The sequence below is a fragment of the Vulpes vulpes genome, chromosome 8, assembly GCF_048418805.1.
Source record: "Vulpes vulpes isolate BD-2025 chromosome 8, VulVul3, whole genome shotgun sequence".
Lineage (NCBI taxonomy): Eukaryota > Metazoa > Chordata > Mammalia > Carnivora > Canidae > Vulpes > Vulpes vulpes.
Window position 1 is genome coordinate 104,977,635 of NC_132787.1, and position 144,179 is coordinate 105,121,813.

General features: G+C 43.6%; 1 protein-coding gene and 1 long non-coding RNA gene across 11 annotated transcripts; both read right to left on the reverse strand.

Annotated features, from left to right (window-relative positions):
- Window positions 1-4,730: 4,730 nt before the first annotated feature.
- Window positions 4,731-71,917, reverse strand: TAF1B (TATA-box binding protein associated factor, RNA polymerase I subunit B). Of its 10 annotated transcripts, XM_072767735.1 has the most exons (16): window positions 71,803-71,885; window positions 70,071-70,169; window positions 66,897-66,984; window positions 65,223-65,282; window positions 64,524-64,621; window positions 62,548-62,643; window positions 56,711-56,864; window positions 50,364-50,520; window positions 43,878-43,977; window positions 21,187-21,334; window positions 19,155-19,332; window positions 18,553-18,599; window positions 16,433-16,523; window positions 14,088-14,158; window positions 12,845-13,067; window positions 4,731-7,632 (listed from the first exon to the last, which is right to left on the reverse strand). In XM_072767735.1, the coding sequence occupies exons 8-16, from the start codon at window positions 50,444-50,446 to the stop codon at window positions 7,434-7,436; spliced, it is 1,140 nt and encodes a 379-aa protein (XP_072623836.1). In that variant the 5' UTR covers window positions 50,447-50,520; window positions 56,711-56,864; window positions 62,548-62,643; window positions 64,524-64,621; window positions 65,223-65,282; window positions 66,897-66,984; window positions 70,071-70,169; window positions 71,803-71,885; the 3' UTR covers window positions 4,731-7,433. The 10 variants fall into 10 exon arrangements, with proteins under 10 accessions (XP_072623836.1, XP_072623833.1, XP_072623835.1 ...); XM_072767732.1 differs by lacking the exon at window positions 65,223-65,282 and having other exon boundaries at window positions 71,803-71,914; XM_072767734.1 differs by lacking the exons at window positions 65,223-65,282; window positions 71,803-71,885 and adding an exon at window positions 71,690-71,758.
- A 47,772-nt stretch (window positions 71,918-119,689) lies between these two features.
- LOC112927726 (uncharacterized) lies at window positions 119,690-133,458 on the reverse strand. Its single transcript, XR_003236606.2, has 3 exons — window positions 133,044-133,458; window positions 125,597-125,831; window positions 119,690-122,210 (listed from the first exon to the last, which is right to left on the reverse strand). It is a non-coding gene; the product is annotated as an uncharacterized lncRNA (long non-coding RNA).
- Window positions 133,459-144,179: the final 10,721 nt, after the last annotated feature.

Below are 144,179 nucleotides of genomic sequence, written 5' to 3' on the forward strand. Positions count from 1 at the left end.
GGTGGCCTTTCAGCCAGAGGGAGGACGACGTCAGCCAGGGGACCTAGTGAGCTGGGGGCCAGAACACGGGGACCAGGTGGCAGGACAGACAGCAGAATTATGGTGCGTGGCGGGTGGGTTGCCAGGTGATAAAGCTCGGACTCTGGGGCCACCCCACCCACTCTGACCCCCAGGCTGTGATGAGGAGGAGGCAGGCAGGGGAGGCAGGAAAGGTCTTAACAAGCACCGCCTTGGTCAGACGCAGATCCCTGGGCTGCACTCGGAGAAATTCAGCAGAGAGAGACAGTGAGAGGCGGAGAGGGGCTGACACATGCAAACTGTTTCTGGCAGGATGGCCAAGCGGGGAGTGGGAGGAGAGGGCCCAAGCAGGGTGACAAGGAACCCCAGGCCGAGGAGACCTTCCCAGGGAGACTTTCTTTTATTCTGGCGTGGATTTCAAAGGAGAGAAAGGGGAAAAATAAGTCAACATGTTTATAATATGTTCTTATCCTTCAACATGGTAAAGAACACATTTTTTTCTACTTTTAACCTTTGAGTTAAAATCAGAGACCACCTTTTTCATTTTAGGTAATGTTTAACTTAATCACTTAATCTGAGTTAATGTAGACAACAATGGTGACAAAAGGTAATTACATTTAAGTGGAATTCTAACTTAAAAATTCTTTTGGAAATATCCATGAGTCACCCAGATCAACGCAAATATCCATAAAACCCATACTAATTGTTCCAGAGGAAATAATTGTTGCAGAAGGGCAAAAGGCCAAGTGAGCTGAAATACCAGGTTCTTAATTTGTAAAGTCAATAAAAGCACTCTTTTGTAAGTTCTTCTCAAGTCATAACATATTATCAGGTAAGTCTGGCCCTAAAATCACTTTATGCTTAAATACTTCACCAGGGCATAAAACAAGGGAACATACATTAAGAGCTTATTGAAAACATTTTGTGAGAGACTTAATTCTATGGGAACTTAGCTTTCAAGAATATAGAGGCATTTAAAATGAAGGGAAAAAAAAGTCACTGGCTTCATACCCAACATGAAAATATACACTTTTAATTATCTGCAATATATAATGATTCATAGAACTTTGAAAATTCTACTCAAAGTTTTAAGACTTGGAAATAATGCTCCTTCTCTCCTAAGCAATAAAGGTTCCTGTATAAATACAGGGTTGAAAAATACTGAGGTAACAAGGAACTAACTACAGACACTCTGGATAAATGTGCAGACCCTGCTGTCCCAGCCCTGGGCTCTCCTCCTTCCTTCAAGCTCTAGAAGGCTCCACGTCTGTGTGGCAGTGACAAGACTCTTCTGGCCCCAGAGAAATGCTACTGTTCAGTGAGGTAAGGGACATAGCAGCTCTTCACCCTGCTAACCAGCATTAAATCCCCATAACAATGCCAATTTACCTGATGCAGGAAGAGCCTAAGTTGGCAGGTGGAAGACCCTCCTTTTCCTTTCAAGTCAAACCCAGAATCTCAAACTGCCAAAGAAAGCCACATTTTCCTTTGAAGGACTAAAAAAAGCAAAACAAAACAAAACAAAATAAATAAATAAACACCCCCAAAACCCAACACCTATGTTAAAAAGTTATGAGATATCCTTGTAGAGTAACAAAATATTTAGGTCAGTGTTCTGTATTCTTTTTTTTTTTTTTTTTAAGATTGTATTTATTTATTCATGAGAGACAGAGAGAGGGAGAGAGAGAGAGAGATTGAGGCAGAGACACAGGCAGAGGGAGAAGCAGGCTCCATGCAGGGAGCCCGACGTGGGACTCGATCCTGGGTCTCCAGGATCAGGCCCTGGGCTGAAGGTGCCACTAAACCGCTGAGCCACCTGGGCTGCCAAGTGTTCTGTATTCTTATGGGTAAAAATTCTCATTGTACCCCACTGGTTTAATTCTTTAATTTCAAAAATTTAGAATTTTGTATGTTAATCTACTATAGTCAAACTTTTAATTCTACAGATGAAGAAGGATAGATTTATCTGGAGACAGTGAGAAAACATGCAAAATGTTCAGTAGGTAGATAGATGTGGAGTAAGTGTGCTTCACACAGCTGTTTTCCATGAGGTTTTGATGATCCAAATTTGATAGACAATGAAGAACATAAAATTCTCTCCACTTCAGCACATATATCCTGTATTTGCATGGCTCTGAGCATAGACTGATGATCACTGACACAATTGAAAGACTGTTTTCCCAGCAGTAACTTGCTTTCTATTCTGACTCCCCTGGAAGTATCTGCTTTCCCACTATTACAATAGTTACTGGAACTGAGATCATGTGAAATATTACTTGGTTTTATTTCCCTTTAGGGTGGTCACCTAATTTGTAAAATTGTATTTCATTGTAGAGGTAAGGAATTTAATTTTTAAAAAAAAAACAAGTTTTGTTCATTAAAGAGATGCCACCCAAATCAACAAATATCACAGGTCACTTTAGTGGCAAATAATTTATTTGCTCCCCCTGAAAGGAGATTAAAAAGTTGCTTCCTGCTCCGGGCAGGGGCAGCCTGGGAACAGGGGCACACCTCCATGCCACCCCTGCCAGCTGTGTTCTCTCTTCCTCCTCTGTGGTCCTGCTGGCCTCGATTTGTACACCCGGCATGGCACTCAGCCTGCTTCTCCCTTATTTCATCATTGAGCACCTTTCTAGTTTAGAAATAAACTGAGGCAAGTATTCAGGCAGAGATAGGCTGTGAGGAGACCACTTCAGAGTGCCCTGTGCCAACATGGGGGGGGCGCTCCGGCAAAGGAGAAACGGCTGCCCCCTCTGCTAAGGCACCCTTGAGCATGGAGGTGATGCAGAAGCACCTTCATTCTCGCAGAGTATGGGGGGGCGCTGGTGGAGCTGAGCTCCAGTCTTTCTGAGCTAGTGGGGGCTGAGCAGAGGAATCAGCACCCATGACCATCTGCAGAGGTGCCAAGGCCCTAGAGGACACATATAGGGTGGAGCGCTTCTCTCATCTCACCCTTGAGCCCAGAGGCCATCTAGGGAAGATGGATGAGAAACAGCCCTAATAGGGATTTCAACTTTCATTTTGCTATTTATTCCAAGATGGCTGTTTTAACCCTGAAGAGATGAAGATATCTTTCAGTGGTAAGATTAAAGATTCAAAGCAGTATCTTTGCTGCCCTCCACCCCTCCCCTACAGAATGGAGAGTAGGGAAATTTACAGATAATAAAATCAAGTGGCATTAATTTTGCCTATCGAATGTGGTGAAATAAATTTTGACACTGCTGGGGCACCTGGCTGGAGCATGTGACTCTTGATCTCAGGGTTGTGAGTTTGAGTCCCACGTTGTATTTAGAGATTACTTAACAAATCTTTAGGGACACCTAGGTGGCTCAGCAGTTGAGCGTCTGCCTTTGGCTCAGTGTGATCCTGGGGTCCTGGGATGGAGTCTCCACATAAGGCTCCCCATGAGGAGCCTGCTTCTCCCTCTGCCTATGTGTCTGCCTCTCTCTGTGTGTCTCTCATGAATAAATAAAACCTAAAAAAAAAAAAAAAAAAAAAAAACTTTAACAAAAAATTTGACTCTTCTAACATTGTAAACTTTGGGAGCAAAGACTGATTAAGTCTCAGGAGAGAGTGTAGTGCAGCAGTTTATTTCTAGCTTTGCTGTGCAACTTTGCTCAAATTATTCAACCCCTCTGTGTCTTGGGTTTCCCATCTGTAAAATGGAGTAATAGTGCTTACATCATGCGGTTGTTGTGAGGATAAATAACTAATCTATTAATTTGACTCCATTGTTAATATATATGAAAAAATATATGAAGCGCTGAGAAAAATGTCTGGCACATCAGACATTATGCAAGCATTTATTACTATTAGGTCATTCTGTAAGACTAGAACGGATCTGGATGCTAAGAGAAAGCTCCTAACAGAATGCACTGGCAGTAGACGATCAACAGACATTAGGAATTGTTTTACCCATAACATCGTATTTTGCACATATAAAATGTTAAGACTAGAGAGGAGGGCCACATGTACAGACATTCCTTATTGCCTATCAACAGTCCCTTTGCCTTTCCCTAATTGCACCCAATTTTGCTCAAATATTAGAAAAAGATCCTTCAGCCTAGGGTAGGTAGAAATGCGTCATGATCAGCTAAAGCAGTCATGGTGATCCTACTCCCCTCTGCTAGCGATGGTGCAGTTCTGGCCAATAGAATGTAAAGGAAACTCTGCCGGGGGGCTTCTAGAAATGGTTTTCTCATCAAAGAGACTCTTGAGAAAGTATTGTCATAGTTCCCTCTTTCTACCAGGATTTGTTTGTGTGGAATTGTAGCTTCCATCTTGTTTGTGACTGTGAAGCAGCAAGCTGAAGAACAAAAGGCCAACATGCCGAGAATGGCAGAGCAAAAACAATCTGTGTCCTTGATAACACTGTTGAGCCACTGAACCAAATCTGGAATGCCTTACTTCCAGAACATTTATGTTACAATAAAAAAAACACACACTTCTGGTTTGATAGTTAGGGATTTTGTTAATTGCAGCCTAAAAGCATTTCTTCCCATTCTATGTTGTTTATTTTTGGACCTTACTGATATGTGATTCAGCAGTGGTTTTCACATTAGTGTGCATCAGAATCACCTGAAGGGTATGTGGAAACATAAACTGAGTGTCCAAATTGGCAGGTCAGCGATAGGGCCTGGAATTTTGCATTTCTAGTAAGTTGTCAGGTGACATCAGTGTTGTTGGTACAAGGATCACACTTTGACAACCACTGTGGTAACTACTCAAGACATTTTTATTGAATTAAATTTACCAAAATATCTACAACTCTTCCTTCTGGTAATGGAGAAAAGAAAGCTACAGAACATTTCTTACAAACATGGATGCAAAAATTCTTAATATTTCAGTAAATCAAACTCAACAATATGTAAAAAGGATGAAAGATCATGACCAAATGGGTTTATCCTAGGAATGCAAGGCTGGTTTAACATTTGAAACTCCATTGAATTTCTTATTAACCATATTATGAAAGCCATATTAATTGGCTAAAAAAGAAAAAAACATACTATCATCTCATAGATTCAGGAAAAGCATCTGAAAAACAACAACAACAAAAAAACACAACATAATTCCTGATTAAAAAAAAAAAAAAAAACCTCACTGCAATCTAGGAGTAGAAAGCAACCTGGCTGAACAACAATTAGCATTCATGGAGACCTCAAACTCTCCAGAAGATCCCATCTGGCCTCACAGTTTTTAAATATGACTTATATTCTGATGCTCCCTACATTTACATTACCCCAGACCTCTGAACTCTAGACCCCTGCCCCTCCAGCTTTAGACTTGGACATCTCTCTGATGTCTAACAGGCATCTCAAACTCAACATGCCCCAAACACTTCCCAATCCCCACTCACCTGAGTTCCCCTGTGATGTAGGGCCTAAAATTAAGGCCTGGTATCATGTGCTGCTTTGACATCTGGTGAAACTGGGAAGTACCCAAAATGGCCTAACTTTGACTTCCCCTCCCCACTCTGGTCCCACAGATCCCGGGGCTGTAATCAAACACACCTTATCAAGAGGACCAGGGGAGTTCCTCCAGGCCCATGGGATTATTCAAACAAGCCAGTCACACCCTCTGGCAGGAACCAGGGGGCACTCCATTCCCCGATACAACAAAGCCTGCCTCCCTATCCCTGGTTGTTCACTGTTCCAAGCATGACCCTCGTTGGGCCTGCATAGTGTGCTGCATCCTCTCCCAGGTGGGAAGTACATGTGATTAATTACCTAGTCAATCTCATCTATTCAATGCTGGGTAGCCTGTTTGGCTATTCCTGCAACCCTATAACACAAACTGGGTGATTAGGGGGAAATTAAAGCAGCCCCGTCTTAATAAATGGTACAGGAAAAAAATTGGGGCATTTTGATTTCTCACATAACCAATCTATCACCAAGTCCTTATTTCATAAGTGTAAACTATACCTAGGACTTAATCCCTTCTTAACACTTCCACTACAATCTCTGTAGTTCAAATCACCATCTCTTGCCCAAACCAGAACAGTAGTCTGTATTGTGGCCTCTACAATCTATTTTCCCCTGCAATCTATTCAGCACAGAGTAAAGTAGTCCTTTTATGACATAGATCTCATCACACCATTCGTTTGCTCAGAATTTTCTAACGGCTTCCTGAGACACTCTTGGGATAAAAGTCAAGCTCTTACCATGGCCTTGAATGCAAACTCTTCCATTTCATGTGCTACTACTTTTTCTGACAACCCTAATACTCCAGCTGCCCTGAATAGCCTATTCCTTGAATCCGTCAAGCATACTACTGCCTCAGAGCCTTTCCATGTTTCCTTTGCCTGAAATAACCTTCCCCCAGAGGGCAATGTGGCTTACTCCCCTGATTGAACTTCAGACCAGTTGATTTCTGCTCAAGGTCACCTTCCAGGCACCTTAACCACTTTTTATAATCACCCCTACCTACCTTGCTTTTTTCTTCATTGCACCTCATTGGTCCAACTATCATATATTTGTTTACTATTTCCCCCCGCCCAATTAGAATAGAAGATCCTTAAAGACAGGGACCTCTTTTAACTATTCCATCTCCAATGCCCAGAATATGCCTGGAACACATCCGCTATTTGTTGCATGAATAATCTGTGAACAAGAATGCCTCATTTTTCAATATCCTCACCTGATCTTATAAACCTTTATAAATCTCTGGTAATCTAACATGTGGGCAATAGTATATATTTTAATTTGTATCATTTTTTGGGTTGGCCTTTGTATCTCTTTTCTTCCCCTTGAAGGCTATCTTTTCATATTCCTTGCTCAGCCTGTCTTTTTGCTCTTGCTTTGCCAGAGCTATTGATACTTTAAAGAAGTTACTCCTTTGTCTGTCATATGCTGCAAATATATTTTCCTAGTTTGCCATTTGCCTGTGACTTTGTGGTCACATTATCAATTTTTCCTTTTTGGCTTCTGGTTTGGGGGCATGCTTAGAAAGTTCTCCCCTGTTTCAAGATCATCAAAGCAGCCATACTTGTTTTCTTCTAATACTGTAACATATATGTATATGTAAAACATTATGATATTTAGATCCTTGATCTATCTGGGATTTTCTTTAGGGCATAAAGAGTAAGGAAGTGATCTAGTTTAAAAGCAAAGTTAACCTAAAAAAAAGGGCAAAAAAAAAAAAAAAAGGAAATTTAAAATACAATGCATAGAAATTTCTGGATACCATTTATAAAACTTACTGTTTTAATCTTCTCAAAAAATATTCATAATTTAAAAAATAAATTCAAACACTGTTTACTTATTTTCCAATACACATTTTATAAGCACATTTGATATATATATGTGTGTGTACATATAATAAAATTCTATTTTCCATAATTCTCTAGAATATTATAATTTGACATTATTATCACTATTAAAATGTTTTCCCAAGAAAGTTTGTTTCATTTTTCTCAGTTATTTTCTCCCTTTCCTGGATCTTGATTTCTTTTTCGTTTTACTATATTTTGCTTTAAAAAGTCTCTTTTCAATTAAGCTCACTTCTTCATGGAGAGAAGATGTCTTTATTCTTAGCAGGAAGGAGAAGAGATTTATTATAAACTGATAACTCCGTGAAAAATTTGATTCTTCATAGGTTGTCACATGTTTACAATAGCTAGAAAGGGAAGAAAAAGAAGTTATCTTAAAATGACCATTTGACATGTATCTATCTATCCCTGAAACATCGCCCAAACTAGCAAATACATATAGTTAGGCTTAAAATAGTACTCAGAGTTGGAATGAAACTCGGAACAATTTGGTAAAACAACTTAATTTTACAGAGGAAAAATGTTAGCACCGTCCCTGGGTTAGCTACCATGCCAGGATAATAGAGCCAGGTCTCACAATTCCTTACCCACAAGTAAGGAATTACTTACTTGTAATTCCATTACTTACTCCATTCCAGATGGGCTGCTTCTTTTTACCATGCTCAAGGCAAACAATAGCATACAGGAAGAGATTCTGAGCATATTTTCAAAATAATCCCTAATCCCCACCCAAAATAACACACCAGACATGATAATGTAGCCTATAATCTTGCACTATTATACAAAGAAGAGATTACAAAGCAATTTCACTTATCTTAAAAGTAGATCAAGTGCCCAACTACCACCAAATCTCTAATTATGAATCTCTAACACCCCATCTCTAACTATACCAAGGTGTAGGCAATCCAGGGGACAGAGGAACATGTTAAATGGTATCATAGGTTGTAATCAGCAAAAGGCAGACTACGAAATTGTATAGGACACAAGACCTGGATTATTCAACAAGTAATTTTTTCCCTGCAGGGAAAAAAAAAAGACCTAAAAGGGGAATTTACTAACCCCAACAATTAAGGGATATCTCAGCTACTTGCAAAATAAGGCCCAATGTATGGGCCTTATTTGGATTAACTTATATTAAAAATTTCATAGCAATTGGGAAAGCCTAAACATTGACTGAATGTTTGATAATATCAAGGAATTACTATTCATTTTTTAATGTGTGATTGATGTTTATTGTGGTTTTGTTTTTAAAAATACTATGACATTTGAAAAAAAAAAATACTATGACATTTGAGATATGCTTCCAAATAATCTGGAGGCAGGGGTGGAGGAGTGGGTTGGCATGTCCAAAGCAAGTCTAGTAATGTTGACAAATGTTAAGGCTGAATGACAGGCACATTATACTATTCTATTTTTTAATATACTTGAAATTTTCCATAATAAAAAGCTTTAAAAAAAACTTAACCCTACAGAAGATATGAACCCTTAGATATTAAGACTTATATAACATATATGGTCCTAAGTTCCTGAAAGTTTATGCATGCCTGAAAGTTTGTATGTACACCACAAAATTCTGCCCCTAACAGTTGTGACTAGGATAACTAGGCTTAGTTCTCTCACCTGTAAAACAGGAAAAAATAACAGTGCCTACCTCACAGAGTGAACAAAGTATTGAATGAGAATACATATCAAGCACTTAACCCAGTGGTGAGCACACAGTAAGGGCTCAAAAATGCTCACCTCCACTAGGTTCTTTTCAAATCAGTTTTTGTTTTCACTTAAAAATCTTAAGATTACTTTAACAATCTACAATAAAGCCCAAACCCTACCATATTCACTAATAGGGCATTTAGCCTCAACTACTCATTGCGGTAACAGAAATCAAATATAAGCCATTCACAGGAATTCTCACAAACTGGTGGCCTCTTGCTTTTCTTTTAAATTTCAGCAATTGTAAGAGAGATTCTTCCAGACAAACGGTTATAACAAAAAGGGTAAAAAAGTAATGTTTCTTTTACTTAGGGAAGCTCTATTTCTACACCAGAAAGATAAGAAAAGGTATACAAATTATTTGCTCCCATAAGACTTTTAAGTTGAATCATGAACAATACCTTGTAAGAATTACATTCTTTATCACAAACTCAGAAAACTATCCTAGAGTTATAAGCCATAAAACTGAATATAACATACAATTCGTTGTTGCCAAGTATTTTGCTGTGCATAGAACATGTGCCAACAGATGTTCTTGAGCCCTGACATGGAAAATAAATGTGTGGCAAATGGATGCTGTCAGAATACATTCATACAAACAATTTTATGCAAAGGGATAAGCACAGGTTTACATTTAAAAGAAGGGTGTAAAGGTACAGTCTCCCCAAGTCCATATACATACAAAAATAAATAAACCTGCTAACACAAGTTAATGTTTTGGTGGTCTGAAAGATACTAGATGTTCAAATTTGACATATGATTGGGTACTTTTTTTTTTTTTTTACTCTAAAGTATTAGTTAAAATCTTTTAAATTCAAATCAAATGTTTGTGGGATGTGTGTGTATGGGGGAGTAAGAGGGCATCCAAAGCCTCTCCATTTCCTGTGGATGGCAATTTGAAGTACTTCTTCTTATGGAAGGAAAGAGGAACCACCTGCCCTACTCACGGAGGCCTAGGATAGATACTTGATTAGCCAGTGCCTACAATGGGTTGTTAGACCTAGCTAATTGTCAGTAACTGGCCAGCTTAGAGATTGGTACTTCTACAAATGTGAGGAATATTAAGGGTATTTAAATTCATGAAGACTGTTAGTTCTGCCTCAGATAAGAAGCATAAACAACTTTTTGTATCTGAAGTGCTCTTATGGCCTTTCTCTGCTTAGTTCTTAAGGCCTGAGTGTGAAGGTTCTCATAATTATTTTACTGTACGATGCTTGTCTCTTGAACCCTCAGACATGAGTCCTTCTGTGGAACAAAATTCTCTATACAGTTGAAAATTTGCTTTCTGAAGCATCAAAACACTTCATTTTAACCATATTGTATGGACATCTTTTAAAACTGAGTTACATGCTATTTGGTTATTTAAACAGAGCACACAGCATCTCTTTCTTTTTGTTTGTTTTTTTTTTTTAGCCTTTACAATTATGGTATTATAAGTTGTTCACTTTTATTGTAAAAACATTAGAAAATACAGCTAAGAGAAACAAACCCAAAGAGAATGCACACAGCATTTTGGGTCATGCTCTGTGTTATAGTTGAGACCCCCCATTAGGCTTATTTTGTTAGGTGGAGCAATTAAACAGTGGTCATGAATGAACTTTCAGTCTGCTGGAACTTGAGTTCTTTTGTCTGCTTCTGATTCTGATGCTGGCTCCTCTCTCATTTGTCAAGTGGATGTCATTTATGTTTGCAGTCAAGATGATTATCAGTGGAGCACCTCACAGTCTCTGTCCTTTGTTTCCTTTGATGATTAGGAATTTGGAAATCAGACATCTTAGCCTGACAGAAACACACCTGAAGGCAGAGTAAGCTGGCTCGGAGTGAGGGGCTTAGGGATTTTCTGAGAAAAGTGCATTAGCTCTAGTCAGGGACTTTGTGACATTTTTATTGGTTAGCAGGAGCCTTTTTGGCTTACTCTGTGGTTCTAGACTATGGTCTAAATAGGCAAGGTTGACAAAATTTTGGTGCATAAAGTCATGATATCCCTAATGCTTCATCTATAGGTTATAATTTTTAGCCTTTATAGTTCATGCAGAGAAAAAAAATCTCAGCTGTTTCATCTCCAACTATACAAGGTCTATTTGTAACTAATTTTCTTATATTACTGTATTAAATCTGTGAAGATTTAGAAAGACCTAGAAATACACTGATTGCACCATAAAGGTAGAAGCTCCCCCCTAACTCACTCAGGACTAATTCCGCAGGCATGAGAGATAGAAGGGCGCCAGAACACCACTTCCTAACTTACAGGTCTCATGCTGGTGCTCCTCACCAGCCAGCACACTACAACCTTTTCTCTTCCTTCTGATGAAATCTTAAAATCGGAAAAAGCCATTGCACTGACCATTGCACAGGAATGTAACACCTCAGACGTGGAGTTGACCCTGGGGTTTAGATTCCAGCCTTTCCCTGTTCCTACTGTAAAGACAGCGCCACTCTGTAGTCATTCTAGACTCAGCTAAACTTTTGGTGAGTAGTAAATTTTCATACAAATTGCTTTATTTTATTATCTCCTAATGTGTTTTCTACATTTTACTTATCTTTGATTGATACTCAACTCAGGAAGAGAAACTCTTTAATAGAAAATTATGTTTTATTTAAAGTAATGATCAGTTACCATATATTGAGAATTACTATATGACAGACACCAGAATCTCATTTAATTCTCATACTCTATTTTCTATACATTCAGTCAGCAAAAAACTGGTGAGCACCTACTATATACTAGGCTCTGTTCTAGCCTCTGGGATTTTTCATTAATTAAGACAGAGTCTCTGCACTCAAGGACCTTATATTCTATTCTAGTGTGAGGAGGTAGACAAAAAAGCAAAATAAATATATAATAATCTATTTAATACTGTTAAGGGCTTTAAGAAATAAAACACAGGCATGGGGGGTAGAGAATGATGAGGTGTGCATGTGAGGGTGAGGGGAGAGTAGGTGCTATTTTAGACAGGATGGGGAAGTGGAATTTGAGCAAAAACCCAACAGGACTGAGCCCATGTGGATACATAAGGAAAAGCATTTCAGGCTGGAGGCCTAACATGTGCAAAGGTCTGTGTGGGAAGTGTGCTTAGCAAGTTCAGGGAACAGTGAGGAGGTTGACGTGAACAGGGGCAGTGAGCACAGAGCAAAGGAGGTAAGCAAGGAAGGTCAGAGAATTGTAGGGGCCTGTAGGTCCCTTAGGGTCTTTGAACTTTACTCTGAATAAGATGGGAGCCATTGGAGGTTTTAAGAAGAGAAAAAAGATCAGTATTACATGCTCTCCGTGCCATGGGAAAAAGATAAAGATATAAGCTCCCTCATAATTCACTCATGGGCTGGTTTTATAATTGGGAGAGAGCAACAAGGATGGTCAACAGCTTTCTCACAATAAGCAAGTGGCAGCGTTGGGATATGAACAGCCCAATTCATTCACACGTCCTCTTCACTGCTGGGAAATTGCCTTATAAACAATTTCCATGTATCAAGAGTGAGATTAGTATAAAATGAAATTAGTATAAAAATATGAAGTCACAATGAAAAAAGTCTTTATAATCTAAAACTTTTTCCAGCTTTACTGAGATACTTTCAACATGCAATGTGTATGTTGTGAAATGATTATCACAATAAGGTTAGTTAACACCTTCCTCCCTAAAACTCTTAAACAAGACTCAATGTATAATTCCAATTTTCATGCTTATAAGCCCAACATCTTCTAATTCCAAGAAATAACCTATCTGGTTCTTATTATAGTCAACTGTAATTCTACGTGATTTTTTTTTTAACTAGAAAAGAATACTACTTCATGCCAAACTAGATATTTCATGATGTTTTTTTTATCCTTTGATTTCTAAAAGCATCACATACCTTCTACAGAATTTCTGTGTGCTAAGCCAATATAGTGAATTTTTGGTTGTCAGTGACTGGCCTTTCTTCTTCAGAATCCCCTGGAGGCCATGTCCGTGGAAACAGGTTCTAGTAGAGTCTCCTTCAGTCCAGTTGAACTGAAAACTTGAAGGCCTTTTTTTTTCAACAGTTGGTACTGAATCAACAAGTGTGCTAAATTGTTTTTGTAGATTCACCACCATTTCTGGAAATGGAGGACAAAAGGAAAGAAATCAAATAAAAACTAATGTTAAATCATAGATGAGTTTAGTTGTTAGTCAAGTACTAACATTACTTTCTTAGTTTTGATAAATTCATCATGACAATGCAAGAGGACAACAGGAGGGAGTTGAAACTGGATGAGGGGCATTGGGGAACTACTTAAAAAAGGTTAAAATGGTAAATTTTGTTATATATTTTTAACACAATGAGAAAAAAAATGAACAAGACAATCTACAGGCAATTCTCCACTTTCTCTCTGAAAGTCATACAAATATAGGGTGATTTTAGATTTTGGTGGGAACTTAAGTTCTGTTTTAAAGAATGCAATGTTCCTGAAACAGATTCCTCTGGAGATTTACGGAGGATGATATTTCTTTGGATGAGTGTTGGAATATTTGTTGAAGAAGTAAAATAATCCCTCAGTTTTTTTTTAAGTTTATTTATTTATTTAAGTATTCTCTATACCCAATGGGAGCGGGAAACACAACCCTGAGATCAAGAGTCACATGCTCTAAAGACTGAGCCAGTCAGGTGCCCCTAGGCACACTATTCAAGATATTTATTTATTTTTAAAGATTTATTTATTTATTTGAGAAAGAAAAGGAGAGCAAGAGAGAATCACAAGCAGGTGGGAAGGATAGAGGGAGAGGCTAGAGGCAGACTCCCTGCTGAGCAGGGAGCCCAATGCAGGACTTGATCCCAGGACCCTGGGATCATGACCTGAGCCAAAGGCAGACACTTAACCGACTGAGCCACCCAAGCACCCCAAGTCAAGATATTTAGCTTTTCTTTCTTTCTTTTAATTATTTATTTATTTATTTACTAGAGACATAGAAAGAGGTAGAGAGAAGCAGGCTCCTCGAGGGGAGCCTGACATGGGACTCGATCCCAGGACCTCCAGAGCCAAAGGCAGATGCTCAATCATTGAGCCACCCAGGTGTCCCGATATTTAGCTTTTCTACAACAGTATTGCTACATGGTGTTAAGAGAAAATGCAACACACCTCTTCTTTTATATACTACTCCTTTGTCAATGGATGAGTGGTAGAGGGGCTTTTCGCTTTTCCATAGATACCTGTACAATACAGAAAAACATTTGGAGCAGGTTGGAGAAAAATATATATATAATGGTTTTCTGTTTTCTCATGGTATGAGAATTATTTATACATTCTGGATACAAATCTTTTACCAGATATGTAATGTACACATATTTTCTCCCACTATATGGGTTCTCATTCTCTTAACAGTGTCTTCTGAAGAGCAGATATTCTTTCTTCTGATGAAGTCCAATTTATACTTTTTTTATAGATCATACTTCTGGTGTCATATCTACAAAATTCTGCCTAACCCAAAGGCTGCAAAGATTTCCTGTACATGCCTTTAAATTTTCCTCCATGTTCTTCCCAACATCTTCCATGACAATGGGAAGTCATCAAAGCAACCTCTTAAGCTGTTATTAGGTTTTCAACTACTGTTTACCAGTGTTTTTCGTAATCTCATACATAGGACCCATACTTAGCTACAGAAATTGCTTTAATGACCTTCATCTGACAACATGGAAGATGATGATCAGAATAACAGGCAAAAATTACAAATTTATGTCAACAGTGAGGGTGAGGTAGGGTAAAACAGACAGGTAACAGACCACATACACAGGGGCTTTGTGCCCAAGCCCTAGTCAGCAGTGACTTACATATGGTATCTCACTTAGCCCAAAGCACCTACTCTATACAGAAGAATCTTGGTAATGTATCCCCTGGACAATCTCTTCCCTGACCCCTGGGCTCTCCCTGGAAGATGCCATTTTGAAAACAGACTCTCTTTGGTCACTAAATTCTCCCCAAAAGAGTCACTAAGAGTCACTAAGTCTAAGATGTGTAACTGAACACTGTTCAATTTGGGCTCTAATAGCTATGTCTTCAGTGTAAGTTGGTGCTCAGCTTGAGCTAATGAATTCCTAGTTACCAATGAGATGCCTGAGTGGCATCATTGTTGAATTGTCAGGACAATCCCTGTTGACGCCATAAAAAGGAAGACCCAGTGGCTGGTTCTCCAAGATAGCCTAAGACAACAGAATGAACTTCTGTTCTTCCTGCTACCCTTGTAACCACTGAGACCCAATGACTAAAGAGATATTCCTTCTCTGACAAGGAAGAGGAAGGATCCAGTTTCCTGGGTAACCATAGGCTGTCAGAATAAGTTCAGACCCCACCTCTTTTCTTTCATCATTGTGTATCAAACCTGAATAGTGAGAAACTACTACACCTCTCCCCTTTTTGGCAAGGAGCCTCTTCCCCACAGTGCTTTATTCATCCCCAAAGTCTGTTTCTCTATTTAAAAGCTCTCTTAATATAGAGGATAAATAATCCAGTTCTACCTGTGAAAACTAAATTTAGTTCTCAGAACACAAAGCGGCATTCCTATCCCTATTTCATTGATGAGGATCCTGGAGCTGAATGAATTATCATTTTAACTAATTTGAAGAGCCTTGATTTTTCTCAAAGTATATAAGGTTAGTTGATCAAATGAGTATTACCATAAAGTTACATGAAATCCAGAGATGTTAACTTTTTCTTTAAGTCTTGTAAAGACTCAAAGTTCTAAGGATAGATATAAAACTGTTCAGAGATTAATAGAAAGATCAATACTCTATATTATGTAAGATATAGCATCTACGAAAATTTATGAGCAAACTAACTTTCAGTGCACAGAGGCTAAGAAATCAAGCAACTTGCCCGTGGTCACACAACTTGTCTTAGTGCAATCAGGATTAAACCCAGCACTGTCTGTCTCTACAGCCATCCTCTTTCCACCCTATCAATGAACCTACATCAGAATAAGAGTTCAAAGTCAAATGGCAAGACTGACTGAATTAAATATCCTCTTTTTGTGCTTTCCTCCATTTTGATTTTTGTAGGGATCTTTATTTGGGGGGAATATTCCAATTATGTATGTCACAGGCTGATATTTATAATCTTTCTAATATTGGAAAACAGACGGGAAATGATCAACTTTAAGAAAGGAAGGAGGAGGAATATGAGAAATATAAGTGTGACTCATGCAAATTATAAAAAATTAATAACTAAGTATAATGTGGTACTCTGGATTGGATCCTGGATTGGAAAGAGGACATTAATGGAAACACTGGTCTAATTCAAATAAAATCTAGAGTTTAATTAATAATAACATACACACACAAAAAAAGTTAATGAGAACACAGGGGTTAGGATTTGTAGAAAAAAATGTAATAATGCTAAGGAGTCTAATTGATGAAACTTCAGCTTTCAAATACAAGGTAACAGATTTGGAAATCAAGCAGGTAAACCTAAAACCAGAAGAGACAACATACTTAGCCCTGGCTTCCTCCCACTTTTGTTTTTTCTCATCAATAGATCTCTTCATAACTTGGTACCATTTTCTGAAATCAAACCATGGCTTATCTGAAAGAAATGAAATCAGTCACATTTATAGCCATATACATTACTCATTTGAATCTTCATGCACTGATATAACTAAACATTATGGAGTCACTGTCTCCTTTAACATGGCTTCTGAATTCCTATCTATACTGTGGCCCTACCCAGATTATACTAAAAACTATCTCTTTTTTTTTTTTTGAGACAGCATAAGAAGAGACATTAGAAGATACCTTGTTCAACCTTTTACTTTGTGTAGAGGCTGACATGAAGCAATGTCACAAATTGACTTCTAGCATTAAATCCAAGCTCCTAAAACCAATGAACATATATGTGAAATCTTGAAAGAAAAGTCAAACTCTTAGAGAGCAGAAAAGTAGTTTCCAGGACCTGAGGGATGGGAGGCTGATACAAGGGTACAACATTTTGGCTTTAAGATAAATAAGGTCTGAGAATCTAATATAAGACGTGGTGAGGGATCCCTGGGTGGCGCAGCGGTTTGGTGCCTGCCTTTGGCCCAGGGCGCGATCCTGGAAACCCCGGATCGAATCCCACGTCAGGCTCCCGGTGCATGGAGCCTGCTTCTCCCTCTGCCTGTATCTCTGCCTCTCTCTCTCTCTCTCTCTCTGTCTGTGACTATCATAAATAATAAAATAAAAATTAAAAAAAAAAAAAAAAAAAAGACGTGGTGACTGTAGTTGATCACACTGTATCACATCAAGGAAGTTTGATAAGGAAACAGGACTTAAATGTTTACAAAAGGGACTCCTGGGTGGCTCAGTGGTTGAGCGTCTGCCTTCAGCTCAGGGCTTGATCTCAGAGTTCTGGGATCGAGTCCTGCATTGGGCAGGGAGCCTGCTTCTCCCTCTGCCTGTGTCTCTCTTTCTGTCTCTCACAAATAAATAAATACAATCTTTAAAAAAAAATGTTCACACACAATTACAAAAGATAAAAATGTGAGGTGATAAATGTGTCAATTAACCAGATAGGAGAATCCTTCCCCAGTGTACAAATATATCAAATTATCACAATATGCACTTTAAAGATCATATATTTTTATAGGTCAATTATACCCAATAAAGCTGAAGTTTAATTAAAAAACAATGAACATAAATCCTAGTGAGGGAGGTAAGAAACTAGAATTGAATTTAAGAACTCTTACCTACCCAACTTTACCGAATTGCTCTTAGACCAGACACTGTTAGGCACTAAAGATACATTAAATAGGGGATGCCTGGGTGGCTCAGCGGTTTAGCACCTGCCTTTGGCCCAGGGTGTGATCCTGGAGTCCCGGGATCGAGTCCCACATCAGGCTCCCTGCATGGAGCCTGCTTGTGTCTCTCATGAATAAATAAAATCTTAAAAAAAAAAAAAATACATTAAATAAAACATAAAAAAATAAAAAGATGGCCCTTCCCTCTAGAAACTCACAGCCTACCTATCTATCTTTCTATCATTTATGTTGTGCTTTACTCTACATCAGCTATTCCTAGCACTTTACAGGTACCGGCAGTCTAACAGGGATAGACACATTCGGTCCCCCAGTTTTAATTCCATGTGCTAAACCTGTAACAGATGTGTGAGTAGGAGTGGTTGTGGCAGGAGTGATTAGCTCTGATTGGAAGTGGTGAGGTCAGGAGTAGGTGTGAAGAGAAAGTAGAATCTTGAAGAATAAAGGTGGATGTGAGAGGGATTGAGGGAGTTGGGGAAACATTTCAGGTAGAAGGACCAGCATGAGCAAAAGTTGAGGCATTTGAACAGATGGTACAGTCACAAAACTGCCAGTATGTTCACAGTCTAGTACAGCTAGTGAAGAGAAGCTGGGAGTAAAAAAGCAGGCTGCTCTTTACACATAGTAGGAAATCACTGAAGTTTAGCAGCCTAGGTATATAATTGGATAATTATATGAAGAAATAATTCTGGTAAAAGGTACAATTTGTATTCATGTGTATGTATATGTGTACTTGTATATTTTTCAAAGTTTCTTCCTCACATTTATTGCATCTTTTAATCCACCACTTACAATCACTTTGAATGATAAAAAATTAAATACCTTCTTTGTTCTTTTCATTATATTTCTCAGCAATATTAGACAAAGTCCTGGAAAAAAGCAAATCAATTTATTTTGAAGTCACTTGTTTGAAGATAAATGTTGAATTCTTCTGAAAAAAATGTATGGAATACTTGAAACTGATGCTAATTTTTAATGGAGAAGCAATCACTATACACCCTGCCATTGTTTATTGGCATTTTGGGAGAAGAGACCCTTTTGTTTATTTTCCAAAATAAATAAATAATAATCTTTGAAGTTACATAGCACCAGGAACCTAAAGGCATACAGAAAAACTGCTATGAGATTCCTTAGGATTTGTGTATGATGATTTAAACTCAGGAATCAGTGAAGCAAGAAGAACATGTGATGTACCTAAAAAATAGGAATAAAACATGACACAAAGAACTTACTAAGGTAGAATTAACTCTCTGACAGCTAACTGAGTCCAAATTCATGTTAGAAGTAATTGTCACTACTAGTCAGTGTTCTACAAACAACAGAGGGCCTCTATTTTCTGTTGAGATAATATGTGGATTCCTTTACTCTGAATAATCAGGTGAAAACAGTACAATTTTTTCTTCATAAAACTGACATACACTTACCATTCTAAATTGTCATCCAATAAAAAGAGCAGTTTCAATACTATTACAATGATAGCAACAGCTTGAACATCATATTTAACAGTTTTTGCCATTTTAGCTATGGGATCAAATGTCAGAAAATCCACTTCTCCTATTCCAGTCATTTTTACCACCTGGCAGGTTAAATCATTCATTTCATCTGTTGAAGAATAAAACAGTAAAATATGAATTAAATTCTTCGCCTAACTAGATCATATTAATGTGTACCTCTGTAAGATAAGCTTTATCATCTTAAAACAGGGTACCATGCTAGAACTCAGGATGTGAATAAAATAAACCAAAAAATGATATCTGTATAGAAACACTAATGGTGGAGTCCTGGCAAGGTCTCTCTTTTCCTATTTGGACTTCCTAAAAACATCTACTATGTATAGGATACTTTCTGATACCTAACACACACCACAGGCTAGTTTTCTATCATTTTATACAACTCTCCTGTCTGTGTTTCTATAGCAATTTACATTTACTTGAAACAAAATCTCCTATAAGACCAAAAGCCTGTCTAGGAATGTACACTAACTAGCTGGCTGGCATCTTGGCTAGCACACTAGAAGCCTCAATGTATATTAAACTTGATGTACTGTTTTCCCAAAGAAATTATATGGTACCTTAGCCTCCATCCATTATTCAAGGCTGAATAATGTGGCACTTGGAACCAGAAAGCCTACCTAGTGCCTATATATTTAGGCTTTCCAATCATCAGCTTTGTGACTCTGCATTAGTCACTTAAATTCAGTTTCTTCATTTATAAAATGGGTTATGAGAGAGTAAATTGAGATTAAATAAGATAGTGTAAGTGAATATACTTTGAAAACTCTAAATTACTAAGCACATTTCTTTACTCAGTAATCTAAGTACTTAAGATTTACAACGTTCTATTTTAATTAATTTTAAGTGAACAGCTATTATTTGGAAGAACATAATAAACTGTACTGAATTAAGTTGCATTTCCTACACATATTCAGTCACCATGTCCTGTGGACTCTAGTCCCCCTCTCCATCCAACAGCAAGCATAGGAACCAGACCTTGCCATGAGCCAGTCTGTATCAGTTACATTTTGATAATCCCTTATGTTCTTTCTATTACCCAGTACTACATTTGTATATATATATACACACATATATATGTGTGTGTGTGTGTATATATATATATAACATATATATGTTACTACATATTTTTATTTTTACTGTTGGAATTACACTATATATACATATATAGTTTTGTATATTGCTTTATTAACATATGTATTTTCCTTCCCTATTAACAATATCTTCAATCATTTTTTATATTGCTTAAGCAATAGGATAGCCACACCATGTTTGTATTTTCTCTTAAGAATATAAGTCCTGAAAAAAAAAAAATTTAATTAATTAATTAAAAAAAAAAAAAAAGAATATAAGTCCTGAATTTCTCACATTTCTAGTTTTGTGAGAAATTCAGGGATGGATTCCATCGGCAGATTCCATCAGGTTACCTGCGTCTTGGTATACTGTGAACAAGGTCTGTGTTTCGTTGCCTTAAAGAGTTCACTGTGATCCTATCAGACTTTGACCTCCATTTGTTTTAGGGACTGGAAATAGCATTATGTTACCAAACAATAAAAATATTACCATAAGTTCGTTAACTTCTGCCATACTGTTTATTAGAATTCATTATATAATAATCATGCTTCATGTAAATGATGACTTGCTGTTTTTTTGGGGGGGAGGAAGGTGTCCAACTGATTAATTATTGAAACATTTGTTACTTTAATTGTACTCAGCAAACTTACTGTAAAAACCAAGCATATCCCCAAATCAATTATTTATGAACAATGTCCTTTTAACATTTTTCAGTAGCCTGAAATATCTTAAGAAAGGATAAAGGATAAATTAAGCTTCATGTTACGATGGACTCTGTCAGGTGGGTCTGTGATTTGAGAGGATTCTATATTTTGCTCATTGTAATTCTATAATTCTATAAAAGCTTCCTCACCATATACACCACACTTACCAGGGAGATTGACTTCCATCAAGTATTTCATACACAAGATGTTTGGATGAAGATAGCAGTCTTCAGTTATGTCTGGAAAACGTGGCAAATCTAAGAATTTGGCAATTTCAATCGTTTTTTTATAGATATCCTCATAAGTAGGCCAAGACTGAAACAAAAAATAATCAAGGTAGCAACTTTTGCAACATAAACTATTTTTTAAAATATTTTCTAATTTTAGAAGTAGTACGTATTTACTGAATGAATTTTAGAATGTGGAGAAAAGTTACATTAAGGGGAAAACACCCATAAATCCCTAATATCCTAACAGCAATTTAAAATAGTAATAATGCTAAATTTAAAAACCACTAAAAAATTCCATTTGGCTCATAAAACTCTTACTGGTCTTCCCCATGATACAGTGAAATCATTACTCCTTGCCAGTCACAGAAGAACCAGGGGAAGGGACAAAGCTGTGACCCAAACTAGAGATCTAAAGCCGTCAGGACTGCTCTACAGAACGACTTCCCTCTCACACTTCCTCGCCACACCCTCTCATTCACCTTCAAGTTCATGGCTAACAAATTTAGCTGTTTCACAATATTCAGAAGCTTCAATGTGGGAGCTAACACCAGGGTTTAAGTCTAATAGTTAAAAATGCATAATCCAGGGACACCTGGGTGGCTCAGCGGTTGAGCATCTGCCTTTGGTTCAGGGTGTGATCCCAGTCTGGGGATCGAGGTCCACATTGGGCTCCCTGCGGGGAACCTGCTTCTCCCTCTGCCTGTGTCTCTGCCTCTTTGTGTCTCTCATGAATAAATAAATAAAATCTTAAAAAAAAAAATTAAAATACACAATTCAGGGATGCCAGGGTGGTTAAGTGTCTGCTCAGGTCATGATCCCAGGGTCCTGGGATTGAACTTCCCTGTGTGTCTCTCTCTCACAAATAAAAATCTTAAAAAAAAAACTCTGCATAATTCAACTTCATATTCTCTCATGTAACTGCATATAAAATTGTCTTATAGAATCCAGGAAAATCTATGAGCTACAATAAATGTGTTCTGTTCACTTTAAGATTACCTCTGTAGCTCATCTAGTATGCTATTTTTATTTTTGCAACTTATAAACATCCTTGAAATTAATACTACATATGATTTTTCCTCATTTCCTCATCCATTTTCATAAAAACACTTAATTTGGAATCTATGCAATGTACTTTGGGAAATGTAAAGATGAATAAAACAATGCCTTTAAGGGGTTTATAATCTAGAAAGGGAGATAAGGTATGCGAACATATAGTATAAAATAGAAAGTTATCAAGTGTCTCTAGTGAGATGGTTTTTTTTGTAAGTCTTGTGGAATTTTGGAAAAACTAACATTTCTGATAGGGTAGAAGTCTATTACAATTGCGCCTGAAGACAAACATTTGGGAAACCTGTTTGGCAGTATTAAAGTTGAGCACGTGTACATTCTGTGGCAAAGCAATTCTACCCCTAGCTACATATCCCCAAAAGAAATGTGCATGATGTCCAGGGAAAGACATGGATTTGAATGTTCTTAGCAACACTATTTGTAAAAGCCTCAAGCTGGAAACTACACAAACGCCATTAATGGTAAGAAAATTTTGATATAGTCTCATAATTGAACATTTTATAGCAAGGAAGTGAATGCTCTGCCTGCAACGACATGAATGAGTCTTCAAAACATCATGTTAAAAGAAAGCAGACAGATGCAAAAGAGAATGATTCCAGGTATATAAAGTACAAAACTCAAGCAACTCAGCACCAAGTTCTATAGAGTGAGAAGCCAGGGTAGTGACTACTCTGGAGTCGGGGAGGTAACGAAGGGAGTGAGCATCAGGGTGGAGCTTCAGGGGTGCTAGTAATGTTTCTCCATCTAGGGACTGGTTCAGGTTGTGAAAATTCATCAACTATGTACATTTGTGATATGCTTACTTTTCTGTGATCTACTTTACCTCAAAAAGTGGCAAGGAAGGAAAGATAATGGTAGGTAAAGGTAAGTAAAACCATGTTGTGTAATAGAAATACTTCATACATCACTTTGTAGGAGAAATAATCTAACTGGCCTATTCAGAATTGGGAACACCCTTAGAAGTTTATGGTCCAACTTTACAAAATCCCTAGCAGGCAGATGTCTGACCCCCTCTTACAAATCTCCAGGGACAGGAACTCAATACCTTCCCCAAAGGTAGTCTATTTCACTGTTAATGGGTTTAATCATTAGAAAGTTCATCTGTATTCTAAGAAAAATTTTTCCCAATTTGAGCTAATAGTCAATTAAAATTCCCCAAGTTGGGATCCCTGGGTGGCGCAGCGGTTTAGCGCCTGCCTTTGGCCCAGGGCACGATCCTGGAGACCCGGGATCGAATCCCACATCGGGCTCCCGGTGCATGGAGCCTGCTTCTCCCTCTGCCTGTGTCTCTGCCTCTCTCTCTGTGACTATCATACATAAATAAAAAAATAAAAAAAATAAAAAAAATAAAATTCCCCAAGTTGCTTGTGAAAGTACCACTGTTAAATCATGTCTTGCCCATCTTCTAAATGTGTGAGTGTTTTTGGGAGCCAACTAAAGGAATAAATATTTCTCTGCTAAATTTTACTTTGCAAATTCAGCTCATATGCAATTGTAAAGCACAAGGAAATGCTTTATAATGGTACTGGGATATGCTTATAGAAAACAATTACACTGTTAATTTCTAGAAAGTATAAGTGTGCTTGATTTTACTTTGCCTGAAGCTACAATCTCATTTGTATTTATTTTGCATTTATTTTGATATCACTATTTCAATATCTAAACTTCCAAGTTTTATTAGAAAAAAAGGCCTTTGGTTTATGCTGTATTATTAACAAATCATCAACCTGTAGCTGAAGACTACAAAATAAATTTCTGTCAATCCAAAGTAACAATGTTGCCTTTTAAGTTTTTTTAAAATGTTGAGATGGAATAATTCTACTTGTACACTCAAGTACTATAAACTGTATTCTAATCTGTACTCTAATCTGTGAATTTAAGAGAGAAAAAAAGGAAAAATTCTCAGTGACCTTTGGGAGGAAGTAGTCTTTTTTCTCTATAAAATGACCTCATTTAGAATGTTGCTTCATTTTGCACAAGATCTGAAGCATCTTCTCAAGATAATTTTAACATTACTGACAAGATTTATGGCAACTAATCCTTTCAATTAATGCAGGTAGGAGACATAATTAAGCACTTTTATCTGCAAACAAAATAAGCACCAGAGCAGTGAATGTTTCCCTTAGAAAAATAATCATCTCAAAAAATCAATTTAATGTATGAATTCATGGACTAGTAATTGTAAGGAATGAAAAGGAATTGTAGTAAATGAAAAGGAATCTGTTAAGCCACAAAGATTTAATGTATTTTCAAATGTCCACCCAAAAAGCTGATATGTCAAACTAAGTATCTGGTGAAAAATAGGCTACCATTCTTTCACGTGTGAACTGAAGATAAAATAATTATTAACAATGAAGGTCTATAGATTTATATTATAGTTTACAATAGGTTCTAGATTCTCGTAGTCTCAAGTCAGTATGGTAGACTTCACTTTCAACATTTTCATTTATTCTAAACGGAATTTTCCTTTTTGAATAACGCTGAAAACTTTTTTTTTTAAGTGCCTACAGAGTTTTCAATATCATTCTTATTTTTTTTTACCAATCTTCAATCATTGTTCTGCATATAAGTTGTTTCCAATTTATAAATAACTATAAATAACCCCATGATGAATGTATTCTAGCAACACTTAAATTTGATTATAAAAACAATACATGATTACAGAAAATTTTCGAAATATAAAATACTATAATAAAGACAATAAAAATTGCTCCTAACTTAGAGAAAGCCATTGTTAGCATATTGAAGACTTTTCTCTCAGCTGTTTGGGGCATATCCACATTTATAACACTGGGATTTCAATTCAGCAGCCTCTTTGACACCTCCACTAGAATATCTTTCCACTATGTCAAATGTACATGTTCCAAACTGAGTTTTTCATCTTCCATACCCCTGAATCTTATCCCTCCATCAGAGTTCCTTACCCTGTCACAAAACCCAAACATTTAGGAATCATGCTTGGCAGCTCCATTTCCTTGCAAACCATATGCACATGCACTGTTTACCTCAAAGCTGAGTCTAGAATGAGGCTATTTCTTATCACATCCACAATTGTTTCCTACACTAAGCCTCCAGAGTGGACTCCCAACCAAACAGTATCCACATATCTGCTTTTGCCACTTTGAAGCTACCAGCAAGAGTGATATTTCAAAATGCAAATCTGATATGTCACTCCTCTACTAAAATCTAATCATTTATCTTGCTCTTAGGCTAAGCTCCCATCTGTCTGAGAACCTTTGTACAAACCAAGTTAGATGTAAATGGCTTTATCTCCTACATTTTCACCTAAAATTATATTTTGTATAATTTTCTAATGTCATGAGATAGCCTTTGAAAACATAATTTTTAGTGGCTTAAAAATATTTCCCTCTATGAACCCATCACTTCCTTATTATTGGGCACCTATGTTAGATATACATTACATACATACATATTAAACAGCTATTAAAAAGTGTTTTCACAGGCTGTTCCATGACTTAGGAAAATACTCATAGTGCAATACTGAGTTTTAAAAAGCAAGAGAGAAGTTTGTAGATAGTCTTGAAGTCTAATTTTGCAATTATGTACATTAAATAAGACAATCAAATATAACAAATATTAATGGCACCTAGGAGAAATTGGATTGTGGGTGATTTTTATTTCCTTCTTTATACATCTCACTGTTTTCTACATTTTTAAAATCACTCTGAATATATTTCTTTTGTAAGAAAAAATAAATATTCAAAAACACAGTGGTCTAAAAAATTACACATAGAATTACCATATGATATAGCAATTGTGTTTCTGTGTAGATGCCCAAAACAACTGAAAGGGACTCTAACAGATATTTGCACACTAATGTTCATAGCAGCATTATTCACTATAGCCAAAGGTGAAAACAACCGAAGTGTCCAAGGATGAATAAACAAAATGTAGTATATACATAAAATGGAATATTATTTAGACTTAAAAAGAAATTTTCATTTCTGACACATGCTATAACACGGATAAACCTTAAAAACATTATCCCATGTGAAATAAGTCAGATATAAAAAGACAAATATTGTATTATTTCACTTACATGAAGTACTAAAATATCTACCAAATCTCTTGCTCTGGGTCTCCTTATACAGGAACTATTACTTAATGGTTCTAGTGCAATACCAAAAGGGATGGTCTTTTTACCGCCTCAAATGAGGGAAGAGTCGGAACTGAACATGACCACTGGATGCCATTCCTGACCCAGAGGACATCATCAAAAGAACCAAAATGCTACCCTTAGCTTCCAAAACACTTGAAGTGGTGGCCCAACTGTCTTTAGAGGGCTTGGCTATGAGCCAACCAATGTATACATCTGCTCCAATTCCAACGAAGACAGGCTAATTTGTGGGGCCTGCATTGCTAGTGCAGCAGAGTACCTAACCTCGGGCAGGAGACTGGGAGCACTGTTACATAGTACTGTTTTACAGAATAAGACCACAATGAAGCTTTTTTGTTCCTATCCCATTGTCCTCAGCCCACAGAGTTGAATCAGGCTCTCATTTTGACAGGATTCTAAAACATGGATAACCATCATATAATATAGTAAACATTTAATGGCTGGGTTAGTATAGTCTTACTTTGGACTTAGAAAATGCATTCATGTAGAAAACACACCCAAGGAAAGGGTCTCACAGAAGTTGTAGGTATTCATACCGTATTTTCATTTGGTGTATATAATCTCCGGGATATTCAAGCAGAGTAAGAGGACTACCAGAATCCTGTTTTAAACTCTGCAGGTATAGTAAGGTATAATGACATTCTGTTTGATACTGGCCCTTTGGTTATCTAGTCTAATTCTACCTGGAATCTTCTGTGCAACAAGATGGAATAATAACAAAAGAAAGAAAAAGAGAAGACTAGTCTGTACTGTCCAAAGCACCATCTTTAAAAGAAAGAAAAAGAGAAGACTAGTCTGTACTGTCCAAAGCACCATCTTTATCAGAATCACCTGCAAGATACTTGTTAAAAATGCATATTCCAGACTTAATGAATTTCTGACATCCAGTCAAAGAATCTATGCTTTAAACAAGCTCTCCAAGATATTCTTAAATGCACACCTCAAAAATAATAAAACAAAATGCAATGGCTTCCCATCCTCATTTTTCTTGCAGCCTAGAAGAGAGCCTCAGATGGCTTTACTTCACAAGCTTGAAAAGAGAAGTGTGTTCACAAATCCCAGTGATGGTTAGGATATGGTGGGAGGTCAGGGACAAAAGAAAACATCAGCTGGTTTCTATTCATGCTGTCTGGCAGTGGTGACTCTGGAAGGAGGAGTGGGAGTGAGGGAAACTGAGAACACCTGTTCTTATTACACTCACCTCAATTTCCCTAGGGTAGATTTAAACCTGCCAGGTTATTACTCTAACAAAGGTTGCACAAACTATCTGAAGAGCTGCATATAGCCCACAGAGTAAGATGGCAAACAAAGCTAGGGTGAAGTTGGAAGACTCAAAGACCTTCACTTGGAGGTTCTCAGGGAGTAACCGACAGCTCTGGGGCAGTCTTTTTTCTCCTTCAACCGACAGACACCTAGTTTCACAAAGGTGTAAGGCTGCTCCAAGCCAGGATGAATCACCTTGGCAGAGTGCCACTCTGTGGGTTTGGCTAAACCAGCATTACATCTTTTCTTTTTACTCATTCAGAGAGAAGATCAGAATGTTGCTGATCAACATTCAAAATACGGGAGATGTACTTCAGAACGAATTTGCAGTTTCCTCCTTATCCCTTCTTGCTGAGTCTGGTGAGGGATGACGAAATGCCTAACTCTGGAGAGGATTTAGAAACACTGTCAAGGAGCACAGCAGAGTAACATGTATATGACATATTCTCTGTGTAGAAACCAGTCTGTGAGTTTAACATATCTAAAAATAAAATCAATACTGAAAAGATAGAAGTATCTTACTGTAAGTCATCAGCAGAATAAGGAGCACCTGTAATAGAGACACGTGTGTGTCTAGGCTCAGCTTTAGTTCGAGCTGTTTTCTGATTATTTGGGACTGCACAGAGATGGTCCCTGAAAGAGACTACATTTTTACCTTATTCCCCCAGAAACCTGAAAAATTTTTGATAGAAGTAACTGATGCTCTGAATCAGCACCATGCTCCAGAAACTGAAGTCAAAAATAAAACAGCAAAAGAGACTGAAGCAGAGGCAGAAAAAAGAAGGAAGAAGTTATCTTTAAATTAAATAAGTAAATAAGACGAAGAGCCTATCCACCTGGAGTTAGGAATCGGAACTCAGAAAAAGGAGACGGTGTGAAACACTAAAACTTAACTCGCACACCTTAGCCTCTTCTCCTGAGCTTTGCTCTTCAGGGAGAGTAATGGCAGGAAGACTTAAGTGCTCACGGCCTGCTTGGAAAAAGAAAACAAACCACATCAATGCTCTGTATTCTATAGTCCATTCCTCTCGGTTTTAAGTGAGTTCTGTCGGATTTCTTGTCCCTGGGACAGAGGAGCCCACTTAAATACTAAAGAACAACTTAATGGAAAAAAAAGAGGTCACCCAGTATAAAGGTTCAAGGGTCTTTAAAACTCTTTTTGGGAGTAGTGGTTTGTTTTTAAGGTGTGCTCAACTTTCTAGAATAACAAAAACAAAACAAAACCAAACACAGAAGAAAAACAGTCCCCAGCAGCCCACACACAAAACTCCACCAGCATTATCTTCACCGCCATCTCTTAGAACAATTGCACCTTTTGTCATTTCTGGTGGAGGTACAGCTGCTGAAGAAGCCAAGACTTACTGGAGAAAGCGAAGACATGGAAGGAGGGAAGAAAATGCTTCCTTTGTTAACAAAAAGCCATTTCCATTGAAAAGTTTCAACATACTATGGAACAGTGAATGCACTTTTGTGAGCAAAGGCAAAACATACAATGAAGAAAAGCTGCCTGTCAATTAAATAAACAGTCGTTTGAAGATATCTCAAACCTTCCCCCTTTTTCTTGAAAAAAGGAGGGGACAGGAGAGGGGGAATGTGAACTATTACTAGACTTGGCCGGAAATATGTCTAAAAGGTACAGTAAATATGATACATAGGACTTCTGAGGTGATACAAATTCATTTAATTCTAACAGTAAGAAATCACAAGGTTAATATGTTTTTTAAAAGACCACAAAGCTATAATAAATTCTTATAGCATGCATTAAAAACGAAGTGCTTGGGAAAGCATTTTATTGAATTTCACAAATATTCCAGTGAGTTTATTTTCCTTCATGAGGCAATGCCTTGAGACAGGTAAGGACAAGCTAGAGTTTCTGTTACACAACAGCAGGTTCTGGTGATAAACCTGATTACAATACCCTGTCAGAGGTGAACTTCCTGCTTAGCTATTTAAAAAAAAAAAAAAAAGAGTACAGTGCCTCACCCTTGCTTATTCTTATGATTGTTTTGAAGCAGATTCAGCTAAGAAAAAGCTAGTGAATGGTACATGCACCTGTATGCAACCTCCAAACTTAAAACAAGACTTTCTATTATAACAGAAAATTAGTAAGAAATAAAAGTAAAGTCAGAAGTAATGACAAAGTATGTAATATTTATGAAGGAAGAATAAAATGATTTCCACATGTATTATGATTCACAAAAACAGTTCACTTTGCATTTTTAGTCTGCTAGAATTATCTTAATGATTGTAAATTTACCATGTAGTAACATAAAATACTTTTTTATGTTCATAGTTGAGTCTGGAAGTTTGTGGTGAACACATTATTTTATGTGAGCTATAGTCTTGGTCCTGGGGATGAGACTCTTTTAGAAATACATCATCAACTTACACAGACCTTTTGAACAAACACAAATTTACAAACTGATAACCAATTAGGACTTGTCAACTAGATGGGAAATTGCAATTTGTTATGGGCCCACAAATGAGAGCTGGGAAAAACCTATTGGAGTCCACCTTAAGATGTCTGTTGTCTAAATATTCTCCTGACTGCTGCTTAGCTATATTCAAATTTCACATATCTGTACTAACGAAGATTAAAAGTTAGTATCCAGAAAAGCGCATGATCCCCGAATAATCTCTACTTTATTTTGGAAGGGTTATGCAATTATTTTTGCAGACTGACTTCTGTCATTATCCAGTTTTCTTTAGGCTAGTGTAAAACCTATCACTCCATCTCTCTTCTCCTGGGAAATAGAGATGAGGGGAGACCTGGGCTGAGCATGCTGGGTCCTGCGGATACTGGCCAAGGATCAAACTAATTAACAGATAATCCACATGAAATCACCAGTTTCACATAGCAGATATGAAGTATAATTTTCCCAAAAGAAGTATCCTCAGCGTAGCCTCACATACGTATTTTCTGACCAGAGTAATATATTACTGGTTTCAGTATGTTGGTGAACAGTACAAATTAACTGATGAGATGATTTCTCTCACACACTGGTTTTCATGAGTGATACTGACACACCCATAACTTGCATTTTTCAATGTCCTTGTTTATACATCGAAGTCATGTCCCTTAAATACTTATTGCTAAAATATCAGTAGAATGATTTTTTTTCATCAAATGCCACTATCTAATGGCCTCCTCATATTTTATGTAATAAATACATCTGAAAGTTTCCTAATAGATGAATTTGAAATCTCCTGAAAATAAAGCATTTGAATGTATTCTGTTTTTTAGCTATTTTTTTTTTAAGATTTTATTTTATTCATGAGAGACACTCACAGAGAGAGAGAGAGAGAGAGAGAGGCAGAGACACAGGCAGAGGGAGAAGCAGGCTCCATGCAAGGAGCCTGATGCGGGACTCAATTCCCGGTCTCCAGGATCACTCCCTGGGCTGCAGGCTGCACTAAACCGCTGCACCACTGGGGCTGCCCCTGTTTTTTAGCTATTTCAAATCACTTAATCAATAAACACAGACTGAATCCTTACCATATATTCAGAATTATATTAGGTCTTATGGATAAAAAATAGAAGCATTAAATATAGTTCAAAGAGTAGTCGAGGATGCAGAACATAGACAAACCCATGCACCACATATTGCATGTTACTTCTATTTTAGAAACTCTATTTGGACAACATCTTCTAGTTGCCTTTACAGTCTTGAAAAATATAAAAGAATACATGTAACATATCTGTAATCTTGAAGCATGGTAATAAAATAAATACCCATGAATCCACTACCTGACTTAAGAACTAGAACACTGGATCCCTGGGTGGCTCAGCTGTTTAGCGCCTGCCTTTGGCCCAGGGCGCGATCCTAGAGTCCCGGGATCGAGTCCCACGTCGGGCTCTCGGCATGGAGCCTGCTTCTCCCTCCTCCTGTGTCTCTGCCTCTCTCTCTGTCTATCATAAACAAATAAATCTTAAAAAAAAAAAAAAAAAAAAAAACTAGAACACTACCAACACTGCTGCATCTACCAGTAACCTCCTTCCCTACCCTTCCCTCTGCTTCCCCTCCTTTTACATGTATGACTAGTATCCTGAATTTTGCTCATCACAAACTTACGTTTTAAAAAATACTATCATTCACGGGCAGCCCAGGTGGCTCAGCGGTTTAGCGCCGCCTTCAGTCCAGGGCGTGATCCTGGAGACCTGGGATCGAGTCCCATGTGGGGCTCCATGCATGGAGCCTGCTTCTCCCTCTGCCTGTGTCTCTGCCTCTCTCTCTCTGTCTCTCATGAATAAATAAACATCTTAAAAAAAAAAAAAAGATCCCCAACTTACTTAAAAAAAAAATACTATCATACACTAAACATACCGAAAAAAATATACTTATTTTACCTTCTTTTTGAGCTGAATACAAACGGCAACATACTGTGTATGTATAGTTTGTGAATATTGCCATTTATACTCAATAGAATGTTTTTTAGATTCATTTTGCTTGTGGCTGTAGCTGTAGCTGTTTAATATACTAGCATCTGAATGTCACATTTTATCCATTTTCCTGTTGACAGACATTTAGATGGCTTGTTTGCTTTGTTTTTTTTCATTACCTAGCTGCCTTCTTTAGCCTTTTATCACCAAATACAAAACTCCATCAATAAAGAACTAGTTAAGTAAACTATGGCATATTGTATAGTGCAGTTCTTACAAAAATGAAGAGTTAACTAAATTGTAGTTATATAAGACAGTATCTCTATTCTTAGAAAATATACACTAAAAAATTTAGGGGTAATGAGCCATGATAAATGTAACTTACCCTCAATGATTCAGAAATAGAATTGTGCAGATAGATAGACCAATAGACAGGCAATGAGAATTGCACAAATGATAAAACAAAATGGGATAAAATGTTAACAGCAGTTGAATCTGGGTTAAGGAAATATGGCTGTCCTTTGTACTATTTTCATTTTTTGCAACTTTTCTGTAAATCTAAAATTTTTTCAAAATAAAAAGTTTATTTCAAAAAATGGTAAGATATAAGCAGAAAAGGCAAAGTGCAATGGTTATTTTTACCAAGATATAATCTCATATTATTTTTATGTTTATACTTTCTACCAAAATCTCTATAAGAAATCACTCCCTTATCTTACCCTTGTCCCCTCACTCAAGATTAACTTAAAAATAGTTAAAAGATATTATCACTAAGGCAAGTATTTTGTGTAAACAAAAGCCTACAACCATGACCTTCCACTAATATGGTCCAGCAAGGGGAAAATTTTTAAGCAAAGATCAGACTAGTGATAACATTCATTAGTAGAGATTATAGTTTTTTTTTTTAATCCAAGAATGGATGAGTAGTGAGATACTTTAGGCATTCAAGAAAGAATTCTTTTTTAGGTAACACTCCCCTAAAAAACATTTGAATATTGAATCTATTTCTAAATGTCTAAAAATTAGTATTTGGCACTTCCATTTCTGCCCATCAAGGAAACCAACTCCCCACTATAAACAGAGAAGTGGAAAAATTCATGAAATAACAGTTTTAGGCAATGGACAACAGGAAGCATAGGACTATAATCCCTGAAATAAGAGAAGTAAAAGGCCTAGTTTACCGCCTGGAGGCAGCTTCCAAACTGTAGTGCAGGGAGCCAGGGAGTGAAACGGAGCCCTGTGGTCTTGCTGAGTCAAGGAGACAGAGATTGGAGCTCCCAAAAGCTGAGGTGGCTACACTTTGCAGGCAGAGTACCAGCAAGGATAAAGCCACACACAGAGAAAAGGAGATCTGGAGATCTGCAAAGAGATCCTCTCAAGTCTTTGGCTGAGTACTGATCCATGCATGTGTAAGGAAATACCTGAGGCCAAGAAAAAAAAAAAAATCATTGGATTCTTTCCGAGTGAATCCAAACAATTCCCAGAGCTCATACAAGGCACCAGCTGCAGTGGAAAGACTGTGTTAATAACACTGGGGGCACTGGATAAAGCCTTCTGAGGGAACACGCCATAGTAGAAAGGGTAAGTCCCAGAATAAAGGCCCTGGGCCAGCAATGAAACAGCTTTAAAACAAGCTTCTACAGGATCAAACTGATTTCTATGTTACATTACACCAGAACTAAAATTCAGTATTCAACAACATAAAATTCACAATGTCTGCATCCAATCAAAAATTACCAGGCATGAAGAGAAGCAGGAAAACATGACACATAATCAAGAGATAGACCAATCAATAGAAACATACCCAGCAATAACAGACACAATAGCATAAGTAGACAAGAACCTTAAAACATCTGTTAATAAATATTGTCAATGCACTCAAAGAGGTAAAAGAAAACAAACATAATTAGGGAAATGGAAAAAATAAACTAAAATTAAACTTCTAGAAAAGCACAGGATCTGAAATAAGAAATACATGTATTGGGTTTAACAGCAGATTAGACATTGAAAAACTAAAAATCAGTGAAACTGAAAACTTGACTACAGAAACTGTCCAAAACAGAACACACTGAGAAAGAAGATATAAAAAACAAACAAAAAACAGAAGTCTTAGTGAGCTGTGGGCACTATCAAATGGTCTAACATGTAATTGGTATTCCAAAAAAAAAAAAAAGGGGGAAGATAGAAAAAAATATTTGAAGAAGTAATGAATGAAAAATTTCCAAATTTGATGAAAACTATACACCCACAGACAATGAATTCCAAACAGGAAACATAAAAAAAAAAAACCATGCCAAGGTACATCGCAATCCAACTGATGAAAAAGAGTGATAAATAGAAAATTTTAAAAAGCAGCTGGAGGAAAAAAAACACATTACATAGAGAATAGAAAAGATAAGACTGACAGAATAGAAAAGATAAGAATCAGAAATCAGGCAGGCCTATTTCTGACAAGCCCACAGCTAACAGTATATATATACTCAATGATGAAAAGCTAAAAAAAAAAAAAAAACGTTTCCTCTAAGAGCAGGAAAACAAGGATGCCTACTCTCACCACTTTTATTCAAGATAGTATTAGAAGTCCTTGCTAGAACAATTAGGCAGGAAAAAGAAATAAAATGCATCAAATCAGAAAGGAAGAAGTAAAATTGTCTCTATTTGCAGATGACATGGTATTACATCTAGAAAACACTAAAGACTCCACCAAAAAACTATTAGAACTAGTAAAGAAATACAGTAAATTGCAGGATACAAAATCAATATATGAAAATCAGTTGTTTCTATACACTAACATAAAACTATCAGGAAGAGAAATTAAGAAAACAATCCCATTTACAATGGCATCAAAAAGAATTAACAGGCACCTAGGTGGCTTAATTGGTCAAGTGTCTGCCTTTGGCTTAGGTCGTGATCCCAGGTTCCTGGGACTGAGCCCCACATCTCAAGTAAATAAGGTTCCCTGCTCGGTGGGGAGCCTGCTTCTCCCTCTCCTCCCTGCTTGTGCTCTCTCTTGCTATTTCTCTCTCAAATAAATAAATAAAATCTTTAAAAAAAAAAAAAAAAAGAATAAAATACCTAGGAATAAATTTAACCAAGGAGGTAAAAGATCTGTAAACTGAAACCTATAAGGACTGATGAAAGAATTGAAGACACAAATAAATGGAAAGACATTCTGTGCATGTGGATTAGGATTACTACTGTTAAAATGTCCATACTCCCAAAGCAATCTACAGTTCAATGCAATTCCTATCAAAATTCCAATAGCATTCTTCACAGAAGTAAAACAAAACAAAACAAAACAAAAAAACAAAAAATAAAATAAAAAAATAAAAAATAAAAAAAATTTAAAAATAAACAAAAAAACAAAACAAACACACAAAAACATCCCCAAAACCCTAAAATTTGTGTGGAATCACACAAGACCCCAAGTAGGCAAAAACAATCTTGAAAAAGAAGAACAAAGCTGAAGGTATCATACTTTCTGATTTCAAACTATGTAACAAAGCTTTGGTAATCAAAATAGTATGGTAATGGCATAAAAACAGACACATAGATCAAAGAAACAAGAGAGTCCAGAAATAAACCCATGCATATATGGTCAATTGATTTACAACAAAGGAGCTAAGAACATACATAGGGAAAGGATAGTGTCTTCAATAAATGGTGCTGGGGGCAGGGGCACCAGGGAGGCTCAGTCACTTAAGCATTTTTTCTTTGGTTCAGGTCATGATCCTGGAATACTAGGATTGAGCCCTGCACTGGGAATCCCTCCTCAGCAGGGAGTCTGCTTCACCCCTCCCTTCTGCCCTCCTCTGTGTTTGTGCTCTCTTGCTCACTCTCTCAAATAAAAAAATACATAAAATCTTTTTAAAAAAGATTTTAAAAAATCTGCTGGGAAAACTGGACAGCCTCAAGCAAAAGTATGAAACTGGATCACTATTTAACACCATACACAAAAATCAACTCAAAACTGATTAAAGACTTAAATTTAAGACTTAAAACCATAAAACTCCTAGAAGAAAACACAAGAGGTAAGCTTTGACAATGGTCTTAAATAATGAGTTTTTGGATTTGATACCAAAAACAAAGACAACAAGAGCAAAAATAAATAAGCAGGTCTACATCAAACTAAGAAGCTTCTGTACAGCAAAGGTAATCAACAAAATGAAAAGGCAATCTATGGAATGGGAAGAAATATTCACAAATATGGTATTTGATAATGAGTTAATATCCAAATAATATAAAGCACTCACACACCTTCATAGCATTAATACTCCAGTTAAGAATAGAGAAAAAAAAAAGAAAAGAATAGAGGGGGCTGCCTGGGTGGCTCAGTGAGTTGGGCATCTGCATTCAGCTCAGGTCGTGATCTCAGGGGTCTTAGGGTTAAGCACCCTGTTGGCCTCCCTGATCAACGGGAAGCCTACTTCTCCCTTTCCCTCTGCTCCTCCCAGTCACTTGTGCTTGATATCTATCTCAAGTAAATAAAATCTTTAAAAAACATAAAAATAAAAAATGAACAGAGGAACTGAATGGACATTTTCCAAGAAGACATAACAATGACCACCAGGTATATGACTCAATATCACTAATCATTGGGGAAATACAAATCAAAACCACAATGAGATGTCACCTCACACCTGTGAGAATGGCTACCATCAAAAAAACAAGGTAACTGGTGTTGGTGAGATTGTGGAGGAGGAGTAGGATAAAGGAACTCTTGTGCACTGTTAGTGGGAATGTAAATTGGTACAACTATTATGAAAAATAGTATGGAGGTTCCTCAAATTAAAAATGTAGTTACCATATGATCCATCAATCCCATTTCTGGGTATACATCCAAAGGAAACGAAAACAAGATCTCAAAAAGATAACTGCACTTTCATGTTCATTGCAGCATTTTTCACAATAGCCAATATACTGGCTAAGTGTCCATCCACAAATGAATGGATAGAGAAGGTATGAGATAGATACACACACACACACACACACACACAAACACACACACAATATAACATTATTCAGCCACAAGGAAAAAGGAAATCTTGCCATGGCATGGAAGGACCCTGAAAGCATTAAGCTAAGTTGAATAATCTAGAGAAAGACAAATACTTCATGGTATCCTTACATGTCAAATCTTAAACACAACAACACCCCCATCAAACTCATAGAAACAGTGAGAAGAAAAGTGGTTGCCAGGGGGTGGGAGTTGGAGGAACACAGAGAGGTTGGTAAAAGAGTACAAACTTTCAGCTATGGATAAGGTCTGAGGATCCAATGTAAAAACATGGTGACTACAGTTGATAATACTGTACTATGTGATTGAAATCTGCTAGGAAGGTAAAATTTAAAAGACTTCACACACACACACACACACACACACACACACACAAAGACAACTATGTGAGATGATGGATGTGTTAACTCAATGCGGGAATCCTTTCTCGAGCTATATATAGAGCAAATCGCCATGATGTACACTCAAAATACCTGAACATTTTGTCAATTAAACTTCAATAAAGCTGGGAACGAGAAGAGTGGAGAAAGAAAAAAACCAGGCAGGCCTGTAGAAAATGAAACATCTCTTTAAAGTGCTGAAAGAGGGGATCCCTGGGTGGCTCAGCAGTTTGGCGCCTGCCTTTGGCCCAGGGCGCGATCCTGAGTCCCGGGATTGAGTCCCTGAGTCCTGGGATCGAGTCCCGCGTTGGGCTCCCGGCATGGAGCCTGCTTCTCCCTCCTCCTGTGTCTCTGCCTCTCTCTCTATGTCTATCATGAAAAAATAAATAAACAAATCTTTTTTTTAATAAAAAATAAAGTGCTGAAAGAAATTAGGTACAAACCCAGAATTCTGTACTAGTGAAAACATCTTTTCAAAAATGAGGACCAATAAAGACATTTTTAGACCAAGAAATGCCAAAAGAATTCACTGCCAACAGATCTGTACTGTAAGATATATTAAAGGAGTTTTTTAGACAGGAAGAGTGCCAGAAATAGCAAATATGTAGGTAAATACAAAATCATTTTACTCATTTTAATTTCTTAAAAAGATAAATGAATTTTTAAAGCAAAAATAATCCAATGCATTGTGAAAATTATAAAAGATAAAAGTAAAATGTTTAGGGGGACCTGAGTGGCTCAGTTGTTAAGCATCTGACTCTTGATATTGGCTTAAGTTATGATCTTGGGATTGTAAGACAGAACCCCATGCTGGTGCCATACTCAGCGGCAAGGTCTGCTTGGGATTCTTTCCCTCCCCTTCTCCCCGGTCCCCCAGTTCTCTGTCTCCCTCAAATATAAATAAATAATGAAAAAAAAGTAACATGTCTGACACTAGAGGATAGGAGCAAGGAAGTGAAAGTATACTGCTGAAAGGGTCCTACACTAGTATTTGAAGTAGACTGTGATAAGTTAAAGATGAATGTTATAAACTCTAGAGCAATCTCACACACAAAAAAACCCACAGAGGTATAGTTAATATATGGAGTGGAGATAAAATAGAATCATAAAAAAAGTCAATTCAAAAGAAGGCGGGAAAAGAAAAAAAAACCAGAAGACTAGATGGAACAAATAATAGCAGGATGGTATATTTAAACCCAATCATATTTATAATTATATTAAATGCCAATGGTTAAACATATAATTCTAAGGTAGACGATATCAGACTGCATAAAGAAACAGCTGTAATCCTAGGATGCTGGAGATTTTAATATACCCCTCTTGGTAACTAATAGGATGAGTAAAAATTAGTATTTGAATGGTTTCAGAGCAACTATAAAACATGTAAGTAAATATAAAAACCCCATTTTGTTTCTTAATTTACAAAATTTAAGTCTCAAATTATAAAGACCTAGGAGGGGCAGAGAACAGTCTAGATTCAATACCATAGTAAGAACATAGTATTCCAGGCTGACACTCCAAATCACCAGAAATGAATGTGGATATAACTGCAGGCACTCCTTCCCATACTGCCCATAGGAAGGCAAAGCCAATCTTAGCTTAAGACTTAAGCGAGGCTTCTGGGAAATATAAGCCACACTGGCTACAAGAGTAGCAGTCCCATGGTTCTGTGCATTATGTCACTCCTGCAATCATTTCAACATTTGGCAATAGTGGACAAGGTATTGTCTGAAAGGACAAGGTATATATTTTTTGAAATAATTATTTTTATAGAGTGAAATTTGAGTGTCTATGTGAGTATAAAATGAAACCAAATTTCTTAATTCAAAAGAAAATTACTGGTTACCTACCACTCTCAAACATATAAACTCAGCCAAGGAAGCAATATCCTTTGCAAGAAGCTGAATTTATGTAACCAAAATTATAAAACACTGTAATGAGAAGCAAGAGTCATCCATGAACTTCCTGGCACCTCCTTGTAGCAAACTTAGAAATAGGCATATTCAAAGATGTTTTTTTGTTTGTTTATAACAGAGCTCTATTTTTTAAAGATTTATTTATTTATTCATGAAAGAGAGAGAGAGAGGCAGAGACACAGGCAGAGGGAGAAGCAGGCTTCATGCAGGGAGCCTGACGTGAGACCTGATCCCAGGACTCCAGGATCATGCCCTGGGCCAAATGCAGGCTCTAAACCGCTGAGCCACCCAGGGATCCCTATAACAGATCTTTAAAATGCAAATCTTAATTTCCAAAAACAATACATTTTTTTCTTCCAAGTAGCTTGAGGATAACTCTTAATCTTCTCCACAGAGAAAAAGCTTTTCTATCCTGGGACCCAGAAGGAGTGTCCATTTCAATGTCTATCATATACCTCCATTTTGAAGATATTATCTCAAATAATCCTCATGAAAACCCTAATGAAGTAGAGGTTTACCTATTCCCAAATCACATTTTTTCTTAGGCCTGTTCGCTTACTAAAAAACAAAGAAAATGGACCAAGTAATGTCTAAATTTCCCTTCAGCTTTAATATTTTATGATCCCATATAAAAGATTCTAGTGTTTATTCCTGAGAAGCTTACAATTTGGTTAGGGAGTTAAATACAAGTAAGTAATTTCAGGCACCAGCAAAAAGTTCAAATAACCTCAACCAAGCAAAAATTATCAATATAACTTGAGTGGTGAATGGTTCCGAGAAATCAGGCTAAAGCTCAGTTACAGCATAAGATACAGAATGTACTGGAGGCTAAGGGAGAGGAGAGGGAAGGGAAGAGGCAAGGGAGAGAAGGGTAGGCGGAGAATAAGGGAGGGAAAGATAATTTTTTGTTAGCCAAGACTACACTGGGGAGATTAATACAAAAAATGATAACAAATGTAGACACCAAGAATTATTGAACTAAATGTCTTTTCCTTTTATTTTTATTTTTTAAAATATTTTATTTATTTATTCATTAAAGACACACACAGAGAGAGGCAGAGACACAGGCAGAGGGAGGAGCAGGCTCCATGCAGGGAGCCTGATGTGGGACTCGATCCCGGGTCTCCAGGATCATGCCCGGGGCCGAAGGCAGCGCTAAACCACTGAACCACACAGGGACCCGCATGTCTTTTCCTTTTAGCGGAACATTTAAACAAGGCTCAGATGACTAGCTATGACCAATTTTTTAGCAACTAAATTTGAAATTACTAATTAGTGAATTATACAGGTTCTCAAATCAATCACTTAAAAAAAAAAAAACAAACCCTTCTATGTGGCAGTTTTAGGGTAGATTCAGTTATAGTCCAAGGCATGCCCAGGAAATCCAGACACGTCTCACTGAGCATGGGATGCCATTTAAGAAGATGAAAAACCAATCAATCTTGAGTGCAGGCTGATTCTGAAACTAAAAACTTGTGTTTTTCTTTTCCTAGAGGCAAACAGAGTGGCACGGGCACTTTGTACTTTGTAAATACCTCCCTGACTTTCAAGTTCAGCTATCCCACCACATCTCTGACAAATTATTTGGGGTCTGGATGCAGACTAGAAGAACAGGATGTGTCCTCTGTGTCCCCAGTCCTTTAAATATATTATTGCAACCCTCCACAGTTACAGAATGAATAAGTCACCAGGATAAGATGTATAGCATAGGGACTATAGTAGTGATACTGCAGCAGTGTTGTATGGTGACAAATAGCAGCTATGCTTGTGCTGAGCATAGCGAAAATATATAGACATGCTGAATCACTCTGTTACACCTGAAACTAATGTAATGTTGTATGTCAAGTATGTTCAAATTTTAAAAACTAAAATAAAAGATAAATTATCAGAACCCTGTCCAAGCTAAGAAAAAATAGACTAATCTCCCATCTTTCAGGAAGGCTACTCTGGCTCCCTAGCCTGTGCTTCATGACAGAACACACGGCTTGCACGTTGTCACTTCTAGCCTGGACTATCTTTCAGTTGGATCCTCTATACCCTGTCTTTTGGTTCTGGTTGCCATCTCTACCACAGGGCCACCTCTTGGTTTTGGTAACCAGTCTAGAGCCTAGTGAGGGCCCTGAACTCAAGACCTGAGATCAAGACCTGAGCTGAGATCAAGAGTTGGACACTTAACCAACTGAGCCACTCAGGCGCCTCTAAGTCCAGAGCTTCTTTACTATCTCAATAACCTACTTCCACTTCCTGCCCCTGTTCTCCCTGTCCCACCCCTCATTGCTTGGTACAGTCCTACTTTTTTTGTCTCCCTCCAAACCAAGGCTGCCTTGGCCATGCTGGATTATGTTCATTGTGAGAGTACCAGGCAAGTTACCTAATTTCTCTGTGTCTCAGTTTCCTCATCTGCAGAATAAGCATAATAATAATATGTATTTCACAGGGTTGATATTAATAATAGGAGTTTATAAAATATGTAAAACAGGGCCTACCTGAAAAAGCACTACCACTATTATTATTTCTTCTTTGTTTTTATCAGGTTAAGAGGTAGATGCAGCCATACCCACCTTCCCTGTGCTGCCCATGGATGTGGGCCACTGCAAGTGCAAGCGCACATGGAGCTCGTCCCATCATCAATCCTGGCTGTAAAATAAATGAGGACTACATGGAAGCAGCCCTGGGAACCCACCTCCAAACTTGCTTTCTCTCTCTAAATCCATAGAACTGCTCCTGCACGAGTTGTTTTGACAGTGGAGCCATTTCTAGTTTAAAAATCTAATGTTCAAAAAAAAAAAAAAAAATCTAATGTTCCCTACAAATCATTCGTAGTGATCAATACTTTAAATTCAATGCAGATGTAAAATGTTACAGAATGTTGCAGGCTTGTTTATCTGCATTTCCAATCATCCATAACTTCTGGCTCAATGCTTCAAAATTAGTATTTTATATAATTATATTTTCATAGCACCTACTTAAGGGTTTAGAAGAACCAGTGTATAAAGAAGGGCAGAATGGCAGGCAAACAGCCAAAGATGATACAGGAGCAAAAAGCTGCAAGTACTACAGTCCCAAGTCTGGGACCACCAACCCTATGGCCTTGGCATTCATTCTGTCTTCCTGAAGTGTTTGCTCATGTGTAAAACTGGGATGACAGTGAACCACACTTATGCAGAGGTTTAGTAAAGATCACAAATGTCTCTTGAATTAAACTACAAACAACATAAGGCTGTGAAGGTTAGGAGAGCCTATAAAAAATAATTCCCTAAAAAAAATAATAATAATAATTCCTTAAGTGGGCAAACGGTAATATTTAATGTCAATATTTAAGATACTGAAAACTGAATATTTAAGATACTTTGTTCTGATGAAGAACAAAGAGAAGATAATCTTTGAGCACTATAAATAGTGATAAAGACTCATAATAAAAGGACAAAAGTCCTTCCACTGGAGACCTCTGAAAACAGATCTAGAAAAAGACCAACAAGTAAACAACCTATTAAAATAATACCTCTTGAAACAAAAGAATAACTTTCTTCTCTTTTCTCAAAAGCAACATAGTATGCAAATAACAAAAAGCTTTTTTAAAAAATTTGAAATTACGGGGCAGCCCCCGTGGCTCAGTGGTTTAGCGCCGCCTTCAGTCCAGGGCATGATCCTGGAGACCCAGGATCGAGTCCCACGTCGGGCTCCTTGCACAGAGCCTGCTTCTCCCTCTACCTGTGTCTCTGCCTCTCTCTCTGTGTCTCTCGTGAATAAATAAATAAAATCTTTTTAAAAAATTTTTTGAGGGATCCCTGGGTGGCGCAGCGGTTTAGCGCCTGCCTTTGGCCCAAGGCGCGATCCTGGAGACCCGGGATTGAGTCCCATGTCGGGCTCTTGGTGCATGGAGCCTGCTTCTCCCTCTGCCTATGTCTCTGCCTCTCTCTCTCTGTGTGTGTGACTATCATAAATAAATTTAAAAAAATTTTTTTTTGAAATTACCTAAATGTCTCTATAGAAAACTTCTAGGGATCCCTGGGTGGCTCAGCTGTTTAGTGCCTGCCTTTGGCCCAAGGTGTGATCCTGGAGTCCAGGGATCAAGTCCCACATAGAGCTTCCTGTGTGGGACCTGCTTCTCCCTCTGCCTGTGTCTCTGCCTCTCTCTTGTGTCTCTCATGAATAAATAAATAAATAAATCTTAAAAAAAAAAAAAATCTCAACCAAACACCTATTGACAGTGTTCCCACCTCACACCGTAGCTACATGTTCAGGACAACCGAAAGGATTAGAAGAGACTACATGAGGAAAATAAAAAATAATAATTCCACTCCTCATTAAATTATGATTAATGTTCTACATATACACAGAACAAAAACTAGATGCCATTTTCTAAAACTTCCAACACCAAATAATAAGTCAGGAAATAGAAATTATACTATATTATTTTTGTGTCTTATTAGCGAGTACAAAGTAAAAAAACATAATAACTTGCCTCTATGGCAAAGATTCCTTTGTCACGCCCATATAATTTCATCTCTTCTGGAAAACGCTGGAAAGCATGTATGTAAGGAATATGGCCCTCTTCAACTAATCTGCATTAAAAAAAAAAGCGTTAATAAGAGATATGCACTGACTTAGCAAAGTGGGATAAGAGCTGAAGATGTGTTTCAAAGATCAGGTGAGAACCAGTTAAAAATGTTCCATCTGCCATGTTTTTAAGAATGATAAATCTGAAAAGATCTATTATTCTCTGTACCCATGTGTGGAGAAAACATTTAGCCAATTATCTAATGGCATCTTAAGTTTCTAACTAACTAGATGATATAGCTCTACAAAGTACGTATTCTTTTTTTTTTTTTTAATTTTTTATTTATTTATGATAGTCACAGAGAGAGAGAGAGAGAGAGAGAGAGGCAGAGACACAGGCAGAGGGAGAAGCAGGCTCCATGCACCGGGAGCCCGACGTGGGATTCGATCCTGGGTCTCCAGGATCGCGCCCTAGGCCAAAGGCAGGCGCTAAACCGCTGCGCCACCCAGGGATCCCCCAAAGTACGTATTCTTTTTTGTGAATTCACCACCAAGCTTGCAACACAGCATCCTTCTATCTCTGGCTCCCCTCACATGATTGGCATCTACTCTTCTAAATCACTTCCTTGGGGAGACCCTCCTTGATCCATTTTCCTTGTTGGAAAACCTCCCTTGTCTACCTGCCTGTCCTCAGTACCTATCATAGTGCACAGTAGATGCTTGCCCTCAGAGATATTTAAGGGAAAGGACCTTGCTCATTTGTTTATCACTCCATCCAACACCCAGTACACAGCAATTAATCAAATATTTTGAGTAAATTATTGAGTTTGAAGAAAATAGCACATATATATAAATAAGTACATACTTATTTACAATTCATTAAGTCAACAGAAATTTACTGAGTACTAAAAAAAAAAAAAGAAATTTATTGAGTACTAAAACTCAGCACTACTTGAAGCTGTGGGCACACAGCAGTGAACAAAACAGGAAAATATTCTTGTTCCCAAGGAGTGTATGTTCTCATGAAGGGAGATGACAAAACAAATGGATGAAATCTATAGTCTCTTAAGTAGGAAAAGATGGTAAGGAGAAAAATAAAATAGGGAAGAACATGGAGTAAAGAATGGTGGTACTGCAATCTAGGCCATATATACGTATCTATTAGATTTTTAAAATATGAAATGGTTAAGGAAAATAAGATAAAGACAAGAATAAGTTAATATACAAATGTTTTGCATTAAAATCTTTGTTGTTGGGGTGCCTGGACATCTCAGTCACTTGAGCATCTACTTTCAGCTCAGGTCATGATCCCAGAGGGGCTGGGATCGAACCCGGTGTTGGGCTCCCTGCTCAGCAGGGAATCTGCCTCTCTACCCCCCAACTCACTCATGCTCTCTATCTTTCCAGCGTTTTCCAGAAGAGATAATAAATAAATAAATACATCTTTAATAATAAAAAATTTTGTTCTTGTTCAAGCTAAACTGACATCTAGCTTCTGGCTTTCTGTGTGTGAAAGAATAACATTGCTTCAGCTTTAATTTCAAATTAAAAATGTGACTTCTTCAATCGGAGAAGGACAAACATTATATGGTCTCATTCATTTGGGGAATATAAAAAATAGTGAAAGGGAATAAAGGGGAAAGGAGAAAAAATAAGTGGGAAATATCAGAACGACAGAACATGAAAGACTCCTAACTCTGGGAAATGAACTAGGGGTGGTGGAAGGGGAGGTGGGTGGCGGGTGGGGGTGACTGGGTGAGGGGCACTGAGGTGGGCACTTGACAGGATGAGCACTAGGTGTTATTCTATATGTTGGCAAATTGAACACCAATAAAAAATAAATTTATTTTAAAAAATGTGACTTCTTTAACTTTTTAGTCTACTGAAAGTTGAGAATTAAAGTAAATATTATATAAAAATGGTGTTTTATAAAATTTAATGATAAAGCATGCTTCTTTAGAACAGTCCTACAGGGAAAACCATCCTCACTTGGGTTTTCATTCATTTCTTTCATTTACATGAAAGTATTTGTGCATAGTGATCAGTATTCATATTATTTTGGAACTACATTCTTGGTTTAATATTATTTTATATATAGGATATATTGCATGCTTATCATTTTTATAACTATGTAGTATTCCACAATGTTAACAGATTTACAATTTTTGTAGTCACTGCTGCGGTGTGACAATATACATATGCTTGCCCTGTGTTAGGGGTTAGTTCAGAGTCAATAGAACATGAAGAGTCCCCACCATGGCCCTAGCAAAACAGGCAGTGGCCCACAGAGGCACAGGCACAGTGCTGTAGGAGCAGAGGGGGAGCAGAGACATCCACACACAGCAGTCTTGGGCATCTGGGGTTTTAACAACTTTCACCATTTCTAATAGCGCTGCTTGTAACCTCTTTCCAAGTTTGGTGGGTCTTTCAAAATTTTCCTTTTAGAAATATATATACTTTTCCAAAGAATAGCTACTGAATAAAAGCTCTGAATAATCTACTTCATTTTGTTAAAAGTATCAGATGAGTCTCTGAATCAACCCAGGAAGTTGACAGAGGAACTGCCATAGACTAAAGCATCCCATATGCCCTTCCTGGCCATGTCCCCCCAAAAAAGAGTCTCAATTTATAATTTTGTTGTATTTTTCAAAAGTTTTAATCTGTGATAGACTGGAAATTTAACAAATTGGTTCTTTTTTAAAAAAAAAATTTTATTTATTTATTCATGAGACACACAGAGAGAGAGAGAGAGGCAGAGACATAGGCAGAGGGAGAAGCAGGCTCCATGCAGGGAGCCTGATGCTGAACTCCATCCCGGGACTCTAGGATCATGCCCTAAGCTGAAGGCAGATGTTTAACAGCTGAGCCACCCAGGTGTCCCCAAATTGGTTCTTCATCACAGATAATTTAAGCAGCACTGCCCTGCAGTTATCTACCTGCAAAACATACCCAGAGCCCACTCAACTTGTTCCATTTCTATTGCCACCATCCTCCTCCAGACCACTATCTCTTGCTTGAAATACAGCAAAAGACCACCTGGTCTCTCTACCTTCACTCCTGCCTACCTAGAATCCATTTGCCTCACAGCTGCCTCCCTTGCTAAAATCTTCTATCACACTCAAAAGCCAAATTCCTAATGGGGGTTTCCTTCTGGAGTGATGATCAGGCTCTGGAAATAGAGGTGACGGTTGCACAACTTGTAAGTATACTGAAAACCACTGAATGGCACATTTAAAAGGGTGAATTTTACTGGACATGAATTATATATCAATGAAAAAAAAAATCCAAACTCAGCCTGGCTCACAAAGACCTGTGCCTAGCCCCTGCTTATTAGCTCTCTGTCCTTACCTTCCTACTGCTTCTTCAAATTCTTATTCCTATCAAGCCTCCTCTGCTCCTTGATCACAGACCTGGATCTCACTTTAGGATTTGATGCTAGCAACTGCCTACCACCACCACTTGGAGTGCTAGTACTGCTGATACTCACCTGCTGGCTCAACTCCCATTCAAAGTACTTCTCAGTGAGGCCTTCCCTAATGACCAGTCTAAAGTAGCCATCACCTGATTTCAATCTTCTACATTAACACTTCACTGTTTGATCATTTTTTATTCATTTAAATGCTCATCTGTTTCCTCTAGTCTTGAACTTCATGAGAGTAAGAATTTGTTCTATATGGTTTGCAACTGTGATTCAAGGATCTAGAATCTAGAACAATACCTGTACCTAGTAGGTGGTTCAATAAATATTTGTGGAATGAATACATATTGACTATTTTTATTTATTATTGTTTTTACCACTAGGTAAGTAGGGTTATTTTTTTTTTAAACACTTATTTATTTGAAAGAGAGAGAAAGAGAATGAACGGGCAGGGTGAGGGGCAGAGAGAGAGGGAGAGAGAGAATCCCAAGCAGACTCCCCACTGAATGTGGAACCTAACTTGGGGCTTGATCCCACAACCCTGAGCCGAAATCAAGAATCAGATGCTCAACTGACTGAGCCACCTAGGTGCCCCAGGCAGGGTTGATTAAAGTTTAAGAGTTATGAATTAATCCTAAGGACTATGGATGCAGCAAAGGAATTTAAACTGGAGAGAGACACGCTGTATGTATAAGATATATAAGTACTGGGGCCAGAATAATGTATTTCCTTCACATCAATGTTTTTAAATACTTTTTTCCAAGTTTGGCAGTGGTTCTCAAACTTCAGCATCCATAAGAATCTGCTAGCTGGAAAAAAAAAAAAAAAAAAGAATCGGCTGGCTGGCTTATTAAAAGCAGAGGTTGCCAGGCCCTACCCCCAGACTTTTTTATTCAGAAGATCAGAATGGGTTAAATTTGGTTAGAATTTGCATCCCTCATAAATTGCCAGGTGATGCTGCCAGTCAGGGAACCACAATCAGAACCTGTGCCTTGGAGCTCCTTCTCTGAGAAAAACAGAGAAAGAGGATCAGTGGTTAACAGTCCCTTTTCCTGTTGCTCCAAATACTAAGGCTCGGTTCCCAAATTTGTATGTCCAACAGAGCAAAATAAAAGCCCTCCAGCTAACTAGATCCAATGTCCATAAAGGCTCTTCAGAATTCTCCTTTAAGGGAGAGCAGGAAAGAGGGAGGAAGGGCAACGGAGAGGGAGACAGACAAATGTGTAGGATCTTACTCCCATCTTTCCAACCACATCTAATATTCTCTTTAAGAATAATTATGGGTGAATATTATTTTCTCCATCTTGTCAGGTCTCTAGGAATCTTGTTACTCCCTTATAGATTGCCCTGGGTAGTTGGACAGCCCCTTTACCCAGCTCTAGCGACAAGATTTGATTATTTTCTCTAAGACCCCTGGGCTATGGAAAGGAAAATGGACAGGAATGGCACAAGACTGCAAGCACAGGGCCCACTTGGGAGGTTGCTAAGTAATGCAGGAGAAGATATGGAGGGGATGGGGAGGAAAATTGTTTCAAGGGTTGTTTTGGAAATATAGCTGACAGGATATGACTGACTGTAGATGTGGAGAGAGGGAAGAATCTTAGGTTTCTGGATAGGAAGAAACGGAGTGTGTGGTATTTATGAGGAAAGAAAATACTGGAGAAGGAGTTGGGTCGAGGAGAAAAATGATGAAAGATGAACCTCTTTTTGTCATACTGATTTTGTGATACCATAAAGACACCTAAGTAGTGTCCAATAGGCAGTTGTATGTATGAATATATGGGTCTGACCCTCACCAGACAAGTCCGGGCTGCAGATATAAATTTGGGCGTCGTCATCATCATATAGATGGTAATTAAAGCGTTGGGAGAAGATGAGATCACCCAATGAAGGCATATAGAACAAGGTGAGGTTTTTAACTTAACAGTAAAATTCACTGAATCATGTACTATCTGTATGCAGGGCAATCACCTCTGAGAAAAGCCTTGTTATTTGGTTGATGTGGCCAAATTCAAAGGCACTATCATCATTTACTGGAGGCATTTTATTTAATCAAAAGGCCTAGTACTGATGATGATGATGATGATGATGATGATGATGAAAACAAAACAATAACTAGCATTGAGTTCTTATACGTGCTAGGCACTGTCCTGAGTGCTTTTCATGCAGTAGTAATTACTGGAAGTAGTTACAACTCTGTGAAGTAGATGTTATTATCAGCTCCATTTCACCAAGGATGAAACAGAGGCAAAGAGAAATTAAATAATTTACTCAAGGTCACATATAAATGGCATAGTCAGGATTCAAACCCAGGAGTCTGGTTCTAAATCTGTGCCCTTAAAATCCCTCTAGATATCGATTAAACCCAAATGTTAATATTTAGAATACATATAAAACAAGGGAAACATGAACATACTATAATTTTGGCACATCTTCTATTTAATGGGAAAGTCTTGCCCTATTTACTCATTAACTATAAATGCCCTATTTTTAATGCCCTATTTACTCATTAACTATAAAACGCTATAAATTATCCTGAAAAAATGTAAATATTGACCATTCACTAACGGGTTTTTCTAATAGTTTTGTTTTTAGTTTACCTTACAAACACCGACAACCTATATTCTAGCTCTTACCAATACCAACATAAGCTGCTATGGAGCTACTAACAACCATTTGCCAATATGAAGGTCATCTATTCATCTCTTTCTTAGAAATGCAAAATAATTAATACTACCACTCAGGTACTTAAGTGTCACTTTTCATAGATTATTTTACTCATATTGCATAATTAATTTTCCAACTACTTGTGTAAGGTAAATAACCATTATTTCACTATATAAATAAAGAAACCAAGGAGATGAATTACCAGCCAGAGAAGGATTATATTTTAGATCTAGAACTCAGCTACCCAATCTTTCCTGTCTCTTCCTCAATTTAAGCCTCCTTGTAAAATTCAAGATATCCAAAGGTTGTCCCCTGGTTCACACAGATAATCAGCAAAGACATCATCATACGAGAGGTCAAGCTTACCGCAAAAGATCTGAAAGAGTAATTGTCTCTCTTTGCCACAGTAATGACAGATAGCAAAGAGCAAGTGTCCTTGGCACCGTCATCTTCACGATTCCTTTCTCCTTTTGTAGCGAATATGTAACTCCATCAAGAGATCCAGAACAGATGGATGCTGTTTCTTAGGGGATAAATGGAGTTGTTTGTTTGTTTTTTTAACTTAAAAAGTAAAGTAACTGTTTGAACAACAAAAGAATAACAACAACAAGAAAAAAAATCCAAAGAGGCATTTTCAATATCTTAAAATCAAGTTATAATTGATACAATCTTTACAAAGAACAATTTGGCAATAAAGAACAATGACAGCTTAGAGGAAACTGACCAAAAAGGTAATTGCTGGTTCTTTATGGGAGTGGGATAAGTGGTGGTATGAGCTGAGATTCTTTTTTTTTTTTTTTTTTAATTTTTATTTATTTATGATAGTCACAGAGAGAGAGAGAGAGGCAGAGACATAGGCAGAGGGAGAAGCAGGCTCCATGCACCGGGAGCCTGATGTGGGATTCGATCCCGGGTCTCCAGGATCGCGCCCTGGGCCAAAGGCAAGCGCCAAACCACTGCGCCACCCAGGGATCCCTGAGCTGAGATTCTAAAGAGGGATGTGACCTGCTTGAATTTTTTACAATAAATAGGAACAATTCTCCAAATAAAAGAATAAACAATTAAAGCAAAACAAAAAGTATGTAACTGCTCTTGATCCAGGCCCCAAGCCACATGTCCCTCTAAAGCTCTGAAATACTCTCCAAAACACTAGCTAGGGCAGCACCTCATCTCACTCTCATCCTCCAGGCACCTTAACCATAGGACCATTATTTTTCCTCCCTCATTCATTCAACACTCATCTCATTCTTTGTACCACTGTTCTAGGTCTGGGGAAATGACAGGGAACAGCATCTCGTGTCCCTTGGAACTTCCATTCTAGTAATGAGAGATGGTCACTCAACAGGAAAAAATTACAACTGAAAGACAGTGGTAAGTGCTACACAGAATAGTAATTTAGGGGCATACGAAGTGATGGGAAGAGGATATAGGTGATACTTTATATGGGTGGTCAGTGAAGCCCTTGGAGAAGATGGAATCTGAGCAAAGACCTAAATGAATTCAGAATAAGTCTTGAGAATCTCAGAAAGAACACCAAGTTCATTAGCAGGAATGAACTTAAAGATACAGCAAGAGGACATGTGGGTGGCTCAGTTGGTTGAGCGACCGACTCTTGGTTTTGGCCCTGGTCATGGTCTCAGGGTTGTGGGGTCCAGGCTACATAGGGCTCCAAGCTCAGCACAAAGTCTGCTTACGATTCTCTCCCTCTCCTCCTGCCCACCCCCCCTTGGATTTTCTCTAAATAAAATCTCTTTAAAAAAAGGTGGAGGGGAACAGCAAGAAAGCCAATGTGGTAAAAACATCCTGGGTGAAAGGAAAGTAGTAGGAAATGATATAAGAGAGTAAGTTAAGCATCAGTTGGTTAAGCATCTGACTCTTGATTTCAGTTCAGGTCATGATTTCAGGGTTGTGAGACTGAGCCCTGCATAAGGCTCTGTGCTGGGCATGGAACCTGTTTAAGATTCTCTCTCTCCCTCTGCTTCTCTCTCTCTCCTGCTCTAAATGAAAGAAAGAGAAAGCAAGAAAGCAAGAAAGAAAGAACTATATTACACGGGGCTTTGTAGGAGGTCATCTTTTATACTTTGGATTTTATTCTGGATATTATAAGGAGTTTCTGGAGAGTTTTAAAAAAGGGGAACAACCTGATCTCATTTGTGTTTTTAAAAAGCTCTCTCTGGCTGCTTTAGGAGAATGGAGCCATAGGAGGGCAAGAGTGGATATAGACCACCACCATCCAGGACAGCGATGACAAGCACTTGGACTGGAGTGGTAGCACTGCAGGTGGTGAAGTGGTTGGAATCTGGACATATTTTGAAGGCAGGGTCAGAAGAATTTGCTGGTGGATTGAATGTGAAGTAGGAGAGAAAAAGAGGAGTATAAAATGTGATTCTGAGAGTTTAGGCCTGAGCAACAGGGAGAATGGAAATGCTATTTACGAGACAAGGAAGATAGTAAAAGAGCAGAGTTGATGGAAGAAATCAAGATTCAGAACTGCACGTGTTAAGTGTAATGTCCTATTAACTATACAAATCGAAATGGTAAGTAGGCAGCTAAATATAAAAATCTGTAGTTCAAAAAAATATCTGTAGTTCAGAAGAGAACCTAGAGATAGAAATTTCTGAGTTGTCAGAATACAGCTGGTATTTAAAGCCAGAAGTAGGGTAAGTAGCAAGCAGGACTAAGAATGACCCCCAAGTAAGAGACCCCATGCTTTCTTGGACAACTCTCCAAATTATTTCTCAAAATCCCTTTTTCCAAATCCTACAAATCCTTTCTTCATAGCATTTATCATTAACTGAACCTTTTTTTTTTAAGATTCATTCATTCATTCATTCATTCATTCGAGACACAGAGAGAGGCAGAGACCTAGGCAGAAGGAGAAGCAGGCTCCATGCAGGAAGCCCAATGCGGGACTTGACTCTTGAGACCCCAGGATCATCCCCTGAGCCAAAGGCAGACGCTCAACCGCTGAGCCACCCAGGCATCCCAATAATTGAACTTTTGAATAAATGCGTGCATTTGCTGTCTAGCACCTCCCACTACAATCTAAGCCCCTTGAAGGCAGACAACCTTGCCCACCACTATGTCTCCAGTGCCTAGAGCAGGCTAGCACGAAGGAGGTACCCAATAAATATTTGATGACAAACAGGCTAGCAGTTCAAGATTTTCACCCTAGTGAAATGGTTTTTAAAACATGCAAAGATTCAAAGTCAAGGCATGTTGTAGCAGTACTGTTTATAATATGAAACAAATTTAAAACAACCAAAGTGAATAGAAATTTAATTAAATAACTCTATGCAATGGAATACTAATATCAATTTACTCAATGTTTAAGTCGGTGTTCTCAGAGTATAGTCTCTAGACCAGGTGTATTAGCATGACCTGAGAACTTATCAGAGATGCAAATTATTGAGCCTATCTATTTGTGGTCTAAGAAGGATTCCAGTTGATTCCAAGGGAATTTAAAGTTTGAGGAGGACAGTTTTAAAAGAATTATAAGAATACAAATTTCAATAAAATATTATGTTAAAGTATATACATAGATATATATATAACTTGTAGAGGCTTCCAGTTAAGATGGCAGATTGAAAACACATAGTAGCCTCTGCTCTGTCTCCCTACAATTATATATAAACTCAAGAACAAACAACACAGAAAAGGAGACAATAGTAATAAAAATTTAAAAGCAAGAAAGCTTACGTAGAGGTGATTACTGCCTTAGCAGTGTCAAGAAAGCTGGTTCAAAGCCAGAAGAAGGGAAAACCATAAAACAACAATTTTTCCCTGGGGACTGCTAAAGAAAGCTCCCAAATTGGTTAAACCCTGGAAATTGGGTGAAAATAGGTCTAACACCAGAAAGATCGCCCGAAAGTCTGATTGAGAAGCAGTCAGACACTCAGACTCCTACCCCAACTCTATGTAGCAAATGCCTGCCCCTTCCTAATTGGAAGTTTCTCCTCTGGAGACAGTAAAACAAAGGGTCTCTGGAACAGGGCATGTCAGTGATATACACAATTAAGCATAGGGTATATTATTAAAAACAGGAAGATTAAGTGAAAGTGTACATATTGAGTACAGAGAAAACCCCCACCCTCTACACTCCCCTGAGGCCTTCTACCCACCCAGTTCCTAGAACAGCCAGGATTACACACTCCAAACAGATGACTCAAAGAGATTTCTCTTAAAACTCCTATCAGCTCAGGGGGAAAAGATTTAAAGATGATAATGTTGGAAGCTTGTTAAGAAAATAATCCAGCTAGATCATGCACAGCACAACTGACAAAACTCAGCATGCGTACAAGGCTTTCACTCAATTTTTTAGTCTCCATTTTTAAGAAGACTAGTCATATTAGGATCCTAAACATTTGAAGAAACCCTCTAATTCAAAAAGCAATGGCCAAAAGAATCAAGTCGGGGGAACATAATCAATAGCTTTATCAATATCCTCAGTAAAAAAAGAAAAGATGCGCCATATAAATGAGAAAGCAAACCAGGAAAGATGAAATACGATCAAGGAAATAAGGAATTTAACAAAAGAGGAGTAAGAGAATCTTCAGGATGTTGGTGAAGAGATACCAAAGATAGCTGGGTCATAGGTTTAGAGATATATCATCTTAGATTAGAGTAAGTCAGAAGTTCCACAAAGACTTCTTCCAGAAGATGAAATTGGTAGAATATCTAAGAAATTGAGAGATTTTCAGAAATGGGAGGGCATGTGGAAATATACTAGTAATAAATTATAGATTAGTAACAAGCAAATAGAAAACTAAACAAATAATGAGGCAATTACCAAATGTGGGAAAACAAAAAGATGTACAGAAAGTGTAATCATAAGCTATATGGCTCACACTAAATACTGGACTAGTAAAAAATTATAATTATATTGTGAAGATAGAGAAAGAGAAATGCACAATTGTCTGCTGATGACTACATGGGGACAGGGGCGGTGAGGAATGTGTGAAAGAGCCAAGACTTCATCTTCAATAATGGTAATTTAATAGCTAATTTCCCAAAGCAGAAATCAAGATATAGTATTAGAAGCTGTGGAAATTGCAGAAGAGCAGAAAATGAATCCCTTTCGGGAAAAGCACATTTAGGGGAATAATGAAACAATGAAACATAATATTAAACATGAAACAATGAAAATAATATTTTCATAACAGACTTTGTAAGTCTTTTTGAATTATATCCATGTAAAATTCTGATTAGAAAATGTAAAGAATGAAGAAATAGTTCACATTTTTTTTGTAAAAATAAACAATAAAACTCTTTCCCTCTCTCCCTATAAACACATGAATAAAAAATTTTCTGGAATGATCTACCACAGCAAAGTGGTTATTTTCGGATGGTACACTAGAGATTTTTTCTTTGTGAATATTTGTATTTTATAGTTTTAAAATAAGGGTTATATTTGCAGTTACTTTAAACGTAAAAACTAAAACAAAGCTGTAAGGATCATCATTTACTAAAAAACAAACACACAAACAAAAACTCTTAACATAGGTAAACAACCATGGTGCTCTAAAAGGCTTGGATGATTTGAGAGTCCTAGTCATCTGGGACAGTTTTAGTTCAGGCTTGTCTGAAAGCATGGAGCTAGAAACCAGAGATTCACTACTGCTCAATTACTCTATGATCCTAACTTCTTTACTTCTTTGGACACAGAAAGTAACTTATCTGATATCTGTGTCACTGTGCAGTCCAGCAAGTAATGCGGATATACTGATAAAAGGAATTTTTACTCTGGAAGGCAAGAGGCTTGCAAAGCAGTACTCCATACAAGAAATGTTTTGTTGAAAATTTTATATAACCGCACAATCTAGTTACCCACAATCCCTAACACCAGTTTGGAAGCTATTTCCCAAAGAACCCTGTCAGTACACATCAAGATTCTAGTAATCTATAACAAGAACTTGGTCTGTTCTTTGAGGTCTGTTTTCTACCATGTTGCTTGAAAAAAAAAAAAAAAAGTAATCTGGAAACAATAAAAATCACGAATATATCCTTTAAGAAGGTCTCTGTTACCTTAAGCGTACTTCTTTTTTATTTAGAATTATGGAATTAAATCAGAAAGTAAAATTCACACACATACATATGATATAGTAAGTTTTACTGCAGCCTATGCTTAGAAATTGGGCATGTCATCTTTGATTCTTACCTATCTGACCATATGGCTAAGATCTATCATCTCTCTATTGCAACTTTTCTTTGAAAATTCTGAGCCCACACATATGTGATCTTTGTTGAGCTAGCTTCTTTCTCTCTGGATCCACATATTGTTTAAGTCTCCTTAAAAATCATACAAAAATACTCGTGTGGAAACAATGTACCTTTTAAAAAATTCCACTAAGGTTTCATTTATTTAAAAAAAATTTTTTTTTTTTAATTTTTATTTATGATAGTCACAGAGAGAGAGAGGCAGAGACACAGGCAGAGGGAGAAGCAGGCTCCATGCACCGGGAGCCCGATGTGGGATTCGATCCCGGGTCTCCAGGATCGCGCCCTGGGCCAAAGGCAGGTGCCAAACCGCTGCGCCACCCAGGGATTCCAAAGGTTTCATTTATTTTACCTTTCTCCTAGCCATATTATTTAGCAAATCATTCTTTCTTGCTAGGCCAAGTTCCTTTCCTTGGAATATGAAAAGATTAGACTAAATTATTTTTAGGACATATTACTAGCTTTAAAATTCTAGGTAGTCTGATTCTCATTTTTACCTGATTGTGATGTTCTGCTGATGGGGAAAGGCTTCTGAGTGTGGCCATCAGGCTTAGAGTCTGTTCCACTTTCAACAAAAGAAGGGCAGCTAAAGTCACTCAGCAAGTCAGGCTCACTATCCCAGTCTGAATGACTTGGGTTATCTTCTAATACCTATTTGCAAAATAACATACATAAAATTATTACATAAGAATTTTTTTTAAGATTTTATTTATTTATTCATGAGAGACAGAGAGAGGGGCAGAGACATACGCAGAGCGGGAGAAGCAGGCTCCATGCAGGGAGCCCGATGTGGGACTCGATCCCAGAACTCCGAGATCATGCCCTGAGCTGAAGGTAGCCACTCAATCACTGAGCCACCCTGGTGTCCCGCTTATTACATAGGAATTTAAAATGCAGTTAATTTCCATGAGCTTAACCAAGTCCTGCCCATCTGAAACACCACAGAGTAAACTATTCTAGAAAACTGCAACCATTTACCAAGTTCCTAAAACCAAAAGACCTTTACCTCTGCAATGTGCTCCCTGGCTGCTCCTGGCGAAAGGCTACAGATAAAGGTGAGCAAGGAAACAGGCTGCCAGCAGACACATCAGGATTCCTTCTCCTCTAACATCTCTCCTATAGCCCGACTAGCTACACAAATAAAAACATCAATAATGACTCCTGCACAATGCTGGCTTCTCTTCACTGAGCCTATCTGGGAATTTTCACTTTGATCTTTGCTAATTCCATTTCTCCTACCTGGGTTATCTTTTCTTCTCTTTCTCTCCAGTTTCTTATTTCATGCTGTCTTTCTAACCAACTCTTCTTCAATGAGTTTTCGATTCCCTGAACTCCTCTGGTACTTTACTATTTATAACACTTAATTGACAAGGATATACTGATACCACTATTTAATTTTTTACACATATACTGTTGAAATGGTGGTCAGAGTGTCCCTAAGAAAGGGACAGCCAGCTGGCTGGCTACCCAAAGGCCTCATTAGCTGACATTACCTTGGGGAAATTGATCACAGTCAAAAAGCCATGTTATCAGCCACATGGACCAAGAGACTCAATCTTATCAACAGGAAGTAAAACTCATGTTAAGGAAACTCACAACAGAATAAGGAAAAAAAATAAGGGAAAAGATCCTCTCTCTACAGGTAAGCATGTAAGACAAGGTATGCCATAAAACTGGCAAATAAGCATGGACTCAATGAGAAAACTGAAGCAATCACAGAAGAAAATGTCTACAAGCTTATGTAAGCAACCATCTGCCAGGAATTTGACCACATACTCTACTCTCTGATTCTTCTGGTTGACTATCCAAGCTCCCATCTAAAAAGCCAGTTTCGGAACACCTGGGTGGCTCAGTGGTTGAGCTTCTGCCTTCGGCTCAAGATGTGATCCTGGGGTCTTAGGATCATGAGTCCCGCATCAAGCTCCCTGCAGGCAGCCTGCCCTGCCTATGTCTCTGCCTCTCATAAGTAAATCAATAAAATCTTTTAAAATATATAAATAGCCAGTTTATCCCTCTGCACCTAACGCCACCCTTTCTACTCAAAGATTATCCCTCATTTCTATTCTCTCTATTGAGAATTTCTTCTCTCCTATATCATTTCTATCAAGTACACAAATATGCTATCATTTATCTCACTTAAGAAAATGTCCTTGACTCCAGCTACAAAATAATTTCTGTGTATTTCTTCGCAGAAAAATGCCTTGGAAGAGTTATCCAGACTCGCCATCTCCAATTTCTCTCTTCCCAGCCTATCTTATACCTCATTCTAATCAAACTTGCAGCCCCACTGCTCCACTCATCCATTTTTAGCCCTTTCCCTTCCTGACTGGGAAGCTGTATTTCTCGGTTGATCACTCCCCTCTTCTTGAAATACTTTATTCCTTGAATTCGAGAACACCCCCTCCTCACTCTCTAGGCTTCCTCCTAATTTACCAGTTGCTCCTCAGACTTCTTTGCTGGTTCTGCTTTTATCCCAGACATCTTTACCCTAGAGTGGCCCAGAACTCAGTCCTTGGTCCCCTTCTGTCTTCACTCCTTGTTAATGTCACCTGGTATTGGGGTTTTAAATACTACCTACTACATTGTTTTCAACTCTAAAGTACACTGCCTCTCCCCATATTTTAGTATCCCTAACATCAGGGTGTATCTTACAACCAATGGTATGTCACAGTTTGATTTGCAGCATTATTTTCTTTCTTGGGGCACATCTTCCGAACAATGGCATTTAAGATTTGAGGATTATAATGTAGATTGACAACATCCAAATCTGGATCTTCAACAGTCCTCTTTCCTGAATTGAAGAGTTGTAAATCTGAGTACTTAAAATTTCCTCTTAGGTGTATAGCAGCTATCTCAAACTTAATGTGTCCAAAACCAAACTATACATCTTCCTGCTCCACCTGTTGCGTCGGGTCCCAAATTTAAGTCATCCTTGATAACTCATTTTCTCTCACATCCTACATCCAATCCATCAGGAAATAATGATGACTCTATCCAAAGTTTATCTAGAATCTTAGCGCTTATCGTTTCCATTGCTACTACATGGCCCCAGCCACCACCATGTCTTATCTGGAAGAGGGCTTCTCAAACTTTAGTGTGCATAAGAAGCACCTAGGAACTGTGTTAAAATGCAGACTCTGATTCAGTAGGTCTGGGTGAGGCCTGAAATTCTTCATTTCTTCCCCTGGATAGCCTCATGGCTTACTCTCACCTAAGATTCCTCATCAGGGAGAGGAGACTTTCCCTGATCACTCCCCATGAAATAGCACTGATATTAGTGATTCATCAGCTGCATGTAACACTCAGTGCTCATTATATCAAGTGCCCTCCTTAATGCCCATTCCCAGTTACCCCATCCTTCCCCTCCTCAACTCCAGCAACACTCAGTTTGTTTCCTAGAGTTAAGAGTCTCATGGTTTGTCTCCTTCTGATTTATTTCATCTTATTTTATTTTTTCCTTCATTCCCCTATGATCCTGTTTTGTTTCTTAAATTCCACATATGAGTGAGATCATATAATAATTGTCTTTCTCTGATTGGCTTATTCCACTTAGCATAATACCCTCTAGTTCCATCCATGTCATTGCAAATGGCAAGATTTCTCCTTTTTGCTGGCTGAGTAATATTCCATTATATATATATACATATATATATATATATATACACACATATACATATATACACACACACACACACACACATCTCACAACTTCTTTATCCATTCATCTGTTGATGGACATATAGACTCTTTCCATAGTTTGGCTATTGTGGACACTGTTTCTATAAACATTGGGGTGAAGGTGCTCCTTCAGATTGCTACATTTGTATCTTTGGGGTAAATCCCTAGTAGTGCAACTGTTAGGTCATAGGATAGCTCTATTTTCAACTTTTTGAGGAACCTCCATACTGCTTTCCAGAGTGGCTGTACTAGCTTGCATTCCCACCAACAATCTAAGAGAGCTCCCCTTTCTCTGAATCCTTGCCAGCAACTGTTGTTTCCTGGCTTATTAATTTTAGCCATTCTGACTGGGGTGAGGTGGTATCTCATTATGGTTTTGATTTGTATTTCCCTGATGATGAGTGATGTTGAGCATTTTTTCATGTGCCTGTTGGCCATTCGCATGTCTTCTTTAAAGAAATATCTTGTTCATATCTTCTGCCCATTTCTTGATTGGATTATTTGTTCTCTGGGTGTTGAGTTTGATTAAGTTCTCAAGATTTTGGATACCAGCCCTTAATCTGAAAAGACATTTGCAAATATCTTCTCCCATTCTGTCAGTTGTCCTTTGGTTTTGTCGACTGTTTCCTTTGCTGTGCAAAAGCTTTTTATATTGATAAAGTCCAAATAATTCATTTTTGCCTTTGTTTCCCTTGCCTTTAGAGAGGTATCTAGCAAGAAGTTGCTGCAGCTGAGATCACAGAGGCTGCTGCCTGTGTTCTCCTCTAGGATTTTGACGGAGTCCTGTCTCACATTTAGCCCTTTCATCCATCTTGAGTCTTTTATGTATGGTGTAAGAAAATGGTCCATTTTTCATTCTTCTGCATGTGACTGTCCAATTTTCCCAATACCATTTGTTGAAGAGACTATCTTTTTTCCATTGGATATTCTTTCCTGCTTTGTCAAAGATTAGTTGACCATAGAACTAAGAGTCCATTTCTGGGTTCTCTATTCTGTTCCATTGATCTATGTGTCCATTTTAGTGCCAGTACCATACTGAAGACTAAGCTTCTAACTTAAAGTACGTGCTCCTTTATCCTTTCAAAAGAGAATATATTCAAAGTAGCTATACTCTTCGATAAAAATTATATTAACAATTTGTTTATCAGGTTAAAATTTTGCTTAGTGCTTATTTATTCCTCAAGAAGATTTTAGTGTGGGGGTGGCTCAGTTAGGCATCTGCCTTTGACCCAGGTCATGGGATCGAGTTCTGCATCAGGCTCAGAGCTCAGCGAGGAGTCTGCTTCTCCTCTCCCTCTGCCCTCCTCACCAGGTCCCTACATCTGCTCATGTTTGCGCTCTCTTGTGAAGTCTCTCTAGCATAGTAAAATCTTAAAAAAAAGAGAAGATTTTAGTGATACTAATATTACCTTAGACAGATGTTTATTCGAGTTAACAAAATCTTTTTAAATATCTTAACCTAAAAATGTTAAAATGTCAAAGAGAATTCCAGGTTCTGATTTAAATTTTCTATGTGCTAGGCAAACCCCCAGTATACAAATATAACCAACCAATACCTTAACTATGTAATTCTAAAGATCAGAATTTCTTTATAAAGATTTTATTTGCTTCAACGTGGATGGAACTGGAGGGTATTATGCTGAGTGAAATAAGTCAATCGGAGAAGGACAAACAGTGTATGTTCTCATTCATTTGGGGAATATGAATAATAGTGAAAGGGAATATAAAGGAAGGGAAAAGAAATGTTGGGAAATATCAGGAAGGGAGACAGAACATAAAGACTCCTAACTCGGGGAAACGAACTAGGGGTGGTGGAAGGGGAGGAGGGCGGGTGTTGGAGGGGAATGGGTGACGGGCACTGAGGTGGACACTTGATGGGATGAGCACTGGGTGTTGTTCTGTATGTTGGTAAATTGAACACCAATAAAAATTAATTAAAAAAAAAAAAAAGATTTTATTTACTTGTTTGAGAAAAAGAGAGTGTGAGTGAGTGTAAGAGGGGGAGGAGGGGCAGAGGGAGAAGGACAAGCAGATTCCCCACTGGGCAGGGAGCCTGACATGGGGCTCAATCCCAGTCCCCCAGGATCATGAAGTGAGCCGAAGGCAGATGCTTAACCAACTGAGCCAGCTAGGCACCCCAAGATCATATTAGTTTATCAAACTTGCCTTTTTCACCAGTGGAATCCTCTCCTACCCCCAAATAAAACTTCCTATGATATACTCATAAAGCAGTTAAAAGCAAACTAAAAATATAAATGCTTTGGAGGATGTGGGAGTCCAGCCAGACTTATTTTTCTTCACATAAAGACTGCTGAGTAGAGAGAACAAGCTGAATCATGAAATATGAGGTAGTGGATATTCCAAGCAAAAGGAAAAACATGCAAAAACAAAACATTTTAATACTACAATTAATAGAAATTCCTTAAGTTTCTACTTAGAAGTTAACTACAAATTTCTTTGTTTCAACTAGTCAAATTAGAAGTCAAAATTAGTTCCAATGTCTAGATCAATAACCCTGTCCTTCTAGACTACGAGAGAAACCTCTTCATTGATAATTCTGACAAACATCATAAATCCAGATGAAGATGAACTTGTCTTCATCTCTATCTCACATTAGGAATATCTTTTCATCCTGCTTCTCAGACTTGTGACTTACCGTAGCTTTTCTTTTACTGGTATAAACTGGGTTTTTACAATACGCCTGCTTGCTCTTCTGAAGGTAGCGCTTCCAAAAATTATGTAAAACTTCATTCTAAGGTAGAAGGGACAGGAGTGGTGATTCAGGTTATGACAAATACACTGATACATCTATACCACCTGTATTTTATATATTGCCCTCTATCTAAATGTATTTTTAGCTTTCTTACCTACTTTTCTGAAAAAGAATTATCATTACAAAATCAGGTATATGCGAAATAGTGAATAAATTCTTAGTGAACAAAGTCTTCATTCTTCCCTTCCTTTTGCACAGTTAGTATATCGAAAATGAGAGAAAGAAAGCAACTTATCCGTAACTACACGTCTAGTTAGAGGCAAAGCTGCTACTAGGTCCAAGTGGGAGTAAAGTAAGATAACAAAACAACTTTTCTATTTATTCGTCACCTACTAGGTAAGAGGCATCCATTAGCTCTAATGCAATACTGCAAGAGAGCTACTATCTCCTTTTTACCACCAAAGAAACTGAGTAAATTGGCCAAAATGACCTAGCCAATAAGTAGAAAATCCATGAATAAGATTTGAAGCCAGTTTTGATTCCTGAGCCTGTGTTCTTAGCATAATGCCATTCCTGTGCTATTGAAATGGTCAGGTCTAAACAGTTATATTCATTGGCTAATCTTAGACAAACCATTTTCAGGATTAACCCTGATGAAGTATGTAGAAAACTATACAGGAGTAAACTTACTGTAGTTATTTGGTATAACCATATGAAATTATAAATTAAAAAGCATTTATAACATAGGATGACTTGAAACAAACCGGGATTCACAAACCCCCAGACTACCACCATGGGTGCCATCTGGTCTCATGTTTTGTTATTTTTAATTCCTATAATACTTCTCAGGGTAGGCCCAGAGTCCTTTTGGGCCATGCATTGATCTTGCCCCAAACACTGATTTGAACAGCAAAGGCTCCTTTACAAATCTTTCCTTGGTCACTTCAGTGCCAATTGATCTTTCTGCCTTCTCTTTCCCCTTAATGTTACTTATGAGCACATCGTTCTATCATTTCATGTTTACTCATTCCAGGTATACATTAAAAAAACTCCTCTCTCCAACTTGGCTGGATCTCTTAGAGCTTGGTTTCCAATAATGGGCATGAAGCAAGTGTATGATGACCATTAGCTGCTAAATAACTAGCTTTTTAAAGAATTCCTGAAATGGTTTCAACCAGACGAAAAAACATGAAATTCACACAATAGCAGAGATACTGTGGTACTCTGGAGGGGCAGCAAAGTCCAAGTGTGGACCCTGGACCAGCAGCATCAGTGTCAGCTGGGAACTTGTTAGAAATGCAAATTCTTGGGCCCTACTCCAGACCTATTGAATCAGAAACTCTAGAATGAAGTTCAGTAATCTGTGGTTTAACCAGCCTTCCAGGTGATTCTGATACACATTCAAGGTTGAGAACCCGTGGTTTAATGTATCACTCCCCAAAGTACACTCTCAAGTCCTATGTAAGTTTTAAAACTTAGAATGAAGTTTTACATAATGAACTCAAGTCCTAATAGATGCTACATTATATACGCACACTACAGGATTTTGTTCTCAAAATGTGAATACTGCACACTATACCCTGAGCAATCAAACAAGCACATTAACACACAAAAGACACCAAAAAGGCTGCAAAGTTATTTGTTTTACTTTATTTAACCCATTGTTTCCTAAATTTCTAAAGAGTAAAACGTTTTTTATTTTCTTTTGGTTGTATTGCTTATTTATATCCTGTAGAACACACTTTGGGAATCAGTGACCTAAAAAAAGAATTAAAGCCAAAACACAAAAAAAGGAAAAGATTTTTCCAGTAGCCCTAGCGTCATTACTGATAACCATACTTTTCTCCTTAGTTTCACTCTAAATCTTACTGTTCTTCAAACAAAACGTAAAGCTAATACCTAGGCACAAATGGACTTACCTTTAATTCTGGGCCTACTCCAAGGGTCTTTAAGGCTTCTGCTTGTTGATAAAGTATCTGCTGAAAACCTTCACACACATACCAATCCCAGCCTTTCTCTAAATAACAAATAACATGTTTCAGACATTTGTACTCCTATTTATTAATATGCTACTACACAGTTACAACCGTGCTTTACACATTACAGCTAGGATTGTTTTGTATTCCTGAAGAGGGTTTCCATCCTTACACTCTCTTGGCTCCAATCCAGCAAATATGTACACAAACGCTGAAGCTAAACTCCATTTTTAGAATTTTTCAGATTTTAAATATTTTAAATTATCTACAATTTTTCTAAAATATTAATGAAATTACAAGGTAGAAAAATGAATAGTCACCATGTTAAAAAACTAAATAAGCTTTAAAAGTGTGTACTCAACGATGAAGTATATTGTACTGGACAATACCCAGCAGAATCCTGAAGGAAAGCATGCTCAACACTCAGCCTTTGCTTCTCTCCTCCTCTGTTCCAACTCACAAAGAAAGGAAACAATGAGTATTTGGATAATGAATGAACAAAAACCAAGATGTGATGGTCCAAGAGTACAGGAAAGGGCAATAAGAACATTCAGACAAAATAAACTATTTGATGGCACTCTGCTTTTCTGGAAACAGTTCCAGTATAGAGGGAGATATTGGGAGCAGGAAACTAATACTTACCAGGACCTGCCTAGGCATCACGTATGTACTAGGTATTTTAAATAAGTTATTTTCTTTAATCTGCAATAAAACCGTATGAGATTGTGAAGAAATATGCCACCACCAGACAGAGCTACATGTTTAAAGAGAACTACAAGTTAAAGAAAATATTAAAATTTGTTAAGACCCTAATGTAGTACCCCTCCCTGCTGGATAAATGTTACAACTCTTTGAAAAACATGCTATCGACACCTTTAACACGTAGCTTATGAAGTCTATTACTAGGACTCCAAGATCCCCTCTCCACTGCAGAATGTCATAGGACTCTTCTTCCCTACCCTGTGACTACCTCAATTTCTTGGGTTGTATATAAGTGAAAGAGGAAGCCTCTAATTTTGATGCATTCTGAATGTGAGGAAGTTTAAACTTCTCAAACTGTATACCTGTGCACTCTTCTTCCAGAACACTACTCTTACAAACTGGTAAAGTTGTATTTTAAATTCTGAGTTTTTGTTTTACATAACAAATCATATTACCATCCTCATTTTAAAGATAAGAAACTATGCAGGGTCAAGTAAGTTGAATCTAAGCCACTTGGTAGCTAATTTGAAGCATCTAAATTTCCTGCAGCAATTAAAGTTGAAACTATACATTTTAATTAAGTCAAATCCAAATTAATCAAGGTATACTCTAATAAAATTTAATTAAAAATTAACCAGCCTAATAAAAATAGTCACTATTAAAAAGTTAAACAGAAATAATAAGCATTCAGGCATTCTCTCTGCTATTCTATTAAGAATACCAGTATATTTCACATAGATATTTCACTAACACTTATATATCTAGGTTTCATGTGTGTGCAAACTGAAAGCTATCTCCTCTACAAGAATCCACCACCCTCATTAGCCTGGTTCCATACTGGAGAATCTGGCCCTAGATAGTCACAGAAACAAAAAGCATCAGTTAGACTTTACCTCAGATTCTTTTCTATAATGGTTATTCTATGTACTCACTGGATTAATGAAGTCGATTACCTTTAAAAAGCACACCCATGTTGAGATTATTTTAAGGAAAATAATTTTCCTATTTTAATAGAGTGTATTCAAAATTCAATGTGAAAAGTGGATTTCTAAAAGTTGAACATCAGGTTGAACTTGTCTAACTTGACAATTCCATACTCAAATCATTTTAGAAAGCATCTCTCTTAGAAGCACAGAAAATCATATTCTTAATAGATGACACAGAACAGAGAAACATATGTCAACAGATAAGAAGGAATACACTCCGTTATCATTTTTTGCATAATAGTTGCTCCACTGGAAAAGCAACTCACAACCATAATCAGGATAAAAACAGGATATGCTTAAAGACATTTACCTCCAATTTTACCATCAACAATTACTCATTTTAATTCCACTTTGGATGACCTGTTTACAACTTTGGCAACTTCTTGACAATCTATTTAAAATTCTACGGGACACCTGGGTGGCTCAGCGGTTGAGCATCTGCCTTTGGCTCAGGGCGTGATCCCGGAGTCCCAGGATCGAGTCCCACACCAAGCTTCCTGCATGGAGCCTGCTTCTCCCTCTGCCTATGTCTCTGCCTCTGTGTGTGTTTGTCTCATGAATAAATAAATATTTTTTAAAAATAAAATTCCATTGCATATCCCTAAGCATGTATAAAGAAAGGGCTTACCAAATTTTCTTTTTCTTTTAAGTCCCCGGTTGATGGCTTGTATTTTAGTATTAGGAATATCCCCAGTGTTTATAACTTCCTTAGATCGCTGCAGGAAACAAACAAACCATTAAAAAGTAGTTTTACATCTCCCTAAATAAAATTTCCAAGCACGCTCTTGGAAGCATAATCAACCAAACTGCAAGTGCCAGGACCAAGGACAGTAACATTCTGGTTAACCTTTACTTTGCTTTTTCATTCAAAATTTTTCACTACTCAAAACAGTACCTGGAACACAGTAAACACTAAAAGTCTGGTAAATGAATACTCTTTTATTTTATTTATTTATTTATTTATTTACTCACTCTTTTATTTTAAATCACTTTAAAATAAAACCTGAGGGATCCCTGGGTGGCGCAGCGGTTTGGCGCCTGCCTTTGGCCCAGGGCGCGATCCTGGAGACCCGGGATCGAATCCCACATCAGGCTCCCGGTGCATGGAGCCTGCTTCTCCCTCCGCCTGTGTCTCTGCCTCTCTCTCTCTCTCTCTGTGACTATCATAAATAAATAAATAAACAAATAATTAATTAATTAATTAATTAAAAAAAATAAATAAAATAAAATAAAATAAAACCTGAAATTAAAATCAAATTTTTTCCCTTTTTCCACCATCCAAACACACTCTGGAATTAAGAGAACTGTATTTTTTGTAACCAGCAATGCCTACATTACATACAGATTCATTTTATTCTGCTTTTCTATGTATTTGAATAATATAGTTTTCATTTCTGAAATTATAAAAGTACTACTTTTTATTTTTAACCAAACCTACACATTTTAGAATGACTGAATAGGGATTATAACTCATCCCATAGTCTTCAACTCCAAGTGCTCTCAAGGGCTGCTGCCTAAGATTCTGCCTCTCTCACAACCAAAATATAAAAGAATTAAGTCTTGGGCTAGTATCCAAGATCTATAAAGAACTTATTAAACTCAATAGCAAGGAAACAATCTTGGGGTCATGAGATCAAGCCCCACATCGGGCGCTGTGCTCAGCCAGGAGTCTGCTGGAGATTCTCTCCCTCTGCCCCCTCCCCCTGCTTGTACTCTCTCCCTCTCTTTAAAATAAGTAAATCTCACAGAAAAGAAAAGAATGCTTCTTTCTTGACAAGTTACTCTATACAGGTTCTCTTTCAAATGTGGAACTAGGTAGTCCAGTAGTATTAAGATCTTTCAAGTTAAAATGACTGCAGATTTTATCACTCAGAATCAAATAGGAACATTATCAAAGGCAGAAATAAAAGAGGCAATTAGTTAACGTAGTTTAATTTCTACAAAAATAGCACGCTGACTTCATCTTCTAATGGCAAACAGTCCAATTAGACACAATCTTCCTTCACTACCTTTACATTTGCATTGCGGCTACAAAAACAACCGTGGGTAAAACTGCTAGTGCCTTACATGCATCAAAGCAAAGAGGATCAAACTGCATATATTTAAAGTGTATGCACTGGGGCCCCTAGGTGGTTCAGTCACTTGAGCGTCTGACCCTTGGTTTTGGCTCAAGTCATGACCTCAGCGTCATGGGATCAGGCCCCAATATGCTGAGTAAGGAGTCTGCTCGAGAGTCTTCCTCTGTCCCTCCCCCACTAGTGTTCCCACACACACTTTCCCTCTCTCTTGAAAATAAATAAATCTAAAAAATAAATAAAATGCAAGGGCACCTGAGTGGCTCAGTCAGTTAATTGTCTGCCTTCGGCTCAGGTCATGGTGCCAGGGTCCTGGGATTGAGTCCCACATCGGGATGCCTGACCAGCAGAGTATTTCTCCCTCTGCCTCTCCACAACCTCCCACCAGCCATGTTCTCTCTTAAATAAATAAACAAAATCTTTAAAATAAATAAATAAAGTATATGAGCTAATGTATATATGTATGCATATTCATGTATCTATACAAATACATACATATATATACATCTTTACGAAACCATCACCATAATCAATGAAATATCCACCATCCACAAAATTTCACTGTGCTAGCATCTTTTTAATATTCTGTGTAACTTAAATGGAAGCAGGCACAAGAACTTCAGCTGCATACTAAAGAATAATGATTGTTTCAAGAAAAGCTCTGTATAAGCAACAAAGTATATTAGGCACTTTCCTCAAAGGAATTTTTTTTTTTAGTTTTTTTATATATTATGCCCAAGTTTTCAGTTGTTTAAAGTGTGAAGATAAATCTAGTCCCTGCTACTCCATCTTGGCCAAAAGCAGAAGTCTACACAGTTACTTTTATCTGTCTCAAATTTGCCTTTCTTAAGTCTATGTGGTAAATGTTATATTTGTTCCTTCCTGGCTTTGGAGACTTTGAGTAAATCTTTTTCCAAAGTGGAGCCCTGGCATGTTTACCTGTCCAATAGCTGACTGTCCACACCCTTGATTATTTTGGTTATATTGCCCTGAATGTGTGGTGATTAGAACAGGACCTAACACTCACTCCCAGTGTGAAGGGGGCCTCATTTACCAAGGTTATATCAGACAGTATGACAATCTCTAGTGTAAGAGGCAGGTGTGATGGGGTAAAATGAGCACTGTAGTCACAAGACTCAGGTTCACGTCCTGGCTCAACACTTTATACTTGTGTGACTTTGGCAATCTCATTCAACTCCTGAGCCTTACTTGCCCCATCCATGGATTGGCATGGTACTATATCTCACAGGTGTTTATGAGGAGGAAATGAAATAATGAATAAGAAAAGACTTTGTAATCTCTAAAGTACTGTACAAAGATAAAATGATAATGAAGCATATTTCGAATATTCCCAACAGTCTTCAATCTTTACATTCCATCTTCCAAACCTCTAAGCTACCACAACACATAAAAACTCTTACATAAGTATTAACAAATAAAGAGAAATGCATCACCTTATAAGTACAATTTTAATTATTTTCCCTTATATTACACAGTCTGAATCATGAAATTATTTATAAATGCAGCCCAACATCTTTTCAAAAACCCATCCTAAATCTAATTTACTCATTCCTTAACCCACGTGTAAACAGTTGAAGACTACTTACGTTCTTGGAATTTGGGCACTACATGAGTGACAAAGATTATTTGGGAACTAGGCTACATATCAGGCTAAAATTGCAATTTTTAAAACATTAGCAGACTCATAAATGATATATATTACTTACTTCTGTAACGTTGTGGCAAGAAGTGCAATAATATTTGCCTTCATCAGTAAGACCCCAGGAGACAGCAGCACACTGAGTACATCTTTCCTTGAACTCTTTCTATAGAAGATAGAAAAGCTGTTACTATCAAGCCATATTCAACACACTGCACCTAAACCCTGCAGTTCTACTTAAAGGGTTCCCTGCAATTTTAACCTACAGATTAAAAGAAAAAAAAAGAAGGAAGGAAGGAAGGAAGGAAGGAAGGAAGGAAGGAAGGAAGGAAGAAAGAAAGGAAGGAAAGAAGGAAGGAAGGAAGGAAAATGTATCCGATAGATTAACTATAAACAAAGAGAAAGAAAGAAAAATGTATCCGAGAGATTAACTATAAACAAAGAGAATAGTTCAGTCTTTTGAATAGTTTGAAGTGGAATTAAATGATTTAAAAAGTTTCTAAAACACACAGTGTGTGAGGGGGGTTAAAAGAGGAAGAAAAGGTGGTAGGGGTAAAATGGGAAAAAAGGATGAGTTACTAAAACTGCAAAGTGCTGTGAGGGGGAGAAAAAGGGGGACAAGATTTAAGTAAAGACAAAACTTTAAAAATAGAAACTGCAAACCATTTGGAACTTTCTCAATGATACTAGAAACACATACAGCAAAAGAACCAGATTTTTATTGGGGTTGTTCCGAGTTTCGATTTATTCATCCAGCAATATAAGGAGTATCACCTGTGTATGCACGAGGCATTTAACTAGGGGCCGGGGATTCAGCGGTGAGCAAAACAGACGTGATCTCTACTCACAGCAAACACGGGCTAATGGTGAGATACAATCACTAATTTCAGTAACCCAGCACGTACAGACGTTAGCCATCCATCATCCAACAAACATTTATTGAGCATCTATGACAAGTAAGGCCTTCTATCACCCTGACGCTTCTGTACCTACACAGGCAGACCCTAAAAGGATGGGTCTTTGACCTTACCCTTGATCTAACTGCCGAATACTCCTTTACCGCAGCACAAGAGCGCAGTGGTTAGCGCAGTGTGTCAACAACAACAACAAAAACGAATGCGGAGGAGCACCTGGGTGGGTGGCTCAGGGCGTGACCCCGGGGGGCCCTGGGATCCAGTCTCGCATCAGGCCCCTTCCTGCAGGGAGCCTGCTGCTCCCTCTGCCTTTCTCTGTGAGTCTCTCATGAACGAATGAACGAATGAATGAATGAATGAATGAAATCTTTAAAAAAATGAACCCGAATTTATTTCAACAACAATCAATAAATAAAATCTTTTTTAAAAAACGAACCCGAATTTATTTCAACAGGCCGGTGAAGTGTGCGGTGCCCGCGTCCTGATCACCTGGATAAATTACCCTGGAGGGGCCCACAGCCGAGTTTGGAATCACCGGACGGTGGCGGGGATGGACGGTGGCGGGGATGCCGAGGGACAGTTGCAGGGTGGCTGGGGGGGGGGGGGGGGGGGGGGACTCAGGAGCCAGCCCGTCGGACCCGGCTCTCCCACGCCCACCCCGCCGTCCAAGGAAACTTGCGGGTGGCCACCCCATAAAACCCACAACTCCGTCGTCCTCCAGAAACACACCCACGTGGACGCCCGCCCCGCCCTCCCTCTCCCCCAAGCTCACCGGGCCCGAAACGCCGGCCTCTGTCCCCGAAGCGCGCGCCCGCCCGCCCCGCCAGCGCCAGCGCTTTCCCCGCCCCGCAGCCTTCCGCCTGCCCCGCTCCGGCCGGTGCTCACCGCCTCCTCCAGGTCCATAGCGGTGGTGGTGGTGGTGGTGCCGCCGCCGCCCCCCGGCCGGGCCCGTTACCCGGGCAGCGAGCGCAGCTTCCGGGAGCGCCGGAAGGAGCCCGCCGGGCGGAAACCCAGACCGCGGCTTGGAGTTCCGGGCGCCTGGGGCCGCGGGTTCGTCTCCGCGCGCTCCGGGGAGCAAGCCCCGCGCGCCCGCAGCCCCCGCCCACACTGCTCTCCTCCGCCCCGGCGACCGCCCTGCAGCCCACGTCGGGAGGAGGCCGCGCGCGCCTCCCGCTGAGCCCGCCGGGTCCCGGCGTGGACGCCGCCGCCCCGTCGGGCTTTCACAGGCGCGGGAGCGGCGTGGGCTCCGGGAGGGAGGCGCGCGCTCGTGGAGCTGGGCCCGGTGCAGGCCCCGTGTGGGCGCGCTGGGCCTCGGTCTCCCCCGCCGTGAGACTCGGCTACTGGCTGCCCGGGGTAGTTGGAAGCTGGGGGAGGAGTCTACACCGCCTGGCTCCTGCTTTCAGCCCGACGCTCGAGGGGAGAAGAGTCCGACGGGGCAGAGGCAGAGGTGGAGAGAAGGTCAGGTCCGCGGGTGGCTCGCGCAGGACCAAGGCGCGGGAGGCCTGTGGCCGCAGGGCCTTGGGCCTGAGCACCTGGGAGGGGTGAAGCCCGCCTGACTAGCAGGGCCAGGCCGCGCGGGGACAGCGTGGGAATCGGGGAGAAGAGGAAGCAGGAGGCCCCGGTAGGATGCGAGGACAGCTGGATCAGGGAACCGAGCGCTCCCAGGTGGCGTCTGGACTGGGAGTGCTCTCTGCCTCGATGGTATTTAAGGTCCTGAGACTTTGGAGATCGTCAAGAGACTGGCTCTTCGCGGCGCCTGGGTGGCTCAGCGGTTGAGCATCTGCAGCCCAGGGCGTGACCCTGGAGACCCGGGATCGAGTCCCACATCGGGCTCCCTGCCCGGAGCCTGCTGCACCCTCTGCCTGTGTCTCTCGTGAATTAAATAAATAAAATCTTTAAAAAAATAATAAAAATAAAAAAAGACACTGGCTCTTTATTCACGCACTCCTTATTTACTTGTCTGTTTATTTATTTCACAGTTATTCAACATCCACTCTACGCCAGGCACTGTGCCAGCTATTGGGAAATGAGAGGACAGAGTCCCTGCCTTCAAGAGCCATCCAGTCCAGTGCAACAGTCGGTCACATTATTTTATCATGGCACTAGATAAGTGTTCTGTCCAATTGTGTCACCCATGTCATTTGCCAGGCTTGGCTCTGTGCGACTTGAGACTTTCTGAAAAACCTTACCTATCTTTACAGCATTAAGGATTGTCCTAGAAACAGCTTGACCATAAGCCTTTTCTTTTTCTTTTTTTTTTTTTTTTTTAAGATTTTATTTTATTTATTCATGAGAGAGAGAGAGAGGCAGAGACACAGGCAGAGGGAGAAGCAGGCTCCCTGCAGGGGGCCCAAGGTGGGACTCTATCCAGGTCTCCAGGATCATGCCCTGGGCCAAAGCCAGGCACTAAACCGCTGAGCCACCCAGGGATCCCCCAGCCTTTTATTTTCTAGATCAGCCCTGATTTCAAATGTTGAAATGTTAGAACAGGAAGCGACAGTACTGAATGCCTTAAAGAGTTAAGGCATTGAACTAAAATATGAGACCAGGAATCTGTCTTTTTGTTTATTGCTATATATCCAGGGCCTGGAACAGTACTTAGCTCACAGGATGCGATCAATAAATATTTGTTGACTGGGTGAATGACTTTGTAAGATGTTCATGTATATGCAAAATAGTTTAAATAGATGAGTACCTTGATTTAAGACTTTGGTCTGGGAGTGCCTGGGTGGCTCAGCGGTTAAGCCTCCAGACCTTTAGGCCTAGGGCATGATCCTGGAGTCCTGGGATGGAGTCCCACATCGGGCTCCCTGAATGGAGCTTGCTTCTCCCTCTGTCTCTCTATCTCTCTCTCTGTGTGTCTCTCATGAAAAAATAAATAAAATCTTAAAAAAAAAAAAAAAAAACAACTTTGGACTGTGGTTGCACAGAAATGAGTCGCAGAGTTTTCCAGCCATTTTTCACAGAAAATTGAGTGTTTTAAAAGAGCAGTCAGCCCTTTAGAAGATGTTTTCATAGCCTTTAAGACTTATAAAAAAAAAAAAAAAAAAAAAGACTTATAGGAGGATTTTAACAGACAAGCTTTAGTACGCAGTTCTTAAAACTCTGGCTCAGGTGGCCATTTTTGTCCAATTAGCACAATTTTTTATGTGTAATGGAAATGATCAGTGGTGGAAGCGCTCAGTGAGCTGGACTCCACCTTATGCTGCAGGTGAGCATGAATGTGTTTTTTTGTTTTTTGTTTTTTTAGGATTTTTTTTTTTATCCATTTGACAGAGTGAGAAAGTATTGGGGCTGGGGGCAGAAGGAGACTTCCCAACTGAGCAGTGAGCCTACTCAGAGATGGGCTAGATCCCGGGACTCAGAGAGCACAGCCTGAGCCAAATGCAGACACTTAACCAACTGAGTCACCCAGACACCTCATGGGTAAATTTCTGAAGAACAGTTGAGCTATATACAGGTGATACAGTGGAGCAACACTCGAGTAACCCCAAGAAGAGAAAACAAAAATAAAATTAGAACAGAGATAATAAACCTTTAAAGGGACCCAGGAGTCTGGGCCAAGATTTGACTGAACATATTAACATATATAAAGGAAGAATGTGTACATTAGAAAAAGATATATTTAGCCCTTCAAGCCTAATAAAGGTGAGCCTAAATCTTAACAAGGACCCAGCTCTGCTATTTTGCACCAGCAGCTACTATACCCACGGTTCCACATAAGTGACAAACACAGAACCCAGCACTAACCATTACTCAATTCTGCAATAGGGCCAATAGCTCTATGTCAATAAATTTGAAATTTTGATAAGATGGATAAATTCCTAGAAAAATACAAGTTACCAAAAAGCCTATGGAAGAAATAGAAAATCTGAGCAATTCTATATGTAAAAAATAGATTCCATGTATAAAAAAAACTCACTAAGAAAACCCCAGTTTCATATGGTTAAAGATGGTAAATTCTGGGCACCTGGGTGGCTCAGTGGTTGAGTGTCTGCCTTTAGCTCAGGTCATGATCCCAGATCCTGGGATGGAATCCCACATCAGGCTTCCCACATGGAGCCAGCTTCTTCCTCTGCCTGTGTCTCTGCCTCTCTTTCTGTGTCTTTCACAAATAAATAAAGTCTTTTAAAAAAAAAAAAAAAAAGATGATAAATTCTACCGAATGTTTAAGAAAGAAATGGTACCCGTCAAAAACAGACTCTTCCAGATAATGGGAAAAGTTAGCACATTTACCAATACACCTTATGAGGCCAGCATGACCTTGACATCAAAACATGCAAGAATATTTGAAGAAAAGTAAAAATTAAAGTCCATTCTGTTTCAGAAACATAGATGTAAAAATTTCAAACAAAATATCAGCAAATTGAATGCAAGTCCTGTGTTATATTGAACAATATATATAAATAGGTTAATAAAACCAAGTTTATTCTAGGAATGTAAAGTTGATTTAACATTAGAATATATATAAGTCAAACAGTAGTACAAGAAAAGGCCCAAAGATAAATGGAACAGAATAGAAAGTCCAGAAACTGAAAGTCCCAAAACATGTTAGATAACCTGATTCACAACAAAGGTGCTACTAAAATTCAGTGGGGAAAGTATAGTTTTTCAATAAATAATTCTGGATCAACTAGACAATCATATGAAAATTATTGACCTCTACATAACATCATATACAAAAACTAATTTGAAATGGATCACAGCCCCACATGTAATAAGGAAAGCCATAAAGCTTCTAGGAAAAAAAATCAGAAAATATCTTGAGATAGAACAGATTTTCTGAAAAGCACAATCCTAAAAGCACTGTCCATGAAAAGAGTAAGTTGGACTTCATTAAAGTTGAGAACTTCAGTTAATCAAAACACATGAAAAAGTAACCACTTTTTTGGAAGACATATGTGCTATACCACATTTTGAGAATGGATATTTGCAAATGTTTCCATTGGTATGAAAGTCAGTTTGCCTGGTTTTAAGTCGGGATGCCTGGGTGGCTCAGGGATTGAGCATCTGCCTTTGACTCAGGGCGTGATCCTGGAGTACCGGGATGGAGTCCCCTATCAGCCTCCCTGCAGGAAGCTACTTCTCCCTCTGCCTGTGTCTCTGCCTCTCTCTCTCTCTCTCTCTCTCTCTCTCTCTGTCTCTCATGAATAAATAAATAAATCTTAAAAAAAACAAAGATGATATTGAGGTTTGGCAAAAACATGGATAATCTCAGTCTCTTCTACATTGCTGATGGGAGTATAAATTGGCAGAAACGTTTTGGAAAGTTGTTTGGAAGTAATGCTAACTGTATGCTAATTATGACTTGGCAACTCTACCATTAGATATATATATATATATACCCAAGAGAAATTAGTACATATGTTCACTAAAAGATACATACAAATATTTTCATTAAGTTTTATTTATAATAGCCACAAATTACAACCAACCAAATGTCCATCAATAGGAAAATCAATAGCAAATTGTGATAGTCAAACCATGGAATCTTATACAGTAATGAGAAAGTAAATACCTGCTACAGGCAACAACATGGATGAGTCTCACAAAATAATGATGTGCAAAAAAAGCCTGGTAGATTTAAAAATGGACTTGCCACTCTTCCCATTGAAAAATGAGGTCCATCTCCCTGTCCCTTGAATCGGGCATGGTCTTGTGAGCAGCTTTGAGCAACAGAATGCTGAGTCACTGGTATTGTATAACCTCCAAGCAGTGTCTTTGTAGGTTTTGTTTTTACTCAAATGCACTATCCCGAAAGACAGTAGTAAAAAGTCCAAATCCCTTGAGACAACCATGCTGTGAGGAAGCCCAAACTTACCACGTATATTAGCAAAACTACACAGAAGGCTGAGGTGCCCTTCACATGAGTGAAGCCTTCTTGGATCTCCCAGCCTGGCCCTGTCACTAGCCCCATGCAGCTCCTACCCCATGCGAGGTGAAACAGAAAACCACCTAGCCAAGCCCTGCCCAAATTCCTGACTGCAGAATTCCAAGTCAACAAAATGGTTATTGTTTTTAAGTCACTAAATTCTGACATACTTTGTTATACTAGATAGTAGTTTGTTACAAAGGAATAGATAAGCCACAGAAATTGGTTCTGGAAGTAGAATGTTATGTAACAAAACCCTAAAATATGTGCCTGGATCTAATCCTATCCAAGCATCTCCTCCTCTAAATAGCAACCTCTCAGAAAAGAATTTTGAGCATATATCCCCATTTTAAAGATATGTATTTTGTATAAATTATGCATATGCAGGATTCTTCTATTGATGTATATTATAGGACACTCATAAAATCAAAATAAGCTAACAATATAAATTATTAATGTAAATAATCTCCCTTTCAATGAAAATATTAGTAATACCATAATTAGAGTAATCTTGGCTTAACGCTATGTGATACAGGGGTACCTGGTGGCTCAGTGTTTGAGCATCTGCCTTTGGCTCAGGTCATGATCCTGGGATCCTGGGATCAAGTCCCACATCAGGCTACCCACAGGGAGCCTGCTTCTCCCTCTGCCTGTGTCTCTGCCTCCCTCTCTGTGTCTCTCATGAATAAATAAATGAAATCTTTAAAAAAAACTGTGATACAGAGATTTACAGTTCTTGTCCTAAATTTAGTTTACCTTAGTACTTCTTTTTAATGAGGATCATAATGGAGAAAGATACCTCACAAAGATACAGAAAACCATGTATTTTCATACCAATGTAAACATTTGCAAACATCCATTCTCAAAATGTGGTATAGCACATATGTCTTCCAAAAAAGTGATTACTTTTCATTCTTTAAACAAAGGAGTAGGGGATCCCTGGGTGGCTCAGCGGTTTGGCACCTGCCTTTGGCCCAGGGTGCGATCCTGGAGCCCTGGGATCGAGTCCCGCGTCGGGCTCCTGGCATGGAGCCTGCTTCTCCCTCCTTCTGTGTCTCTGCCTCTCTCTCTCTCTATGTCTATCATAAATAAATAAATCTTTTTAAATAAATAAATAAATAAATAAATAAATAAATAAATAAACAAACAAAGGAGTACCTAGCATGTGCTAGACATTGTTTTAGTCATAGAGAATAAAGCAATGATCAAACACAATCTCTACCTCATGAAGCTTACATTCTAGCTGGCAGAGTCACGTAATAATAAGTAAGTAAATCATTATAAAATATGTCAGGTGGTAAAAAAAAACTTCCAGGTGGAAAAAGAAAGTAGAATATGAAAAAAAAAAAAAAAAAAAAAAAAAAAGAAAAGAAAAAGAGTAGACAGGCTGAAAGGAGGTGGGAGTTGTTATTTTCCTTTCTTTTTAAAGATTTATTTGAAAAAAAAATAAAGATTTATTTGTTTATTTTAGAGAGAGGGGAGGGGCAGAGGGAGAGGGAGAAACAGACTCCCCGCTGAGTGTGGAGCCCAACACGGGCTGGATCCCAGGACACTGAGATCACAACCTGAGCTGAAATCAAGAGTCAGCTGCCCAACCAACTGAGCCACTCCGGAGCCCTGGGAGTTGCTAATTTTAGACAGAGTGGTCTGGGAAGGCCTCTAAATAAAAGCAACTTTTGAGAGTTTCTTTCTTTCTTTTCTTTCTTTCTTTCTTTCTTTCTTTCTTTCTTTCTTTCTTTCTTTTCCTTCTTTCTTTCTTTCTTTCTTTTTTTCTTTCTTTCTTTCTTTCTTTCTTTCTTTCTTTCTTTCTTTCTTTCTTTCTTTCTTTCTTTCTTTATTGGTGGGCAACAAATCAAGTTTATTGAATGATAGTACAAGGCTCCCAAAAAGGGAGGGGACCCGAGTGGGTTTCCCTTGAGAGGAGATTTAAAAGAAAGTAGGGGACTGAGCCATGCAAATAGATGGAGGATCAGAACTTCAGGTGCAAAGACCCGGAGACAGTGAGGGGGCCCCGAGGAAGCAAGGACGTGGGTGGTAGAGGCCATGAGGTGGGAGAGAGGCCATCACTGAGCTGAGGAGACAGGATGGATCCACAGCTCAGACAGAGGGATTGGCCTTAGTGTAGACAACTCCACCTGCGACAGGACCAGGAAGGCCCGGTGGGGATGTGGGGGAAGGGCTCCTCTGACCGCTCCTGGTGAAGTGGGAAGGAGGTCAGGAGCTGAGGGTGAGAGTCGGGAGGGTTCCTCGAGGTCAGAGGTGTAATACCTCTGGGGAATGGAGAGTTAAATCAGAAATCTACTGAAGTGTCAGGCACCTTGAGGGCGCCCCCTGGACATCTGAGATCATAAATACGAAGATAAGGCCAGTCAACACACCCAGCCATTCAGCTGCTGCTTTGTGAAACATCCCCTTTACCCTGAAGGGACAGATTAACTGTATTCACAATTCCAAAAAGACCTGCCAGGCGGTAATACTACTGACAGCCACTTGTCCTTGCAGAAATACTTGCCTTTTCTTTTAAGGAGAAAAAAGATAACTCATCTGTAAGTCTGACAGGTCTTTTAAGTGTTTTGCCACAAGACACACCACAGCCTTCAATGTGGAACAACGGACTTTTATGGATCTTCGGCTCATTACGGGTTAGGGTAAGGATCCATGACATCTGAAAGGTCCCGAGTTTATAAAATCAACTACGTCCATGGCATCCCACAGCCACGCGTGCCCCTCTGCCTGTAGCCTTCGCTGCCATTTGCTGCTGGTGAAGGAGGTGGCGGGCGAATCTCCTGAGGCCTGTCTGCAGCCTCATCCCAGGGCTCTTCCGCCATTCTAGTCAAAGGGGTTCTAGTCAGTGGTTCCATGGACAGGGTATGGCCAAGTATCTCTTGTATAAAAGACACTATTTACTGTGGAGAACACATGTTCTCTGAAGCATCTTCCCCTGGATGGCCCCTCAGAGGCCGTCCTTCCTACGTTCCACGACTGAAATGGAATCCAGTGACCACTCTGAGCAGGGACTTGTTAGAAACATCTACATTTTATCCTGCTGGATAGCAAACCTTCACAATGCGAATCTGTGTCATTCTAATACATGTTTTCTTCTAAGTTTTCAGCAGTTTCTGTGTCTTTCAACAGTATTTGGAACAGTGTTTGTCGTCTGCTCTTTCAGCCATATCTATCGTGGCAGAATGATAGAAACAAATAAATACAAAATATAAACTTTAGGGAATGATCCATGCTTTAAAGCCATATAGGTATATATGGTGACTGGGGTGGGGTGAAGTGAACAGAATTTTTAGAGGCTCATGAGGAAGACTTCTCTGAAGAAGGGCCAGTTGAGTCAAGATGGGAATGCAGTGAGAGCCATGCAGGAATGTGGGGAAATGTATCCCAGGGAGAGGGAAAAGGCCCTGGGGCTGGACTAGGCTTGATGCATTTAAGAAACAAAAGGAAGCCAGTGTGGCCAGGATAATGGGTAAGAGGTAGAGCTGTGGGCCTCAGGGTGAGAGCACTAGGCAGGGCCCTGACTGCCCCCAGGTCTCCTGGACCCACAGGGCTATATCAGCCAGTACATCCATAGTCTGTCCCATGCATTATACCAGATGTCCCCAGTAGATCCCACCTCCTGGCCACCATCACTGGCTCTCACCAGGGAAGAGGGAAGGGAGAACCTCATGAATCAACCTGGGGCCAGGCAGCAGGCCATGGCTGCCTTGTACTTCCCACTTAACCCATGCCAGCCTGTAGGGATGATAACCTTCATGGAGTTTTGGCTCAGAGAGAGCTGGGGAGAGCAAGGGAGCAGACAAGTAGGGAGCCCACACAGGTACTAGCCAGGTATTTGGGGCTAGTTGGAATAGCAGCACTCCTTCCACTGGAGGTAGGCTGCAAGGAAAGAAGGGCCTGAGGATTCCAGAGTGTAGCTCCCACTTTTCACTATTCTTCCTGAATTTCACTTCCATTTAAGGGTGTATGTTTATTAAAACCCACTACAGGCCTTCTAGTCAAGGGCATTAACAACAGTGTTCTTTGGTAAAGTGAGAACTAATGTATATCTAGCATTTTCTGAGCCAGGCACCATTCTAAACATGTTCATTCACCATTAGCCTCATTTTTTCAAACAAGAAAACTAAAAGAGAGGTTGTCTAGCATTTCTGTAAGTGTCTGAGCCTGGAGTTAAAACTGAGTAGCCTAGTGGAGCATAGAGTTTTGGCTGCCATATTCTGAGCCTCTCAGGAAGCATTGGGCTCAACATCATTAGACATGGAACTCCACAAAAGGGTTCTGTGGCTTAGATAAGATACTGAGTATGAAAGAATCTCAGAATCTGATACTGTGAGGATCAGAAAATATTTGAATATAATTACTCTCGATTGAATAGCAACTGAGAGACAATTTATTACCACAAACAATATTGTTATTGACAAATTCTCTATGTTGAGACTACAAGTTAACCTAGTGGTTACTGGGACCACCTGGGTGGCTCAGTGGTTGAGCATCTGCCTTCAGCTCAGGTCATGATCCTGGGGTCCTGGGATTGAGTCCCCTATCAGGTTCCTTGCAGGGAGCCTGCTTCTCCTTCTGCCTATGTCTCTGCCTCTCTTGTGTGTCTCATGAATAAATAAATACAATATTTAAAAGAAATATTAAAAGAAACCTAGTGGCTACTGATTTATTGGGGAAGTTACTGGAAAAGTTGGGTGCATTTCTCTCTGTCAAACCATAGCTCCAATAGGGGCATTATTTAATTAGTGAGAACATATCAAAAGATCACAATAATAATTTCTAAAAACCAACAAATGACTTAGAAATTATGAGACTGATTTGGTGAATGCTCTAACTTACATCATTTTGTTGGCAGTTTTGTTATTTTTTCAAAGATTTATTTATTTATTTCAGAGATGGCAGCAAAAGAGCAGGGTGAGAGGGAGAGACAGAAGCTCAAAAAGACTCCACATCCAGCACAGAGCACCACTTGGAGCTCGATCTTGAGATCATGATCTGAGCTGAAATTTCTTAACCAACTGAGCCATCCCGGTGCCCCCACAGTTTTATTCTATAAACAGATTTAGTTTGGTATATTTAGAAAATAAAAGGGAATACATTTTAAAATTTCCATTTATATAAACTCATATAGATGGATATATTATTGAATATGAGTGTTTTGAATATTCCTTCTGAGGCCATGGTTAGATATTTCCATTTAATTCTAAGTGTACTGAGAAGTCATTGAAGGATTTTGAACAGAAGAGTGGCATGGTCTAATTTACACTTTGAAGTGTTGTTCAGGTCTCTGTGGGGAACGGACCACAGAGGAGGAGGAATAAAGATGACTCACTGGAAGGACCAGTCCTTGGTTTTGGGTACTATAGAGGGCAAGGAGAAACTTAGTATAGTTTATCTTAGTATAGTATATCTATACTATACTAAGATATACTTTGAAGGTGATGCCAATGATGGATTGGGCGTAGCTGTGAGAAAAAGAGAGGAATCGAGGATGGCATAGTGAGGTCACAGTGGAGCCCTTCACTGGGATGGTTATGGGCAGGTTGGTGGGGGAAGATCTAAACTTGGGACATGTTAAGTTTAATATAACTGTAAGAAATACAAGAGGAGATACTGAATAGGAAATTGGACAAGTGAGTCTGGAATTCAGGGGAGGTGTTCTGGCCTGAGGTGTGAAGTGGGAGCCATGGTGTAAACATAAGATTTAAAGCCCAAGACTAAATGCAGACACCTAGGGAGTGAGGGTAGATCGTAGGTGAGGGGGAAAGGACCCTGGCTGAGACAAGGGTATATAACAGGTAGAAGTCAGGCAGACAGGACAATCCAGCAAAGGTGGTAGGAGGAGAACTGGTGGAGGGTAGTGACCAGAGTCACATGAATAGAATTTCAAGAAAGAAGAAACGCCAAATGCTGTTAAGAGTTGAATGAGCTTAGCCTAGGATCCAGCAAGATAGTTGTCATGGACAAGATGATTTGTCCAAGTATAAAGAGTAGAAGCCTGCTTGGCATGAGTTCAAGGCAGGACAGGAGGAAAGAGGAGACAGTAAAGACGAAGCCTGTGGGAGTTTTGCTGAAAGGAAGAGTAAATAAAGAGTTGGTCAACCATGTGGGGAGACACAGTGGGGTTAAACAGGGAATTGTGGCAGCACATTTATATGCTCATGGAAAATATCGGCTAGTAGGAGAGAGAGGGGAGATCGCAGGCAAACTCCAAGCAAAGCCTTTGAGTGGGTGAGAGGGACAGATCTGGCCCCTGATGAGCCTGAGGGGCTGCATTATTCTGTCCTGACCAGGCCATGGGAATTCCAGGAATGTGACCACCACTCCACCAGGCAGGGACCCTGGTCTGGGGCCCTGGTGGCCACATTAGAGCTGGTCCCACTGCCTCCTCCAGACTTCCTGATGCTGCCAGCATCCCAGGGCTTGAAACCCAGCACACCTCAGCTAGAAGTTTACTCAAGGGGGTTCTACAAAGTGTGGAAATAACTAAATACTATTTCAAGGAGGCAACAGAACAATAAGGAGAGTAGATTCGAATCCTGGCCCTGATATACATAGGGTAACCACATGACCTGGACAGGTCACTTCTCCAGAGCTGTTTTCTTATCTGCAGTGTGGGGATATTAACTTTAACAAAACACCTTCTGAGATTGTAAGGTATAAATGAGATGATGGATGTGCAAAGGCTCTGTTGAAAATTGTAAATTGGAAAGTGAGAACAAATGCCATAAAGTGTCATGACGTTAAATTTACTAAATCATTGCCCCCATTTATCTCACTCAACAGGCACAGCTTGTAGAAGAGGCATTTCTAGGGACACATTCCTGTACCACTTCTCTCTGTGGGCTTAATTTTCATAACTAGACTTTTAAAGTTGGTGGGGTTTTTTTTATAAAGATAAGAGCAAGTCTTGGCTTCTTGCAAGAGCCTCCAAATTTCATTACAGACAAACATGTATCACTTGAAGATCATCTGTTGAAAGGGACGGGAGACATATTATTAACTTCAAAGCTTTCTTAAAACCTATTAAATGTTAATCACAAAGCACAGGAGTGTTCCTGAAAGCAAACACCATCCTCACACTTCATAGATGTATGAGCCTTCCTCCTTGGGCACCCATCAACATTTCTTGCTGAAGGGAAGAGAGACTCTAGTGCATCCCCAATGAATGGACCTTCTGGGTATTCCAAGGCCTGCTTGTGGCCTGATCTGTCCACAATTGAAGCTGAAATCTTTTGTGGTTTGCCTAGTGCTGGGAAGAAAGCTGAAGGAAAGCATACTTGCTGGGCCCATTGTGTGTCAGGCGCTGCATCAGACCATTACACGGGTCCTCTCATCATTGAGCTGGGAGCTAATTATTCTCTTCTCATCAAACAGGAAGAGAAACTGAGATTCAGGAGGTCAAATCAGGTCATGCAGCCAGCAGGAGAAAGAGGGGGTATCTTAACTCAGCTACGCCTGTTCTGAGGAGCCCACTCTCCTCCCTCACAGAGTAGGTGCTTCCTAAAGGCTTCTTTAGTGAATGAGGAGATGGATGAATAAAGTCCTCTGGATGCAAAATTGCTTTGTCAAAGGACATCAACAGCCAGAAGGCACAGCCTCAATTAAACAGAAGCAAAACAACCTTCTAAGATTGTGTGAGGTACTCAGAGTTTGCCTTAAATAACTCAGGAGTTTCCCAGACTGTTGAGTGATAAGATCTCAGGCAAGTTGCAGAACCTGTTGGGGGCTGGTTTATCCATTTCTAGTCATGGGGCACTCCTCACCATGCTCCTCCCTCCCTTTCAGGAAGCAGACTCAACCGAGCCAAGGACTTGTAACTCTAGATATGGGCTGGAAAATCCTTGAAAGAGGAGTTCTGGCTGGTGACCATCCCCTGGCCAGGACGACCTACATAATTCATGGGGCCCTGCACAAAATGAAAATGTGGCACCCCTTGTTCAAAAATTAGTAAGAATTTTAAGGTGTGAACAGCAGAGCACTAAACCAAGCTTGGGACCCTTCTGAGTACAGGGTCCTGTGTGACTGTAGAAGCTGCAGACTCTTGAAGCCAGCCTTTGCCTGTAGCCATTGATTCAGGAGAAAGGGAGAAGAAATCTTAGAAGGGGACTGGTGGGGAATGCACCTGGGTGGCTCAGTTAAGAATCCAACTCTTGATTTTGGCTCAGGTCACGATCTCAGAATAGTGAGATTGAGCACCCTGTCTGGGCTCTGCACTGGATGTGGAAACTACTTAAGATCCTCTCTCTCCCTCTGCTTCTCCTCCGCTCCCAAAAGAAGGGGATTGGTGGGACATCATGAAAGCACCAAAAATATGATAAATAAAATAGCCCCAGAGAGACATCTGGGTGGCTCCGTCGGTTAAGTGTCTAACTCTTGGTTTTAGTTCAAGTCATGACCTCAGGGTCTGAAATCGAGCCTTGCATCAGGTGTCCTGATTAGTGGGGAGTCTGGTTCTCCTTTCCCTCTGCCTCCCCACACTTATGCACTCTCTCTCTCTCTAAAAAGGGATAAATAAATCTTAAAAAAAAAAAAAAACGTGAAGATCAGGTTCTGATTTCTTGAAACATACAATTTTCCAGAATATAAATTTTCTGAAATTAATCTAGAACTACTCTTCCATTTTATGGATGAGGAAGTTGAGATTTAGACAGAAGTAGTAACTTGGGGAGTCATGGTGACCCACAGAGAAGGCACCCCCTCTCTAAATCTCAGTCTCCTTATCACTGAAACAACACAGGGCAGGCTGAATAATGCATTATTTCCTTTTTTTCCCTTCCCCAACTCCCGCTAAAATAGCCAAATAAAAGGGCTAAGTCCACAAGGACCAAGGAAATGGAGGAGGCATGGTAACTGAAGAGGCATTGGAGAGGGGCCGGTCAGGTAGGAGGAAGCAGAGGCAGGAAAAAGGGGAAGTGAGTGAAAATCTGAATACTGCCCTTAACTTCCTTCCCAGAATGTCAGTAGCAAGTTTACATCTTCCCAGGTAGGAGATGAGCATCTTCTCTGGTGTAAATTCCAGAGACTACCATTTGGGATTCTTCATTGTGAATGGGTTTGAATTCTGTCCTATAAGCCAGAAGCCCTAAGCCCAAGTCTGGCTTATGTGCAAAGAGCTTTCTAGGCTCCTAAGTGAGAGCTGATGGCGAAGTACCTTTGGACATGGGAAAACGCTTCTAACTTGAAAGACAGAAAACAAGTGGAACAGAGACTTGGGAGAAATCTGATAGCTTAAAACCTGAAAATCTCCCTAAGAAGTGTGAGGATGATACTGTGTCCATGAAACAAGAACCAGAAAGCTTTAAAAAAAAAAAATACCACCACCTGAAAAAAAGGGAAAACCTCTGTAAGGTTAAATATATGAGTCAAAATTAAAATTTTATTTAAAATTTATGTTAAGTGAAAATATTTTTATTTAAAATTTATATTAAAAAAAATAAAAATAATAAAATTTATATTAAAATATTAAATTTTTATTTAATATAAAAATAAATTCAGAGAACATTCCAGAAGATAGAACAAAAAGATGGAAAACACCAAAGAAAAGATAAAGCAAGAAAATAAGTCTACAAGGTTGAAAACCATCTGCTAGAAAATACCAAGAAGAGAGCCAAGAGGATAAAAATTATCAAGGAAATAATACAAAGAGATTTCTGAGAACTAAAGCATAAGTTTCCAACTCAAAAGGATTGAAAAAGACTGGAGTCAAGTAACATCATTGTGAACTCTCGAATATCAGGGATACAGAGAAGATGCTATAGACTTAAAGGGGGAAGAAGAAAATCGGAACCTCTTCACAGCATAGTGAATTCTAGTGGACAAGGGACTGACACCTTCGGTGTTCTAATCTACACCCTACACCTCTATATTCAGCCAAACTATCCATCAAATGAAGGTAAAACATTTCAGACATGTAAGAATTGATATAATTTATTTCCCTTGTACCCTTCCCTTGTGCCTTTAGTGGACTACTAGAGGTAATGATCCAATAAACACGGGAGTAAACCAAGAAAGGAACCCCGTAGAATGGAGGAAGCAAGGGATCTAAAACATACGAGGCATGTGAGTCCCCCTGATGATAGTGGATAGAAATTTCCAGATGACATCTGTATAATGTCCAGGCTAAATTGAAGAATGTGGAAGGAAGGCTCTGAGAGGACGGTCTCCAGGAGTAAGATGCATATAACATATTAAAGATTATGGAAAACATTATTGATAGAATTGAGGTAGACTTTATTAAAATTTTAGGAAAAATAATGTGTAGAAAATCAAGCACATGGGAAGAAAAGGAGAAAATGAGTAACCATAGTAAAAGTGAAGGACTGAATAAGAAATTTGGTATGAACATAGTGAATACCAAATTATTTATTATTATATAATTATATTATATATTATATTATTATTATATATTATATATATTATTATATTATTATTATTATAATATTATTGTTATAATTATTATATATATTATATATTATATTATATTATAATATTATCTTATTTCTTACCAAATAAGAAATTTGGTATGAACATAGTGTTAACGTGGTTCTCTAGTAAATGCCATTTGGGCATCATGATCAAGTATATACTGACTATTGATATAACTAAAATTGTTTTATAACTATGTTAGGGGATAGGAAAGGGGAAGTAGAGAGGTATAGGAGATCTCAGTCCTTATTTATCATTGTGGGAAGTCAGTATAGTGTCTCAAAATGTAAAGTGATACTTTAAGAAATATGGACAACTCCAGTCCTATGGTTTTAAATATCATCTATAAGATTTCCATGTTTAAGATGGTGAGGAGAAGATGTTCCTATTTCTCTCAAAAATTTACTCTCAATTTTTTGATTTACTCTCAAAAATTACCTTAAAACAGAAAAGAAAATAACAAACAAAAATACAAACTCTACCCTTGACATCAGAAGACACTGCAATTCTGAACCATTACATGTGACATCAAGTGGCTAAAAGAATGACAAATGACAAAAAAGTGAACAAAGGTGAATTCGAATGCCAGTAGAAGTATAATTTATTAACAATAAAATTCACTAATTTTAAGTGAATGTGATGAGCTTTGACATATGTATGTATATATATATACAACCATTACCCAAAATGATTTAGAACATTGTAGTCAGTTCCCATCTCCAAGCCCAAACCTCTAGAAACCACTGATCTGCTATCATCACCATATACTTGTCTTTTCTAGAACTTGTTTACGTACATACAGTGTGTAGGGGTGCCTGCGTTGTTCAGTCGGTTAAGCATCCGACTCTCAATTTCAGCTTAGGTCATGATCTCAGGGTTGTGGGATTGCATCAGGCTCTGTGCTCAGTATGGAGTCTGTCTCTCTTCCTCTGCTCCTTTTCCCCACCCAATATACTACTCCCACTCTCTCTGTCTCTCTGTCACTCTCTTAAATACATACATACATACATACTTTAAAAAAATACAATGTGTAGTCATTTGGATCATTTGGATTTGGCTTTTTTCCCCCCTTAGTAATGGTTTTGTGATTCATCCATGGTATTGCATATATCAGTAGTTCACACCTATTAATTGCTAAGCAGTATTCCATTTAGTTATAGATTTTTCGTTATTTATCAACTGATGGACATTTGGATTATTTCCAGTTTTGGGCTACTCCAAACAAGGCTGTTATGAGTCTTCATGTACAAATCTTTGTGTGGACATATGTTTTCATTTCACTTGAAAAATATCCAAGAGTGGAATTTCTGAGTCATGTGGTAAGTAAATGTTTAACTTTGTAAGTAAATGCTAAACTGTTGCTTCACATTGTAGCCACCACTTGGCATTGTCAATCTTTTAAGCTTTATCCACTTCAGTGGGTATGTAGTGGTATCTCTTTTTGGTTTAAACTTACATTTCCCTGATGACTAATTATATTGAACATCTTTTTATGTGTTTATTTGGCATCTGTATTTTTTTAAAAGATTTTATTTATTTATTCATGAGAGACACACACAGAGAGAGAGAGAGAGAGAGAGAGGCAGAGACACAGGCAGAGGGAGAAGCAGGCTCCATGCAGGGAGCCTGATGTGGGACTCAATTCCAGGTCTCCAGGATGGCATCCTGGGCTGAAGGCAGGTGCTAAGCCCCTGAGCCACCCAGGGATTCCCCCCATCTGTATTTTTTTTAATAAAATATCTACTCAAATCTTTTGCCTAATTTTAATTATCCTTTCTCATTATTGAGTTGTGAGAATTCTTTATATCTTCTGAATACAAATCCTTTATTTTATGTATGTTTTGCAGATATGATCTCCCAGTCTGTGGCTTGCTTTTTCATTTTCCTGATTGCACTTTCAAAAAGCACACATTTTTAATTTTGATGGTCCAAATTATTGATTTTTCTACGTATCATATTTAAAATATTTTTGCCTAATTCATGGTCATTAAGATTTTCTGCTGTTTTTTCAAAATAAGGTTTATTGTTTCAGTTCATTTTTTGTGCAAGTAGCCAACCAATTATTCTAGCACCTTTTATTGAAAAGATTATCCTTTCCCCATTTAATTGTCTTGGCATCTTTGCCAGGTCAGTTGACCATATTTTTGTGGGGGTCTCTTTCTGGACTTTCTATTCTGTTCCATTAGTCTATATTATATGTTATCTTTAGTTCAGTACCATAATACCTTGATTACTGTTACCTTTGTAGTAGGTCCTGAAACTAGATAATTTAAGTCCTCCAACTCTGCTCTTTTTCAGTTTTGTTTTGGATTTCCACATACATTTTCAATTTGCTTACTGAATTTTAAAATAACCCTGCTAATATTTTGAATGTCACTGTGTTTAAACTATGTATCAGTTTGTGGGAGAACTGGCATTTGGCGTTGGGGGGAGCAGGTAAGAATTGACATTTTAACAAAATTGAATCTTCCAGTCCAGGAATATGGTATATGTCACCATTTATGCTAATCTTTAATTTCTCTCAGTAATGTTTCATGGTTTTCAGAGTCTACTTATTGCACATATTTGTTAAATTTATCCCTATTTCATAATTTTTTCTCTCTCTTTCCCTCTCTCTGTGTGTATGTGTGTGTGTGTGTGTGTGTGTTTGAGAAAGAGAGAGAGAACGAGGGAGGGAGGAAGAGGGGAGTTTCCTCTATGTTTCCCCAAGTTGAGTAAAAGAAAATTGGTTAATTAAGGATTGTGGTTAGCTGAATTCCAGTTAAGTCATATTTTACTGTATTTGGCATTCACACTAATAGCTCTGATTATGTCACACTCATGTTCAAAAACCTTCATTGGGAAATAATTATGGGATGTGCTCAAAGAATGTAGTATCAATTTACAAAGGAGAAAATTGGAAACAACTGAGCAGACTGATTAACTAGATGGTGTATTCTTACCATGTAGCCATAAAAATGATGTGATGCAACCGTGGTTTTCAGAATGGGGTCAGGGCATTTTACAGGGTCAGGCAGGCGTCAGGGCCTCCACTCATGTTCAAATCATTGTAGCCTTATTTTTATCCTTTTCAGCTTTTCAGATTCCTGGTAAGATTTTGTTTAAAAACAGAGTTCCAATTCATCAAATGTTTAAAAACCATTATTGCAGAAAAAAATTTAATGACCAAGAAAGACATATGTGGAATTATAATAAGATTAGAAAAGAATCAGTATGTTGTGTCTCTGGGGAAAAAAGAAGATATATGTGTGCAGAAAGGAATTGGAAGTTTATACATGTATCGAACATTAATAGCAATTTTATTTGCACAGATTGTAAATTATTTCTAAATGTTCTTGTTTGTATGTTTCTAAATGTGTACAGTGTATGGTGTAATGTTCTTTAGTGAGAATACAAAATCCTTAAGGGGCCATTCAAGGCTCTCCACTATCTGACACTGAATATCTTTCCAGACTCCCTGCCACACTGCAACTCCTCACTGAACCACAAGGTTAGCCTCACAGAATTACTCACCGTTTCCTGAGTATGCCCTGCCTTTCCCTGTACCCACACCTTTTCTCCAGTTCTGCTAAGTTCTTAGCACAGCATTCCCTAATCACACACCATCACTTCCTACTGGAGTTCAACCCATTCAAAATGTACGTGATAAAATGTAAGGTAAAGAGAAAAAACAGTTCAAAATTATATTAAGACTGTGATTTCAGGAGATCCCTGGTGGCTCAGCAGTTTAGTGCCTGCCTTCGGCCCAGGGTGTGATCCTGAAGTCCTGGGATCAAGTCCAACGTCGGGCTCCCTGCATGGAGCCTCCTTCTTCCTCTGCCTGTTTCTCTGCCTCTCTCTCTGTGTGTCTCTCATGAATAAATAAATAAAATCTTAAAAAAAAAAAAAAAAAGAAGACTGATTTCTGATTTCAACTAGTTCAAGAAAAAAATGCAAAACTGGAGCAATATAAATCATTTACAGTGGCAATACCTGTGTATTGGGATGATAAATCCTTCATTTTGTTTGTTAGCTTGGTTTTTGCATTTTATTATACTTTCCAGATCTATGATGACCTATTCAAACAGGAAAAAAAAATCATACTCATCTTAATCCTATGTCAAATGTTAACACCTCCAAAAGTCTTTCATAAAGAACAATAATAATACATTTCTTGAACACCCCCACCCTGTGTCTCCCAACAATTTAACTGTATGTGTGTCGCAGAGCCCTGAATCCAGAGGCAGAAGACTTCACATTTAACACTGGCATCTCCTTACTGAAATCACCTGACGTCTCAGAGTTTCTGATTCCACTCAGGGTTGTAGTAAGGATTAACTCTGACTATGTGAATATGCTCTGTAACTGTAAAGTGTTGTACAAATGTAGGCCACGTCTGATTCCCCTATGAGGCTGAGGCTCAGTCACCCCAGACTATCTACCAGCGGTGACACTCAACAAATGGATATTTTAAATTTATTTTATTTTATTTTTTAAAGATTTTAATTTATATATTCATGAGAGACACAAAGAGAGGCAGAGACACAGGCAGAGGGAGAAGCAGACTCCATCCAAGAAGCCTGATGAGGGACTCGATTCCAGAACCCCGGGATCACCCTCTGAGCCAAAGGCAAACGCTCAACCACTGAGCCACCCAGGCATCCCAACAAATTGTTATTGATTTAAATCTTCCTGCAGGAAGATTTTTTTTTTTCAAAAAATAGAGCAAAAATCTCTTTGTATCCTGAAATGTTAATAGTAGCCTGGGATTTGATAAAGGTCTGTGCTCCAGAGAGCCCATGATTTTTATCGAGATTTGATTTTCCTTTGCTGTTCCCAGGAATTGTGGCATTAATAAGCCACTTAGCACTGGGTCAGCAATCAGTGGGCTCTGGCACAGCCCTGCGGGGTGCTCTTCAGTGTTATTAGAGATAGAAAACTATAGGCTGGAGCAACACTTAGCCTGAAGATGGCTCTGCAGCCCTGGGCAAAAATCTATTCCTTGTCAATTTATCTAAAAAAGATGGCCTAGACCAGAATCAGCCTGTGGGTTGGCCCAGCCATGGCCTTTATCAACTGGACAGACTTCCAGAGAGACAGAGGGGTAACCACCTGAGTTGTCCAGTCCAGCCTCCCGTTCCTTGGAGGGTTCTTAAAGCCCCTAGAGAGCAGGTAGCTTGCCAAGGGCACATGTTAGTTAGTAATAACTAGTTAGGACTGGAACTGGAGCTTACATGTGTGTTATTTGGGTCAGCTGAGATTGCTCTAAGGAAGTGGAATTCCCACTCTACCCCATACACTTCCATACCAAGCGGGGCCTGGCCATAGCTGGTCCTCTGTGAGCATTTGTGAACACAGCTGTGCATGAGTGAGCGTGTCTCTTTCCTTGAGATCCAACTACTGCCTGCCCTCAGAAAAGATTCTTTCCAGACTAAGAAAGATTGAGCCACCTGTCCAAGACCAGAGCTCCCTATGCTTTGGAGTGATGTAAACATCAGTTACCATGGTTCTATTACAGGTAGAAGCAACCATGGAAATCACAATGATGAGAACCAAGCAAAGCAGACACACCACAGAAGGAAAACCTGCTAAACAGAGATAAGAAGGCTCCAGTTTTGCCAGAGCTTCCAGATTTCTTTGGAAAAACACAAATCGGAAATTCTCACTTTTAAAGAAGTCCCTGGATTTTAAAATGCTGGCTTAAGATGTTTTAAGACAATCTGAGGCCAAACAAAAGAAGTTTGCCTACGTGTGTTGCTACTTCCAGGATGGAAATTCGTCCTGCCAATGGCCAAGGAGTCTTGGCTCCCAAGGCCTCTGTGGTTGGAGGGAAGGATCCTTGGGAGTCAAACACTACTGGCTAAGAGTCTAATTCATCTGTCTAAGCCTTCAGGTCCTGATGATAGAAAAACCATGAATACCTACCTTGTGGAGTTGTTGAGAGAATTAAGTAAGATCATGCAGGGAAAAGTCCTTTGTAAACAATAAAGCAACATACCAAGAGTGAATACATGAATAATAGTAATATGTAATATAATCTCCTTAAGCACCAAGATTAGGTGGTTCTGAGTTTAAGACACATAATTGCAGTAATTACCTCTTCGACCTGCATTGAAGACCCTAACTGTGACTACTACCGAGAAGTAAGCATAGGTGTGCTCAGGATGAGTACATCCAGATCATAATCTGCACCTATTAGTATATTCATCCCAATGGCAAGGTGTGGGAGATGTAGAATTGCAAACCAGAATTCTACCCCAGGGTTGCGACCAGAGCCATGTGTCCCCTGGGTAAGTTCTTCCTTCACTCTGGGCCTCAGTTTCTTGATCAACAAGGTGAACATACTGGACCAGCCTCCTTCCAGCTCCAGAGCTCTTAGATTTTAACATTTCCATCAGTCATTTTAAAAAGTAAACAGGACTAAAAACTAATGATAAAAACATAAAAGTAAACAGGACTGAGGGAATAGATGCCAATGAGCTCTTTTCATGTGCCATTCTGATATTTCTGAGAGGGAAGGGAAGAACCCTGACTCATGCCAGCTCAACTTTCTGGTGCTCCAATCTGTACCCTGCTGTGGGGGACCTGCCTCTGCTGACCTGCCTATATGACCTGGTGCTTGTCATCTGCTGTCGCCAGATGTCAAGCAGGCCCTTGAGACTCACAAGGACAATATTCTAGACACTTCTAAAAGTCTCTAATTCACAAATATAACTTCTACTAACAATGAATGCCAAAAATACTAGAACTGAAAACATTCACAGGACCCGTTGGCCCCTTGGTGAGGACAGCTTTGCTGCAGAAGCTGAGAAGTCCCACAGCCATGCAGGGGTCATGACTGGTTTGGGCACCTGTCCCCAGCTCTGTGCCTGGCCACCCCATACTGTGTTGGGAACACAACACATCACCATGTATGGCAGCTTCCAGGAGAGCTCATGTGAAACAGAGACACTGAAAGCAAGACACCTTCAGGGACACTTTGGGTCCTTAAGAGCTAACATGCATATTCCCTGCAACCAGGAAGCTCTTTTCAAGATTTCTCACAGTATTTCTGTCAATTTCCACATCTTTGTGTGTGTGTGTTTTTTTTTAAGATTTTGTTTATTTATTTGAGAGAGAGAGATAAAGCAGGTGAGTGGGAGGGAGAGCCAGAGAGAATCTGAAGCAGACTCCATGCCGAGTGCAGAGCCTAATACGGGGCTCCATCTCATTACCTTGAGATCACAACCTGAGTGGAAACAAGAATGGGGTGGGCGCTTAACCAACTGAACCACCAGGCATCCCATATCAATTTCCACATCTTTGAACTCTTCCCTGGAAAATGCTCCTCGACAAAACAACAAAACCAAAAAAACACAAAACCATTTTTGGGGTGTTTCACCACTGCCATGAAAATTGGGGGGCCCAATAGTGAGTTCTTTTTCACCGTACTCAGAACTGAGAGAATGGAATAACATAGGAAAAGATGCAGTGTGCATGACACCCTGTCTTTTTTGGGGGGGCGTGTCTCCATCCTGGCAGAAGAGGGAGATGCTATGAGACAAAAAACCAAATGTGAGGTCTGGCTCTGTCACTACTCAGTTCCTTTCAGTCTGACAAATATTTATCAACAGCTTCTGTCTGCAGGACTCTGTGCAAAGTACCTGGGGGAGCCACCCCAGCGAACCTCTAGGAGAAAAAGCAGCTGGAATTACCGAGTACCTGCTGGGTTCCCAGTTATGCCAGATGAGTTTCACAGCGATTGTTTTACTTCATCACCACGCAACCTTATCATTTATGCTTTTCAGAATGAGAAAACTAACACTGGACAAGAGGAAGCAACTTGCCTCCAAATAACACCTATAATAAAATGGGTAATCCAGAATTTTAATGCATTCCTACATGTCTCTAAAGCCTGAGAATGAGTGAAAAGGAAAGGGTCATTTTCTGTAAGCACAGCGAAAACACGAGAAGGAAACACTAAAATGGCAACGATGCTTCTTTCTGAGTGGTAGGGCCACAGGAATTTCTTGTGCATCCTTGTGCTATTCCATCTCCCATCCTTTCTCTTTTCTTGGACTTCAGGTGTAGAGGATGGTATTAATCCACTCCTCCGTCCGTGGTAGACAGTCATCATTGGTCTTTAAAAACCCCTCCATCCTAAATGGAGCCAGACAGTATTACACTAAGCAAAATAAGTCAGTCAGAGGAAGACAAATACCATATGATTTTACTTATGTGGGATTTAAGGAACAAAATAAATGAGCAAAGGGGAAAAAGTGTGAGAGAGAGAGTCAAATAAACAAACAGACTCTTAACTATAGAGAACAAAATGGTGGTCACCAGAGGGGGTGGGGATGGGATAAACAGAAGATGGGGATGAAGGAGGGCACTTGTGATGAGCACCAGTTGTATGGAAGTGCTGAATCACTAAATTGTGCACCTGAAACTAATATTACACTGTATGTTAACTGAAATCTAAATAAAAACTCAAAAAAAAAAAAAAAAAGAGAAGAAACGCAATTCCCTTTATCCTCATTCCCTACTCTCACACGTTAGATGCTATCACTTTGGGCTCTTGTAAAGTGTATGCTGTTCTGTGTATAGATACTTCACTTACCTAAGTGGGATCAGCTAAAAATAAGTCTCATTTTGCTTATTATGTTTAAAAACACTCACCACAAGGGGTGCTTTGGTGGCTTAGTCGATTAATCATCTGACTCTTAGTTTTGGCTCAGGTCGTTGATCTCAGGGTTGTAAGATCGAGCCCTGAGTCAGCTTGCTCTCTCTCGCTCCCTTTCTTAAAAAAAAAAAAAAGGAAATAAATAAATACTCTCACACAAAATTATTTTAACTACAGAAATTTTCAGGTGTTTAAGAGTAGAGAGAATAATATAGCCCCAGACATATCCATTACCCAGCATCAGAGATTGCTGGTCTGTGGCCAATCCTGTCTATATGTACCTCCTCCTCTTAACCCTCTGGTTTATTTTGAACCAAATCACAGACCTACTATTTCATCCCAGACATGTCCCAGACATAATATTTCATCCACTAGTTCTTAAAAGTGACTTAAAAGTGATCCATTGTGATTATTTGCTATATTTTTTCAGTCTCTGCCAATCTGTTGACGTCTCCTCTATTTTATTTTCCTTATAATTTTTCTGTTGAAGAAACCAGATATTGTCAAATTTCCCACACTCTGGACTCTGCTAATTGCATCCTGTGGTATTGGTTAACATGTCCCCCGATTCTTGTAGTTTCTGTAAATTACTGGTTAGATCTAAAAGTTTTTCAGGCTCGGGGTTGTTTTGCTTGGTTTCGCTGTTTTTGTTAGCTTAGAGAAGACCCCCACCTGAGTGGGACCATTAGGAGGTACCTATGTCTGGTTCTCTCTCTTTTGTGGTGCTATCAGCCATGATGATCATTGCCCAGATCCGCCCATTCATAAAGAGTTGTGAAATGCTGTGTGTATTCATTAGTCTTCTCGGGCTGCCATATGGAATACCACAAATTGGTGGCGCCTGGGTGGCTCAGTTGGTTAAACGTCCTACTCTTGATTTCGGCTCAGGTCGTGATCTTAGGGTTGTGGGATGGAGTCCCACGTCAGGCTCCCGCTCAGCACAGAGTCTGCTTCTCCCTCTCCCTCTGCTCCTCCCCTGGCTCATGCTCGTGCACTCTTTCTCTTTCTCTCTCAAATAAATAAATAAAATCTTAAAAAAAAAAAAAAAAGAATATCACAAACTGGGTGGCTTAAACAACGAAGTGTATTTTCTCAGCCCTGGAAATCCAAGATTGATAAGATCAATGTCCTGGCAAGGTTGATTTCTGGTGAGATGTCTCTCCCTGGTTTACAGATGGTGACTTTCTCACCTCATGCTCATGCGGCTGGCCTTCCCTCTGTGAGCATGATAGACCTCTGGTGTCTCTTCCTCTCCTCATAAGGATACTAGCCCTATTAGATTGGGGTCCCACCTTAATGCTCTCATCTAACCTTAATTACCTCCACAAGGACCCTATCTCCACACGGGAGGGTTAGAGCTCCAATACGTGAATTTAGAGAGAAGGGGGGCAAAATCCAAGCCATAAGAGTGATATTTTAATTTCCTTCTTTCTTTGTTAGCTTATTAGTTGGAATATGTAAATAAAGAGAAACATTTCTTTGTCACCTATTTGGTTTAACTCTGAGATACAATTCATATCAGAAAAGCAGAAAAAATACTTAATTTTTCCCCCTTATTTAGCCACTTTCAAAATAATGGAGCAGTTTCCTAGTGTTGTCTAAAGGGTAATCAATATGTTTTTGCTTGTTTGTTCTTTCGCTATCATTATAAACTCATGAACGTAAGCACGTTTGATTGTCTTCATCCGTTTCAATGATCAACCCTATTAACGCTCAAATTGTCTTATCTTTGGGCCTGTAGGGCTTTCTTCAGGTTTGATGCTGTCCTTTAACGACTGATCTCTTCAATTGCTTCCTTCTGAATCTGCTCTGACCTACCTCGACCTGGAATCAATCACGACCTTCCCCAGGGATGGGACCACAATGCAGGCCACAAAGAACACCCTTGTCCCGTGGAGGCGTGGCATCACAGGGTCCTCTACTGGATTAACCTTATTTAGAATTAGGTTAAGGAATTCGATTACAAATTTCCAGATCACTCCAGAGGATGGCTGCACAAATTCACAATCTCACCACCCAGCGTAAGAAGCATTTACCCACTTCCTGCCTCTCCCCAGTGCTTGGTTTATTCAGCCCTTTGGTGTGGGAAACTGTTTTGTTGTTCTGGTTTCCTTTTCTCTGATTACTGATGAATTTAGCAGAGCATGCTTGCTTGCCTTTCATGTTTCTTTCTTGTAATATGTCAGTGTATCTTTGGAATAGATTATATGATGTTAGGTAAGGAACTAGATTTTTTTTTTCTCTATATGTAGGGAACCAATTTTCCCAACAGCATTTACCTAGATGTGTGTATATATATATACTCTTTTCCCTATTGATAGTGATGCCAGACTCTTACACTAGGTTGCCAAATATTCTTGGGTCTGTCTGGTATCTCTTCCTCTCCTTATAAGGACACTAGTCCTATTAGATTAAGGCCCCCCATGGGTCTGAGTCCTCCATTCTCTTGCCTCGGTCTGTTGGTCTGTTTTAGTGCTATTTTCCTTAAAATGGCTTTGTAGTACATCTTAATTTCTGGCAAGGTCAATCCTCTTTCTACCCGGTTTTAAAACCTGACTTACCTATCCAAGGATCTTTTATACCTCTAACATAAATGTTAGGGTAAATTTACAAAGCTTCTGTAAAACATCTCATTCTTTTAATCTGGAAAAGTTTCACAGCCAGTCTCTCTTTGTCTTTTGTGACACCGACATATTTGAAGAATACAAACCTGTTATTTTGAGAAGGTCTCTCAATTTGCATTTGTTGGATTGTTTCCTCAAGATCTGACTCAGATTGTGTTATTTTGGCAGGAATGCTACCTGACTGACATCGTGTCCTTCTCCATCCATTACACCAGGAGGCATGTGACGTCAGACTATCCTGTTATGTTCATGTTTACTCTGAGTACTTGGCGAAGGTGGTACTCTCCAGATTTCTCCATGGCAAAGATACTGTTCTTTTCTCTTATTTATTTATTTAGGAGAGAGCACAGGCAGTGGTGGGGGAGCAGAGAGAGGGGGAGAAACAGACTTCACACGGAGCATGGAGCCTGATGTGAGACTCGATCCCATGACCTTGAGTTCATGACCTGAGTAGGAATCATGAGTCAGACACTTAACTGACCCACACAGGCGCCCCTTTTTCTCTTTATAATTACTAAGTGATCTCCAGGGAGATGATTTGAGGCTATAAATATCTAGTTACCCAACACACTCAATGGTTTTAGAATTCTCATTTGAAGCAGGGATTCAACAATGGTTGTGAAATATTTTCAAGCTCTCATTTTCTACATTGGTTGTCTTTCTGCTATAAAGAAAAGCTTTCCTGTCTCCCCCAATTTACTTGTATGTTTGTTTCATTGTTTCATTTTTAGAATCAGCACGGACTCCTGCATTCTTGTTGATCCGCATATTAGAGTCCATTGCTATCATCATCCTTCTCGATGCTTCTAGTATCAATGTATTTACCCATTTTCTCAGTCTTACGATACACAGAAATTGTTTCAGAATTGTTCTATCTCTCCCAACCACAAAATTATTAAGTAAATTTATGATTTTCTTTTTTCCAGGTTTTTTTTTTTTTTTTTAAGATTTATTTATTTGAGAGAGAGAAAGAGAAGGCAGTGGGGAGGGGCAAAGAGAGTGAGAGAATCCCCAGCAGACTCCCCACTCAGTGCAGAGCCTGATGTGGGGCTCAATCTCACAACCCTGAGATCATGACCTGAGCCAAAATCGAGTCAAAGCTCAACCGGCTGAGCCACCCAGGTGCCCCTCCTGTTCTTTTTGTGTTTAGACTGAGGGTATAAAGTACTGTATTCAAAGTTATTTGAATCAGTTCTTTTTCTTGTGTGGTTATGCTATCTATTTGTTATAGAGTTTTGTTGTTTTGGCTTTTTCAATTTTAGAGGTGACCTCCCCATTCATACTGATTTAATTTTATTTACTGAATGTGTTACATATTAGCAAGGATCCAAAGTTTGCCAAAACTACGCTAAAAAGATGCAGAGAAATATCATTCTCCTTTCCCCTCCACTCCATTCTGTCCCACCCTGTTAAGTTATTTGCTTAATTAGTTTCTAGTTTACCCTTCCCATGTTTCTTTTTTGCAAGAACATGCAGATTTATATGTATATGTTCTTATTTCTCTTTCTTACGGAAAAGATAGCATATCACACATACACTTTATTTTTTTCTACTTAATAGATCTTATAAATCATTCCATGGCAGTTTTTAGAACTCTCTCTCTCTCTCTCTTTTTACAACTGCCTAGTACTCCATTTTGTGGGCCTATCACGTTTAATTCATGGTGTCTCAGATTATGGCATTGAGGCAGTTTCCAAGAATTTGCGGTTATATATAATGTTGCAATGAATATCCACGTGCCTATGTTTGTTCACGTTGTTGGAAACATATCTTCAGGATAAATTCCTAGAAAGGGGGTTGCTAGGGCATAAATACATATAGTTTTGTTCAGTATTGTCAAATCATTTCCAAAAGGCTATACTATTTTGATTTTCACTAGCAATGTATGAGAATGCCAACTTTTCTATGGCCTCTCCAACACAGTGTGTTCACAGGCTTTTGAATTTTTGCCAATCTCATAGGTGAAGATGCCATTTTAGTGTAGTTACAATTTTTTAAAAGATTTTACTTATTTATTCATGAGAGACAGAGAGAGATAGACAGAAACACAGGCAGAGGGAAAGCTCCTCTCAGGGAGTCCAATGTGGGATTCAATCCCAGACCCGAGGATCATGCCCTGGGCCGAATGTAGACACTCAACTTGAGCCACCCAGGCATCCCTAGGGTTTGTTATGATGTATGTTTCTCTAATGATGAGTGAAGTTGAACATCTTTTCATATGTTTCAGAGCCATTTTATTTCATGTTCATGGTTTTTTATGTAGTTCGCTATTGGAATTTGGGTCTTTCTTTCAAATTTTAAACTTTTTTTTCTTTATTTTTAAGTAGGTTCCATGCTGGGTATGGAGCCTAATGCAGGGCTTGAACTCACAATGGTGAGATCAAGACATCAGCTGAGGATAGGAGTCGGATGCCTAACCAACTGAGCCACTCAGTTGCTCCTCTTTCAAATTTTAGAGTTCTTTTTTTTTTTAAGGATGTTATTCATTTATTCATGAGAAACACACACACACACAGAGAGAGAGAGAAGCAGAGACACAGGCAGAGGGAGAAGCAGGCTTCATGCAGGGAGCCTGATGTAGGACCCGATCCCGGGACCCCAGGATCACACCCTGGGCCAAAGGCAGGCACTAAATGGCTGAGCCACCCTGGGATCCCCTAAAGAGTTCTATTAAATATTAACCATATTAGTCTTTTATCTTTGATATATATTACAAATACTTTCCCCTAATATGTCATTTTGACTTCCCTTATACTCGCCACGTAAAAGCATCTTTTCTTTCTTTTTTAACATTTAGGAGTAAGATTTATTATTTTTTTGAGACTGCATCTGTGTTATATTCAAAGTGTTCTCTGGCTAAAGCATTAATAGCATCCCGGTTAAATCCTTTGCAAACAAAACACTGGCTTAACTAGATTTTGTCAAATGCCAGTAATTCTGACCTGAGCTAATCTGCTCCTCCGTCTGAAACTATTATGGCAAATAACGAACAAGACTTCCTCTTATAAAAGGCATGTATATATACCATTGGTCTTAGACCTACAGAGACACAATTCTGAGCTGGCTGCGATTAAGATTTATCACAGAACCTTGAATAAGTGACTTACTTCGTCTCACTGAGCCAAAAATGGCCCCTGGCTCCGAGTTCAAACTGCAGTCACCTTCCCATTTCAGTACAAGGATCTGGGGTAGGACAGAGCTGAATGCTAACCCCAGGCCAACTGGCCAACACGTTGTCCCTGTGAATTAAGCAGGAGATGGCCTTGGGAACCAGAGAAGGGCCCTTGATCAAAGGGGGCTGGGGATCCCTGGGTGGCGCAGCGGTTTGGCGCCTGCCTTTGGCCCAGGGCGCGATCCTGGAGACCCGGGATTGAATCCCACATCGGGCTCCCGGTGCATGGAGCCTGCTTCTCCCTCCGCCTGTGTCTCTGCCTCTCTGTCTCTCTCTGTGACTATCATAAATAAATTTAAAAAAATTAAAAAAAAATTTAAAAAAAAAAAAAAAAGGGGGGGGGGCTGATTTTACTGGCGATTCCAGTGGGCTTATTTCTCTGATAGGATTTGAGGCACTTCAGAGGCTTCTCCCTCCCACACTTGGTCGTCCCCAGCTATTGGCTGGCCCTTCTGCCTGACATTTCACTACTGGTCACTGCTTTGGACTAGGACAGTGAATGCGGGAGGTTCCTATTAAAACACCCTCCGCTGCCAGACAGTGCTGGGCGCAAACACGTCACCGGCTAATGCAGTGGCACCGACTGGCTGGTGGGCTCATCAGCATGCTCTTAGCAGAGCTCTGAAGGAATGGGATGGAAGGAAGTCTTACAGAGGAAGACCGAGGCTGTGCTCAGGGCTGGTGCAGGGCATCGACCTGGGAGGATGTGTCCTTGTGTGGCCACCAGAGAAGGATGTAGAGCTAGTAATGACCCTGGGCAGCAGACCAAAGGGCATGGGGAGAAGGGGCGGTGGGTACAGTCTCTGCTAACTTCCTCTCTGCCCCCCTTCCCCATCCAGCCCCCCTAGTTCAGGACACAGCTTTCTTCCTAGTCACCTGTGGTTTTCCCCATCCCTCCCTCACATGGAGCCTTTCTGAGGCTCCCTGTCTCTCCTGTCCTGAAGAAACTCTGTACCCTAGATTTTTCTTTTCTTTTTTTCTTAGATTTTATTTATTTATTCCTGAGAGACACACAGAGAGAGACAGAGACACAGGCAGAGGGAGAAGCAGGCTCCCTGCAGGGAGCCCGATGTGGGACTCGATCCCAGGACCCCCGGGGTCATGCCCTGGGCTGAAGGCAGACGCTCAAGCGCTGGGCCACCCAGGTGCCCCTTACCCTGGTTCTTAAGGCCTGTCTCTCTGGGATCTCATCCGCAGACCTAGGAATATTCTCTGAGCCACACTGGGGCATGTGAAATGACAAGAACAAGGCATCACGACGGCTGGGGACCTGTGATTTAAAACTAAGACCTTTCTTCCAAATCCGGGCTGGGGCCCATCAGGGTGGGGAACTGTGTCCGCAAGACACGCTTTCTCCCCGAAGGCTCTCCCAGGGCTCCCTCGCTTTGAGGGCCCTTTCCCCGCCCCGGCACCCTGAAGGCCTCGGGGATGCCCCTCTGCGCCCCAGCCCCGCCCCCAGGCTCCTGGAGGACTCGCGGGGGTGGGGGTGGGGGGTCCCCGACGGTCCTGCGGGAGGGGTGCGGGCGCCACCTAGTGGCCGCACGCCGTCATCGCACCAAAGGCCCTTGACCCACGGATCTGAAGATCCCGAAGTTTGGACCCAAAAACTCACTCTGCCAGCCTGCCTGTCCTGACACCCCACCCCTGCCGGGACAGGCCACCGGGGTGCGCAGGGCCTCCTTCCAGGGAAAAACGGCATTAGCCCTTGGAAGGGGAAGGTCTCATTGGTCCTGTTCCTACAGGTCCTGATGCCTCTCCCTCCTTGTCCCCTTCCCCCTCTTCCCCAGACCTGCGCAGGGTTGCACCAACTCTGAGACCACCAGGTAGGGTGCAGTGTGGGTGGGAGATGAGGGTGCGCTTGGGAGGCAGGGAGGCCTGGGGTGATCAGCTCTGCCATCTTTTGGGGTCTTGGGTTTTCATTAGAGCACCTGGGTGGCTCAGTGGTTGAGCATCTGCCCTCTGCTCAGGTTGTGATCCGGCGGGGGTCCTGGGATCGAGTCCTGCATCCGGTTCCCTGCAGACAGCCTGCTTCTCCCTTTGCCTGTGTCTCTGCTTCTCTGTTTTTCTCATGAATGAATAAATGGTCTTTTTTAAAAAAAGAAGATATTTATACCCTGGAGTTTCCCTAAGAATTGGAGACAGGGATGTAAACTCTTGGCATCTAATAGGTGCTAAACATGGCAGCTGTTAACATTATGAACTTCACTGGCAGCCGTTGCTTCTTCACCAGGAGCGCGGTCCCTGCTGTCTGGAGGCGTCTTCCTTCAGGGGCCCCCGGGTGCCCTCATTGGGACACACACCTGTGCTGTGCAGCTGCCCGCTTGTGGCCGCCCCACCCGGCCTGGGTAGCGGTCAGTGGCAGGTACAGGATCATCTTCCACAGCACCAGGCACCTGTCTCAGGTCAGAGGCGAGTCCTGACACGGAAGCTGTTAGGCCAGCACATAATGGATGAGAACTTTGCCTGCAGGTCTCCCAAGACACGGTCAGTGAGTGAAGTGGGGTGTCCTGCACTCCCCAAGTTTCTCTCAGGAGAACCTAAGTGTTGAGACTCCGACCAAGAGACCAGAGCATTGCACCAGGGGATCCAAGCAGAGGTGCCCGCCCCCCCCCCCCCCCACTGGAAGACAGCTATAGAAAATGCACCTGCACCCCTGCTGCTCACCAGCCAGAGGCCATGAGGATTGGCCGGCAGGGCTCCTGGGTCTGGGTGGGATCCAGGAAAAACTGAACTGGATTATTTCCAGAACTGTCTGGGAAAAAAAGGACTCCTACTCCCAGCCTCCTCTCCTCATCTTTCCAAACAGCCTTCCACCTCCGTGTGGAAGAGGAGGCAATGTAGGGCCAGTGCTGGGGGCGCTGGTCTCAGAATGCCTTTGAGTCTCCATCAGGATGGGGTGGGAAAGGCCCTGGGCCCCGCAGTCTCTCGGTCCCATGTTCCCAGGCACCGCTCTTGCTGATGCCTGGAGTGCTCCCACTCAGACCTCACTGGAGTCATTCCTACAGGAGAAATCGCCTTCCTGTCTCCTTCCACCTGGCTTGATTCACTTCCACAAATATTTTCCAATCACCTACTCCACGCTTGGCCTTGTGCTGAGTTACAGTGATGATGGAGAACACAGACAGGTAAACAGATCCTATCAATGAAGCCACCCCTCCTTAGCTTGGCTGGAACCCCACTTCCTGGAGAAAGCCTCCCCTGAGCACTCATGTGTAGTTGGTTGACTTGAGAACAGGCAGGCACTCAGCACCCAGCGGCACCTATGGCTGGTATGGACATCCTGCCGCCCCCATGGGCAGAGCACACAAGAAACTTCTCTGGGGTCTGGTCTGAAGGCCCCTCCGCTCGTTTCAGTCCTTGTGGCTGAGGCAGACAGAGGGCCCTGGGAGTCTGGTTGGCACCTTCTCTGAGCTGTTGGGCCACAAGATCCTTATGGCCTTACTCCCAGGCACCTGAGGGCGAAGCCTGAGCTGCCATCCTTCCTCCAGGACCTTAATCGGGAAGCATACGGGGCCTTGCCACCCTGAGGCCCAGCTCCCCTCAGGTGGTGGCCCGGGGCTAGATTCTGCTCATGGAATCTAACAGCGGGACAGGAACAGCAAACATTAACAGTGACACAAGAGAGCATATGCCAGGAACAGGCCAGGCACAAATGAGACAGAAATGGAGCTCTGAGCAGCGAAGTAGCGAAGTGACTTGTCCACGGTCACACAGCCAATGCAGGCAGATGCCTGGTTTAGTAATAAGTCTCCTGCTCCCTCTGGCAACCTCAGGGATTCCCACACATTCTTGAAGACAGGGGGTCTGTTCGTTTCCTAGGGCTGCTGTAATAAGGTGGCTTATTACAGACTAGGAGGCTTAAAACAACAGAAATGTAGTCCCTCGCAGTTCTGGAGGCCAGAAGACACCAAAATCAAGGTGTCGGGCCGCCACGCATCCTCGGAGACTCTGGGCAGAATCCTTCCTGGCCTCTTGCCGGCTTCTGGCCCTCAATCCTTGTCATCCCATGGCCTACAGCTGGTCTCTGCCACGTGACCCTGTTTCTGATTTCACACGGAATGTGCTCTTATAAGGACACCAGTCATGCTGGATTTAGGGGCCACTTTCGCAGCCTTATCTTTAACCGGACTACATCTGCAAAAACCCTATTCCAAGTAAAGTCACACTCACAGGATATATCTTTGGGGAGCGGGGGGCACAGTCCAACCCACACCAGGGAAGAATCTGAGCTGCGGTGAGATCAGACACGGAGGTTGGAGCTAGGAGCTCCCGATTTGAAGTTTCTTTGAAGCCTCAGTTTTTATCCTTAAAATTCCTATCTTTTAACGCCATTCTCCTTTATAAACTCATGTTGGTTTCAATACGAAATCATATCTCCTCCGATCTTTGACACTTTGGCGAAGTGACATGTTTATCCTGTGGCTTCATGAGCCTTCAGTACATTTCTGAACTTTTTCAAGTGAACTCATGGCCCAGTTGGAAAAGTATAAACCAACATCAATTCACTTAGTTCCCATAAAAACCCAGAGAGGCGGGTCTATTTAACGTAAGAGGAAACTGTGGTTCACAGTGGTTAATGAGCTACTAAAGTCACATCCTACTAGATCAGGGGCCAGGACCAGAATTCAGAGCTCTGGCTGCCTCACCAGCTTGTCTGCTATTCACATATGACCAGGGGGAGATGAGGGAAGGGGGAAAAACCCCGTATGTCCTCCCAACATTGCCACATCTGGGGAGAGGAGCTTTTGGTACTTGTTGAGAAAATCAATGACGTGAATTCCGAAACAGAAACACTGTTCTAAATAAATAAATAAATAGATAGATAAAAAGAAAGAAGAAAGAAAGAAAGAAAGAAAGAAAGAAAGAAAGAACAGAGTCTCTGCATGGCAAAACCCATACCATTTTCATTAATTTAATTCAATTTTCATTAAGATAGAAACAACAACAAAACCAAAACCCCACTCACACCACACTCAAATATCATATTCCCAAATATTCATGTTAGAAATGCCCTTCAAAGTTTCTATGTGAAAAGGAGGGGGCGCACCATTATTAGTCCCGCTTGTTATTTGGAGGTTGCTTCAAAGATCACTAAGTGCGCTCTTTTTTAAAGAAATGTTTCCGGTCAGTACCGTGAGCGTCTCTAAGTGAGGTTCCTCGCTGGAGTGGCACCACCACTACCTGAACCCACCCCTCCGTCCACACAGCAAGCCTCCCCAGGCACCTATAGCTGCGCCAGGAGGTTCACCCCTGAATGACATGCACCCCTGCCCGGGTAGGAAGCCCAGACACAGAGAAATAAGGGTCGGTGTACCCTAAAGAGTAGCAAACGTTGATCCACGTGTGGGCAGGGGGGCGTTGTGTGCTGTGCTGTCAGTGTGTGGGCGAGGCTGAGTGTGCTCCCCCCCCCCCCCCATTAACCAGGTAACTGCCTGTCTACTCAGTTTCGCCCGTCACCCCAGGCCCCTCCTATAATCTACTAATTTAGGGCGGATGAAGCCAGGACACCTGCTGCAGACGTGAGCACCTGCCAGGTTGCCCTGTGCCTTTCCCAAGTCAACCCCCAGGGGAATCCAGGCTGGGACACCTGGACACCCCCTCCCTTCCCCCAGGGGTGTTGAGCAGCCTAGTCCCCGTCTTCCTCCGTGTTTCCAGGCTGGCCCCAGGCAACCTGTTGTCCCTTTGTGCTCCCAGGAGCCAGCGACCTTTCCTCTGGGGGGTTTGTAAGCCCCTGGTTTTCACCCACAGATCCCAAGGGTTCTCCAGGCAGGATTTGCTAGAGGAGGGAGATCGTTAAGGCGGCACCCATTCTGGGTGGGTCAGGGTGAGCCTATGGCCTGTGTGGGAGGCTTTTGTCTCTTAGTTATACCATCTCATTGGGTGAGGGAACATCAACCACTATTTCTGAGTATCTGTGCAAGGCCCGGTGCTCGCCCACTGCACTCTTGCTAATCCACTTGACAGGAATTACTTGTTTCTTTTTTTCAGAGAGGTTGACTAACTGGCTCATTGTCTCCCATCCAGGAAGTGGCGGAGCAGGGCTGCCTGCTATACGCTGTGGCCTCTTGGCGATTTCAGCTCCTTGGTGCTGCCCTGGGAGAACAGCCACCAGCCAGTCACTAGCCAAGGGCCACCCTGGGGACTGAGCAAGTGCCCACCAAGTGGCTTCTGGAGCTCTTGGCCAAGCTGCAGGGTTAAGCCACGAGAAGCTCAAGCGGCAGATGCCCAGGAGGCGCACCCAGAAGGACTCCAAGGGCCCCAGGGCATCTGGGTGGAATGGGGGGAGTGTTCACTGCAGGCAGCAAAACTGAGGAAGGGGGCAAGGGCCAGCCAGGTTCTTCCTCGGACCTCCGCGGGCCCCCACTCTGACTTTATCCCCACTGCCTCCCAGCCCATCTCGAAGCCTCGGCCTCTTGGGCTCAGTTTTCTCCAGAGACTCTTTCGGGGGATTCCTATGGAAGGGAGTCTCCTGGCTACATGGTGGGGGAACACCTGGGGGTCATTTCCCTGAATGAAGACTTCCCCTCCATTCCCCTTTTCGATGTCAGGCTCCTTTTTTTTTTTTTTTTTTAAGATTTATTTTCATTTATTTATTCATGATAGACCGAGAGAGAGAGAGAGAGAGAGAGAGAGAGAGAGAGAGAGAGGCAGAGACACAGGCAGAGGGAGAAGCAGGCTCCATGCCGGGAGCTCGATGTGGGATTTGATCCCGGGTCTCCAGGATCGCACCCTTGTCCAAAAGCAGGCGCTAAACCGCTGAGCCACCCAGGGATCCCCTCGATGCCAGGCTTCTGTGCTTCCATCCACCTCACATGCTGCAAGAGTCGTCAATGGTTCTGCAGGGCACACTTGACCTTATCACTGCTGTCTTGCTCTGTGGGCCCTTGTGTGAAACTTTGGTGCTGCTCAATTGGTCGCTTTGCCTCCCTTTGCTTCCAAACAGCCTGTGAACTCTCATTATTGTCTGTCTTTGTGCCCTCATCATCCTCCGGGGGCTGGGGGAACTGTGGGTGACACGCACGGGGCCCAATCTGTTGCTGTGCAGGGAGCCCGGCCCTGACTGTTCTCCCATAGGCCGGCCTGGGACCGGTGCCCATCCCGGGGTCAAAGGCAGAACCAGGCTTGGGGTTTGGAGCCAAGGTTCTGACTTGAGCAGAGACAGGGAGTGAGCCAGAAGTTAGGGTGGAGGGCTGAGGCCCCACGTGACCGCCAGGCCAGCCCGAGGTGGGTGTGACGGGCTGGCCAGGAGAGGGCACACAAGCTGGGGCTTTGACTGGGGCAGGGTGACCGGGCGGGGCCACCCTCAGAGGCCAGGCCTCAGGTTGTAGGGTCAGGACACATCTCAGAGGAGCGGGCCTGAGGAAGCTGGTCGGAGGTGGTGGGTAGTGGAGCTCCAAGCACCGCAGGAGCAGAAGACAGGAGAGATGGAGGTGTGGGAGGGGCTGGATAGGCCTGGCAGGCCGCGTCCCTGCGTCCCTGCGCTGAGGCAGCAGAAGCAGTGCCTCCTGTGGTCGGGCCTGGGGGTCAGGTCTGGTTTGGAGCAGAAGCTGTTTGTCCACAGCCTTCCATGACGGCTCCTGGTCCAGGTGGGCCATTGGCACCACAGCTCGAGGGGAGGCTAAACAAAGGCGGTGGGTTGGGAGGAAGAGGCCAGTGGGCACAGGTCACATAACAGGAAAAAAATGAGATTGTGTAAGGGCTAGAGGGAGTGTCACTCTGGAGGAAGCCACCCAGTGGTAAGTGAGTAAAGAACATGGGAGACTTTCCTTGGGGAAGCCTAGAGACCAGGGGGCTCCACCCCTTGGGGGAGACTCTCAGAGGAGAGGTGATTTATTCAGAGTTCCATTAAGATTCATCTTTGGCTGCACCACGGTGGTGAGAGGCAGCGTGTGTGGCACAGGCCACACCAGGACCCTCTACAAAGCCCGTCCTTAAGCTCTTCCTACAGTGTGAAGGAACGTAGAACTAAGAGCCAGTGCAGGCAGGTCAGGGAGGGACAGTATGCAGCGGAAACAGACGGGCTTGCTCTCTCCCAGAAAGGCTGCTGCAGGGCCTGGTCCTCCCAGCCTTAAAGGACTTACCCACCAGGGCCTCTGGGTACCACCAGTCCTGCAGGCTCAGAACCAGATTTGTCAACTGGCCAAAACAGATCCTTCTCTCACAGAAGGAGTCGTACTGACCCAGTTCCTGTGACTCATGTATAAAAAGTCAACATATCCTTTTCCATTGAGAAATGAATGTCCTACAGACCAACTTTTTGCACAGACGTGATTAGTGCACTTTTGTTTCTAGGAAGCCAAAGTCCACTTGATGAAAATGGAATCGGAATATGGGAGTTGGAGCACTTGGATACTTAATGGCCTTAGACTGTTCCGGCCGATGTAGTCAGCTCCTCTGTGGGGGTGGCTTCGCCAGCCGGCCAGATAGTCTCAAGTTGTGTTAACTAAGCTCCTTGGACTGTTTGAGGGATGTTGCCAGCAGTTATCCCCGTTGTTTCTTTTCTCCTATCTCCATGATTGAACAAGCTCTTAGCCTTAGCGATTAGCACTTTTTTAAGAAACAGCATTTTTTAAAAAAAATTCAATCAAGGGGCTCCTGGGTGGCTCAGGTCATGATCTCTGGTTCCTGGGACCGAGCCCCACACCAGGCTCCCTGCTCAGCAAGGAGTCTGCTTCTCCCTCTCCCTCCGCCTGCTACTCCCCCTGCTTGTGCTCTCTCTCTATCTCTGTCAAATAAATACAATCTTAAAAAAAAAAAATCAAAAGGGAAAAACCTTTCATTCTGTCTTATCAGGGTTTTTTGACTGCAAGAGGTGAAACTTTGGTTAATGTAAGCAAATGTTAATGTATCGGAAGGATATGTGAGAGACTGTATCTGGGTTCTGCAGAGAAACAGGCGAGGCTGGGAGAGAGGGAGAGAGAGAGAGAGAGAGGGAGAGAGAGGCAGAGACAGAGAGGTGTATTTGAAGCAATTGCGTCACATGGTTGTGGGGGTTGGCAAGTCGCATTTTGCAGGCTGGCAGCCTGGAAACTCAGGCAGGATTTCTCTGGGGCAGCCTACCTCGTCCTTCTCACATTTCAGTTCTGGAGGCCAGAAGCCCAGGGTGCAGGTGTCCGCAGCGCTGGTTCTTTCGGAGGGGGTGGGGACCCTCCTCGGCTCGTAGATGTGGTCTTCATGGTCACAGTGTGCGCTCCCAGTGTGTATCCAAATGTCCCTTTTTCTAAAGATACCAGTAACATTGGATGAGGGTCCCACCCTGCTCTAGAACCTCATCTCAACTCAGTCTATCTGCCGTCACCCCATTTCCAAATAAGGTCCCATTCTGACGTCCTGGGGGTTAGGACTTCAATATTCTAATTTGGGCGAACACAATTCAACCAGTAACAGAGACAAATTCAGAGGAGAGGAGAGGACCAGGGCTCAGGCATGGCCAGTAGCCAAGGTGGTTCTAGAGGCTTCTGAGCAGGACAAAGGACTGACGTGGAGTCTACACAGTCAGGCTGCCCGCTGCCTCTTCGCTTCCCAAGAGGACTGGCCCACGATGTCCACTCGCTCTGGGCCTCATTCAGGATTCAAATTCTAGGAGGAAGCAGGTGGCTGGTTCCTGTGGTGCCACCAGGACATGTCCCATGTGTGTGTGGGGGTCATTCTCGTCTTGCACACGGGGAGCTGTTAAGAAGAGGGGATGGAGGCAGATAGCAAATACGTCAGTCCCGGCTCCCTTAAGAGGCCGTCACCCTGTGTGTCCACTTCATGACCTGGTTCTCAGAGAGGTTTCACATTTGTGGACTCTGAGGCTTGGAGGCCTTGGAGCGGCCTGTGGTTGGAGCGGCCAGAGGTCTGGCTGGGAGCCAGGAGGCCCGGGGTACCCATGTCCTCCGGTCAAGCCCTGGGCCAGCGCCAGGGGACTTTGCAGCAGAGGTTAGGCAGAGACGCAGCCACCCAGCCCTGGGCATGCCCTGCCCCTCCCCCCAGCCCTGGGCATGCCCTGCCCCTCCCCCCAGCCCTGGGCATGCCCTGCCCCTCCCCCCAGCCCTGGGCAAGCCCTGCCCCTCCCCCCAGCCCTGGGCATGCCCTGCCCCTCCCCCCTAGCCCTGGGCAAGCCCTGCCCCTCCCCCCCAGCCCTGGGCTTGCCCTGTCCCTTCCCCCCAGCCCTGGGTATGGCCCTGCCCCTCCCCCTAGCCCTGGGCATGCCCTGCCCCTCCCCCCAGCCCTGGGTATGTCCCTGCCCTCCCCCCAGCCCTGGGCATGCCCTGTCCCTTCCCCCCAGCCCTGGGCACGCCCTGCCTCTCCTCCCAGCGCCCCTCATGGTCCTCCCCGCCCAGCCCTACAGCCCAGCCTTTGGTCAGAGAGGACCCTGCCTGTGGCCAGCCTGCCGGGCGGCCCCTGAAGCCCAGTGTCTGAGGGGCCACAGCGCCTGGGATGCGTCAGAGGAATCAAAGATGCCTGAGCTGCACGGAGCCTTCGAGGCTCAGAGAACGGTGGGCACTTGGACAACTGGTGGCAAACCAGACGCAGGGCTAGTCCCCAGGCCCTGACTCCTGCTCTGAATGTTTCCCAAGCGGGGTCCTCCCGGGTCCTTTTGGGAGCGCAGGAATTTTTTGTGAAGAATTTTATTTGGGTGTTTGTAATCCAAGAAAAATCTAAGCAGTACCACCTGCACGTCCTGGACCGTCGGACAAAGCTCTTATAAAGGGGGTGGGGGGCGGCTGCCATGGCCCGTCGGGCCCCCACCTGCTGGGGGCACTAAGCCGGGGGGGGGGGGGGGGGGGGGGGGGGGGGGGGCTGTTGGGACTCAGCGGGCTGAGGAGAACTGGGAGAAGCGGATGATGTCACGGCCCGGAGGGAGGCCACGGGGAGGGCAGGGGCCGCGGCTCTGCGGCTCGGGCCTGTGGTTCGGACAGCTCTGGCGGCTCCCGAGCAGGCCGCCTCCCTGACACAGCCCTATGATTCATGCCTCAACCTGGCTCAGCTACTGGGGCCCCGAGCCAGGGGCAGAGTTTTCTAGGCCGCGGCAACAAGATCAGCCATCCCGAGAGCACTGGCTGCGCCGAGGCTGGGGGCGGTGGAGGGGTGGGGGGGTGCAGCAGCAACGGGGAGGCTGAGTCACCCCGAGGCAGCAGGAGGGCCGGGGCCTGGGACTGGGAGAGTCACAAAGTAAAACTAGCCCCAGACACAAACGGCACCCTCCGCCCCAGGTTCTTACATCTTCTGCGCCCCCAAATGCCTCTGTTGGCTGCTACCTACTCTCTATTCACGGAGGGGAGTGTTAGAAGGAGGAGTTCTTCCTTCATGCCTGAGGACAGCCTCGGGGTGTCGGGGTGTCGGGGAGGCTGAGCCAGGCACACACCAGGAAGCCCAGGGCAGCCATTTGTGCCCTGTGAGGGAGCCCCCTCCCTCCCCTCCCCCATCTCAGGGCACTCCCCTCCCTCCCCTCCCCCATCTCAGGGCACTCCCCTCCCTCCCTTCCCCCATCTCAGGGGATTTCCCTCCCTCCCCTCCCCCACCTTAGGGGACACCCCTTCCTCCCCTCCCCCACCTCAGGGGCTCCCCTCCTTCTCCTCCCCCACCTCAGGGCCTCCCTCTCCCCCTCCCCCACCTCTCCTCCCCCAGCAGGTTGGGTCCCTGTGATGTTGGTCACAGATTCTGTTGGGGCCTCTGAGAAGCCACGTTTGCCCTGCCCCGGAGGTGTTGACAGAGTGGCCTGGAAATCTGGGTCAGCAACGGGCAAGTCCCTGCAGGCGGCCCCAGTGCCCGGAGAGGGAGACAGGCCTGGCTCTAAGAGCGGTGAGCTCAGCCGCCGACCCAGAACCCGCTGCTATGACACATCTCATTTCCGTGCGCGCCCAGAAACCCTTTCTGCGGAGGCAGCATAGCATCAGCAGAGGACAGGAGCTTAGGAGTCACCCAGACTCTGGACCGGCTCGGAGGTTTGACTGTGGGTTGTCACATCATCCCCCGTTCCCTGGGGAGCATGCAGGGTCCCCTCTGGCCGACCCTTTGGCCAATGACTTCCTCTGAAGCTGGCCGGCTGGTCCTGCAGCAGAGCAAGGAAACCCTCACAGGTCTCAAAATCCTTCCCCCCAGCCTCCCCAGGACAGCGGCCACCACCAAGGACAAAGGTCCGCGAGGGCTGCTGTAGGGAATCCCAAGGAGACAAGGAGATTCGAAGGGGGCCAGGCCATCGGTTGACTCCAGTTGAAGCCGAGCTCGGAGGAGGCTAACAAGGCCCTAGGGTTCTGCAGGCAGTGGGTACGGAAGTCCCTTTGCTACAAATGCTCTGAACAATTCATGAATTTTTCTCACTGACACCTTTATCCATCCACTTGTTCTGGCTCATCCGTTCGGGGAACAGAGCAGACCGGTTGTGTTCTTGTGTCCTCGTGTCCTTGAGGCTGGAGGAGGAGTGGCCCTCCTGGTTCAGCAGGCCTGGAGACTTCTGGCACCAGGGGTGGGGCAGGAGGCCCCAGGGTGACAAGTGGAGCCCTGCGCTGGCGATCCCAAATCCCCAGGGGGCAGAAATGCACAGGATTTTCCCTTTTCACAGATGAGAAAACTAAGAGAGGAAGGTGTCTGACCAAAGTCGCAGACTTTGGGAGGTGGAGATTGAGCCAGGAACCTGGAGAAGCAAGCAAGGAGGGGAGGAGGAGGGAGGAGGGAAGGGGGGAGGCCCCGGAGCCCAGGCTGGAGTCAGCGGGGGAAGTGCAGAGAGGCTCCCCGCCCCAGCCGGCCGGACCCTGGGGTCTGAGGCACCCCTCCCGCCCCACGGAGGCCCGGCTCCGCCAGCGCTCCAGCTGCTGTGTGCCCCTGCCCTCTGGTGGCAAGATCTGGAAACATCACCGCTGCCCAGGAGCGCGTCTAATGGAAAGGTCGGTCCAAGCAGCTTCTGTGTGCCAGGACCTGAGCTGGGGATCCAAGAAAGAGGAGAATGGCCTTGTGTCTGAGAGTGCACCATTTAGGGGAGAAGCTAGAGGAGGAACAGACCCTGACAATACAATGAGGGAGGGTCATGGCTGGGGGGAGCTTGGGGTGCCACAGAATAGGACTGTTTTAAAACAATGCGGCCCCAAATCTATCAGTAGGAGCCTTTCCCAGCTGAAGGCCCCGCCAGACCCAGGAGAAGTTTGCCAGTCCCTGCTCTGGAGGCCCTAGGCTGCCCATCAGGGTGGGGTTCCAGAGGGTGCATCTGAGAGAGGTTTTCAGCTGTGTCTGCAAAGGAGCCTCAGAGTTTGTGGGGTGAGTGGGATGGGCCCCATGCCTTTTCACTGGCCTACCAGTGGGGCACAGGGACATGGAGCCTTCCTCCATCTCAGCACTCACTCGCCACTGCAGCAGTGATTGTAGGGAGGCCCAGCTGACAGTAGAAGCCACCAGGCCCTGACCTTGGCCAACACCCCCTAGAATTTCCAGGTCCTGGAACCCGTGCTGCCCAGGGAAGACACGTGCATCACTCTGCAGTTCACCTGAGCCCAGGTGCTCGAGACACTCTCACTCCTCCATCTTCCACACTGGAGAGGCCAAGTTAACAAGTTGGTTAAGTGCTTGCTTGGGGCCTTATGGCGTCCTGTGACCTTTAGACATTCTCTTGGGACTTCAGTGTCCCTATCAGTGAGATGCTGATAAGAAGACTAGTGCCTACTCTGAGGGATGTGGATGGTGCCATAAGGATGAAAGGTATTGGCATAAAAGGAGCACGTAGAACAGTGTTTGGCAGCTGGTGAGTGCTGTTTACACCGGCCCTTCTTTCTTTTGTCAGTGTTTGCTCTGTCACTGTCACGGCAGATGGTACCTATGAGGACAGAGGCCCAGGAGAAGGAGGTGTCTCGCCTGAGGACACCATGCAAGCCAGGGCCATGCTGAGTGTGGAGCCTGAGAGCAGGGCTCCATCCTGTGTGCTCCTGAGACCATGCCACAGCCTGGAATTGGTACAGCCCCTCGTGTGAGAGTCCCTGAGCAGCTCTCTTCACTGAGGACTTAGCTCAGGAATCTCCTGTGGGACCTGCAGGGCAGCTGCCATCTGGTTTCAGAGCCACGTCACCCACAGTTTACACTGGCTAAGGGCAATATATCTCCCGAGCTTGTCTTTCTGGAAGCTGATGAGCTCTCAAGCCTCATTACTTGGAGTGTGATTCTTGAACTAGCGGCATTGATATCACCTGGGAGCTGGTGGGAAATGCAGAATGCCAGGCCCTGCCCCAGACCCACAGAGTCAGAATCTGCATTTTAACAAGAGCCTGAGTGATCAGTGTGCATGTTATGGTTGGAGGAATGAGTGTCTCAAGCACCTGGGCTCAGGTGGGCCATGAACTGCAGGATGATACTTGTGCCTTCACCTGGGCAGCATCTATGCCTGGATCTGGAGATTCTAGGGGTGATGGCCAAGGTCAGGGCCTCATGGCTCCTCCTGACAGCCAGGCCTCCCCACAGTCACTGAAGCAGTGCAGCACTGGCGAAGGAGTGCTGAGCTAGAGGAAGGTTCCAAGTCCCTGTGAGCCTCCATCTGCCCCGGGGGAGTCAGGAATCTGAGCTGGCACTTGAGGGGAAAATTGGAATTGGCCAGGCAGACTGATGGGGGAAGGTGCTCCAGCGAAGTAGGCCGCCTGTACCAATTCCCAAGCTGGTGTTTTCAGAGGACGGGGCTGGCAGACCTTACTCAAACACCGCCAGGGCCCAGGCCCATGAGTTCAATGTCTACACATTCAAAAGTTATAAATGAAGTTCATAAACAATTAAACTATGTTCCAGCCTCTTACCTTGGCAAATAAGCTTCATAGGGACCTAGAAGTCCAGGATCAAATTTAGAATTTTTGGCTTTCTTGGACTTATATGCCCAAACAGGATGGTGTGGAGTGAGCCAGCCCCTGCCCACCCTCTTCCTGCTCCGCACCCCCACTGCACCCCACCTGGAGGACATGTGCAGGCAGGCACACAGCCTACCTATCACGCACACCATCCTACACACAGATCTCTCCCCAGTGTATGCAAAGGGCTGGATAGGCCCCAGGGTAATAGATGGGGTGGGGAACCCAAGGAGTCCCTGGAAATGAGGGGGGGTGGGGTAGGGCCTTGGAAGACTCATCATAACCCCATGAGGAAGGCTCCAGCTGGAGAGGCCCTGTGACAATTAGACTACAACACACCCTCACTTATAAGATACACTGATTTCAGGGATATTAAAATGTGGAGAAAAAACATGCATCTCCTATTCAACATCCAGTTGCCTTCTGATTCTCTGTCCATGAGAGTTTGTTTAAACTGAATATTGCGTTGCATCTGTAGGTCAATTTGCCCAGCACCAACAATATTAACAATTTTAAATCTTAACAATATTAAGTCTTCCAATCCATGAACATGGGCTGTCTTTTCATTTATTTAAGTCATTTAAAGATGTTTTGCAGTTTTCCAAGTAAAAGTCTTGCACTTTTTATTTATTTTTTAGATTTCATTTATTAATTCATGAGAGACACAGAGAGAGAGGCAGAGACACAGGCAGAGGGAAAAGCAGGCTCCCTGCAGGGAGCCCCATACAGGACTCGATCCCAGGACTCCAGGATCATGACCTGAGCTGAAGGCAGATGCTCAACCACTGAACTACCCAGGTACCCTCTTGCTCTTGCTCTTCTTTATAAAGTGTTCTTATATTCATTTCCTCTTTGGAGCCTTGCAAACCCTCTATGAAGTAAGTAGCTTGGTGGTCATTATTAATTCCATTTTGTAGATTAAAGAAGCCTCAACCAGTTAGTGGCAGAGCTGGGATTTGAACCTGTGTCCCCAGTCCTGCAGCAGAGATAGACCTTGGATTTGCTCTGGTGGTGGCAACTTATTCCAGCTCCTCCCTGCACAGGGGCAGGACGTCTCTCCTCCATCCTCTGTGGGAGGAGCTGATTGGCCAGGTGGCAATCTCCTCTTCCCCGCTGACTTGGAGGGAGGAACAGAAGCAGGGCTGGAGCCAGATGCTTAGGGTCAAGGAAGGACATCCAGAGTAAGGTTCTCCACACAGGCCACAGGCAGGGAGGGAACCTCTTTTGTTTAAACAGTGTCCTCTGCCCTTGGCTGCAGTAAAAATCATTTGAGTGCTTTAAAAATTCCCAATGTCCAGGCTCCACGTCAGACCATTTCAAGCCGAAGTCCAGGGAGCAGGGCCCAGAACCTGTGATTTTGAAGTGTTTAGGTGAGGTTGCTGCCAGGGTGGGGACCACTAGGTTAGATGTTGAAGTTAGAAGTCAGTCCTGAGCCATGGCTCTGCCAAGGCACATACGGAGTGAGACAGGTGGGTGGCAGGGCAGAGAGTTCAGACTTTAGATCCACGCAGATCAGGCTACCATCCCAGGCATGAAGCTTGGTTCTGTCTCATAAGTTCTGTAACTCTGCATGCTTCACCTCTCTGAGCCTCGATCTACTAATCCATAGGAAGGAGACAAGTACACCTACCTTGACAGATGTGGTCATTCTCTCCTCTCCTTGAGCCTGGTCTGGCCTGGGACTGCTTTGACCAGGAGGGTGCCGCAGAAGGGACACTGCACCAGCTCTGAGCCTAAACTTCTCCCTCAGCCTCTTCCCTGACTTTTCTGGTAAGGAGAATAAGACTGGGAGGCAACTTGCCCAAGTGGAAGGAACAGCATGCAACCTGCTTTCCTGGCTCTGAGGGAGGAAAAGGCAGCCTCTTGAGCAACAGACTTGGCCAGGCTTTCCAAGTGTGAGTCCTGGTTAGGCCTCTCCCCAGCTGTGTAACCTTGGGCTGGTTCATTAACCTCTCTGTGCAGATGCCTCCTCTTTTGTTAAGTGCTGATAAAATGGACTGTTGTAGGGTTTAAGTGGGAGTGGCACCAGCCCTGTACACCCTGCCCTGTGTTAGCCGTTAGGCTCGAGGACTCCCAGTGGCTCCTACAGGCACCAGGGGGCAGCGAGGTCTTCCCCGGGTGGGGGCCCCTTGGCTCTGTCCTGATACAGTGGCTGCAGGTTATTTTTAACCAGGAAGCTGCCAGCCCTGGCGGAGAGGTTATTTGGGGCCCAGCCGCAGCTGTGCAGGTCTGTGGGCTTGTTTTTGAGGAGGAAGTGCAGGAGAGCCTGGGAAAACCCCCTGTTTCCCACTGGTCCCCTCTTTTCCCCTCTGGAAACAACAGACCATGCAGGGGGTGTCAGGGTGGGGCAGGATTTCCCCTCTTGGGGAGGCCCTCACTTCCCCCCAGAGCTCGTACATCCGAAATCAGCTTAAAGCGTCAGGCGGGCCTGTGGGGCCTCGGAGGTTCCATCCTCTTTGCCAAACCAAGGGCACTGGGACCCCACTCCCTGGAGGCCTGGGCACATCCTCCAGGTTCTCATGTGCTGCCCACGTCTGACCAATTCCCAAGAGCCTTGGGGCTCCTGCGCCTCCAAGGAGTCAGTTCTCTGAGCTTCTCCCTGGTAAGAAGGCTTCTGAGAAGCTCGGACAGCTTCTTTTCTTTTTTAAGATTTTATTTATTTATGAGAGACACAGAGAGACAGAGGCAGAGGGAGAAGCAGGCTCCATGCAGGGAGCCCAATGCGGAACTCGATCCCAGGTCTCCAGGATCACGCCCTGGGCTGAAGGCAGCGCTAAACCGCTGAGCCACCTGGGCTGCCCGACAGCTTCTTTGAGGAGGCCTTTCTCTCATCATTAGAGCCCTTCCACCTTTGCAGCTACTGTGTCTCCTTTGGTCACCCCTCCCCCACCTCAGTGGGCTCCCCTCTCCCCTCCCCACCTCAAAGGGCTCCCCCTCTCCCCTCCTCCACCTCAGGTGACTCACTTCTCCCTTCTTCCCTTTGTAGAACTAAAATCTCAAATCTCCCTTTTGTCCTACTTAGAACAACTTCCACCCTCCTGGAAGGCCCTGGGGGTCACTTAAGGTATTTCCCCCCCACCCAACAAAGACAGTCCTTCCCCTTCCACCAAGAGGCATTATGATACCAGTTGATAAACTTTCAGGGCACCTGGGTGGCTCAGAGGTTGAGCGTCTGCCTTCACCTCAGGGCGTGATCCTGGGGTTCTGGGATGAGTCCCACATCTGGCTCCCTGTGGGGAGCCTGCTTCTCCCTCTGCCTGTGTCTCTGCCTCTCTCTCTGCGTCTCTCATGAATAAATGAAAAAATCTTTTTAAAAAATCCTTTTCACTTCATTATGTAATATTTGAATTTAAGCTTTGTATGTATTTACTCCTTTGACTTGTATCCTATTTGGAAGACTAGAGACAACAAAAAAACAGAAGGGCTACTCCTGGTTTTTAGCAAAAACATCCCACTTCTCTCTCTCCCCACCAATTTTTCCACCATGGGTTGCGGTGCTCACCAGGTGCCCAGGACTTTGGCAGGGCCTTCCTCACCCACAGAATACCCACATCGCGAAGTGCTCAGCAGGAGCGGGAGCCTCCGGGAGGACGGAGAAGGAGCTCAGCAGAGCAGACAGGGCAGGGGTCATGACTCAGCCCACAGGGTGCTGAATCTGGTGCTGTAGGGGCCTGAGAGTTGATCTGACAGCAACTGACCAGATCTTTATTTATTTATTTTTTTAATGATTTTATTTATTTACGTATTTGACAGAGAGAGAGAGATTGAAAGAGAGTGAGCACACAGGCAGGCCGAATGGTGGACAGAGGCAGAGAGAGAAGCAGGCGCTGAGCAGGGAGCCTGACTCAGGACTCGATCCCAGGACCCCAGGGTCAAACCTGAGCCGAAGGCAGACGCTCAACCACGGAGCCACACAGGCGCCCCGATCAGATCTTTTATTGTGGTAAAATATAAATGGGATTTCCCATTGTAACCATCTTTAAGTGCACTGTTCAGTGGTGATTGGCTTTTCTAGCTAAGGTAACATTTGTTCAAATGAAATCTTAAGCAGAAGCCTGATATGAGACCATTGGTGCATGGAAAGGAGGACCAAGGCTGCCCCCCCCATCAGACATCTGACCCCCTCATCCACTGCCCTCTGGGCCTGCTCCCATCCTCGAACCCCATATCCACATGGGGATCCCCGGCCACAGGAAAAGGCAGTTTGGACAGTGGCTCATGGCGGGTTTGGGTGGTGGACAGGAAGGTGCTAAGCTTGAGCCTGCCAGAGAGGAAACAGGACCACGAGATGCTGCTGAAGCATCAAGAGCAGCCCAGTCAGTGAGAAAAGGGCCTGCTGCCTGGTGGAGCTGCCTCAGAGGTACACTGCTGAGACAACCAGGCATCTGGGGGCTGGGCAGTGAGCTCAAGGTGCAGGCCCATGTGGGAAGACACCTGGCCATGGGTCACCCCCTGTCCCTGCTGGGGAGTCTTGTCCAGGAATGTTTGGACTGAACAGGGCCAACTGGCTCCATTGAACATTTGTGAAATATTAAGACTTTGCCCACTTGGATGAATTTCTCCGGACTTCTGGGTGGAAAGCAGGTCGTGAGTGAATCCCATGGGTGAGGTCCTTCGGTCCTCTGCCCCTGCCCTGAGGAGGTAGCAGACATGAATGAGGGAAGGGCCTGCAGGGAGGGAGAAGGAAGCCCTATGACCTTGGTAGGCAGGCTGGGTGGGCTGCCAGCTGCAGAAGGAAGCTCGAAGTCAGGAGAAGGCGCCTCAGGAGGGGATGTGGTACATTTGTTCTCTCTGCAGCGCACACATCACACACCCCAACGTGCTCTCCAGCAGCACAGGGGTCTCAGTGTGGCCTCGCTTTGGTCCCTAGGTTTCCTGGAGGGCCAGCTGGGGCCAGAGGTGGCTCAGCTGTAGCAGCCCTGTCCACCACCCTCATACACTAGACAGACACATAGTGCATGTTCTGTTTGGGCAGTGACCAGGGCAAGGACAGAGGGCCTTGTCTTGTAGTGCCTGGCCTCCCCTCCCCTAGCCCACCGGGGGTCTGTCCTGGTTTGGGGACACTTGTCTGGGTCAGAGTTCTGGAATATTCCTCAGGGTTCCTTGTGGTCAGTTGTGGCAGACAGAGACACAGCAAACACGGGCAGGGCTGCGGTGCTCTTTGGAGCCAAGGAGGGCCTGATGTCAGCCCCCCAAATCCCCTCCCACTGATCCTGGAGCTGCTGTGCTGTGCTCTCCTGGTTGTTTGAAAACTTGAGACAGAGCCCAAGACTCGGGGTTTTCCTGGGAGCTTCTGGTATGCGGCGCTGTGATTGATTTTATAGTAAAAGAGCCAACATACTTTAAGGAGGGAAAGGAGCCAGCCAAGAGGTCTTCTGCCCGAGTTGAAAGCTGTGGTGAAGTCAAGGGGGACGCCGAGTCCCCAGCCTGCAGCAGGCCCCTGAAGCCACATACTGTGTGTTTGGCAGCACTTCACAAAGATGCCAACAGACCCACCTCTTCACTCGATGCAGGCAAACTTCTTGAAAAAGAACAGAAAAGTGAGCCCCTGAGCCTCTGTTCCAGGGACTGATGCCAGCTGCCTTCACACATGGATGATGCATTGAAATCCCTCCCACCCCAAGTGCCTGATGCCAGAAGCATCTGAAAAGCTTCTCAGAAGAATTTAGAACAACTTCAGGGGCAAATATTGGAGGTTTGGATGAAAACAGTCATCTTGAGGAAAGCCACGGGACAGCAGGAGAAGGTTCTGGAAGAGAAGGCAGAGAGCTGCAGGTGACATGGGGACATAGGATCTCTGAGGGGACGCAGGCTGAGGACACATTTTCCACTCACTCTGGAGAATGTCGCACGGATGCCGTTAACCTTAACCTGGAACCAGACAGAGTGAATTGGGAAAAGGAGACCAGAACTACCAGACCAGAACTCATGGATGCTGTCAGCTTGGCCACTTCCTCCCAAAGGCTTGGAGGAGGAAAGTGAGGAGCGTAGGGAAAGGTCTCGGGACAGACTGCTGACAGCTCAGCAAAAAGCCTCCAAACTTTGAGTGAGCGTGTCTGCAGTCGGAAATCCCACAGCCGAAATTTCTAAGCCTGACTGACCTTTGTGGGAGCGAATGTCAACAGCACTCAGAAAGTGGGCCTCCGACAGGAAGAGGGCCGAGGACCCGGAGTGAGACCGGGAAAGAGCCACCTCCTTCTATTACAACCTGCTGTCGTCTCAAAGGAGGAGAAAGTTCCAGAAAGGTGTTGAGCAGCCCTTCCCAGTACAACGGGTAAGAAAGGGAGCTGGTCACACAGACACAAGTTGGTGGAGGTAGATTTAGGATCAGCTTTCCCCTGGTGGCCTCTCACCCCGACTTAGCCCAAGATAGAGGCCGAGGTCGGGGTGGGCAAGGGTTCTGGGGGCGCCTCAGGCCCCCAGGGGAGGAGGCCGGGTGAGCCACCAGGGCTCAGGGACCCGGGCCACACGCAGGAGGTCCCGCATGTCCACACAGCAGAATGTTAGCCCCCTTTCTCTCTCAAAAGTAATTTTGCAAAAAAAAAAAAAAAAAAAGTAATTTTGCATCAGTATTTTTAGTTTAGTTGCGGCTACTTAATCGATGCTACGCTTGCTTTTACTGAAATCCAATAGAATTATATTTCCTAAGATAGCGTTCTTCAAATATAGACAATTTTAATGTAATTATTATGAATGTGTTATTTGTACTTCGTCGGACCTTCTAGAATTAGATGGGATAAGGACTGTATTTTGATTGAAACCGCAGGTCTGGCAGACAGTCTCTCCTCTGCTGTCCTGCCCGCGGCTCCCTTGCGGTATATTCAATAAACTTCTCTCTCCTTTAAAAAAAAAAAACAGAAAGAAACAAAAGGCCCACTATTACTTAAACCATAATGGAACTTGGACATGCCCAGATGGAGACGCATAAAACAACAAACACTGTTTCGATTTGCTATGAGCTGTTAGGAGAAATATGCAGGAGTCCCGCAACTGGCACCTCTGTGGATCCTGATTAGTTTTAAAAGCAATGCAACTGCCCCCAAACCCAAACAACGACCCCCGTCCCCCCAGGCCCCCAGCTAAACCTGTGCATGGTTTTCACGGTTTAGCCGTAAATTCACAGACTAAGTGAAGGGAGTTAACATTCTACTATCATCAGGTTCTGGTGTTTGATTTTCTTTCAACCTTCCTTATTCTATTTAGGGTTTTCTTTGCTGCTTAAGTGCTTCTACGTTTAATGCAGTCAGAATGAAAGTTTGGTTTTTTCCCTTGGAAGGGGGAGATGGATGAAAGTCAGCCTCACGCCCACAGCACCTGCCAAGGGGCGCCCTGAAACCCTGAGGACTTAGGGATCCACCTGACCTCTCGTGTGGCAGGTGCGGAGCCCGAGGGGCGGTGATAGCAGAACCACAGTGTGGCCGCGCAGAGATGAGCGGCAGGTGTGCTCGCTTCCAGCCAGCTTCCAGCGGAGGAGGAGAAGGCTTCTCGGCTCCCAGCCGTGATGCTAAGAAAATTTTTTCAGGGGCGCCTGGGTGGCTCAGTGGGTTAAGCATCTGGCTTCAGCTCAGGTCACGATCTCAGGGTCCTGAGATCCAGCCCCACGTCAGGCTCCCCGTCGAGTGGGGAGTCTGCTTCTCCCTTTCCCTCTGCTGTTTCTCCCCCACTCATTCTCTTTCTAATAAATAAAATCTTGTGTGTGTGTGTGTGTGTGTGTGTGTGAGCAAAGTGATAGAAGTTTATTAAGCAGAGACACGGAGAAAGCTCTCAGAAGTGAGAGGGGTCCCGACAGGGTTGCCCTCTAATAAATAAAATCTTTAAAAAAAATTAATCGGGATCCCTGGGTGGCGCAGCGGTTTAGCTCCTGCCGTTGGCCCAGGGCGCGATCCTGGATACCGGGGATCGAATCCCACGTCGGGCTCCCGGTGCATGGAGCCTGCTTCTCCCTCTGCCTGTGTCTCTGCCTCTCTCTCTCTCTCTCTCTCTGTGACTATCATAAATAAATAAAAATTTAAATAAATAAATAAATAAAATTAATCAGCTTTCTGGTGATTTCCAAGGTGAGTAAGAAGAGCCAGCTGTTCCTACCTGTTTGTAGTCTGGCCTGATGTTACCTTGGCGACAACTGTCAACAGGAACATTGTCTCCCCCCGGCCCGCGCATCCTTCCCACCAGAAGGGCTGAGCCCGCGTATCAGGCAAAGCGGTGTGGGCCTCCCGGCCCCGGTGTGCGGGCTCTCTTCCGCTGAGGTCTGCTTATTTATAACCCAAAGGAAATTTGCCCGAGAAACAGGATTTCCATGCTCGCCTGACTAATTTTCTTTTTATATTCTGTAAGGACTTAATGGGGAAATTTTCACTGTTTGAAGAAATTGCTTATTTTTAACAGCAGTACTAGATGGAGGACCCAAAAAGGGGATGGTCACAGATCCAGAAGGAAAACCTGCTTCACCTCAGTGCACGGATGAGGAAATTAAAGCCCAACAGGAGAGCTGATTTGCCCACAGTGCACATAAATTACTGGCAGCGTAGGACTCGAACTGGCTGCCTTTTATGGGGTTGCTATTCCTGCAGGTCTGGCTTGCTGACAGCACCATGTGGGAACCGTCACCCCATCGATGAGCACAGGCTTGTTCATGGGCTTTATTAGCCACGGAGATACGGTCTGGGGCTGCCTGAGACATCCTCCCTATTCTCCTGGCTCCCATCCTGCCCTTCCCGTGCCCGCTGACCGTCCACCAGCTGCTGGAAACCTGGAGTCTGCAGGGTTCGGTCAGAGGATAGGACTGAGGGAAATGTGCCGCGTGGGGCTGGCCGGCTGGTTTCTCCGGCCTGCCCGTCCCTGCTTGGCCTGAATGAGATCTGAGCCTGGAGGACGTGCGCTCTGTTCCCTCCTGGCTCAGTCCCTCCTGGTCCTGAGGCCCCTCCTGGACTTTTGCAGGTGCCACACGCAGCCCCTGTGCCTGGGCTGTGTCCTTCCGGGGGCCAGATTTTCCCTCTCCCCTCTTAGGTTTTGAGCAGGGCCTGAAAATTACATTGACCTAGAAGGATTAACAGGAGAACAGCATACAGATCTTTGTGGGTACCTGGGAGCCCCATAGGAAAAGGAAGCCCCAATGAGGTGGCCAAACCTACTTACCTGTTGAGCAAAAGCAAGGCAAGTATGGAAAAGGAGCCGGTGTGTATGCAGAGGCTGTAGGCAGGTGGCCGTCCTCCCAGGGTCTGCTGCACAGAGCTCTCTCTCGGCCTCGACTCCCCGTCTCTGACTCCTGGAACAGGGAGCTGTACCAAGTCCCCCACACCATCCCATTCTGATCTGCAGGCAGCAGGGACACCTCCGTGGGTGGGGGGCAGGCCACAGAAGGTACCCCCTCCTGGGAGACACATTGAAATCAGAGGTGAAGTAGATCTCCCAACCGTCCTCTCCACAGGAGAGCTGTGGCCCCTGCCGTGGCCCAAGGGTGGGAGCTGCTGCTGGTCACCCCATCTGCCACCAAGGCCCCTTGAACTGGCTCCCTCACCCCCAACGCCCACCCTATGGCCACCAGATGCCTGGGGGAGTCTTTTGTACCTTTAAAGATGAAGTTCAGGGCAGCCTGGGTGGCTCAGCGGTTTAGTGCCTGCCTTCAGCCCAGGACCTGATCCTGGAGACCCAGGATCGAGTCCCATATCGGGCTCCCTGCATGGAGCCTGCTGCTCCCTCTGCCTGTGTCTGTGCCTCTCTCTCTCTCTCTCTCTCTGTCATTAATAAATAAATAAAATCTTAAAAAAAATAAAGATGTAGTTCAGACATGGTGTCCCCTGTGGGTGGCCCTGCTCTGAGTTAAGAGGTGAGCTTCCAGAGGCCGGGGTGGGCCCTCCAGAGCCACAGTTCAGATCCCATCAAGCCCCCTCCCTTGGATCATCCAGAGGGGCTCACTCCTACCACTTAACAAGGACTGTCAGAGTACCTTTCCCCCTACTTTTCCTGGAAAAATTCTACGCATTCTTCCTGAACTGAGGAGGCATTTCTCCAAAAAATGTTCCACCAAATCGAGTCAGGGGCCAGCACGAGACAGATGTCTTTCCATCACCCCTCCTCATGCACAGCGGCAGTCCCCAGCACCTGCCTGCCCCCCACTAGGGGTGCAGGAAGGTAGAAGTCGCCGTCTCCTGTGTCTGGCTGCTGGGCGCCCTGCAGTGTGGCCCAGACTCCGCTGCTGCCATCCATGGTGGCGGTGACCGTGCTGGGACCTGGGAGAGGAGACCAGCCTGTGACAGCAGCAGGGCCTGGCCCGGCTGCGGCTGCCTCTGGCTCACGTCCCTGGGACTCCCTCCATTTCTGCCTCTGTCTGTGAGCTTCCTGTCTATTCTGTGAGTCCTCTGCAGTCCTGAGTGGCAGGAGCAACAACAATAAAGCCAAAAACCAAAACAAAATTCCTCGTTTGCTGCACACAGCTGGAATTGGCTCCTGGTGTTGCAGCCAAGAGCCCCGAAGGATGGAGAATCCTGCCTGAGCTCTGGAGAGTCTGTACTCAGGCCTCCTCTGATGTGGTCCAGACGCTGTGATGCTTCTCCCAGAAACAATGGCCGTGACCCCTGGAACTGAGAACTGGGACCTTGACAGATGTTCTCACATCCATCCCCCAGGGTCTAAGATCTAGAGTGAAGTCCACGGGCTTGGAGCAAGTGGAAATGCAACAGAATCCCTGGAGGACTGTTCAACACAATAGCATGTAGTGAAGTGCCGCCGACCTGCCCAGACCCTCCGAGCCTGCCTCCCAGGGCAGACGTACAGCAGCCACAGCCGCCGAGAGGTCAAGTCCTGCTCCCAGGGCAGCCCACATCTGTGGTGCATTAGTGACAGACACACATTCTTTGACATTCTTTCCATTGAGGAGTGAGGCCTGTGTCCCCTGCCCTGGAGCCTGGGCATGCTCCAGGACTGCTTTGCCAATGGAACACGGCAGAAGGAAAGCTGGTCCGGGGTCTGGCAGGGCCTGGAGAGGCCAGCAGTTTCCATTTCCTCCCTCCTGGTCACTCTCCCCGGGAGCCCTGAGCCGCGCCACGAGAAAATGCCGTGGGTGTGGTCTACACCAAACAGTAAGTACCTACCAGGCTGTGTGCTCAGTGTTCGTTTCTGATCCCCAAAGTGTGTCTGGGGACGTAGGGGCCAGAGGACAGGGCAAGCTGGAGGTCACGAGGGCCTCAGCAGCTGAGCTCAGGCTTGTGGACTTATCCTCTTGACAAGAATGGGTCTGCCAAGGTTGCTGAGCAGGAGGGGCAGTCCCTGGGGCTGTGAGTGGGAAGGCCACCGGATGGCGGGCGGCACGGACCAGACGGTGCTCGAGGCTGACGGCCCGGAAGCCAGGACACTACCACGGACTTCCAGGCATCAGAGCGCGGGCTGGGGAGACATCAGTGGGGAGGAGGCAGGGACAGATGCACCTCTTCCCTGAGCCCGGACGTGCACAGACATTCTCTTACCCCGAACGTCTTTGTCCAAGGGATCCCTGAAACCTCGGATTCGGTGATTCCAAGGATTCACGATGCCGGGATCCAGTGACGTGAAATGCCTGTGTCTCTAGAGCTCTGTGATTTGGAGGACCTCTCAGTGATGCCCACACTCTCTGATTCACGCTGTGCTGGATCAGCCCGTTGGGTTCCTGCCAACCCCTGGCCTGTGACTTCTCCTAGGAATCGAGGGAAGGCCTGGTTTGTGGTTTTCCTGTCTATTCAGTCTAATGGATGTCACCTCCCTGCGAGGCTGCTGAAATGGGACCAGCACGCGTGGGGAAGGTCCAGGAGTCAGGCGGAAGAATGAGGAGCCTGCGCTCCAGAGCCCAGGCAAGAGCAGGGCCCCACCTTGGGGCAGCACTTGCTGCCTGACCCCCGGGACTTCATCCACTCCATCCGCACCTACGGCCTGCCTGCGTGGGTGCTCCTGCTAGAGAACAGCATGTGGGGTGGGGGCTGGGTTGTGCCTCATCTCAGGTCACAAGCAGGAGTCACTCATTGATGTCTGTTATCACCACGGTTGGCAACAGGCCTTAGGATGCAGGACACACGCGGGGAGGCCTGTGATTTAGGTAAGAGAAGATGTAGGGAGATGAGCCCATTGCCCTCCCGACTCCCTGTACCACTTCAGGCCAGTCGTCTCCCTCGCTAGGCCTCCATTTCTCCGTGTAGGGAAAAGAAGCGGGGATCAGAGGACTCTGAAAGGCCCTGCTGGCTCCAATGGCCCAGGAGCCCATGCATTGGTCTTTGTTCCTCTCCCCTCAGCCCACCTCTCAGCATCATGTTCTGGGGATGAGGCCCCCCTGACAGGTTGTCATGAGGCCCAGTCAGGGAAGCAGGAAAAGCCCTTAGCACAGTGGCTGGCACTCTTGCTATCTGCTGCTAGTGGCTCTTTCCAGGGCTGTGTGTGGCCCTCTCTGCCCTACCAGGTGGCCCTGGCTCTCCATAGGTACAAGAGTCTTCATGCAGGTGGGGCTGCTCTGAGATGGTCATGAGAGAAGGAGGCAGTGTGGAAGGACAGCGAGGCCCGCCTCTACTCCAGGGGTCCCTTCTGACCTCTCCTGAGCCAGCGTCAGGGCTTCAAAAGGAGAAGGAGATGAAATGAGCTACAACTAAGGTCACTGTTGGTTATGAAATGTGGGGGTAACATGATCTAACATCCATTTATCCATCCATTCATCCATTTATCCATCTACCCATCATCCTTCCATCCATCATCCATGCATTCATCAACCATTTATCTATCTACCCATTATCCATCCATCACTGGTTCATCCTTCCTTTCTTCCATCCTTCCTTCCATCTGTCCATGCTTCCATCCATCCTTCCATCTATTCATACTTCCATCCATCCCTCCAACCATCCATCCATCCATCCACTTATCATCCAGTCAGCCAGCATTTATTAAGTCCCCACTGTGTCTAAAAGAGTGCACACTACCCACATGAACAACATTCTATGCTTCTATCCTGCTCTCTTATTATTTATGCCTTTGTCCATTTATTCACTTTCTCCCCCAGTAGAATGTTAATTCCAGGAAGACTTTGTCTTATTCACCACTGCATCTTAAATGTCTAAAATCAAGCCTGGCACTTAATAGGTGCTCCAAAGCATTTCAGCATATCAATTTAGTCCCCCCTCCCCCAACAACCAGTAGAATAAGTATCATTATCCTTAATCTATAGATAAGGAAACAGTCCCAGGGAGACCAAGTGACTTGCCCACGGTTTCACTGTTAGTCTTACTTGATGACATGAGAAGTGAAGCCAGGTTTCCACAGCTGGGTTTCACTCTTCCTACAGCTTCCTACAGGAAGAGGGAGGCACAACTACTTCCACCTGGACAGTCAAGGCAGGCTTCCTGGAGCAGGGGGCCATGGGCAGCCTGGAAGGTAGGGTAGGACTTCCCCAGGCAGGGGAGTAGGTAAGGAGAACCAGTTGAGGGGACGTCTTTGGCCAAGGCCTGGGGGATAGGATGGTGTGGCTGGCCTCTGGGGTAAGGAAGGAGGACTCCTGTAAGATCCACCCAAAACCCTGCTTGACTTCTTGGGGAGGTAGAAGCAATCCTCAATCCCCAGTGGCGTGTCTCATTAGGAACTTGGTGTCGCATCATCTGGCCTGTCTTTGTCAAAGCAACTGTCAGCAAGATATGTCTCCAAACATGTTGAAAGTACCTTTCTCCCTGGATGTGAGCTCAAGGGCATGTCTGCTGCCCAAAGCAGGCTCCCCCAGCCCAGAGGAAGGGTCATTTAGCCAGGCCTGGGTGGACGGGTGGTCTGGGAGCCCCTGCTGTGCTCCCTCTATATGCTGGCCAAGCTCTCTGGACCTCAGAGTCCTCATTTCTAATCAAAATGGTTTCTGCAGCCCTTTGTCCTCATGCTACACTGGGGGCCTCACCCAAAGCTGACACTTGTGTGCATTGCACTGGAGTAAAGGCACCTTTTCACATCAGACACCATTGATTACCCCCAGTAACCCCAGGAAAGAGGCTGCCTGGGCCGGATTAGTTACTTCCATTTGCCCAGATTAGGGAACCAAGATTGGAGAAAGTTGTTGCCCAGAGTCAGTAAGTTTGGAATCCGAGCTCTCCCTCTGCCCACCTGAGGCCTGGGACTACAGGCAGAATGTGACTGAATTTGCTCAAGTCGCTGGCCAGGGTGTCCTTCTCTGAGCTCTCCTGTCATGCCACCCCACTCCCCAGGGCAAAGGCAAAGGGGCACCCTCTAAATGTGTTAGAAAAGACTTCCTTCTTCCTCTTATCTAAACCCCACGTTTCCATTCGGGGCAGTATGCAATGTGTCTATATGGAAGCGCCCTGTTGGTGGGACCAGCCGTGGGGTCCCACACTGCCATCTGTCCCAGGGAGGAAAACTCAGGCTAACTGATGATCTGACCTCATTTTCAAGGGAGATATTTTTTAACCCAGAGTAGCTAAATATAGCATGGAGGCATTTTTATTTGGGGAAGCCAGTTATTGAGGCCAGGTTGATGGCCTCAGCAGTTGCTTTTCTAGGTAGAGATAGGGGTGACCACACCCTGCCCCCCTCACTGGCAAATGAACACTAAGTTCTCATGGAGGTCAAAGCATTTGTTCCAGAAACCTGGGCACACACTTCCCTTTGCTAGGCTTCTTTATTTAGAAAGTGGGGTAACAACTTCTCCCCAGGGCTGTTCAGGTCCAAGTGAATGTGAATAAAGGAGGACCAGAGAGCGTGGGAAGGGTAAGGAGTTCAGGTGGGCACATTGGCCTCCATTTCTGCCCTGGGTCTGCCACTTACTAGCTCACTGTCCTCATCCAAGTTACCTAAAGATACTGTTTACTTCTGAGGATTATTTGGGGGTGTGGGTGTGGGTTAATTTGATAGAAAATGATTTAAGACTGGGATCCCTGGGTGCCTCAGCAGTTGAGTGCCTGCCTTCAGCTCAGGGCGTGATCCTGGGGTCCCGGGATCGAGTCCCCCGTTGGGCTCCCTGCATGGAGCCTGCTTCTCCCTCTGCCTGTGTCTCTGCCTCTCTCTCTCTCTGTGTCTCTCATGAATAAATACATAAAATCTTAAAAAAAAAAAAAAGAAAAAGAAAGTGATTTAAGACTGCAGAGCTCCCACTGGGGTTTGCTGCGTTAGGGGTTACTGTTACCCACAGACCCTAGCAGCCAAATCTGCAAACAAGTGGAGGAAGGAAAAGCCAAAGACTTCGGGCTTGAGGACATTCTGCAGGAGAGATGCAGGTGCTAAGCACAGGCTCTGGGGTGGATGGGGTGCGTGTGGGAGTGACCTGGCTTGGGGGCATCACCTTGAGCTGTGGGTGCCCTCTGGTCAGCTCCAGGGAGGGGTCCAGGACATGGAAGTTCTCATGAGCACACGGGGAAAGTGCACGGCAGGAGCTGGGAGCCTCAGGGAGGTGGTTCAGAGGCCTCTCCTTGGCTGACTTCCCCCAGAAAAGACACTGGTCCCTTCCCAATCTGAGGCTTTGTAAGATGGTGAAGGAGCCGCTGGGGGCTGAGGTCGGGGGAGAGGAGGGCCCCTGCCGAGGGGAGATTTAGGGAGCTGGTCCAGATGGGAAGCCACGGGACCGCCCCCCGGCGGAGGATGCCAAGCTGTCCCTCAAGCAGTGCTGTTTCCCTCTTGTGCTTCTGGGCCCTTTTGCTTCCCTGACTTTTCCCTAAGGCCTGTCGCCAAGGACAAACATTCCTGTAGGCCTCAGGCCTTCTGCGTGTCAGGTGTGGGCAGAGACAGGACCACTGCAGACACAGACCTGAGGAACTCTCTCAGTAACTCTGGGAGGAGGGTGTCGTGACCCCCAGGGTGCCCACAGGGAAGGGGGGCTGGTGGCCGTGGAGGGACAGCAGGTACTGATCGTCACCTCTCCGCTGTGCCCGGGGCCTCGGGCCTCTTGCCCGGCTCTCCTGAGGCTTCTATCCTCTCACAAAGCCATTCCTGGGACAGTGGGACCCACCAAAGCCAAGGGAGGGAGGACGCTCCATGTGACGGCCACTCGCCACTTCTCCAGCCAGAGGCCTGGTGCTCAGGGACTGTCCAGGGGGTGGGGGTGGCGCTGCTGCCACAAAACCTTTCAAAGATCCCTTGCCCCAGCCCCTGCTCCCACAGGCTACTTTAAAAAGAAAACTGGAATCAAAAAGGAAGAAAGTTTCTATTTTTGGTGAGGCACCAATGAAATGGGGGCTTTTAAATTATTAAAATCCAGAAATAAATTATTTATTCAGGTCAGATATAAAGCCTCCTTTTATTTCCTGAACATCAACCCCGCCAGCTCACGGCCATTAATATGCTGTGCGCTCTGGCAAGTCTGGGCCTCAGTGTTCTCATCTGTAGGGTGGGTGGAACCAGGCAGGGGACTGGGCTGGACGGTCTCCAGGGCTCCCAGGCACTGGCGAGCTTCTTGGGGCCCCTCAGTCTCCGTTCTCTCCACCCCATCTCTCTTCAACCTGCACGCTTTGCCCTCAGGATCAGATTTTCCCCCTGCTCACACCTCCCCTGAGCAGCTCAGGTGGCAGGAAGGAGACAAGTGGTTATTTATAAGAACATCACTAAGTGCCAGGCCCTGCACAGGGGTTGACGCAGTCCGACTTACCCTCCGACAATCCCGAACGGTGGGTAATGCTAGGATTTCCCTTTTACAGGCGGGGAAATTGGGTGCCCAGTAGCCAAGCAGCCTTGCCCAAGGTCACCCAGGGTGGGAGTGACACAGCTGGAGTTCAAGTCCGGGCAGCCTGGCCTCCAAGCCGACCTGTGCACCACAGGGGCCTCAGACCCGTCTGCCTCCTGAGGCCACTTCCTGAAGCTGTCCTGCCCCTTCTCCTCTCTGCCTCCACACTTGCTGTTCCCTCTGCCTGCAGCGCTCTCCCCGGCCAGACCAGCAAAATGGTCACCTCCTCCAGGAAGTCTTCCTACTCTCCGCCGGCGCTGACACACCATTGTCCCACTTCCCTGTGAAAGTCTTGACTCTCTGAATCCTCATCATTTACACACCTGTCTTTTCACCAGACTGTGACCTTGGTGAATTCCCACAGCCCCAGGACCTAGCCTAGTGCCTGGTGTAGCCCAATGAGGGGTTGTTGAGCGAAGGAGCCTTTGAAGGGATGCAGGGGGCAGGTTTATTGGTTGCTCCGGGGCCTGTGCCCGGGAAGCCCCCTAAAGGTACCCGCTGCTGGCGTCTCTGAGATTATTCTCCCCCCAGGGATTTAGCTTGGCAAAGAAGACATCGGGTTGCCATGGCAACAGATTTTTTTTTCTGTCGGAGCAAACACTGGCTCGGAAACCCTGCTGGGTGACTGCCAGCGCGGTGCCCCCTCCTCCCCCAGCGCGCCCACCTTCCCCCTTGCCTCGGAGCGCAGAGCCAGCCCTTCGGCCTCGTGGCCTTCCCTGGCTTCCCCAAAGCCACCCTATTCAAAGCTGAGTCAAGCCAGCTTCACCTCACACCCTCCCTGCACCCCAGCGCCAGGCTCTCAGCACTGGGGAGCCAAGCCCCCCACCCTCAGACAGGAAATGTTGGCCCAGAGAGGGGAAGCAGCAGGGCTCCCACCCCCCCCACCCCCTACCCCCCACCTCACCCCCTTCCCGCCCAGGCTGGCTTCACTGGACCACCTGCCAGTCCCACCTCACCTCAGACACGGGAGCCTGTGCTTCCCCTTCCTTTTCCCTCATCCCCCAGGACCCACACAGGCCCCAGTCAACAGAAGCTAGGGAGGAGCACCTGAAAAAGGGCAAGGTCTCAGGCCAGGGAGAGGCAAGGGGGAAAAGGCATCTGCCGGTAGGAGCTCAGAGAGGGCCAGGGCTTTCCTAAGGACACACAGCTAAGGAGTGGCAGAGGCAGGATCTGAACCCTGATCCCTCTGGTGACAAGGCCCAGCCTCTATGCACTTGCCTGGCAGGCTGGACATCATCCCCTGCAGAGAGACAAGAGGCAGGTGGCCCGCTCAGGAAGCGCACAGAGCTCCTGGTTGTGCAAGTGGGACGCTAATGGTCAAGGGTGCAGCCCATGGTGCCCTGCACTTCCCACACGTGGATGAAGGACTTGTCGACCCTCTTGACTATCAGACTATCAAAGAGGTGAAGCGACTTTGCCCAAGCTCACAAGTGGTGGCCCAGGAAGCAGGTATCGGATCTGCCAGGCTCCGTGAGCATTTGCCATCTGTCCACATCCCTGGACTCAAGGCGCCCTCGTCCTTGAGGAGGAGGGAATGGGGCAGGCGGAGGTGGGTGGATGGTCGGGGCAAGCACCCAGGCCAGGCCAGGCCAGGAGAGCCCCTCACGCAGGCAGGAGGCCCCAGATGGCTAGGCAGGCTCCCTCCTGGAAGTGTGGGGACCATGGGGGCAGGAGAAGAAGAGGTTGAGCAGAGATGGGCCTGCCAGAGGGGAGTCAAATCCCGGCCACCCCCTCGCCAGGGGTGGGTTCAATTTTGAGACGGTCATTCACTTGGGACAGCTACTTCTTGCCCGTGAACCTCGGTTGTTCTCACCTGTAAAATGGGGTTGATGCTAACTAACAACCGCTCGGCTTGTTATAACAAGTCAGGATGCATTCGAGGGATGCTCAGCAGACTATCATTGTTTTTCTCTGTGTCTTGCATCGCACGGAGCACCAGCTTCTGCTGCTGCACCTGCCTGTTTGTGTCTCCTACATGTGGCACTTAGTAGGTGCTCGTGTGAGCTGCTTACGTAGGCTGAGACTGGAGTTCATTTAAGCCGTCTCCTGTTTCTTCCGTGCTGTCCTCTCACCTGCTCTTCTCTGCTTCCTCCGTGGAGCCCTCCACCATGCTGGCACATGGTAGGTACTCAATGCCTGTCTGGTTGAATTTATTGAGGACCGACCACAGGCTCTGCTCAGAGCCACTTGATGGTCCCTGCAACTCGAGTTAGGGAGCTCAGGTTCTTCATCCCATCTTACAGCTGTGAAGACTAAGGCTCAGAAGCGCTGGGTAGGTTGTTTACTCTCAGAGTTGGTTGGCAGCAACTGTATCCTGATTTATTATCTGACTCCTGATCCTGTGTGATTTCTATTCCACCGGCCTGCAGGAGGGAAGGTGACAGAGAGGCCGGGGAGCCAGCCAGACCCTCACCACGTTGCTGTTTTCCCAAAGCTGGTTACTACCTCGCCTTTCCAAGCCCCCGCTCTGCCCTCGCTGAGGGCTTCACCCTGGCGCTGGGCTCCGCCGTGAGGGAATAGGGCCAGGGGTGTCATGGCACTGGTGGGTACAGACAGAAGCCCCATCACTGGTGGGTATAGACAGAGGCCCCAGACTGTGGCTTTGTGCAGCCAGCCAGAGACCAACTAACAAGCTCATTGCCTCATGCCCAGCCTGCAAGTCAGGCAGCTGGTCCTGCCATCCTGGAGCACCTCAGCCCCCGCCAACCTGACCCCATGACCCCACTTCCCCGCGCAGAACCTCCGATGCTCGCCCTCCCTCCCCATGATCTGTGGATCCGTGGTGTTCGGCCGCCCACACAGAGCCTGCCTCCCAGGCTGCATCTCTGGCTCTCATCTCCATGGCAACACTCCCCGCCCCCGCACAGGACAGCTGTGCTCAGCTAACCTGAGGCCTGTGCCCTCCTCTCTGGCTGCCTGTTTGGGTTGAGTGGACACCCACGCACCTGCCCAGGCCAAGGCTCAGTGCTCACTTGTGCACCTGCTCCGTCCCCCTCAGGCCAGAGTGATAGTGGGTGTGTATGTGTGTGTGTGCGCGTGTGTGTCTGGGCAGGGCTGTGCACAGGTGTACGTGCATTGCAGGTGCACGTGTTAAAAGCACCTACACGTCATCCAACTCTGGTTTGTGGGGCCTGGGAGCCCACCTGAGATGCCTAATTGTATGTGTGTCCTCTGTGTGGGTTTGTATCTGTCAATGAGCCCACACCCTGGGGTTTGGGTGTTGTCTGTGTCCGTGTATCTGGCAGAGGTTGGTGAGGGGCGGGTCCGGCTGCCTCTATGTGCCAGAGGCTCAGGGATCACAGCTCCTCCCACTGCACTTCCCCACCAGCGGGAGAAGGACCCCAGCGCCAGCTCACTCTGTTAGGGGGCTCGGGGCCCAGCAGTAGCCAGCAGGGGCACCCACTGGCCAGCTTGCTGTGCTCTCGGCCAGGGCCAGCAGTTAGCCCATGGACACAGCATGCTGGTCTTTGACCCTTAGAATCCACATCATCTTCTCCTGAGCCGTCCCCCAATTCCATTTCCTCGTGCAAAGAATAGAAGCTGTGGAAAGGGCCATGGTTGTGCGTCAGGAGAGAAGGGACGTGTAGTCTTGGTTCTGTTCACAACTGGCCATGTGACCTTCCACAGGACACAGTGTCTCTGGGCCTCCGTCTCCCCGTCTGTTAACGATTTCTATGGACCATCTAGTTCTGACTACCCAGAATTCCATCAAATGACAATTGCTTAAATGCTCAGTTCTCTTGACATGAGTATTTCTTCTCCTCCCCTGGCCAGTGGATAAGGAAGAAATGGGAGCACAAAGGAATGAAGTCACCCGGGTGGCTTCGGAGGCCAGGGGTCAACCCCATCCGCCTGACCCCATGCCTTTGTGCTTTCTCCCACCTGCTCCCGGCAGCGCTCTGCCCACAGGCTCCAGGGCCAGAAGGGCCACCCCCTTGGCAGATGCTAGGGCGGGAGTGACAAAGGGCACCAGCCAGCTCTGCTGGGAGGCCCCTGCTCACCCCTGCTGCCGACAGAGCCATAAATCAAAGAGAGAGATGTCAGAAGGAAAGGAAAAAAGGCAGAGCAGTCATGCTCCCCCAGGCTGGTGAGTAATAACGCATGGAGTTGCCAGATCAAGGACTTCACTGGGGGGACAGGCAAGGCTCAGACCCAGGGCAGTGTGGGAAGCAGATGCCCCGGAGCCAGATCAGGAGGTGGGATGGGGTGGGGGCGAGGCCTGGGGCTGCCGGGTGCTGGATCAGGTCAGGGGAACAAGGCGCCTGGACTCTGAGCAGGGTGGTCGGTCGGCGCTGCTCAGACTTCCCCGCACACCCCGGTCACTGGGCTCTTGTTTAAATGCACATCCTGGGACACCTGGGTGGCTCAGTGGTTGAGCGTCTGCCTTCAACCCAGGGCATGATCCTGGGGTTCCGGGATCAAGTCCCACATCGGCTCCCTCCGTGGAGCCTGGTTCTCCCTCTGCCTGTGTCTCTCTCTGTGTGTCTCTCATGAATAAATAAATAAAATCTTTTAAAAAAATAAAATAAAATGCTGGACTGAACATGTGCTTTTTGCTGAGGATAATGGGTTGCTGTTGAGTTTTGAGCGGGGAGTGACCTGCCCAAAGTCTTGTTTAAAAGACTTTCTCTGGGTAGTGTTGGGAAACGAGTGGGAGGCAGAGGGCAAGCCCAGGACAGAGCTGAGTCAGGCCTGTTACGTGAGGGTTGGGGGGGTAGGGGGGTGAGAGAGGAAGCAATGAGCCTGGAGGAGCCGCAGGATGCAAGGAGAGGGGGCGGGAAGGACATTTCTGAGCAGATCTCACTAGAGTTGGCCCAAAGGCCTGGAGTCATCGCAGCTGCGCCCCAGATGAGGAAGCTTCTGGGCCCAGCTGGGGGCTCCCACCCTGCTGGGCTGTCCTGATGAGCTCCAACCCCAGACACCCCAGCTCACCACTCGCCCTCCTCAGCCACAGATTCTCAGGCCCCCAAATCAGCCTACCTGCAGGGACTCCTGCTCCGCTTCCCTGGAGGGGCGTGGGTGAGAGGGTTTGTACGCCCGTGAGGATGTGCGTGGAACCCGTGGGGGGTGGTGCTCACATGAGTGTGCCCGCCTGGGGGCCTGTGGTTTGGAAGAGGAGGAAAGGACACAAGGCTGTTGCATTGCTCCGGTGAAGAATGGAAGGAAAGAATTAGGAACACCAATTCTGTCTGTAAGAGGATTTAATGAATGAGCTTATTCTTTAAAAATTTCCCACGTGCTTACTATGTGCTTCATTCACGTGCCAATGAAGCTTTGACCTTGCCCTCCCAGGTCCCACAGGGGAATGAGGAGGAGACTGCGCACACGCGTGTGCACACACACGCACACATAACAAAGTGCCACAGAACATGGATCCTCAGACGTCTCTGGACCTACGAATCCCCTGGGTTCTTGTTACAATGCAGATTCTGGTTCAGCTGAGAGTCTGCATTTCACATGGGCTCCAGGAAGATGCCCCTGCTATTGAGGGTTCAGGGGAGGCTTAATTTCTAGAAGATTCCTTCCCCTTCCGCCCATGTGGACTCTGAGCCAAGGGAACCCAGTTCACGAAGCAAGCTCATTATATGGAAAACAGCACGCCATCCTTATTTGGAGGGGGGCATTCGTACTCACCCTGAGAGGACTTGGTCATATGTCTGCCTCCTTCAGGTCCCCACCAAGGAGGGGACAGTCACAGAGACCTGTGCACTCTGCTCCCACCTGTGGGAGAGGAGAGCCACCAGGCACGTGAGAACAGTTCCTTGCTTCAGAAGATGCCTCCTTTGCTGCTTCCGTTGGGGTGAGGGACCCCACTCCCTTAGGATTTCCCCAGTTTCTGAAATAACTTTGTAAATGAGGGATGGTTTGCAAAGGAAGAGCCCAAGACCAACATTTTATTCCAGGGATTTCTTTCTTTTCTTTTCTTTTTCTTTCTTTTTTTTAAAGTAGTTTCCACATCTGGTGAGGAACCCAACACAGAGCTTGAACTCACAACCCTGAGTTGGAGATCTGAGCTGAAATCAAGAGTCAGTCGGTTAAATGACCCCCCAGGCACTTCCCCAGGGATTTCTTACCCATCTGTTAGCAGGTCACTTCTGGGTCTAGAGACTGTGGGGAAGACCCTGCAGTCTCTCACCAACCCCAGAATCGCGGGGCTGACAGGACATGTCCACCTACCCCTGTTCAGCACGCCCCCACTCAGCGCGTCCCTCATTGCTGGCATTTCTCTGCTAAGTAAACCATTTGATAATTATTAATCATACTACAGAGCACTGCTCAGTGGGATATTATACAGTTACGCTGTACAAATGACAGGTGTGGAAATCATGTGGCATTATGGAAAATGCTTAGCATATGTCAGGCGAGAAGAGCGATATGCAAAATGAAATCATTGTGTAAACACGCATATGGAGAAAACAAGAGGGTAGCATTGGCTCTATTTGGGTGGCACGGCAGGCAGGACTCTGGAAGAGGGCCACCCATCGTTGCTTTCAGCCCGTCTGGACACCATGACCTTGATTCCAGCAAGCAGGAAAACCAGCCCTTGAAGAGATCTTTCTGGAACAACCCCTTGCAGGGGGCGTCACAGGGAATAACTGAACCCCAAACTCCAGGAGATGTAGGTGGAGTTTGCGCACCAGTTAACTTGGGTAACTGGATATATATGAATATTTGAATACATACAACACACCAAGAATTTATAAGACAGCTAATTTTGTTATTAATTCCTGCTTTTCCCTTTGGGACGATCAATGACAACCGTGGCCAGCGTGGTGAAGCAGGTAACCTCTGTTCTATCTGCAGTCTGTTCATCCCCGTTTTCCTGGTCCTTTCTGTGGGTTTCATTTCCCTTATGTCACGGCCCCAGGTAGCGCATAGGATCCTTTTCTGTGAATGAGGGAGGGACGGCCCCACGGGGTGTAGTGTGGTGAGTGGGAGGCAGGCTGGATTCTAGCCCCCCCTTGCCAACACCTTGCAAGCCAGCGTGGGGCGCTGGGACTGTTGCGGGGGGTGGGGTGGGGACACTTTATCCTTTTCTCCACACTTCCTGTAATGCTGTACTGCTCTTATAACATGAATTCGTATTGACTAGATCAACCAAGTAATAAAGAAACACCTCTTTGGGGTAGGCTTGTTCAACCAGAAAGAAATCTACTGAACTATACCGATGTGCAGGGCCAGACTCCCTAGGAGCAAATCCCAGCTCTGCCCACTTATTAGCAGTAACCTCGGGGGTGGGGTGGGGGGATGTTATTTAACCTCCGGTGCTTCAGATCCCTCATCTGGATGATAACAGTAACTACTTCAGAGGGCTGTTGTAAGGACTAAAGGAATTAATATACGCAAAGCTCTTGAAAGAGCTCCCAGAACATGGCAAATGCTATGGACACATTGGCTCTTGCTACTGTTGACCAGACCAAGAGAAACTTGGTCAAATGCCCTGTTTGCATCCAGATTTCCTCCTCCCTTCAGTCTTCCCTAGTTTCTGCACTCAGAAGCAATTCCTGTGTCTTAGGGATTTCTCTTATATTTTTTCTGGTGTCTGTCTCACAACTCCTGGGACAGTGTGCCTCCCTCTGTGGCTCTGTCTGTGAGGCCTGTCTATCTGCCCCAGTAGAAGAGCACCTGGGGGGCAGGAGCCACATCATCCATCTTTGTACCAGCGCAATAGCTGGGACGTAGCCGTGCTCGGTCCAGGACTGCTGGTGTCAGCGATGGCACGACCAACTGCATTCCTTTCCTGTCCCCACTACCCCTCCACTCCCACCTGGCACCAGTAGTTCTTCAACATTTTTATTTGAATTGGACTGGATATATTCTGGAAGTTCGTGGCTGGACATCCTCGCTGAGTTTGCGTCGTGAGACCCCTGACGGCTATGGGCTTTTTCCCCAATGGGTGCAGTAAAATCCTGAAGGAAGTGATCCTGCCCTCCCAGATCCTCTGAATGCCTGGTAGAGATGCATCCAGGGGTGCTCCACCCAGCCCGAGATGGTCCCAAGTAGCTGGCAGAGATGTTTCATGTTCGGATTACAATGCTGCCGAGATGCCTGCTGCCACCTTTCTGGAAACATCTCGAGTTTCTCTCTGATGCATTGTTCTCCTGCATGATAATTGTTGAAACTCGTTCTTTCATCTTTGCCAATAATGACCCAATTCCCAGGACTCCAGATGGAAAATAACAGCTTTAATTTCCAGACCACTGGGGTGGGGGGAAGCCAGACAGCATCATCCCAGCTGTGGAGGTTCTGCGTATGCCAGACCGAATGCATCAAGCCCCAGTGACTACTTGGGGCTTTATTAGAATTCAGGTTGCCCCATCATCACCACAGCCTCTGAGCTGGGAGGCCGTGAAACAATGAGGCAGATTGTGCCTTGTTTGCAGGAGCTGGACCTGGAAGCCGCCGAGCTTAATTACAGCGGGCGAGTCCGACGCCTGGGAGCCCCCAGGAAGCACTGTCTGGGGGGAAGCACAAACCCGGCTCCCCAAAAGGAACTAAAGATGCGCTCCATTCCACCGTGCAAACACAATGAATGCAGCTTACCAAAGGTCTTTCTGGGCAAGATAAAGTTGGATTTCTATTAGCCACCGAGGGCCACTTGCCTGGATGCAAATGGCCTGACCGAGCCGGACGATTTTAGTGCAACATCTGTCTGGAGGTTTGGGGGAGCAGACGGCCCATGACGGTATATATAATAAGCATTAGGTCTTTCTCCGGTGGCTCTGAGGCTCAGCTCATTATCCAAGGAACAAATGGAACACGAAGTCTGCATCAGTGCTGCCAGAGCCCATTAAGAAATGTATTATGAAACAAAGTCGGGGCCTCGTTCTGACGTGCAGAGAAGCCTGGCAGCGCGGCGTGGGGAAGGCCACCTTTCTGTCCCCGGCACCTGCTCCAGGGCTCGCCCTGCCATTTCCTGGCCGCCCACACTCACGCCTCTTCCCATCACCCGGGGCTCAGCCTGAAAACAGAGCACCTCGCACACAGAATTTCCAGGGGGCTCCCCCTGAGCTCCGTGGCTCAGAATCACTCCCACCGAGAAGCAAGAGATTCATCGCCTTTTCTCTAACTCCTGAGCAAAGCAAGCGTTTTCCCCACCTCGACTCCTGAAACAGCGAACAGGAGCCAGCTGACATCTTCCTTTCTTAATTCACATGCCTCAAGCTCCATCAATACTTCTCTTATGACCTCCTTGTCTGTGCTGACTCTGCCGAACCTTCTCTCCCTCCTGTGTTCTCCATCCTGGCTGCACACAAGGGTCCCCGGGGGCCTTTTGAGAATCACCCCTGCCTCCTGCAGCACCCCAGACCAACTAATGCTGGAGGCCTGGGCCTCCGACCCCCTTAGAGGGATCGTCTCCTTCTCCTCACTCACCCACCCGGGAGCCAGACTGTGTAGATCTCACCTGCTCGGCTTTTCTCGGCTCTATGTCCCTCCCTTTCCCACCCCTGCCACCTCCTTCAGACCACTTGCACTTGTCACCCTAACCAGGCCCAGCCCAGCCCGACCCTCTGCTGGCTTCCCTCCATTTGTGGCCAGGATGAGTTCTCTCAAAGGGCTTGCAGATCTCATCGCTGCCTTTCTTTCCCTCCCTCCCTTCCTCTCCCTGGTTCCTAAACATCCACGATGACCGGGCACTGTTCTAGGGCTGGAGAATTGTAGGTCTAGAGCGTTACTCTCGGCCCTCATGGAGATTATATCCATATTTGTGTGGAGGAAATATTAGCTATCAAACTATGCCAGTGATTGTTTAATAACAGCTGTGATTGGTACCTGGAGGAAGTAAAAGGTAACATGAGAATGTTTCCCTGCTGAAAAAATCCCAGTGGTTCCTGGAGTCACAGGATTCCTGGCTGGGGGTTAAAGTTCGATTGTCCCCACGGCCACTGTGCTCCTTCAGAGCCATCTCACTAAATAAGTCCTTTGAGTACACAGTGCTCTCAAGCCTCCAGCCTCACTCTGCTGCCTGGACTTTTCCTCTTTCCTTCACCTACCTCTCTCAGACGTCATCCCCTCCAGGAAGCCCTCCCTGATATGCCCAAGCCTGGATTAGGTGTCTCTATTCTGTGCTCCCAGACTTTCCATTATGAGTACACTTTTGCTTTCAAAGTGTAGATGGCCATTGACCAACACCACCCCTGCCCCCCACTGGACTAGAAGTGCCCCAGACCAGGACAGTCTTTTTATTGTAAATGAATGAATGCAAAATAAAGCTAACAGAATCTGGTTAGCTGGAACACTGAGGAAATTCTGGGAAAAGGAAAAAAAACTTATTTATCTTTGAGACTTTACTATAAAGTTCTAGAGATTGACAGAATGAGTCTCCTGGCTCTTGCCTCCAATTGGAAGGCTGTATAGAGTTGAACCCTGACAAGCTCTTCGCCAGGATATGCAGGAGTTAACACAGCAGAAGGGAGTAAAATTTATCATCTAATATTTGTGACTGATCTCATATTCCTACAAGTTGTATGTATGAAAAATAAATAGGGTTATTAAAAAATCACATCCAATCCAGACATACTGGAGGTCTTGCTCCCTGGTTTTAGAGACCTGTAGGTGTAAAGAAAGCCCTAGAACAAGAGTCGGGCGGTCCTTCTAGACTCACAGCCCTAACACGGAGGTGACTATTGTCATTGCGGAAGCACTTTGTAAACTGTCGGTGCTAAACAAATGCTTCATGTCATTTATGGAATTCCACCCTACAGCCAATAAGGGAGCACACTTCTTTGCAAAGTACCGGTGTTTAAGCAGAGGCGTTGCTCACAGCCAGGACCACCAGCTGCCGTAACCGCCGGCGGCTTAGTCACCCAACCCCTGGCTTTGGGGCTTGCAGCACATCTGAGATGCTCTGGGCAAAATGAGTCTTTCCTAAGAGCAGCGGGTGGAGGTCTGTCCTGCCAAAGGAGCTGAAGGCAGCTGGGAGCTCAACGGTGGATAGTCCGGTCCATCTCAGTGACCAGGGAGGCTGGAGGGAGGGGACTACAGTGGCCAGAGACTTAGCAGCCAGCCCACCCCTCTGCTCCACGGGAATCCCAGACCCCCCGGGACCTGCCGCACCAG

What these genes read in the sequence shown, in the direction of transcription:
- TAF1B (XM_072767732.1), bottom strand. An exon ending in GATGGAAGTCAATCTCCCTG is followed by an intron (nt 19,333 to 21,186) that starts GTAAGTGTGGTG and finishes ATTCTTCAACAG; the next exon opens with ATGAAATGAATGATTTAACC. An exon ending in TAATGAAAAGAACAAAGAAG is followed by an intron (nt 16,524 to 18,552) that starts GTATTTAATTTT and finishes CATTTCTTTCAG; the next exon opens with ATAAGCCATGGTTTGATTTC.